Genomic DNA, 144179 nt, shown 5'->3' with positions numbered 1-144179 from the left:
ACATTTTTTAATCGTTTATTCTACATTTAAGGGTTTACGTTACTTAAACCAGCTGTGCATACTGCTTTCTTTTAATGGGTTACCGGGTTAGGTGTGTTAAGATGATATGCCTGTGGAAACATTGTGGGAGAAATTACTGTAGTCTGTGTTTGTATCTTTTCCCCTGCGTCTGCATGTTTCAGGCCTGTCTAGAAAATGAAGACAGGGTACCTTTATATTCACTCTGCTGTATATTCATAAATGGGTCATTCCTGTTATGAAGTACCTTTTGAAGTTTTAAGTAAATATGCTTAAGGTAAAGTTGGTTAATAAAGTTAATAAAGAGCCAAACCTTGACCCTTCGGTTGATTCCCATAAAAACTTTAAAAAAAAAAAAACTAATGATTTTATCTTTAAAATTTTGAGTTTAAAATTTGATTTAATAAGACATACAGATGTTTTGGATCAGTAAGACTTTAAAGAAATGAATATCAGCAAGGAACCATTAAATTTAAAAGTGACAGTTAAGATGTTTATAATGTTACAAAATATTTTTTTTCTTCAAATAAATGCTGTTCTTTTGAATCCTGAAAAGTAGTATCATGGTTTTCACAAAAATATTAAGCAGCACAACTGTTTTCAGCATTGATAATAATGTTTCTTGAGCAGCAAATCAGCATTGCAGGAATAAATTGCATTTTTAAATTTATCAAAATAGAAAACAGTTATTTTAAATTGTTATAATATTTCTACATTTCACAGTTTTAGTGTATTTTCTAATAAATGCAGCCTCTGTAAGCATAAGAGACCTCTTTCAGAAACATTTAAAAAAATTATTCTAACCCAAACTTTTGAATTGTGGTGTATATGAAGAGGACATTAGTCATTGAGACATGTAGGTTTTCAAATGTGTAGTTTAACTTAAAATCACAAGGATCTTGCACTAATGTCTTTGAGACATTTGTGTTCATACATCATGTTATTCCAGACGTTGAATGATCCCATATGAACTGAACATATCTGAGGGAAGGAGCTGCATCAAAATAAGTTGGGTTTGTTTTGTGATGTTGCTCAGTGTTCTGAATCAGTGTGTAAATGTGCGTTCATGCAGTTACGGGTTACCCATTCAGCCTCACACTGATTCACAGATAAAGCACACAACAGGAGGTGTCGTGATAGATCTGCACGCTGATAGCGTGAACACGGCGCCATATCCCTCCTGTTTTGATATGGATGGAGCGGATCTGGATTCTGTACAATCAGTCAACCAGCTCATTCATCCTGCTGCTCCTAAATGTGCAAAAGGTCTAACTCACAGAAATCTGTATAGTTATATATAGTTAGTCAATAATTGAGTCTGTTTATTTGCACTTTCAGACAAGAAAGTGTATTAATGCTACAGTACAGGAATGTGCTGATCTCCCACATGAACTCTGCTTTATGAGTGTAATTTAGTATTGAAATCTGGCAACCCTGAGTTGTGGGAATTCGAGACAGGCACTAAATGTGTGATTTATTGTTGATTTGTATTCATTAAAAAGGTCATGTGTGGTGCATGTGGCCTGTGAAATGTTAAAGAGGTGGACAAGAAATAAAAAAAAAAACATGCTGCAAAACCTGCCCTGTGCTGCCATCTAGTGGGCAATATGAGATGACATGTAATCTAATACACATAAAAGCCTCATTTACCATGTAAAAAGGTAATATATTTCAGGATATATATAGACCTCTTTGGAGCAGACGTCACAATTACGTCACTTGCAGCTGCGCGCGCATAGTGGTTGCAGAAAAATAGCGGTAGCAATTGGAGGAAAATGTGCAAAATCCACAGAATAAGAGAAAAACGTTTTGTTGTGCCTCTGGATGTTGGAATCGGAATGCAAAAAAATATAGTCTTCATTTTTAAAGAAAACCATCGTTAAAAAACGTCCTTTGAAGCTAAACGGAGACGTTTCACAGACTGGACTGATGACACCTGCAAGGATTAGTCTACTATTAAAGCAGGAATTTGATGTAAACAGTAAGTCTACATAATATTCACATATGCAGTTCAGAGGACATATATACATAGCAGTTACAGCATGAAATAATATTTAAACCTATAACATTTTACATAGATAACTTTTAAACATAGTCTATAAAATTTTTATTTCACAATTCTGACTTTTTTTCTTGCATTTGCGTGTTTATGACTCCCAGTTCGGCCATTATAACTCGCAATTGTGAGTTTATTTCACAATTCTGAGGGGAAAAAAATCAGAATTGCGGGATAAATTGCAATTCAGAAAAGACAGGATAACGAGTAGGCTATATCTCACAATTCTGTTTTTCTTTGTAAGAAATGTGAGATATAAACTCAGGTTTGCGAGAAATAAAAGTGAGAATTGTGAGACATAAACTCAAAATTAACTTTTTTTTATTCTTTTATTTCGTGGCTTCCATTGACTGCTACTGCTCAACTGTCATTTTCTGCAACCAGGTAGGCTCCGCCCATAAAAAACGTCATCGCTGTTTGCAAACACCAAATTGGTCTATATATATATTCAATGCAAGTTAAACTCATTAAACTCATTCAACAGCACTGATGATCAGTTATTCTACCTGTTTGTATGTTTTGTGATAGTTGTGCATTGCAATACCTAGTGAAAATACAATTATAAATAAATAAGAAAATAAAAGTATAAATATTCATTTATTTAATTTACATTTCTTTGTATATTTGTGTATTTATTTGTTTCTTATTTAGTGTTAACGGCAGTACAAACTGACGGTGATATCTATGGACTTTTGAGGTAATCAGCTGACCTAGCTAGTTCATTTTATTTTTGGCGTTTTGTTCAATTTAAATATCTAAATGTAAGTGAGAAGAAGAAAAATAAAACGTTTAGATATCAATCTCGTGAGTAAAACGGCTCTATTTTTAACGAAGCACATACAAAAGACCAAAACCGGAAGCGATGCAACCTGTTTTACAGAATACGGAAGTTTGTTGCAGTTCTGCAAAAATGAAGACAACTTTTTTTTTTTTTTTTTTGCATTTCGAATCTATCATCATCCAAAAGTAGGCTACAAGCAAAGTCCCTTTCGAGGAAAGTCTGTTCACTCGGCAGCCATATTTGCAACACTTTCTGGCAGCTATTTCGGACATCCTGACTATCTATTTAATTTGGGAAAATCCTGAAATCTCAAAAACTGCTTTCTAAACTCACAGTTAACATATTTAAAATCAGCAACAAAATCTGACATTAACTTTCTCAGAAATGTTGTTTCTTATGCTCAAATAGCGTTACAAAAAATATTTTTCAAGCTAGATGAGCCAATGCGCATGTGCAGTCCTAAGTCTCAGGTTTCTATGGGAACAGGGTTTCCAACGGCAGCTTGGAAACTCAATCAGCGATTCGATTGGCTCTTGTACGTGGGAGGCGGGATGTATTCCGCCATTTTGCGCGTTGCAGTTTCCCCCATTCACAATAATAGGAGTGAACCATCTTTCTACATCTACAGTTTTTGGTACAAGACATTTTTCTCTTATTTTGTTTTCCTTTTTGTTTTTTTATTTTGTTACCACTTTTCCTTGTTAACACTTTTTTTTTTTTTTTTTACTGTTAGCATAATGCGCGCGCAGTGACGTAACTGTGACGTCTTCCCCCAAATAGTCCATATATACTTGTTCATTTGGCGCGGCTGACTGGAGTGATTGATATCTGACGGCGATTCGTTCGAGTTGTGAGTCTGTCTAACTCTACTGGAGCTAACCAACAGGTGAATTTAACTACTTTATTTACGTTGCATTAGGTTCAGACGTGTTTGTAGGTAGGCTATACGTGAAAAATAAAAGTAGTTTATTAGTATGATAGTGTGGTATTTTCCCACACTTTACCTCAGCATGTGCAAGAGGGTGCTTCACAACGTTTGGGTCCGAGAATGACTGCGTGTGTCCCGCAGCGTTGATCTGGTTTCAAACTCGATTCCATCGAACCCTAGGCAGAGTATGTTTGCTCAAACTGGTCGCTAAATGTCGTTAAATGACGTAATACGGGCGTTTCCACTGATCTGTATTAATATAAATATAGATATAGATCAGAGGGCGAGTCACGGAATCTAGATAAGGCTTGTACGAGAAGTTACTAGATTTGTCACTAGGCTTTTGAAAAAAGGCTCAAAAGAGGCGGGAAGTCGCTAAATCTAGCGGGAAATTGCTAAAATGGCAGCACTGATCTTACGTCATCACAAGCGTGCACGGCGCATGTTCGAAAACAGAACGCTGATGAATATATAGACCTGTAATTTGTTTTAATTAAACTGGTGCTATTATGTGCAGCAAAGTAAACAGTACTTGAGTTTATGTATGTGCATGACATGACAACTTTCATATTACCAGTTTTTCATGCAAACCGAACCCTGTTTCGAACTAAACTGCCAGTGTGAAACCACCCTTAATTGGTTGTGTAGTAGGGCAACACAAAACGCATTTAGACCAGTGTTTCCCAACCTTTTTCTTGCCATGGCACAGTATTGAAAGGTAAAACATCTAAACATTTAACTGATTAGATCAATGAAGAAATGTGTTCTCTTGTAAACAATTTGTGCTCTAATAGTAATTTATTTATTGGTGATGGTAGGACTCATTTGTCATGTACACAACATATAGTAGGCTAAATGATAGTTCATATGGTCAAACATGTAGAGTATACATTTAAACCACTAAAAATGTGTAGCAAAAGAGGTTACCTTTGTTAAATTAATTTATTTCTAGAATAATTAGTGGAGGCCTGTATCTATACATCTGTATTTGTGGAACTAATAGTCATTCTTTGATTTGTTAAACACAATCCAGAATGCACTAAACACACTACTTCATTAAATATAAATAAGTTAATTAGAAAAATAACAAATGAATACAAATATATATAATCATAAGCTGACCAAATAAATAAAAAATAGGTGACTATATCATTCAGCAGCAAAAAGTATGCTAGCCTAATTCTTGAAAAAACTTTGCACAGTAATTTTATAAAATCTAAATATGTTAATATAAAGTTTAAAATTACTATTTGTATTCTTATGGAATTAAAAAAACTATATTTGATTCATATTTATATATGAATGTAAAGATTTGTGTATTTATAATAATCTAAGATTAAAAGATGTTTATTTTAAATTTATTGTGCAGCTTTTTAATGGGGCATCAAGATATGATCGATACAACAGAACAAAATGTTATTAATAATCTTTCAGTGTGCAAAACGATGATAATATGAAACGCTTCAAAACAGCAGCACAAACCGCTTATGCACATCCCGAGTGCGGAATGATGTGCTTGAAGTAATATGGAGTCACAGTGCGCAGTTGCGCTGTGCATTGAAAAGTTCACGGCACAAAGAGAATCCCTGTGTATTTCTACTTCTAACAGTTTATTGATCATATGTTTCTTTTCACTTTTAAATTCCAGTTATTGTGCGTGTGACGCCAATTCATAGTCCTTGTGTTGTGCGATCTAACAGACATCCTGTAGCCAGTATGATGACATCGTTCAGAAACGGCAATAAACTCCAGCAAGATAACGACATTTTATGCAAATCCACAGCCCTTTATCTACATATTAAGTATTATGGTAATATATCATATTTTAGAGTTTTACCTTGCTGACTGTCAACTGAATCAGATTACTTGTTTAAGTAACTAGTAAAGCAATGCATTACTTTTTCAATTTACAAATTTCAATTTTTAGTTATAAGGTTTGACTGACAGTTTGAGGATCCAATGGAGTTATGGGGTTTTGTCCCAAGCTCTTTTAAATCTTTTTCATTGGATTAATAAAACCCACATAAATCTTCACACTGATGTGCCGTGGCACAGTGGTTGCGAAACACTGCACTAGATAACACTGCATACATAAAGGGTGAAAGAGTGCTTTGAGAAATGAGCAGTGATGTGTATATACGGTAGGGTAGATGTGTTTCTGTATCTTAAAGGGTTAGTTCACCCAAAAAACGAAAATTCTGTCATTAATTACTCACCCTCATGTCGTTCCACACCTGTAAGACCTTAAATATAACCTCAAAAATATCTTAATTTGTGTTCTGAAGGTTAATGAAGGTCTTATGGGTGTGGAACGACATGAGGGTGAGTAGTTAAATGAAAGAAATTTAATTTTTGGGTGAACTAACCCTTTAAACTGATATATAGTGCTTTTCAGGGTGGTGCAGATATGTAGTGAAATTTAAAGAAGCAAGAAATGATGATTCATTATTTGCATTTGCATTTTCTCATATTTGCATATAGGAGCCACTCCCATTGTGATTTACACACTCCTGTTATTCTACAGTGAATCTTCCACTGGGCTTGAAAACGCTAACATGGCAGAATCTCTTTTTGGTACTCAAAGTCCTTTAAACTGCCCGATCTGTCTGAATCTGCTCAAGAACCCAGTGACGACTTCTTGTGGTCACAGTTTCTGCATGGACTGTATTAAGAGGTGCTGGGATGTGGGAGCTAATCAAGGTGTTTACAGCTGCCCTACATGCAGGAAGAGATTCAACAAAAGACCAGCTCTCGGCAAAACCAAGGTACTAGCTGATATTTTGGAGGGAATAAAGCAGGAAGCTCCAGCTGGACCTGGAGATGTGAAGTGTGATGTTTGCAAAGGAAGAAAATTAAAAGCCATCAGGTCTTGTTTGGTTTGTATGGCTTCTTACTGCCGAACTCACCTCCGTCCTCATCTGGAGTCTAAAGCTTTTAAAATACACAAGCTGGCTAAAGCTTCTCCAAATCTCCAGCAGCAGATCTGCCCTCAACATCATAAAGCTCTGGAGGTTTACTGCTATAATGACCGGAAGTGTATTTGTGTGGTTTGTATGGGGAATGAACACAGTGGACATAGAATGGTCTCAGCTGCAGCTGCAATGGCAAAGAAACAGGTAAGAAGAAGTAATTTTATTTAATTCTCAATTACAATCGTCTTTGAGATGTTTCTTCTAAAATTCCTTAGTCTGAGCCCAGTTTGGGATTAAACTATTAGTTCACTTCAGAATTAAAATTTCCTGATAATTTACTCACCCCCATGTCATCCAAGATGTTCATGTCTGTCTTTCTTCAGTCAAAAGAAATTAAGGAAAACATTCCAGGATTTTTCTCCATATAGTGGACTTCACTGGGGTTCAACGGGTTGAAGGTCCAAATGTCAGTTTCAGTGCAGCTTCAAAGAGCTCTACATGATCCCAGACGAGGAATAAGAGTCTTATCTAGAGAAACCATCGGACATTTTCTGAAAAAATAAACAATTATATACTTTTTAACCACAAATGCTCATCTTGCACTGCTCTGATGCTCCACGCATTATGTAATCATTTTGGAAAGATCACGTGTGACGTAGTTTACAAAGTGAACATGCAAAGGCTAAGTCAATCGGCCTTTACAAAAAAAGGTAAAACGACGATGTTGGACGATTTTGAAGTTGGAGGAGAAAATGAGATGGAGTTTTTCCCTACCGTGGTACTTCTGACTACGTCACGCGTGACCTTTCCAACATGATTACGTCATGCGTAGAGCATCACAGAGCAGTGCAAGACGAGCATTTGTGGTTAAAAAGTATATAATTTTTATTTATTTTAGAAAATGTCTGATGGTTTCTCTAGATAAGACTCTTATTCCTCGTCTGGGATCATGTAGAGCTCTTTGAAGCTGCACTGAAACTGACATTTGGACCTTCAACCCGTTGAACCCCAGTGAAGTCCACTATATGGAGAAAAATCCTGGAATGTTTTCCTCAACAACCTTCATGAAGAAAAAAAGACATGAACATCTTGGATGACATGGGGGTGAGTAAATTATCAGGAAACTTTAATTCTGAAGTGAACTAATCCTTTAATATCTTTTCTACAGTATTCAAAAGTTGATTTTTAAGCCGCTTAAGAACAGGATTCTTATAGACTGCAAATTTATCCACAGGAGGAACTGAAAATAAAAAAGAGGGATTTCATTCAGAAAACCAATGACTTGAAGAAGGAGGTTTATCAGTGTAAGAAAGCTGTGATCTCTTATAAGGTAGGTGTGATTGATGGCTAAAACGAGGGTTTAAACAAGATAAGAAATTAAAGTTCCTATTATAGCCAAACAGCTGCTAACAAATAAATACTAACAGAGTTGTGCTGGTTAAATAATAAGTTGGTAGAATTTGAGCATAGCCTTGTGGCATATGGTGCAGCTGCGCCTTTGGGTGACCAAGTTCGAGTTTCCTGTCTATCTCTACTGCCCTATCAAATAAATTTGGGAAAATTTGATAGAATATTATTTGAAGAGGTTCTTGTCTGTGAGAGAAAATAACTCACTTTTGGTGCCACTCAGTGGACACTTCACTTGAAATCTGCTATGCGTAACTGCAGGTAAATTTCCATTTTTAAAGCGGACCTATAATGCCTCTTTCACAAGATGTAATATAAGATCCCCAGAATGTGTCTGTGAAGTTTCAGCTCAAAATCCCCCACAGATCATTTATTATAGCTTGTCAAATTTGCCCCTATTTGGGTGTGAGCAAAAACACGCCGTTTTTGTGTGTGTCCCTTTAAATGCAAATGAGCTGCTGCTCCCGCCCCCTTTCCAGAAGAGGGCGGAGCTTTAACAGCTCAACAACAACAAAGCTGGAGAATCTCACGCAGCCAAAATGAGGAAAGTGTTCAGCCTTACATTGTTCAAACCGGAGTCGACACTGATGGAGAGACTCAGGAAGAAGTTACAACTTTTAGACGTTTCTGAATGGTTAGTGGATAAATTGATGTAGTTGCTGTGGAGTTGATTCAACTCATCCACTAGCATGTGCCGTCATGTTCATCTTTTGTGTTGAATTGACCCTCGTTTGTGAAGCAGTCCGGCGTAAAATGACGGCATGTCAACAACACTCTACTACAACAACTCTCCCTCTTCTCTAAAGCAGCACAACATGGCCACGCCCCCTTTGTTGTGTGTTCTCGGGGGCGGGGCTTATGTAAATTTTAGGATTAGTGATGTCACCAACCCAGGAAGCTCGTTGTAGTTCCTACCAGCCATTTGTTGAAGTCCTTAAAAGAAAATATCTCCCTTTGCATTGCAGCAGTCTGCACAGGCAGCAGTGGAGCACAGCGACAAGATCTTCACTGAGATCATCTGCTCCATTCAGAAGAGACAAGCTGAGGTGAGAGAGAACATCAGAGCTCAGGAGAACAAGGAGGTACAAGATGCAGAGAATCACATAAAGACACTGGAGAAGGAGATCTGTGAACTACAGGAGGAGAACCGTAAACTGGAGCCACTTTTACAGACAAAGGATCACGTTTACTTCTTCCAGGTGGCAAAAATATCTAGAGGATTTTTAATGAAATGCTGCATTGTTGTTTCTGACATATTTAGGATTTTTTTTTCTTCCAGTGGCAGAAGTACTCCATCTCTTCTGGAGTTTCCCAGCACAGTTCATCCAGTGATGTTGGTAACCTGACATTTGAGAGGGTAGAGCAGTGCGTCTCAGAGCTGAAAAACCAGCTGGATGAAGTCTGTGAGGAGCACATGAGTGAAATATTTGACGAAGGTGAAATAACATTATCCACATTTTTTTGTTAGTCAAGAACTGATTTAAATTATACCATGAAAGTGTTTATTATAAAGCTGTTTACTGTGTTATACATTTATTCAGAGAAATTTCACATTGTAAGTGAATGTGTATCTCTTTGTAGTTGCTGATGTCCTGATATTCCAGGATGGTACGTACATTATTCTTAAGGGCAAAATTAAAAAAACATAATTTATTATTGTATTATAGGTTATTCTTATTCCTTGGTTCTTGTTTTGCAAAAGATTTTAATAACAGCTATTACTATTTAGGAAATTAAACAGGATCTCATTATACCTGTAGCACTTACTGTCACATGTTTGCTCTCTTTGCATGCATGCTTCACTTTTTAATTATAGATTACTTCTCTGAAGAGGAAGAAGAGATGGATGACGAGGAAATGTGGTAAGGGTATTTATTACAGTTATTGTATCCACACATTTTCTGTTGAAAATAACATCTTATTTCTAAAAATGTGAGTTTTGATTGCAGTGGCTGAGATGTTTAACACTCTGAGGTCTAAAAACGCGCCGGCGCGTTTTGCAGGTTTTTTTTCACATTGCAGCAAAACAGACTTAAAATACTCTGTCATTTTTTGTCATAGAGACATAAGTAATACATCAATTGGAACTATAGAATATCTCCTTTTATTTGTATACACTCAGAGTAAAAACAAAATGTTGTGCTTTTTGTAAAATAAAGAAAACTAACATGATGCGTGATCTCTCATCTCCCTCTGAACGAAGTCCAATCTGATAGTTCTCAGAAAATGAAGTGTAACTTAGTGAATACTAATCACAAAAAATTCATACTTATGTCTAACAAAACGTTGAAATGTCAGGTTTTAAATCGTGCAAGTCAAATCGAAAACAAACATTCTGTGTTTATGTAATCTGTATGAAAAGAGAGCCATGTCAGAAGTCCGTGATTCAGCTCATTACCCACTAATGCGGCCACGCCCACGGAGCCAGCGCTATTCACAGGCAAATTCAGAGACAACACATGCATTCATCATCTCAATCGTGTATTTATTGCCTTGAAAATTTGTTTATCTGGATGAAAAAGCCATGGTTAGCGATCTCTGGAAGACATTCAGTAAATTCCTGTTTGTTTTCTTCTATTGATAAGTTTTAAGTGAGTTTTTGTTTCTTTAGCGCCCTCCGGCTGTAGTATGAATTGGTAAACACCATTCATGGAATATCGTCTTCTTCTTAGGTGAATTTGTGGACTAAAATGCACAGAGCGCCCTCCGGCTGCAGTATGAATTGCAAACACCAGCGCTCATAGAGATAACAATGAATATTAAATAAAAAATAACTCCTCTGTATAGAAAATTGACATAAACATATGAGAATCCTATATTTCTCCAAATGTGCATGCTTTTGAACTAAAAGCCTATATTCAGACTCTTTGCATCACAGAAATACATTATATTTTAAAGTATAATATAAAACCATTATTTTATATTGTAATAAAATTTTTCTGTATGTTTCATATACCATGATGAGCTTGAGACATCACAGAAGTTTTTTTTCACAGCCTACCTGACTGAAATGCCTCATTAATATGCAAGTCATTTCAGGTCATTACTATTCAATTCTTTTGTCTTCACAGGTGAGAATGAGCCATTATTCATGGAGATTCACGCCTCCTCGCATACCGTGTTTCTTGGCAAAAAGTGTCTTACAAAAACTAAATCAGTATATTGTTTTAAATGAAAGAGTAGTCAGCATAATTTTTACATAATTTTGAAGCAAAAACTCTAGTCTACAACCTTCAATACCCAAAAGTCTTGTGAACACAGATTTAATATACTTTTATTGGCCTTATATCAGTGACTTAAGTTTTTTGTTTTTTCAGTAACCACGCATAAATGTTATTCCTTCAAAAACACAAACATGTACACACATGTTTCTCACATATTATTGTAGCCTAGTTTGTGCTGAATACAGTGTAATGGCACTTGTGTCATTAATATGTTTATGAACAACTGAAAAAAGCACAAATGTCAGGGCATGTCAAAACTTCTCCAGGCCCCAAATCAGCCTCAGACTCCAGAGGGTTAAAGGATTAGTTCACTTTCGCATTAAAATTTCCTGATAATTTACTCTCCTCCATGTCAAGATGTTCATGTCTTTCTTTCTTCAGTTGAAAAGAAATGAAGGTTTTTGAGGAAAACATTCCAGGGTTTTTCTCCATATAGTGGACTTCACTGGGGTTCAACGGGTTGAAGGTCCAAATGTCAGTTTCAGTGCAGCTTCAAAGAGCTCTACATGATCCCAGACGAGGAATAAGAGTCTTATCTAGAGAAACCATCGGACATTTTATTAAAAAAAATAAAAATTTTATAGTTTTTAACCATAAATGCTCATCTTGAACTAGCTCTCTTCTTCTTCTTCTCTATTAGAAATCCAGCAGTGTAGACACTACTAAGTGTATTACTGCCCTCCTCAGGTAACTAAACTAAATTGTCATATACAATATGCTAGTGCAAGTATATAACAACTAGTTCAAACTTTGACCTGTGGAGGGCAGTAATACACTCAGCAGTGTCTACACTGCCGGAATCCTAATAAAGAAGAAGAGGGCTAGTTCAAGATGAGCATTTGTTTATATAATAATTATATAATTTTTTATTTTTTCAGAAAATGTCTGATGGTTTCTCTAGATGAGACTCTTATTCCTCGTCTGGGATCATGTAGAGCTCTTTGAAGCTGCACTGAAACTGACATTTGGACCTTCAACCCGTTGAACCCCAGTGAAGTCCACTATATGGAGAAAAATCCTGGAATGTTTTCCTCAAAAACCTTCATTTCTTTTCCACTGAAGAAAGAAAGACACGAACATCTTGGATGAAATGGAGGTGGGTAAATTATCAGGAAATTTTAATTCGAAAGTGAACTAATCCTTTAAACCTAAAATAAATGACCAAATGAATGAAGCCTTGATGAACATAATTTTCCTTCAAAAACAAAAATATTTTTGATTGGTAATGTTTGTGCACATTTGATGTGCATATTTTTTCCAAGTGCATTATTTTCTTTTAAAATAATTTGATAAAGTACATATATAACTTCATTCTATAACATCTTTATAGTTTAAATTCACTTTTAGTACATTTAAATACATAATATTTTGTTTTATCTTAAACCCCCAAAATGTCAGGTGGTGCAACTGTCCGAACAAATGAATAACAGACTAAGATAACTATTTAAAATGGTGTCTCAGTAATAAAAAAATAAAAGCTAAAGTACATAATTTTAGGTTTGAAACCTTACATATAAACACACTTTATGAATATCAGTAGTTTTAAAGCTGTTGAGATAATTGAAAAACTCTCAAATGTCAGGGTGGCACAACTGCAAACATGGCTCATTTATTATGAATATTATGGAAGGTAATGTAAAGAAGTGGAAATGTTTGTAGATCTCTCTCAAATAATGTTAAAAACTGCTAATTCAAGTGTAATTTGGTACACTTTCCGTGTGTGTGTATGTATATATATATATATATATATAATATATATGTGTGTGTCAGTTTGCTCCTTAAAATATGATCTTTGATTGCAGGGACGATGTTGAGGATGAAATGCTTCCTGGTATATATTGATGACCCTTCAAAACATCTGGACATCATCATTCTTTGCTATTGTAAAATAAAATATGTGACAGCACCAAAATTGGAGATGGTCTTCATTAGTGCTGGGCGGTTTGACCCAAAATCTCTATCACAGGTCTTTTTTTTCTTTTTTTCTTTTTTTTTTTTTTCTTTTTTTTTTAGATTTTGGCGGTTTCACGGTATGTCACATTTTTTTGCACTGGACCTTTATTTTGGAATATTTAACTGTCAGGAGTACAGGGAATATATTATATAAACAATTACGGGGATTCGATTAGAACTACAAACACAATGTTTAAAAATACAAGTATGGTGGATGTGCGAGAGGTTATGTAGTCTTAGATGTAATCGCTATCTAATTTGACAAAAAGATATTTATTCAGTATTATTCCACATTATGTTTCACCTGCAACAGCATTGTGAACTTTTATAAAGATGCATTTGATCATTAACTTTTAAATGCATAATTTTGCAAGTACATGAGGATAGTCTCTGCATGAAAGATCCATGAAAGTATGTACTTTTTTTTTTCACAAAAACGGTACATAATTTTACGGCATATAAGTAGGCAAACGGTCTACTTTCACTTCGTGAAAGCACTTCTGTTTTGAAATATGCACCAATCAGGCATAACATCATGAGCACTGACAGGTGAAGTGAATAACACTGATCATCTCTTCATCACGGCACCTGTTAGTGGGTGGATATATTAGGCAGCAAGTGAACATTTTGTCCTCAAAGTTGATGTGTTAGAAGCAGGAAAAATGGGCAAGCGTAAGGATTTGAGCGAGTTTGACAAGGACCAAATTGTGATGCTAGACGACTGGGTCAGAGCATCTCCAAAACTTCAGCTCTTGTGGGGTGTTCCCGGTCTGCAGTGGTCAGTATCTATCAAAAGTGCTCCAAGGAAGGAACAGTGGTGAACCGGCGACAGGGTCATGGGCGGCCGAGACTCATTAAAGGCTGACCCGTGTGGTCCGATCCAACAGACGAGCTCCTGTAGCTCAAACTGCTCCAGAAGTTAATGCTGGTTCTGATAGAAAGGTGTCAGAATACACAGTGCATCAGTTTGTTGCGTATGGAGCTGCATAGCTGCAGACCAGTCAGGGTGCCCATGCTGACCCCTGTCCACCGCCGAAAGAGCCAACAGTGAGCATCAGAACTGGACCACGAGCAATGGAAGAAGGTGGCCTGGTCTGAAGAATCACGTTTTCTGATGAATCACGTCTGGAGAACACATGGCACCAGGATGCACTACGGGAAGAAAGCAAGCCGGCGGAGGCAGTGTGATGCTTTGGGCAATGTTCTGCTGAGAAACCTTGGGTCCTGCCATCCATGTGGATGTTACTTTGACACGTACCACCTACCTAAGCATTGTTCAGACCATGAACAGCCTTTCATGGAAACGGTATTCCCTGGTGGCTGTGGCCTCTTTCAGCAGGATAATGCTCCTGACACAAAGCAAAAATGGTTCAGGAATGGTTTGAGGAGCACAACAACGAGTTTGATATGTTGACTTGGCCTCCAAATTCCCCAGATCTCAATCCAGTCGAGCATCTGTGGGATGTGCTGAACAAATAAGTCTGATCCATGGAGGCTCCACCTCACAACTTACAGGACTTAAAGTATCTGCTGCTAACATCTTGGTGCAGATACCACAGCACACCTTCAGGGGTCTAGAAGAGTCCATGCCTCGACGGGTCAGGGCTGTTTTGGCAACACATTATTAGGAAGCCTGATCAGTGTACAACTCTTATGTACATTTTCAAGTCAAGTCACCCTCATTTAAATAGCGTTTTTACAATAAAGATTGTTTCAAAGCAGCTTTACAGGGATAATAGGAAATTAGAGTAACAAAGATAGTTTTGGCTGTACAGTATCTCTAGAACAAAGTCATTATCCAGCTTAAGTGCTCTCTTAAGCTTAAGTTGTTGTGCTGAACGCTGTTATTGGAAACTCCCGCGTTGAAGGCAGTAGTTCAGCAGTAGTGCTCAGGTTGTATCAGGTAGAATTGGGCACTGCCTCTTTAACAGCAACCCACGCTTTCCTGTTCAGTTTCCTTCTTCTGCAGAAAACATGAATCATTCACTGTTCCATCTCTGTTGCTCATTTGCGTTATTTTATCATCTTCATTAACACGGTTGACAGTGGAGTGACTGACACTGGTCCAAGACAGAGGTAATGAAAGTGTGTTTGTGTGTTGAGATGAAAAATAAAAGGTATTTATCCACACTCCAGCTCAGAAAGTTGTTAGGGCTGTATTGTTTTAATTGTTGAGTATTAGATATACAAAAAAGAGCTTTTACCACTACTGAACCTGACAAACATGGCAGACAACACTACATACATTAAGTGACTCAACTCTTGTGAGGGAATGCTTTGAGAATTGAGCATTTACTGTAGAATTGGGTGTATTTACAGTAGGGCAAATGTGTGTCTGAATTTTACATTTATATGTAGTGCTTTTCTTAGGATGATGCAGACATAGGGCCTAGGAAATATAGTGAGATATATAGTGAAACTTGAGAAACATCCAGAAGCAGGAAATAGTGGTTCATTCTTTTTACTTTCATTTTCATTTCATTACCTTTCTGATTTCAGAAGATTGTAAACTCCTGTTTTTCTACAGTGAATCTTCCTCAGGGCTTGAAAACACAAAAATGGCAGAATCTGTCTTTGATCCTGAAGGTCCTTTAAACTGCCCGATCTGTCTGAATCTGTTTAAGAACCCAGAGACGACTTCTTGTGGTCACAGTTTCTGTAGAGACTGTATTAATAAATTCTGGGATCGGGAAGCTAATCAAGGTGTTTGCAGCTGCCCAACATGCAGGAAGAGATTCAACAAAAGACCAGCTCTCAGCAAAACCAAGGTACTAGCTGATATTTTAGAGGGAATGAAGCGGGAAGCTCCAGCTGGACCTGGAGACGTGACGTGTGATGTTTGCAAAGGAAGAAAAGTGAAAGCCATCAAGTCTTGTTTGGTTTGTATGGCTTCTTACTGCCAAACTCACATCCGTCCTCATCTGGAGTCTGAAGCTTTTAAAAAGCACAAGGTGGCTAAAGCTTCTCCAAATCTCCAGCAGCAGATCTGCCCTCAACATCATAAAGCTCTGGAGGTTTACTGCTATAATGACCAGAAGTGTGTTTGTGTGGTTTGTATGTGGAATCAACACAGTGGACATAAAACAGTTTCTGCTGCAGATGCGATGGCAAAAAAACAGGTAAGACCTCAAAGACCACATCTAATCTTACCTGTAAGATAAATAATTGGGATATTAAAGGGGTCATGAACTGTGTTTTATTGATTTATAATGTTTCCTGTGGTGCACCTATGTTAGTATGCTTTTTACATCAAAAATGGTCGTCAAGTCAAGTCACCTTTATTTATATAGCGTTTTTTACAATGTAGATTGTGTCAAAGCAGCTTTACATTAATAACTGGTAGGCCTACATTATTTTGGCTGCACAGCAGCTCTTAAAGAATAGTGTCAATGCAGGCAGATCAGAAGCACTGTTGAATATCAAATGTCAAGTCAAATGTCAAGTGTCCCCAACTAAGCAAGCCAAAGGCGACAGCGGCAAGGAACCCAAACTCCATCAGGTGACAAGTGGCAAATAGGTGTTAAAATGGAGAAAAAACCTTGGGAGAAACCAGGCTTAGTTGGGGGGCCAGTTCTCCTCTGGTGAACAGTGCTTTGTTATGAATCAGGTTGCTATCATAAGTCTGATAGGATCGCAACAATCAAAGTATTTATTTCAGTTCCATCCAGTTGAGGATCGTATTCATCACGCCGGTATGGACGGTTTGTTGAGGAACTGTGGCACTGGCTGTCGTGTCGATGAGGCCTTCACAATGGATGATCTAGTCGACTGGATCTCTGCTGATACTTCAGGGCTGCGTTGTGGTCGTGTGATGGCACCGGTCCTTGGTCTCAGCTGGATACGGCCCAGATCCGGTTGACTACGGTAAACCTCGGGATAAACAGAAAGACTAATATTAGCATAGATGCCATTCTTTTTCTGATGTAACGAGTACATCTGGTGTTATAGGAAGTGTTCCCGGTTCCGGCTGACCTAATTTATGCAGCCTAATTATCCTTTAACGGATTTGAAAATATAAATTTTCAAAATGACTTATTTCAAGTCACCTTTATTTATATAGCGATTTTTACAATGCAGATTGTGTTAAAGCAGCTTTACAGTGATAACTGGTACATAATTTTGGCTGCACAGCAGCTCTTAATGAAAATGGTGTCAATGCAGGCAGATCAGAAGCATTGTTGAATATCAAATGTCAAGTCAAATGTCAAGTGTCCCCAACTAAGCAAGCCAAAGGCGACAGCGGCAAGGAACCCAAACTCCAACAGGTGACATCAGGTGGCAAATAGATGACAAATAGGAGTTAAAATGGAGAAAAAAACCTTGGGAGAAACCAGGCTTAGTCGGGGGGCCAGTTCTCCTCTGGTGAACAGTGCTTTGTTATGAATCAGGTTGCTATCATAAGTCTGATAGGATCGCAACAATCAAAGTATTTATTTCAGTTCCATCCAGTTGAGGATCGTATTCATCACGCCGGTATGGACGGTTTGTTGAGGAACTGTGGCACTGGCTGTCGTGTCAGGGCACCAGTCCTCTGTCTCATCTGGATACGGCCCGGATCTGGTTGACTACGGTAAACCTCGGGATAAACAGAAAGACTAATATTAGCGTAGATGCCATTCTTTTTCTGATGTAACGAGTACATCTGGTGTTATAGGAAGTGTTCCCGGTTCCGGCTGACCTAATTTATGCAGCCTAATAATCCTTTAACGGATTTGAAAATATAAATTGATAATGTGTTATGTGTATGCCAGGTTAAAGAGATGCGTTTTTAGTCTAGATTTAAACTGACAGAGTGTGTCTTCATCCCGAACAATGCTAGGAAGATTGTTCCAGAGTTTAGGTGCCAAATAGGAGAAAGATCTACCACCTGTGGTTGATTTTGATATTCTAGGTATTATCAGCTGGCCTGAATTCTGAGATCTCAATAAACGTGAAGGACTATAATGCTTTAAGAGCTCACTTAGGTACTGGGGGGCTAAACCATTTAGTGCTTTGTAAGTAATTAGCAAGATTTTAAAATCTATACGATGTTTAACAGGAAGCCAATGCAGTGACGACAGAACTGGGCTAATATGGTCATACTTCCTAGTTCTAGTAAGAACTCTAGCTGCTGCATTTTGTACGAGCTGCAGTTTATTTATCAGGCGAGCAGAACAACCACCCAGTAGAGCGTTACAGTAATCTAGCCTTGAGGTCATGAACGCATAAATTAACTGTTCTGTAAACGCCCACTGCTGTGATTGGCTGATATCATTGCATATGAAATAGCTAAGTATTACTCTCTTGAAAACTTTTAGCATGTTTTACTATTACAGCTCTCAAGTTTAATTAATAATGAAAAGTGCTACGTTACATTTAGATTGTGGCTTTATATTTAGATTTTGGCATGAAAGGTTGCAGTGATGAACATTGTAGTCGATCACAGACATGTTGTTGAGCGCATGAAAGCAGTGATCTCTTCTCCTCATTGAAACTCAATTTCTGCACACTAATGAATGTTTTCATCATAACTAACAGTGAAAACACAATGTAACTAAGAGATTTGTTGAATAAAATGGGCGCGAGTCCAGAACTCAGTCACTGATAAACTCTGTTTGATTGGCAGCTCCAGTGATTGTAAAGGGAGCGTTCTTTGATCGTTTTCTATATATAATTTAATCATAAGCCCACACGGTCGGTTGCATGATTGTCTGCTGTGAATAAAATGACACGTGCTTGGAATAGTGAGAAATTCAGATTTAATTTAATAGGTGTCATTTATTATTGGGTTATTTAGATCTGTTTAAAAATAGGAAGATGAATATGCTATATAGTTGAAATTGTTTTTTTGCATTTTTATCTCATTGTCATTTTAAAAATGGGGAATTTAGTGGAAATTAGTTAATGCAGCCTTTTATTTACAGAATAGCCTACTACATGAGGTAAGCATGAAGCTGCTTTGTTTATATTTTTAATATAATTTTATATAAATGGTATTGCACACCTGTTGCTGTCAGAATAACTGCCCATTTGTGCTTTATTTCTCTTTCTCCTTTTTGATCTTCCCATCACTGTAGTAGAGCAGTGATAAAAATAGTTTCAAACATTTCAATAATATATATATCTTTAAAATGCATGCAAATAAGCTCAGCATTTATCATACTGTGCTCCGAAGTGACCAAAAAGGATTTCAACAGTGAATTTGGTATTGATCTATTCTTGTAAACTCACAGATGTGCATTCGGACGGCAATTAAATTCCCACACAACCTTGGTGTTTGTCAAAAAACAGTAGGTACTTCGGCCGGGGATTTTTACGCAGGTGGTCGAATGGACGGCAATAAAATCACAGACTACCGTCTGTAAATGGTGAAAATACCTTGCGTCCCACTGAGAAACGATTACCACCCGAATAGGGCTTATAGTTTAAATAACAGGTTATTTTCATCCTACTGAGAGAAACGAGGTGAAGTTGAGCGTTTAGTAACTGGTTTGATTTACTGACACACAGACAAAGATCATCTGACTGTACATGAATCATTAATATCAGATCAGGCATTAGAATGAACACAGTTACTGACATGTTGTTGCATTACTGTCGAGTCCATATCGTAAAAGTCTGAAATGCGATTGATTTATCAAAGAATCCACAGTGAAATGAACCAAACACAAATAAATAAAGCTCAACTGAGACATTCACATTGTTGAAAATAACCATATTCCTGCATTAGGATCCTTTGAAAGGTAATGTTATTTTAGTCCTGTATCGCTCTTCTCTCCTCCTCATCTCACTAACACACCAGTGGGCGGGGCTAATGTTGCTATGATGAAGTAGGCGTTGATTTCTTCTGCGGAGGCGGAGTTTCACCTATCTATAGGCACATTCGTGGACGAGTCGTTCTCTGGGTCTGGCGTCAATAAAAGCTTTTATTGGACTAACAAGGAAGTTTTAGTTCTGAAACTTACAGGATGAACTCTTATATATCAAAAGCTCAAGGAAAAGTTGATTTCTCAGTTCATGACCCTTTTAAAGAATATCTTAATAACTGTTGATTTTATTGTGTTATTTTAAGTTGCTGAAAATCAGTATTCTTATTGATTGAAAATTCATTCACAGGAGGAACTGAAAATAGTAAAGGAGGATTTCATGCAGAAAATCAACAACATGGACAAGGAGGTTCATCAGTTTAGGAAAGCTGTGATCTCTTATAAAGTAAGTGAGGTAACACTTTAGAATACTGATCCTTCAATAATGAATAACTACACAGGAACAAATGAATAATGCATTATTAACACTCTAGTAACTAACTAACAATAAACTCTGATGAATGAATTAGTAAGTAATAGTGCTCAGTTGAAGGTGGTAGTTCACTATTAACTAATCAGTAACTACTGTTTTTTCATTCCTCCCAGAGAACTACTAAGAACTACTATATAAAGGTTCATAATTAATGTGAATAATGAATAATGTATAATTAATTCTAAAGTAAATGTCTTGGTAACCCACTAGTAATGACTGAAATATTACCAAATGGAATTATTAATTATTTGGATCAGTATTCTAAAGTGAGAAACATGATAACTCTCTAGTAACTACTGAAATCATTGTAAACTTTTGAGGTTTTTGTATGTTTTTGTATAGTAATTCCTTATGATATATTTGGTAACACTTGATTAATTACTCGTGGGTTACTATGATCTTCACTTTAGAATACTGATCCAAATAAGAAGTAGTTACTTTAGAGTTATATAGTAACTTTTGAGTAATTACTATCAAATACTTTACAAAAACCTCATAAGTTTACAATGACTTCAGTAGTTACTAGAGAGTTATCATGTTTCTCACTTTAGAATACTGATCCAAATAATTAGTAATTATTAAGGATTTGGTAATACTTCAGTCATTACTAGTGTGTTACTAAGACCTTTACTCTAGAATTAATTATACATTATTCATTATTCACATTAATTATGAACCTGTATATAGTAGTTCTTAGTAGTTCTCTGGGAGGAATGAAAAAACTGTAGTTACTGATTAGTTAATAGTGAACTACCACCTTCAACTGAGCACTATTACTTACTAATTCATTCATCAGAGTTACTTGTTAGTTAATAGTAGTTACTAGAGTGTTAATAATGCATTATTCATTTGTTCCTGTGTAGTTATTCATTAATGAAGGATCAGTATTCTAAAGTGTTACCATAAGTGAGATTAACAGCTATAAATGAGGGTTTGAAGGAAAGTTCTTATAGCTGATAACAAATGAATACTAACAATAAAGGTGCACTGGCTGAATAAAAAGTAGTGCCCTTGTGCCATACACTGCTGCTGTGCCTCGGATGACAGAGTTTGATTCCTGGTTCGCGGTCCCATTGTTTCATGTCTATCTACTGTACTATTAAAATAAAGTTGAAAAAGTTAATAGGATAGTGTTTGGAGATTTGTATTGCTCTTTGTCAGTTAATGTATTAACTAATGTGACCGAATCGTAAAGTGTTATCAGTTTTTACGATTGTTTCAGCTAGATAATGTTTCCTGGTCCAGTGTGTCAGAAGTTGTGTGTGTGTGTGTGTGTGTGTGTGTGTGTGTGTGTGTGTGTGTGTGTGTGTGTGTGTGTGTGACAGCGCTCTGCACAGGCAGCAGTGGAGCACAGCGACAAGATCTTCAATAAGATCATCCGCTCCATTAAAAAGAGACAAGCTGAGGTGAGAGAGAACATCAGAGCTCAGGAGAACAAGGAGGTACGAGATGCAGAGAATCACATAAAGACACTGGAGAAGGAGATCTGTGAACTACAGGAGGAGAACCGTAAACTGGAGCCACTTTTACAGACAGAGGATCACGTTTATTTCTTCCAGGTGGCAAAAACATCTAGAGGATGGCTTGTTCATGAAATGCTGCACTGTTGATTCTGTTACTGTATTATTTATTGTTTTTTTTCTTTTAATTGCAGAATAACTCTTTCTCTTCTGGAATTTTACAATACAATTCATCCAAAGATGTTAATAACCTGACATTTGAGAAAGTAGAGCAATCTCTCTCTGCGATGAAAAGCCAACTGGAAAAAATCTGTGAAGAGTTCATGGGCAGAATATTAAACAAAGATGAAATAACCTTCAGCCTCCCAAAAAGTAAGTACTTTCTTTCTTTCTTTTTTTTTTTTTAAAAAAAAAGACAATTTAAAGGTGCTATAGAAACTCATGTTATTAGTTTAATATATATATATACAGTGGGTACGGAAAGTATTCAGACCCCTTTAAATTTTTCACTCTTTGTTATATTGCAGCCATTTGCTAAAATCATTTAAGTTCATTTTTTTCCTCATTAATGTACACACAGCACCCCATATTGACAGAAAAACACAGAATTGTTGAAATTTTTTTTTTTTGCAGATTTATTAAAAAAGAAAAACTGAAATATCACATGGTCCTAAGTATTCAGACCCTTTGCTGTGACACTCATATATTTAACTCAGGTGCTGTCCATTTCTTCTGATCATCCTTGAGATGGTTCTACACCTTCATTTGAGTCCAGCTGTGTTTGATTATACTGACTGGACTTGATTAGGAAAGCCACACACCTGTCTATATAAGACTTTACAGCTCACAGTGCATGTCAGAGCAAATGAGAATCATGAGGTCAAAGGAACTGCCTGAAGAGCTCAGAGACAGAATTGTGGCAAGGCACAGATCTGGCCAAGGTTACAAAAAAATTTCTGCTGCACTTAAGGTTCCTAAGAGCACAGTGGCCTCCATAATCCTTAAATGGAAGACGTTTGGGACGACCAGAACCCTTCCTAGAGCTGGCCATCTGGGCAAACTGAGCTATCGGGGGAGAAAAGCCTTGGTGAGAGAGGTAAAGAAGAACCCAAAGATCACTGTGGCTGAGCTCCAGAGATGCAGTCGGGAGATGGGAGAAAGTTGTAGAAAGTCAACCATCACCAGTCGGGGCTTTATGGCAGAGTGGCCCAACGGAAACCTCTCCTCAGTGCAAGACACATGAAAGCCCACTTGGAGTTTGCTAAAAAAACACCTGAAGGACTCCAAGATGGTGTCTTGTCCTTCATGTGTCTTGCACTGAGGAGAGGCTACAAGACACCATCTTGGAGTCCTTCAGGTGTTTTTTAGCAAACTTTCTCCCATCTCCCGACTGCATCTCTGGAACTCAGCCACAGTGATCTTTGGGTTCTTCTTTACCTCTCTCACCAAGGCTCTTCTCCCCCGATAGCTCAGTTTGGCCGGACGGCCAGCTCTAGGAAGGGTTCTAGTCGTCCCAAACCTCTTCCATTTAAGGATTATGGAGGCCACTGTGCTCTTAGGAACCTTAAATGAAGCAGAATTTTTTTTGTAACCTTGGCCAGATCTGTGCCTTGCCACAATTCTGTCTCTGAGCTCTTCAGGCAGTTCCTTTGACCTCATGATTCTCATTTGCTCTGACATGCACTGTGAGCTGTAAGGTCTTATATAGACAGGTGTGTGGCTTTCCTAATCAAGTCCAGTCAGTATAATCAAACACAGCTGGACTCAAATGAAGGTGTAGAACCATCTCAAGGATGATCAGAAGAAATGGACAGCACCTGAGTTAAATATATGAGTGTCACAGCAAAGGGTCTGAATACTTAGGACCATGTGATATTTCAGTTTTTCTTTTTTAATAAATCTGCAAAAATGTCAACAATTCTGTGTTTTTCTGTCAATATGGGGTGCTGTGTGTACATTAATGAGGAAAAAAAATGAACTTAAATGATTTTAGTAAATGGCTGCAATATAACAAAGAGTGAAAAAATTTAAGGGGGTCTGAATACTTTCCGTACCCACTGTATACTGTATATATATATTGCTTGTGCTCATGTAATGTAAAAGAGACTGAACATGATTCAGTGTCCTGATATACTCACAGCGAAGATCTTTTTCATTCTTTGTTTCATTTGTCATAGAACGGAAGAGAGGACCAGAGGAGAAACCAGGTGCACGTGCAAGGCAGGTACAACTTTCATAAGTTTTGAAAATGGAAACAAAACCTTTTTTCTAAAAATGTGAGTTTTGATTGAAATGGCTGAGATGTTTATTAAATAAATGAAGCCAAAATAAATTACCAACTAAATGAAGTCTTGGTGAACATAATCTACTTTCAAAAACAAAAAGCTTACAGATCCCAAACTTCTGAATGATGATTGTGCTCATTTGCTCTGTAGTTGATTTACCAAACTATCTAATAATTTTATTAAGATTAATAATTCATGTAAGATTGCTCCTTAAAATGTAAACTTTGATTGCAGGGATGATGACGATGATGATGATGATGACGATGATGACGATGACGATGACGATAATGATGATGATGATGATGATGACTCCGAAGACTCCTCAGGCACAGTTTACATGTTTACTGGTTACACAGGGTCCTGTGATTCCTGTAACGCTGAGAGCCCTGAAAGCATCTAAACATCATCATTCTTTTTCCTAGATCACAATAAGGCACCAACATTGGAGATAGTCTGCATCTATAGGACCTTTAAAGGCTATATTATAATTAGCAATTTGGCTTTAAAAACTGGGATTTGTAAGCAACTGTACCTTTTCCCAGTCAGTCACCGTAGCGCACACAGTTCCATAAGCTACAGAGAAAAGACATGCCTTTATTAGATTGTGTTGGGAATAAATTTCCAAAACATTCGAATTGGACAATGAATTGTTCTTCGGAGCCACACAAAATATTGTCAAATTCCAGCACTAGGTGGTGCTATAACAAAAATGTTCTTATAATTCTGCAACCATTTTATGATGGAAGTTGAAGACCATCATTCCATTTCATTGTCATAGATGTGCTCACACATCCTTATTGGTCCAAAGATCATCTGAACAAATCAACAAAAAATAAAATGCTTCAATTTCAACTGAGAAATGTACATTTTTGTGTTGTCTTCGAATGTTGTGATGGTCAATGTATATAGATGCATCAGTGCTGCGCAGACCGATCGGAACGAACGCGGCGCCAGTTTCATTTTTTTCCGTAAGTAGAATAGGGAAGGCGTAGGACATACAGCGTAAGCGTTTTGAAGAATGCAGAAAGCGGAAGTACGTTCAAGGCGATATTTTGTTTATTTTTTTGATTCTTTATTTCTTAAACAATTTAGATTTATAACTATTTACATCAGAGCCCAAGATCCACCCACATTCATAAGATACAGAGATAAGAAAAATAAAAAGAGAGAGAGAGAGAGAGAGAGAGAGAGAGGGGCATCATTGTTTAGAGGTATAACCAGTACCTTTCAAGATTTCAAGAGGTCTGATAAAGTCTCAATAAGGTCCAACCAAAACTGTACTGTCCTTGAGGTGGCGCCATGCACTTTAGCTGTGGTACACTCCAAAAGAGCAATGTCCAGCAAATAGGACATCCAAGTAGACGTAGCTGGGGTAGATGGTGATAGCGAGGAATCATCCAACAAAACACTTTAGAAGATCAGTCAATATGTCCTGCACCGAGGACCAAAACAACTCAATTCTAGAACAGTCCCAGAACATATGCGTATATGTACCATGACTTGCACTGCTGCATAGGTGACATAAGGGGTCAGGCTTTCTTTTCATTTTATATAATAAACAGGGGGTGGCATACGCCTTATAGATTAACTTATAATGAATCATTTGATGTGCTGGGTTCTTTGAGGTAGCAAAACAATTTCTCCAGACAATGTCGCAGTCAATCAGAGTGTTAAGTTCTCTCTCCCAGAAGCTCTCAATCGGAATATTTGAGTACTGTCGTACCACAAGTGATTTACAAATTATACTCACAATACCTCTAGGATCAATCCAGTTTATCATAGGAGGAGGAGATAGTTTAGTCGACCAGGGTACATTATGCTTTCAATGCAGATCTCAATCTTAAGTACAAGAAAAAGGAGAATCCTGGGAGAGAGAATTCATCTTTTAGAATCTGAAAGGACTCTTTTAAAGTGTGAATACCACATTCAACCCAGCATTTGGAAATAAACAGTTTGTTACCAGTACAAAGATTATTATGCCAGATGGGGGTAGATTCACAGTAGAGATTTGAAACTCCCATAATCTTTTCTGCTGCTTTCCAGATTTTAATAGAATTACTTATAATTGGACCAAACTTTTCCAGCGCTTTCTTCGATACATTAGTAAAGGATAAATCTTGTAGACGTAATGCGTAAATAATGTTAGCTTCTAGGACCCCCATGGCACAGGGGAGTCAGCATCCATCCAAGTCCTAAGCGGCCTCATTTGGTATGCTAGATCAGTGTTTCCCAACCCTGTTCCTGGTGGCACACCAACAGTGCACATTTTGGATGTCTCCCTTATCTGGCCCATATATTTCTGGTCTTGGAGTCTTTACTAATGAGCTGATGAGCTGAATCAGGTGTGTTTGATTAGGAAGAGTTGGAAAATGTGTAGTGTTGGTGTGCCTCTAGGAACAGGGTTGAGAAACACTGTGCTAGATAATAGGAGCAAAAATCTGGTAGAGATAAACCACCATGAGGTTTTAGCCAGTGCATAGATTTGAAACGAATTCTAGGCCTTTTATTATTCCATAAGAATTGTGTTACTGCCGTATTAAGTTTTTTAAAATGACCAATAGGTGGTGCCTGAGGTAACAATGAAAATAAAAAACTTACCCTTGGAAGTATATTCATCTCAATAGTGGCAATCCTACCATGCAGCGCTAAGCAGAGTGGAGACCAACAGAGAAGATTACTTGTGATCTTATCAAGGAGAGACTGATAGTTCCACTTGGAAATGCGAGATAATGAAGGAAAAACTCTATTTCCAAGATGGTTAAACTGGTCACTAACGGGAATCATAGTAGGTAAGGCCTGAATCTCTGATTTGGCAGCTAGATTGAGGGGCAGAAGTACTGATTTGCTCCAGTTAATTTTATAACTGGACAGTTTACCGAATGTATCAAATAATTTTAAGCATTCGTTAACTGAATTTGTGATATTTGATACATACAACAAAACGTCATCGGCATAGAGTGAAATTTTATGGGATGTATTCATATAGCTTACAGGTGCTATTGCAGGGCATTGTCTAATCGCTTGGGCCAGAGGCTCCAATGATAAATTAAAAGCAGGGGTAACAGGGGACATCCCTGACGAGTGCCCCTGCCAAGACAGAAGGAAGGAGAAATAGAAGAACCAGTAAGTCCAGTAAGTACCCTGGCTGAACAATTGAAATATATAGTTTGGACAGCTTGCAAGAAAAAAGAGCCAAATCCAAAATGCTCTAGGACAGACCACAAAAAATTCCACTCAATTCGGTCGAATGCTTTCTCTGCATCCAGAGAAAGGACTGCAGAAAAAGCTGTATAGGAGTTTCTGGGGGAATCCCATCTAACCCAGGGGCTTTATTAGTGCTCATGGAATCCAGGGCAGATTTTAATTCCTTGATTGTCAATGGGCTATCCAATATATTGCGTTGAGAGTCATTTAATTTAGGAAGACTTAGATGTTTAAGGAATAAATCAAAATTAGTTGGGTCAGTGCTGGATTCTGAAGTACAAACCCGATTCCAAAAAAGTTGGGACACTGTGCAAATTGTGAATAAAAAAGGAATGCAATAATTTACAAATCTCATAAACTTATATTATATTCACAATAGAATATAGATAACATATCAAATGTTGAAAGTGAGACATTTTGAAATGTCATGCCAAATATTGGCTCATTTTGGATTTCACGAGAGCTACACATTCCAAAAAAGTTGGGACAGGTAGCAATAAGAGGCTGGAAAAGTTAAATGTACATATAAGGAACAGCTGGAGGACCAATTTGCAACTTATTAGGTCAATTGGCAACATGATTGGGTATAAAAAGAGCCTCTCAGAGTGGCAGTGTCTCTCAGAAGTCAAGATGGACAGAGGATCACCAATTCTCCCAATGCTGTGGTGAAAAATAGTGGAGCAATATCAGAAAGGAGTTTCTCAGAGAAAAATTGCAGAGAGTTTGAAGTTATCATCATCTACAGTGCATAATATCATCCAAAGATTCAGAGAATCTGGAACAATCTCTGTGCGTAAGGGTCAAGGCCGGAAAACCGTACTGGATGCCCGTGATCTTCGGGCCCTTAGACGGCACTGCATCACATACAGGAATGCTACTGTAATGGAAATCATAACATGGGCTCAAGAATACTTCCAGAAAACATTGTCGGTGAACACAATCCACCGTGCCATTCGCCGTTGCCGGCTAAAACTCTATAGGTCAAAAAAGAAGCCATATCTAAACATGATCCAGAAGCACAGGCGTTTTCTCTGGGCCAAGGATCATTTAAAATGGACTGTGGCAAAGTGGAAAACTGTTCTGTGGTCAGACGAATCAAAATTTGAAGTTCTTTTTGGAAAACTGGGACACCATGTCATCCGGACTAAAGAGGACAAGGAAAACCCAAGTTGTTATCAGCGCTCAGTTCAGAAGCCTGCATCTCTGATGGTATGGGGTTGCATGAGTGCGTGTGGCATGAGCAGCTTACACATCTGGAAAGGCACCATCAATGCTGAAAGGTATATCCAAGTTCTAGAACAACATATGCTCCCATCCAGACGTCGTCTCTTTCAGGGAAGACCTTGCATTTTTCAACATGACAATGCCAGACCACATACTGCATCAATTACAACATCATGGCTGCGTAGAAGAAGGATCCGGGTACTGAAATGGCCAGCCTGCAGTCCAGATCTTTCACCCATAGAAAACAAGAGGAAGATGCGACAAAGAAGACCTAAGACAGTTGAGCAACTAGAAGCCTGTATTAGACAAGAATGGGACAACATTCCTATTCCTAAACTTGAGCAACTTGTCTCCTCAGTCCCCAGACGTTTGCAGACTGTTATAAAAAGAAGAGGGGATGCCACACAGTGGTAAACATGGCCTTGTCCCAACTTTTTTGAGATGTGTTGATGCCATGAAATTTAAAATAAACTTATTTTTCCCTTAAAATGATACATTTTCTCAGTTTAAAAATTTGATATGTCATCTATGTTGTATTCTGAATAAAATAATGAAATTTGAAACTTCCACATCATTGCATTCTGATTTTATTCAAAATTTGTACAGTGTCCCAACTTTTTTGGAATCGGGTTTGTATACAAATGTTGGTTATAGGATTCAAATGTCCTATTTACATCCTTAGGTTGAGTTTATACTGTACCCTCATGCCTTATAGCTGATATACTGGCCTTAGATTCAGCATCTTTCAGCCTCAAAGCCAACAGCTTAGAAGAGCATTCTCCATGGAAATAATAGGAATGTCTTGTACGATGAATGATGAATTCTGCTCTATGTATATATATAGATTTTAATTCTGATTTAAGAACTTTTATTTCTTTAGCTTTAGATTCGCAAAATTTGCCTTTTAGTTCTTTATCTTGTAAATTGATTTGATTTTCTAATTCAATTTTACGGCTCTCTCTACACTTTTTATTAAAGGATGAAAAGCTTATACATTTACCCCTAATAAAACATTTAGTAGTTTCCCACAATACCTGGGGGTTAGAGACTGAGTCTTTGTTGATCTGCAAAAACTCTGTCAAGGAGCTGCGTAGTTCAGCCACAAATGTACAGTCCTGTAACAGGGAGGTGTTAAATCTCCAGTGATTGTGTCTGGAGCCCAACGATACCGTGGTTAAAGATGTAATTACTGGAGAATGATCAGATAAAAGAAGTGGCAGAATATTAACTTTACTAATAAAGGGAATAAGAGAAGGGGACATAAGTAAATAATCAGTCCTTGAATAGCTCTTATGACAAGCTGAAAAAAATCCTTATATGTATAATCCTTAACACCGTCATTTTGCAAATGCCAGATGTCACATATGTTAGTGTGTCGCAAAAATGAATTAAAACAACCAGAAATTATTGAATCAGCCTTAGAGGCATGAGATCTATCTAAGTGGGGGTCCAACACAGTATTAAAATTGCCCCATAGCACCATAAGACAGTCCTCTAAACTCACAACTAAACATAATAGTTCTTGAAAAAATAAGGGATCACCCTTGATGGGTGCATATACAGACACAAAAGCATATTTAGTATTATTTACGGAACTAACAGCATAAGTGATTCGGCCTTCTGTATCTCCACTCGATCTTATAATTGAAAAATCTAAATTACGCTTAGACACAATCAGCACCCCTTTAGTTTTGTTGGCAGCCGAAGAGGAGCATATCACTTTAAAGTACCTATTTTGAAAGCGATGCACATCAGCTGCTTTCAAATGAGACTCTTGTATAAGGGTGAGATTGACATTTTTGCTTCTTAGGTAATCTAAGCATTTAGTTCATTTAACAGGACTATTTAACCCATTGACGTTCCAAGACAATATATTTATAGCCGTATATTACTAAGGAAGAGCAGACCAGCCCAACCAGAACTGAGGCGGGAAGAGAAGATAGCGGTGATCCCCCGGAAAGATATCGGTGATCAGAACAAATGCATACACGTACATGTTTATAAACATACAAACATTACGCATAAAAATACATGCATAATACAGGTTAAACTTATTTGGATGGTCTCGGGCATAAAACAAAAAGCAAAACAAGAACAGTAACAAAATGGGTAGCAAGCAAAGAGTTGGAACACACTCTTCTATCTGCCCTGAAGTAACATTCTTTGGATACGCAACCAATTTAGCAGTGCGGCTCGTCCGTCATCACCCAACCCGCTCATTTTCCGGATGAAAAGACAATCAAATTTTCTCAGTAAGCTCCTCCAGAGGAACTGCAGATTCGTCTTCATTCACCTCAGATTCTCGTGACGCCGCCGATACAGCTCCCTTCAGAGAAGATTTTATGGCGGGATCCAGATTGAGAGCGAACTTTTCAACTTCCGCTGGTGTCTCAAGAAGTGAAATCTTCCCTCGGTGAATAACTTTCACTACCGCGGGGTAAAGCAAAAAGGACGTTATTCCCAGCTGAGTTAGCTTCTTTCTCGCCGATGTCATCGCTCTCAGACAAAGTATGGGTGCTGTAGTCTGGGAAGAAAAGCAGCGGCGTTCCCATATGAAGAATTTGTCCAGTGGCATGGGCTTCATTCAGGATCGCATTCCGATCTTGATAACGTAGCAACTTGAAGATGAATGTACGAGGGGTTGTTTTTGAGCGTTCGCCGCTATATATACGGTGGGCTCTTTCAATCTCCATAACTTTGCCGGCAAGGGAGGGAATCCATTTAGGGAGCTGATTTTGTATAAATCGCAGAGGGTCATCTCCTTCCACACCCTCTTTCAGCCCTACTAGATGGATATTGGACTGGCGACTTTTATCTTCGATTCTTGCCAACTTTTCCTGAAGGGAGTCCACCGCTAGCTTAATCTCCACTGTGTCTTTTTTTGCGTTACGGAGGGCTGCCTGCATGTTGTCAAAATTGTTTCTTATCCGACGAACGTCCTCTTCCAGACCTCCAAGCCTCTCCGCAATCAGGGCGAATTCTTCTTTAAACAGCTTGTGACGAGCAGGGCAGGCGAGAGCCGTGAGGGAACGGCGCGAGGCCGGTGACACCAGTGTTAACGATCTTCACCTGCGAGTCACACCGGCCTCGAGTCTCTCACGGAGGAGCTCCAGAAGCATAAAAGGAGGAGCGACAACAGCGAAGGACGAGAGAGGACCAGGCCTGGACTTTATTTTATGTTTTGTTATGTTTGTGTATTACTTTCGTTTTGTTTATTTTGAATTAAAGTTGTGTTGAATGTTCACCAGTTCCCGCCTCCTTCTTCACGTATTTACAAACTGTGTTACACAGCTCTCTAATGAAGCTGAGGTGCATCTTTAGCATCTTTAGCGGCAACAATGGTGCAAAGTTCCCCCTCAGGAACACATTTAGGGTCTTTAACTCACATTTTCTCCGGGGAAGCCAGTGTTAATTGACGTTTTGCCATCTTTATTCGTTGCCCCGTTAGCAAAGTAATCAAAAATTAATCAAGCGTTGATGGTTTACTGAGAACAGATAAATTCCGGATACCGAGTCTGGGAGCAATCAAACTACACCGCCATTGCTATCGGTGGGTCACGTGATCTCTGATATTTTGTGTTTATAAAGCATAAACAGTTGTATTTTTTTCGAAAATGACCGATTGTTTCTCTAGATAAGACCCTTATTCCTCATCTGGTATCGTTTAAAGCCCTTTGAAGCTGCACTGAAACTGTAATTTTGACCTTCAACCATCTGGAGGCCACTGAAGTCCACTATAAGGAGAATAATCCTTGAATGTTTTTATGAAAACCTTAATTTCTTTTCGACTGACGAAAGAAAGACATGAACATCTTGGTTGACATGAGGGTGAGTAAATTATCAGGAAAAGCTTATTTAAAAGTGGACTAATCCTTTAAATGGCACAGAAACTTGCTCTTAATTATCAGGAAAATCAGTGTTCATTTATTTTAACACTCATTACAGAAAAAACTATTTAGTACATCTGCAGAAAGCATCAGGTGTAGAAACAGCTGTACAGCAGCTTCAGTAGAAAGTCAATGTCCAGCTTAAGTGTTCTCATGTATGTACTGGGTGTGCTGAACGCTGTTACCGGAAACTCCCGCATTGTAGAAGGCAGAAGTAGTTCAGCACTAGTGTTCAGGTTGTATCAGGTAGAATTGGCCACTGCCTCTTTAACAGCAGCCCACTCATTTCCTGTTCAGTTTCCTTCTTCTGCAGAAAACACGAATCACACGCTCATTAAAAAAAAAAATCTATTCCATTTCTGTTGCTCATTTGCGTTATTTTATTATCTCCAGTAACACGGTTGACAGTGGAGTGACTGAGACTGGTCCAAGACAGAGGTAATAAAAGTGTGTTTGTGTGTTGAGGTGAAAAATTAAAGGTTTTTATCCACATTCCAGCTCAGGAAGTTGTTAGGGCTGTATTGTTTTACTTTTTGTGTAGTAAATCTACAAAAAAGAGCTTTCACCACTACTGAACCTGACAAACATGGCAAACAACACTGCATTTATAAAGTGTGACTTTACTCTTGTCAAGCTCTTGTGAGAGAATGCTTTGAGAATTGAGCAGCAGGGTGTTTTACAGTAGGGCAAATGTGTTTCCGAATTTTACATGTGTAGTGCTTTTCTTAGGATGGTGCAGATATAGAGCCTAGTAAATATAGTGATTTTATATATATATGTGTATATATATATATATATATATATATATATATATATATATATATATGGGGTAACACTTTACTTGAAGGGGTGTGCATAAGACTGACATGACACCTTCATAATCTTGACATGACACACGTCATGAATATGAAGGAGGTTTTATGCATGTTTATGACAACTGTCATTAAGTGTCATTCGCTCAATTATGTCACTTTTAATGCAAAGATGACATTGTTTGAGATGTCTTTGTTACGACAACTTGACATAAACCAACACATCATAACCTGTCAGTGTCTTTGTCATGACAACTTGACATTAGCAAAACATCATAACCTGTCATAAACATGACATAGCAGATTAATAATCAAACTTAAAAAACTACTTAGCTTTATGGGTTAAGATTACATTACATTATTTTGGTAGCACTTCAGTATAGGGAACACATATATAAACGATTAACTATGACTTTTCCCTCAATAAACTCTTAATTTACTGCTTATTATAGTTAATTGTTAGGTTTAGGTATTGGGTAGGATTAAGAATGTAGAATAAGATCATGCAGAATAAGGCATTAATATGTGCTTTATAAGTACTAATAAATAGCCAATATTTTAGCCATATGAATGCTAATAGCAATAAGCAACTAGTTAAAAGACCCTAAAATAAAGTGTTACCATTATTTTATAACAGTGTAATCTTTTTTAAGAAATTTGAAATTGTCTATTATCTGACCTTCTGTTGGAGGAAACTTAAAAAACAAAAAACAAAAACAAAAAAAAACATGAAATGAAAAATAGTCATGACGCTGTTATAAAATTATTTGTCAGAGTATTGTCACTTAATGACATTTTAATGACAAGTTCAATTTGTACCACTGTACTTGAGCTCAAGATACATATTTATGACACTATTATAATGGCCTCATGTCAAAACCAACCACATGACAGTTTAATGTAATGTTATCCCATAAAGCTAAACGATGTCAAGTTGTCATGACAAAGACACTGACAGGTTATGATGTGTTGGTTTATGTCAAGTTGTCATAACTCAGACATCTCAAACAATGTCATCTTTGCATTAAAAATGACATAACAGAGCGAATGACATTTAATGACAGTTGTCATAAACATTCATAAAACCTCCTTCATATTCATGACACGTGTCATGTCAAGATTATGAAGGTGTCATGTCAGTCTTATGCACACCCCTTCAAGTAAAGTGTTACCATATATATATATATATATATATATAATATAGTGAAACTTGAGAAAGGTCCAGATGCAAGAAACAGTGGTTCATTCTTTTTACTTTCATTTTCATTTCATTACCTCTCTGATTTCAGAAGATTGTAAACTCCTGTTTTTCTACAGTGAATCTTCCTCTGGGCTTGAAAACACCAAAATGGCAGAATCTGTCTTTGATCCTGAAGATAATTTAAACTGCCCGATCTGTCTGAATCTGCTTAAGAACCCAGTGACGACTTCTTGTGGTCACAGTTTCTGCATGGACTGTATTAATAGCTTCTGGGATCGAGGTGTTTACAGCTGCCCTGAATGCAGGACAACATTCAACCAAAGACCAGCTCTCAGCAGAAGCAAGGTACTGAATGATATTTTAGAGGGAACGAAGCAGGAAGCTCCAGCTGGACCTGGAGACGTGACGTGTGATGTTTGCACAGGAAGAAAAGGAAAAGCCATCAAGTCTTGTTTGGTTTGTATGGCTTCTTACTGCCAAACTCACCTCCGTCCTCATCTGGAGTCTGAAGCTCTTAAAAAGCATGAGCCGGTTAAAGCTTCTCCAAATCTCCAGCAGCAGATCTGCCCTCAACATCATAAAGCTCTGGAGGTTTACTGCCATGATGACCGGAAGTGTGTTTGTGTGGTTTGTATGGGGAATCAACACAGTGGACATAAAACAGTCTCCGCTGCAGATGAAATGGCAAAAAAACAAGTAAGACCTCAAGGACCACATCTAATCTTACCTGTAAGATAAATAATTGAGATATTAAAGGGGTCATGAACTGCATTGTTTTGTTGTTATTGAATGTTTCCTGTGGTGCACTTATAATGTTAGTTTGCTTTTAAAGGTGGGGTAAGTAGTTTTTAAAAAACACTGTTTGGAAGTTAGTCGGGCCGACACCAACAACAAACATGTAACCAATCAGCATTAGGGGTCGTATGACGGTAGAGGAGACAGAACGAGCAAGAGGGAGATTTGGGGAAAAAAACTACAGATAGAGAAATGAGACAATACAAAAGAATATCACTATATTCATTGGTAGTGCATTCGCCTCACCTGCCAGCAGCAATCAGGCTGGGGTTCGAGACTGACTCGGAGCAGGGCGGTTAGGATTGGAGGGTGAGTTTTGGAGGCGGAGCAATGAAGAGAGGGGTCAGTTTGATTGGGTTGTTTTCAAATATCAACAATGTCCAACAGCATTATTGAAAAACTACTTACTTCATCTTTAACATCTAAAATTGTCATAATTTAGAAATAAGTAATTTCTACCCTGATTTTAGCCTCTGATTTGAACGCTCTGTTTTAAGGGGCGTGTCTCTGTGAGACTTCAGTGTAAACGCCCACTGCTGTGATTGGCTGACATGTTTGCATATGAAATAGCTAATATTACTCTCTCAACTTTTAGCAAGTTTTTACTATTACAGCTCTCAAGGTTAACTAATCGTGAAAAGTGTTGCATTACATTCAGATCGTGGCATGAAAGGTTGCAGTGATGAACATTGTAGTCGATCACACACATGTTGTTGAGATCATGAAAGCAGCGATCTCATCATTGCAACTCAATTTCTGCACACTAACGAATACTTTCACCAACTAACAGTGCAAACACCATGTAAATAAGAGATTCATTGAATAAAACGTGAGTTTTGGTGCGAGTCCAGAACTCAGTCACTGATAAACTCGCTCTGTTTGATTGACAGCTCCAGAGATTGTAAAGGGAGCGTTCTTTGATTGCTTTCTTTATATAATTTAATCACCGTTTAAATAGATTATTTTCATCCTACTGAGAGAAACAAGGTGAAGTTGAGCGTTTAGTCGCTGATTTGATTTACTGACACACAGACAAAGATCATGTGACTGTACATGAATCATTAATATCAGATCAGGCATTAGAATGAACACAGTTACTGACATGTTGTTGCATTACTGTCGAGTCCATATCGTAAAAGTCCGAAATGCGATTGATTTACCAAAGAATCCACAGTGAAATGAACCGAATACAAATAAATAAAGCTCAACTGAGAGATTCACATTGTTGAAAATAATAACCATATTCCTGCATTAGGATCCTCTGGCTGTTATTTTTAGTCCAGTGAGTGATGCTGTGCTCTTCTCTCTTCCTCATCTCAAGTAGGTGTTGATTTTCTTCTGCAGAGGCTATCTATTACGTCATAAATAGGCACGTGTCAGTGACGATAGCCAAGTGGTAAGTGCGTCGACATATGGCACAAATGTGTTCACGGCGACCTGAGTTCAATTCCTGTCTTGAGGTCCTTTGCCGATCAAAGGCAAAGGCACAATAAGCCCATAAATATAACTTTAATAAAAATAAAAAATAAATAGGCACATTTCAGGATCAGTTGTTTGCTGGGCTTGGTAACATTAAAAGCTGTTTTCAGACTAACAAGGATGTTTTTTTTAGTTCTGGATATTCTTGTAGTACGATGAACTCTTATATATATATCAAAAGCTCAAGGGAAGTTTGATTTTTCAGTTCATGACCCCTTTAAAGAATATCTTGTTTGTAAGAATAAGTAGCTTATGGTAGCAAATTAGTAACAATAGATGCAGGAAGCTGTTTTTTGTTTTTTTGTTTTTTTGATTCCATTTGACTGTTGATTTTATTGTTGTTTTAAGTTGCTGAAAAACAGGATTCTTATTGATTCAAATTCATTCACAGGAGGAACTGAAAATGATAAATATGAATTTCATTCAGAAAACCAATGACTTGAAGAAGGAGGTTCAGCAGTTTAAGGAAGCTGTGATCTCTTATAAAGTAAGTGTGATTAACAGCTATATATGAGGGTTTGAACAAGATGGAAAAGGCAAGTTCTTATCAAGTCCCTCCAGGATTTTGCGTAAGTTTTTACTGCTTTCTACGGCCTAAAATGACTGATTTTGCTGTGGCATTTCTCAAAATTTGCGGCATTTCTTGTGTAATTTTTTTGTGAAAATACAGAGTCAACATTCTTCTAAATATTTTTATTACTTTTCTGAGCTCAAGAACCACTGGACTCTGTCATTTTAAAAAGGAGAACACTGATAATAACAAAATATAATTTCAACATTTTATTTCATATGTAACACCAAATAAAAAAATAAAAAAAATGTTACACAGGATTTTGTGAAACTATGGGAGCATGGTTGTCATTGAGAAGGTTTTGTATATTTTATCAATCAATTTTGTATATTTTATGTATCAAATATGATGCAACAGGCTTTGAGGAACGTTTATTTGTTCATCTATCAATCATCATGGTATGCCTATTGCATTGCATTGTGTTTTGCCCCTCACAATAAAAACAATAGAGCTTTCATCATAAAACTAAGCATATCTTCTTACCAAGACATATTGTAAGAGATATAGAGTGACAAATTATATTTATATGTATTTTATGTAAGTAGTCTGCTGTACTGTTACACAAATCTCATTGATTTACATAAATAACAACTGCAGCAAACTGCAATTTTTGCTCAGTTTTGGCCTCTGAATAAAGTTAAGCTGTTTTCCTCCTCCATACTCTCACCATATCATACTTTATGGGCCATAAAATCCTGGTGTATCAAATATATGACAAAACATAAAACACATGCAAACTTTTATTTTTTGTCTAAAAGTTAAAAAAACTTATTTTCTGACTATATTATTTCAAGCTTTACAGGGTTGATTAGTATTTTTATAATACAACAAAAAAGAACCTTAAATATAACAGTGGCCTACTTTTGAAGAATACACAAAATGTTTCCATGTTCATGAAGGCACTGTGTTTTCACTGTATGACCCATATAACCTTAACATATTTATTGTTCTTAATTAATTAGTTGATACATTAACCCTTGTGCGTCAATTAATAAAAGTTACACATGGGTCCATGGACAAAAATGTCGGTGTCAAAAACTATCACTAAAATGTTAAGCTTGGGAGCACAGACTTAAGTTTGGTCTCATTTTAAAGGAAACCCTTGGCAGATTATTATTGAATTAAAAAATAAAATAAAAATAAAAATAAATTCTAAAGTGAAACCAAAAATGATAGAGGTTTAAGTTAAAATTATTTATGAATATTTTCATGTAAAATATATATTTTATGAACATGCTGAACTCTAAAACTGCTTAAAACAACAACAACTTGTTTCAAATTTGAGGTTAATATCTCAAAAAAATGAGCTTTCAGTCAGATTTTGTTTGGGCGCAGTACCAAATTTTCCCTTTAGATGCCAGAAAAACTCCGCTGGTGCAAACAGTGGTTGGATTTGTGATTTGCAGTAGAGTTTTTCGCTATCAAAATATTACAAGCACACACACAATTTTTTTTATTACACGCATATAAACGACACAATTATAGCCCCATAATTCATCCAATTTGCATTATAATATGCAAAAGCAGAAAACAATAAATTGAATATTTGCTTTATAGGCCAAACCTTAGAAAATGGCACCATCTGGTAAAGAAAAAAAAGAAAGAAAAAAAAAAGTAAAAATTTTAATTTTGAAGCCAACAGAATGAAAGCCTATTAACAAAGATTGCTTCATTTTATAGTTAAATGGCCCTGGGGTTAAAAATGTGCAGTTTTAATAGGTTTCAATTTTGTCCTTAAGGTCCTGAGAGGAACTATTTTGTGTTACTTGTGTAAAATAGGTTTCTTAAAGGAAATGAGGGTGAAATAGTAAAATTCCTATAAAAATACACACATGTGCCAAAATGTATGTAGTTGGCATTAACACAGGTGAAATGATTTAAAAAAAAAAAAAAAAAACTGAAAAAGACAAAAATGTCCATAAGGTCACACAAGGGTTAACTAATGTGACCTAATCGTAAAGTGTTATCAATTTTTATGATTGTTTCAGCTATATAATGTTTCCTGGTCCAATGTGTCAGAAGTTGTGTGTGTGTGTGTGTGTGTGTGTGTGTGTGTGTGTGTGTGTGTGACAGCGCTCTGCACAGGCAGCAGTGGAGCACAGCGACAAGATCTTCACTGAGATCATCTGCTCCATTCAGAAGAGACACGCTGAGGTGAGAGAGAACATCAGAGCTCAGGAGAACAAGGAGGTACGAGATGCAGAGAATCACATAAAGACACTGGAGAAGGAGATCTGTATACTGCAAGAGGAGAACCGTAAACTGGAGCTGCTTTTACATACAAAGGATCATGTTTACTTCTTCCAGGTGGCAAAAACAAAAAAACTTGTTTATGAAATGCTGCACTGTTGATACACTTTTATTATTATTATTATTATTATTATTACTTTTTTTTTTTTCCTTAAATTGCAGAATAACTCTGTCTCTCCTGGAATTTTAGAATACAATTCATCCAGAGATGTTAATAACCTGACATTTGAGAGAGCAAAACAATCTCTCTCTGCGATGAAAAGCCAGCTGGATGAAGTCTGTGAGGAGCACATGGGCAGAATATTAAGCAAACGTGTAATAAAAATAACCCATGCGAAAAGTAAGTACATTTTCTAATTAAAAATGGATCATTTAAAAGGGGCTATATGTAGAATTCAGAAACTCATTAGTTATTACTGCTTGTGCTCATGTAACGTACAAGAGACTGAACGTGATTCAATGCCCTGATATACTTCTTTTTCATTCTTCATTTCATGTGTCACAGAACGGAAGAGAGGAGCAGAGTGGGATCCAGATGAAGCAGCAATGGAGAGTATGCTTGAGTAAGTTTTAAAAATAGAAATAAAAACTTGTTTCTAAAAATGTGTTTTGATTGAGATGTTATCAAATAAATGAAGCCCAAAATTACAGATCCCAAACTTTTGAACGGTAGTGACTGTGCACATTTAGCAACTATCAAATCATTTTTATTTTTATGCTCCTTAAAATGTGTTGATTGCTCTTTAAAACTTTGATTGCAGAGACGATGATGACTCCGAAGACAAGTCAGCCCCGGCAAAAAGAGTTTTACAGGCCCCTATCAGTCTCACTCGGGGGGACCTTAATATGAATAAGATATTATTACATCAACATGCAGACAAATAAAAACATTTCTAGGAATGACAACAGCACTACAGTAATATATGCGTTCCTCCATCATTTAGACCTTACATTTGTGGATCTATTTCAAAAATGTCAAAAAACAGCTTTTCAACACAGTCTACGTTTGAATTCGACTGATTCGAATCTGGCTCTGGAATTTCAGAATGAGCATAGCCTCGTTTCAGGTGTGACGAGTCCGAAGATTATTCCAGTTATGAATTAATTATTCTGTCACATACTTTTTTAATGCAGGTGTTTTATTCCTAACAAATTTACTATTTAATCTAAATATTTTTCCATCACATTTTATGTGCATTTTATTTTGTTGAATAAAGAGTTTACATTTTTTTACATCTTGTGCAGTATCTTAAAATGTGCAGACATAGTAATTTTTTGAGAAAACCAATACGACTCATTTAAAATTATGTACTACTTACAATTACTGCATGCAAGTTTCAGAAACCCACTTTAAAAATGCCAGAAAAGCCAATACCTGTCAAATACAATAGATCATCGCTAAGACATGGCATTGACCATTTATTCAGATTCTTAATGATTTTTAGTACAATTAGCATAGAATGGCTATAGGAAGTTATTGACATTATTTCTATTATACTTACTATGTGAGCCTTTGAAAGCATTTGGCTGCAGAAAGACGCGTTCGGCGTGTGCACTGCGCACTAGTGGACTTTTGTTTTCAAGCACTCAGTTCACTCTCGCATGGACACACACTTTCCGTGCCATCACAAAAATTGGGCTGCACATGGACAGGGAGTGCGGACGTCCGCAAATCCTCCTAATGACGAAAATTTTGCGGACGGTGCGCGGATGCCCTGTACCTTTTCCCAGTCAGTCAGTTGTATACACAGTTGCATAAGCTACAGAGAAAGACATGCCTTTGTTTGTGTTGTGAAAAATTTTCTAAAACATTCGAATTGGACTATGAATTGTTTGGAGGAGCCACATACTGTCAAATTCCATCACTAGGTGGTGCTATAACAGACATGTTCTTATAATTCTGCAACCATTTTATGATGGGAGTTGAAGACCATGATTCCATTTCTTTGTCATGTGTTTACACATCACATCACGTCACTACTAGAGCAAGCTCCTGATTGGTTAACGTGGTGCAAATATTCGGCAAAGTTCCGATTTTTCAACTCGCGCGAATCACACGTCACTCGCGTCAAATGCCCGAAATGCACAAATTGTGTCATCCGCGCCGCAGGATGTCTATTGCGTTTTTGCATTTACTTAACATGTAAATCACTCGCGCTTAACGCTTCATTCGCGTCTGGTGTGAACGCACCATTATAGGCTTGCATCAGCGCTGCGCATACCGATTACGTATGACATCACAATACCGCGAGAGCGATCGGAGAGCAGATGACTCTTTATGCTTTTGAAACGCTCTCGCGGTACTTTGTTGTCATACACAATCGCTCTGCACAGCGCTGATGCATCTCGAACAAGCCTCTTTTTTTTCATCTCAAACAAGCCTATTTTGTGTTTGCAAACAGCGATGATGGGTTTTTTTTGTGTGGGCGGAGCCTACTGGATGGCAGAAAGTGACAGTTCTGCAGTAGCAATCTGTGTAGGCCACAGAATAAAAGAATTAAAAAAAAAAAATATTTCGAGTTTCTCACACTTCTGACTTTTTTTTCTCGCAAATTCGAGTTTATATCTCGCAATTCTTATGGTGCGTTCACACCGCACGCGAATAAAGCGGTAAGCGCGAGTGATTTATATGTTAAGTCAATGCAAAGATGCGAATTGACATCCTGCCGCGCGATTCGCGCGAATGAAGCGGTGCGAATTGAGCGATTCGGGCGTTTGACGCGCTTAAAGGCGGGCATACACTGTGCGATTTTCGTCCGATTTTGAGCCGAATTCTGACTCGTGCGACTCTTTTTTTGAGTCGGGCCGATTTTCAGCTTTGTCGTGTGTCGTGCAGTGTTCATGCAGTATACACGGGGAAACGAGTGGCGATAAACCTCTCCCGACTGGCAATCGCATGGTCGGATGACTTTCTGGCATGTCAGAAATTTGGTCGCCCCTCGTGAGGATATCGCACAGTTGAAGCAGAGCTACGAACCGACTTGCCTAAACTCTGTGTTTTTCCCCCCACTGCGCCTGCGCGAAAAAAGAAATTAAACCAATCTTCAATGCAGCAAGAAAGAAAACGAAAAGAGGGAGATCTTTAAGTTCTGTAGCTATCAAACTAGCTGCAATTTAGCAAACTGTTGCTTACCTCCAGTTCGTGTTGCATGATGGATAAACCCACGTCTTTCAAGCCACCTGGGTGTACATAAACGGTGCCTCTTGTATTAATTTACTTGATCATTAATTTACATGTTTCGCTTTTCACTTTCTATTTACTCATGTAGGCTATTTAATATTTACTTAATTTTATTAAATGCGGAAATGTGAACTGTTGTCCATCATTTGGCAATTGGTGATAAAGAAAAATGTCACGTCGCAATATAGAAATTTTTTTCCATTTTAAACCAGGAAGGCGAGTCAGTGTCTACTTTATATCACACAATGTGCAAACTTTGCGCGAGAGTTATGCCGATGAAGACGTCTCAATCCCCTGTCAATTATTCACCAGCCTTTAAAAAAAAAAAAAAAAAGTAAAACCGACGAGCTTTCAGTGCATATTCTCTCAGAGACAACGAGAGATAAATCCTACTTCAACCTGATAACGGTAGGCTATCTTAATTTATTTTCTTAATATTTCTCTTGTGGCCCATAAACTGTAGTGGGTGAAAAAATGAGAAGAGAAGTATTTCGTATTAAGCAGGTTGTTTTTGAAGTGAAGCTGCTTTTCATTGACTGATTATTGCAGTCTTCGAACACACTGTTAATAATTTTAATTATATGCCTTTAATTCATTGTATAAATGTCTTTAAATAATTTTCAGTGAGGAGTAATTATAAGCTAATCAAATCTTTTATTATCCTCGCAGCGCGTCAGTTATGCGGTGATGCGCTATAAAATATTGCGGGCCAAATGAATTGTAATATCAATTTAATATTAAATAGGCCTACTACGGTGGCCCAGTAGTGCACAACACAACGAAATTAAAAAAGCAAACATAAGTTCACAACACAACGAAATAAAGCCACAACACAACGGAATCAAGCCACAACACAACGGAAATGCTCCCGACCACTAGGGGGCTCTCAGAGCTCGGTAAAGTTAGTTTTCCTTGCCACTGTTCTATAGAGTCGACAGTTTTACAAAGATATCAATACCATGATCAGTTTTAAGTATGTAAGCATTGTATATCGACATGATATATTAATTAAAAATCAACTACGTTCACAATAGCTTCATATTTATACTTGTGAATGATTTGACGCGATACCACGGCGCATGATAAAGGGAACATCCACCAATTCCATCAAGTGGTTAAAACGTATAATTTGTATTCATTAAAATTACATTTAACATTTAAAAACAGACATGTTCAAATTCCAAAGGTTGTTAGTTCCTGTTGGTAAGACTGACAAGCTTTGGAATTTGAATATGTCTGTTTTTAAATGTTAAAAGTAATTTTAATGAATACAAATTATACGTTTTAACCATTTGGTGGAATTGGCAGACGTTCCCTTCATCATGCGCCGTGGTAGCGCGTCAAATCATTCACAAGTATAAATATGAAGCTATTTTGCACGTAGGTGATATTGAATTAATATTTCATGTCGATATGCAGTGGTTACATACTGTTTAAACTAATCGTGGTATTGATATTACTGCCGACTCTATAGAACAGTGGCAAGGAAAACTAACTTTACCGAGCTCTGAGAGTCCCCTAGTGGTCGGGAGCATTTCCGTTGTGTTGTGGCTCGATTTCGTTGTGTTGTGGCTTTATTCCGTTGTGTTGTGGCTCGATTTCGTTGTGTTGTGGCTTTATTCCGTTGTGTTGTGGATTGATTTCGTTGTGTTGTGGCTCGATTCCGTTGTGTTGTGGCTCGATTTCGTTGTGTTGTGGCTTTATTCCGTTGTGTTGTGGCTCGATTTCGTTGTGTTGTGGCTCGATTCCGTTGTGTTGTGGCTTTATTTCGTTGTGTTGTGGCTTTATTCCGTTGTGTTGTGGCTCGATTCCGTTGTGTTGTGGCTCGATTTCGTTGTGTTGTGGCTTTATTCCGTTGTGTTGTGGATTGATTTCGTTGTGTTGTGGCTTTATTCCGTTGTGTTGTGGCTCGATTCCGTTGTGTTGTGGCTCGATTTCGTTGTGTTGTGGCTTTATTCCGTTGTGTTGTGGCTCGATTCCGTTGTGTTGTGGCTCGATTTCGTTGTGTTGTGGCTTTATTCCGTTGTGTTGTGGCTCGATTTCGTTGTGTTGTGGCTCGATTTCGTTGTGTTGTGGCTTTATTCCGTTGTGTTGTGGCTCGATTCCGTTGTGTTGTGGCTCGATTTCGTTGTGTTGTGGCTTTATTCCGTTGTGTTGTGGCTCGATTCCGTTGTGTTGTGGCTCGATTTCGTTGTGTTGTGGCTTTATTCCGTTGTGTTGTGGATTGATTTCGTTGTGTTGTGGCTTTATTCCGTTGTGTTGTGGCTCGATTCCGTTGTGTTGTGGCTCGATTCCGTTGTGTTGTGGCTCGATTTCGTTGTGTTGTGGCTTTATTCCGTTGTGTTGTGGATTGATTTCGTTGTGTTGTGGCTTTATTCCGTTGTGTTGTGGCTCGATTCCGTTGTGTTGTGGCTCGATTTCGTTGTGTTGTGGCTTTATTCCGTTGTGTTGTGGCTCGATTCCGTTGTGTTGTGGCTCGATTTCGTTGTGTTGTGGCTTTATTCCGTTGTGTTGTGGCTTTATTCCGTTGTGTTGTGGCTCGATTTCGTTGTGTTGTGGCTTTATTCCGTTGTGTTGTGGCTCGATTCCGTTGTGTTGTGGCTCGATTTCGTTGTGTTGTGGCTTTATTCCGTTGTGTTGTGGCTCGATTCCGTTGTGTTGTGGCTCGATTCCGTTGTGTTGTGGCTCGATTTCGTTGTGTTGTGGCTTTATTCCGTTGTGTTGTGGCTCGATTCCGTTGTGTTGTGGCTCGATTTCGTTGTGTTGTGGCTTTATTCCGTTGTGTTGTGGCTCGATTCCGTTGTGTTGTGGCTCGATTTCGTTGTGTTGTGGCTTTATTCCGTTGTGTTGTGGATTGATTTCGTTGTGTTGTGGCTTTATTCCGTTGTGTTGTGGCTCGATTCCGTTGTGTTGTGGCTCGATTCCGTTGTGTTGTGGCTCGATTTCGTTGTGTTGTGGCTTTATTCCGTTGTGTTGTGGATTGATTTCGTTGTGTTGTGGCTTTATTCCGTTGTGTTGTGGCTCGATTCCGTTGTGTTGTGGCTCGATTTCGTTGTGTTGTGGCTTTATTCCGTTGTGTTGTGGCTCGATTCCGTTGTGTTGTGGCTCGATTTCGTTGTGTTGTGGCTTTATTCCGTTGTGTTGTGGCTTTATTCCGTTGTGTTGTGGCTCGATTTCGTTGTGTTGTGGCTTTATTCCGTTGTGTTGTGGCTCGATTCCGTTGTGTTGTGGCTCGATTTCGTTGTGTTGTGGCTTTATTCCGTTGTGTTGTGGCTCGATTTCGTTGTGTTGTGGCTCGATTTCGTTGTGTTGTGGCTTTATTCCGTTGTGTTGTGGCTCGATTTCGTTGTGTTGTGGCTTTATTCCGTTGTGTTGTGGCTCGATTCCGTTGTGTTGTGGCTTTATTCCGTTGTGTTGTGGATTGATTTCGTTGTGTTGTGGCTTTATTCCGTTGTGTTGTGGATTGATTCCGTTGTGTTGTGGCTCGATTTCGTTGTGTTGTGGCTTTATTCCGTTGTGTTGTGGCTCGATTTCGTTGTGTTGTGGCTTTATTCCGTTGTGTTGTGGATTGATTTCGTTGTGTTGTGGCTTTATTCCGTTGTGTTGTGGCTTTATTCCGTTGTGTTGTGGATTGATTTCGTTGTGTTGTGGCTTTATTCCGTTGTGTTGTGGCTTTATTCCGTTGTGTTGTGGCTTTATTCCGTTGTGTTGTGGATTGATTCCGTTGTGTTGTGGCTCGATTTCGTTGTGTTGTGGCTTTATTCCGTTGTGTTGTGGCTCGATTTCGTTGTGTTGTGGCTTTATTCCGTTGTGTTGTGGATTGATTTCGTTGTGTTGTGGCTTTATTCCGTTGTGTTGTGGCTTTATTCCGTTGTGTTGTGGATTGATTCCGTTGTGTTGTGGCTCGATTTCGTTGTGTTGTGGCTTTATTCCGTTGTGTTCTGGCTCGATTTCGTTGTGTTGTGGCTTTATTCCGTTGTGTTGTGGCTCGATTTCGTTGTGTTGTGGCTTTATTCCGTTGTGTTGTGGCTCGATTTCGTTGTGTTGTGGCTTTATTCCGTTGTGTTGTGGCTCGATTTCGTTGTGTTGTGGCTTTATTCCGTTGTGTTGTGGCTCGATTTCGTTGTGTTGTGGCTTTATTCCGTTGTGTTGTGGCTCGATTCCGTTGTGTTGTGGCTCGATTTCGTTGTGTTGTGGCTTTATTCCGTTGTGTTGTGGCTCGATTTCGTTGTGTTGTGGCTTTATTCCGTTGTGTTGTGGCTCGATTTCGTTGTGTTGTGGCTTTATTCCGTTGTGTTGTGGCTCGATTTCGTTGTGTTGTGGCTTTATTCCGTTGTGTTGTGGATTGATTTCGTTGTGTTGTGGCTTTATTCCGTTGTGTTGTGGCTTTATTCCGTTGTGTTGTGGCTCGATTTCGTTGTGTTGTGAACTTATGTTTGCTTTTTTAATTTCGTTGTGTTGTGCACTACTGGGCCACCGTAGCCTACCCTATACTACTACTACTACTACTAATAATAATAATAATAATAGGCTAATTATTATTATTATTATTATTTAATATATGAATTGGAAATGCTAAATCCTCTTGATATCCATAGCTGATGCTTTTGATATCTCTGGAAACATATTGTCTATCGGCGCATCCCAGTACGTGGGTTTATCGTGCATATTTCAAACGCATAGTGTGAGCAGTCAAGTCACGTCTCGACCATCGGACCGCATAGTGTGAGCACATAAATCGTGCGTTTTGGCTTTCCATCGCACGCGATCTACTCGTACAGTGTGAGTTGGTAACCTTGCTGAAATCGCACAGATATCGCACAGTGTATGCTCGCCTTAACGCGTGATTCGCGCGAATCGCGCAAGTTGAAAAATCTGAACTTTGGCGAATTTCCGCGCCGCGTTAACCAATCAGGAGCTTGCTCTAGTAGTGACGTGACGTAGCGAGCTGAGGCAGAAATTCGAAACAACAATGGAGGACAAAATCATCGTCGCTGTACATCTTCATACATTTATAGAAACAGAAATAAAAAGGATCATGTTTGAAAGAAAGTGAGTGAGGAGGTCGGACAATCTGATAAATTGTAAACGGTCTTTACTCAATTTGAGCTATATATATTTATACAAATTAAGACTACAAGCCAACTAAAGACTAATTGAGCTTATTCGCTGTAATTTACAATTATTTCCCCACTGACAAGTTGTGTTTATTCAGAGGAAGTGTGCAGAAAGCAGTGGGAGAGTCTGGGACACATAAAGGAGCGGGAGAGCCCCTCACATGACGCGAATTTGCGTCTGTTGTGAAGGAATTTTCACGCGCGAATGAAGCGAGTAAACTCAAAATGTTCAAGCGTCCAACTACGCGCAAATAGCGCGATTTATTCCAGTCGCGTCTGGTGTGAACGCAGCATTATAAAGAAAAACAGAAATGTGAGATACACTTGTTATTCTTTTTTTCCCTCAGAATTGCAAGTTTATCTCCTCCAATTCTTACTTTTTCCCCCTCAAAATTGTGATATAAACTCACAATAAGATAATAAACGCAAATGCAAGACAAAAAGTCAGAATTGTGAAATAGCCTATGTTATTTGGCTATGCTTAAAAGTTATCAGTTTAAAATGTTATAGGTTTAAATATTATGTCATGCTGTAACTGATGTGTGTGTGTGTCCTATGAACTGCATATGATAATATTATTTCTGCCTTGGGAAAAATTATATATTTTAATACTTTTTAGAGTTTTTTTCCTTTCTTTTTTTCTTGCATATATGCAAATTGACTTCAAATCGCGTTCAATAATACCATTCAAAAGTTAAAAACCCCTTAAAAAGCAGTAACTGGCCTGACCCAGCAGGAGGAGCCGGTCTGTCTCTGAAGACACGCTACTGAAGGTGGCTTGGTAAGATTACAAAATGCTTTGGACTTCATTTTACTGCTATATTTAGAGCTAATAAAATACAATTCAAGATCAAGAACAAGGCACTATATTCACATTATTATATGAAGCGAGACGTTAACACTTTTAGATACTTTCATCCAACAGGATCTTAAATGGCACAGAAACGTCCTCTTAATTACCAGGACAATCATTTGCTCATTTATTTTAACACTCATTACAGAGAAAACTCCACATGTATTTAGTATTACATCTGAAGGAAGCATCAGGTGTAGAAAAGACTGGTCCGAGCAATTGCTAAAGAGAAGAAATCCTGTTGGAAAGAGCCATGGAGAGAAAAAGCACCAATCTTGATCAAAACACTTGTAAGAAAAGCTTGTAAATGATATGCTACACTGTTAATGATGAGCAGTGGTGGATTGAAGCATGGGCAACATGCAGCTTACTCATATAATTATCACTCATGTTATGCTATGTTGCTTGCTATGCTATTACACATTGACATTGGGCAACAATATTCCTTCCAAGTAGCTTACATAAGTACATAAGACAGTAAAATCTGATTTCGTAACATAATGCAACTTTTTTTTTTTTTAAACAAACGTAATATCACTCACTTTATTAATATTTTTACTGTAATGTTGTGCAGTTTTGTGGAATTTGTAAATTTTTTATTATTTTTTTGCCTCAATTTGTGATAATTTAAATATATACATTTATATAAAATAGCAACATTTTATGTAAAATCCACTTAAAAAAAAAAAGATCTACATTTCTCTGTTTCATTCATGGTGATAGAAATGAAAAATGAGTGGACGATTGCTGCCATCTACTGGAAAGCAAACACTTTTAAAATTAAAATAACATTAATTTTTAATTAGCAACAGACCAATAGCAAACCACAACCATCCAATCAATTCCCCATAGACAAAATTAAGTCAAATATGTATATTTTTTTCTTTTTCAAGAAGCCATTTCACTTGGATATACATCACAATAAGGTAGAAAAGAATATTGCAACTTCTGTTTCATGCCGACTTTAAAAAAATATAGGCCAACAATGATTTTTTGTTTTGTTTTTGTTTTTCAAACTAAAACTCATTGGCCACATTAACTGTGAATGAACACATTTTTATTGATAGCACGCTCTACAGTTTCATCTCTTCTATACTTCTTCACATATTAAATATATGTGCTGTGTCCCAATTCGCAAACTATTCATTGTAAATAGTATTTGAAATTAGAATTAGTGTCCAAATCAGTATGTTGAAATGAGTATTCCAGATGGTCTACGTTAGAATCCGAAGTACAGATCCATATGCACACTCTAATTATTGCCCACAACCCAGAATTGGACGAAGATTCGATTAGAACTACAAACACTAATAAAAGTGTTAAAAACTACAAACATGGTGGATGTGTGATATTGACGGTTATGTTAAAAGAGTTTGAGTGATTATAATCAACAAAAAGATATTTATTCAGTGTTAGCCACATTATCTGCTACAGCATTGTGAACTTTTATAAAGATGCATTTGGTCTAGAGCTGCATGATTAATTGTAAAATATTGTGATCGTGATTCAAACACCCACACAATCTTACTTTATTAATAACAATGATTCGCCCATGTCTATTAAATATTTGACAAAATCATACCAGAACATTCAAACCTGTGTTTGTGCTGCTGCGCTGATCCAGTGAGAGTAGTTCTGAATCAGTAGTTATTTATGTTACAAATATTTAAATTGGCACAGAAGTGCTGAGATAAAAGCTTAAAGTATAAACATTGATGTCAATAGTGATCAAAATAGAGCAAACCACCTTTTGAAATGAATTTGGCACCTCAAATAATAGCTGTATCAATTACATCTTATCCCTCTAGGTGGCGACAACTGACCGTTAAATCTTTTTTATTTATCATTAAATCATTCAAAACATTTGTTTAAAAACACTGATTCATCCACAAGTATTTATTGAGTCAATTAATTCAGAATCATTTTTTTTAATAATTCATTCAAATCAATTAAACATTTTTTTCCCCAGCAATTAGAGTGCAGAAATTAATATTTTGCAATTAAATTACATGTTATTTTGCTTAGTTGTACATTCAGAATCGTGAGAGTATCGTGATCTCTATTTAAAACCAAAGAAAATAATGATTCTCATTTTATCCAGAATCTTGCAGCTCTAATTTGGTCATTAACTTTTAAATGCATAATTATGCAAACACATTAGGTGAGTCTCCACATGAAAGAAAGACCCACAACTGGCAGATCAATGTGGTGCAACTGCATATGGTGTTCGGGTTGTGACAGGTAGAATCAGACACTGCCCCTTTAAGAGCAGCGCGTTCTTTTTTCACCTGTTCACGTGAACGCGCTCAGTTTCATTTCTGTTGCTCATTCTGTTGACATTGGAGTGACTGAAACTGGTCCAAGACAGAGGTAGGCTAATAAAAGTGTGTGTTTGTGTGTTTATGTGTTTATGTGAAAGCTCTGACTTTACCTCAGCTAGTTGTTATGGCTGTAATGTTTTAATTGTTGTGTAACAGAGCTACACAAAAGACTTCTCTTGGTTTTGAGAGAACCTGACAGACACAAAGACAACATTGTCTATAAGAAAGTGTCTCAGATTGTGTAGTCAAGCTCTTGCGAGAACTGAGCAGCATGTAGGCATGTGCTTCTGAATTTTAAATTGATTTCTATACTGCCTTTTAGGATGATATAGTGACATTTTCTGAAACTTCCAGAAGCAGGAAATAGTGATTCATTACTTTAATTTCATTCCCATTCTGATTTTATAATATTTTAAACCCCTTTTTTTCTACAGTGAATCTTCCAATGAGTTTTAAATCACCAAAATGGCAGAATCTGTCTTTGATCCTGAAGGTCCTTTAAACTGCCCGATCTGTCTGAATCTGCTTCAGGATCCAGTGACGACTTCTTGTGGTCACAGTTTCTGTAGAGACTGTATTAATAAATTCTGGGATCTGGAAGTTCATAGAGGTGTTTACAGCTGCCCTACATGCAGGAAGAGATTCAACAAAAGACCAGCTCTCAGCAAAAGCAAGGTACTAGCTGATATTTTAGAGAGAATGAAGCAGGAAGCTCCAGCTGGACCTGGAGACGTGACGTGTGATGTTTGCAAAGGAAGAAAAGTGAAAGCCATCAAGTCTTGTTTGGTTTGTATGGCTTCTTACTGCCGAACTCACCTCCGTCCTCATCTGGAGTCTGAAGCTCTTAAAAAGCATGAGCCGGTTAAAGCTTCCCCAAATCTCCAGCAGCAGATCTGCCCTCAACATCATAAAGCTCTGGAGGTTTACTGCTATAATGACCAGAAGTGTGTTTGTGTGGTTTGTATGTGGAATCAACACAGTGGACATAGAATGGTCTCAGCTGCAGATGAAATGGCAAAAACACAAGTAAGTAAGGTGTTTGTGTGTATAATTGTATTGTAAGAAAAAAAAGAAGAAAAAAAATTATATATATATATATATATGAGTTGCAGGAAAAAGTATGTGAACCACTTGCAGAATCTGTGAAAAGTGAATAATTTTAACAAAATAAGGACGATAATACAAAATGCATGTTATTTTTTATTTAGTACTGTCCTGAGTAAGATATTTTACATAAAAGATGTTTACATATAATCCACAAGACAAAAAAAATAGCTGAATTTATTAAAATAACCCCATTCATAAGTATGTGAAGCATTGATTCTCAATACTGTGTGTGGTCACCTGATGATCCACGACTGTTTGTGTGTTTTGTGATGGTTGTTCATGAGTCTCTTGTTTGTCCTGAGCAGTTAAACTGAGCTCTGTTCTTCAGAAAAATCCTTCAGATCCCAAAAAGATCCGTCTTTTCACACTGAGTACAACTGAGGGACTCAAACATTCACTGATGCTCCAGAAGGAAACACGATGCAGTAAGAGTCGGGGGGTGAACACTTTTGAATTTAAAGATCAAGGTAAATTGTACTTAATTTTTCTGCCGGGAAACATGCAAGTATCTTCTGTTGCTTCCGAAGGGCAGTACTAAATGAAAAACAATGATATTTAAACAAAATAAGAAAAATTGTGACATCTTCATCCTGTTCAAAAGTTTTCACCCCCCGACTCTTAATGCATCGTGTTTCCTTCTGGAGCATCAGTGAATGTTTGAACCTTTTTTAATAGTTGAGTTTGAGTCCCTCAGTCGTCCTCAGTGTGAAAAGATGAATCTCAAAATCATTCAGTCACTGCTGGAAAGGGTTCAAATATGCAAAAGATGCTGGAAAACTGAAGAATCTGCAGGATCTGGAGGATTTTTCTGAAGAACAGAGCTCAGTTTAAATGCTCAGGACAAAAAAGAGACTCATGAACAACCATCACAAAACACACAAACAGTCGTGGATCATCAGGTGACCACACACAGTATTGAGAATCAATGCTTCACATACTTATGAATGGGGTTATTTTAATAAATTCAACTATTTTGTTGTCTTGTGGATTATATGTAAATATCTTTTATGTAAATTATCTTACTCAGGACAGTACTAAATAAAAAATAACATGCATTTTGAATGATCTCACTTATTTAGTTTTTTACAGATTCTGCATGTGGTTCACATACTTTTTCTTGCAACTGTGTGTGTGTGTGTGTGTGTATATATATATATATATATATATATATATATATATATATATATATATATATATATATATATATATATATATATATATAAACTTATTTATTTATTTCTCAGTCAGAGCCCAGTTTGAGATATTAAGAGGCGACTGAAGCACAAGTCTCCCATTTGGTCTCCATTTAATCTTACTTCTGTCTAAGATTTTTTTAATGCAAAAAAGGGAACAAAATCCTTTACAAATGCAAATATTCTGATTCCATTCCATTCAACAGTTGATATTATTTTGTTATTTTAAGTTGCTGAAAATCAGGATTCGTATTGATTGCAAATTCATTCACAGGAGGAACTAAAAATAATAAAGGAGGATTTCATGCAGAAAATCAACAACATGGACAAGGAGGTTCATCAGTTTGAGAAAGCTGTGATCTCTTATAAAGTAAGTGAGATTAACAGCTATAAATGAGGGTTTGAAGGAAAGTTCCTATAGCTGTTAACAAATGAATACTAACAATAGAGTCGTGCTGGTTGAATAAAAAGTAGTGGCCTTGTGCCAGAGTGCCAGAGTTTGAGTTAACTTATAATATTAGTTAATATTATTTAATGGATCTGAGCTAATAAGAGCTAACATTGAAGTTTTATTTTTTTAATTAACATTAACAAAGATGAATAACTACTGAAACAGATGTATTGCTCTTTATCAGTTAATGCATTATCAGTTTGTGTTTATCAGTAAGTGTTATCAATTTTTACAGATGTTTCTGTCCAGTGTCAGAAGTTGTGTGTGTGTGTGTGTGTGTGTGTGTGTGTGTGTGTGTGTGTGTGTGTGTGTGTGTGTGTGTGTGTGTGTGTGTGTGACAGCGCTCTGCACAGGCAGCAGTGGAGCACAGCGACAAGATCTTCAGTGAGATCATCTTCTCCATTCAGAAGAGACAAGCTGAGGTGAGAGAGAACATCAGAGCTCAGGAGAACAAGGAGGTACGAGATGCAGAGAATCACATACAGACACTGGAGAAGGAGATCTGTGAACTACAGGAGGAGAACCGTAAACTGGAGCCACTTTTACAGACACAGGATCATGTTTACTTCTTCCAGGTGGCAAAAACAAAAAAACTTGTTTATGAAATGCTGCACTGTTGATTCTGTTATGCTTTTCTTTTTAATTGTTTTTTTTTTCTTATAATTGCAGAATTACTCTTTCTCTTCTGGAATTGTACAATACAATTCATCCAAAGATGTTAATAACCTGACATTTGAGAGAGTAGAACAGTGTCTCTCAGAGCTGAAAAACCATCTGGATGAAGTCTGTGAGGAGCACATGGGCAGAATATTAAACAAAGGTGAAAAGCATTTTCAAGTTTTAGTTCAGTCTTCATACGTTTATTGAAAGAAATATCACATAATGTAAGTGAATAATGTGTGTCTGTCTTTGTAGTTGCTGATGTCCAAATATTCAAAGAAACCGAAAGGTTCAAGAGCAGTAAGTACATTTCTCTATAGGGAAAATGCACAATTAAAAATGGATCATTTAAAGGGTCTATATGTAGAATTCAGAAACCCATGTTATTAGTTATTGATTATTGCTCATGCTCACACTCGTACGAGAGACTGAACATGATTCAGTTCCCTGATATACTCAAAGCAAAGTTCGTTTTTCATTTCATGCACCCTAGAGGCTCTCGGAAGTGTGCATAAACGCCACACCAAATTGATCTTCCCGGAAAAAACATTCCGAGTTCTTGCACGTGAAGATCCTTTAATATGATTATGCTTTAGGCCATTTATTCTCTTATTATTCTCAGTTTGGCAAAAGGTTTCAATAACCACTAAGAAAATCAAACATTACTTGTTTGTTTACTTACATTTTGAGCTCTTTCCATTTTTCTTTTTTTTAAATGAAGTTCACCACTCTGAGATGGAAGTAGGGATGGAAGTGCAGATTTGGTAAGTGTGTTTATTGATTTCAAAAAAACAAAAATAGAAAATTGAGTTTTGATTGAAATGACGGAGATGTTTATTAAAGCTGCAGTCCGTAACTTATCCAAAATCAATTTCTGAGCAAGTACATAAACAGCCAGTGTTCAAAACTATCTCCTTATCTTAGCCCGATTCACAACGGTAATCTTGTAATAATGTTTCATAATAAAATCGGTACTGGTGGGTTTCTGCGGGACATTCGAGCATGCAGCCGTTCGTCTTTTGCGTCATTACGTCACGTCTGTAAACATGAAGGAGTCCCAGCTAGTAGCTATATCATGTGAGGATGCTGTGATGGATCATTCATAGCCTGTTCTCACAGCAGTTGAAATAATTAAACTTATCATTTTGATGGCGGATTGTAATCCAGAAAGATCCAAATGACAGTCATCAGCGACAACTGGAGATTCACTCGTAGCCAAAAAGCAAAAGACTTGGCTAGAGAAATTGATACAGGTGACGCTAATACACACAGACACGCAATGCTGATGTTGTTAACATTAACAATTTGAAAACAAAGTATAACAGTAATAATAATTTGCATGGTTTGACGTGATATGAGCTAAGCGATAATTAGATTTAGGGTGCGTTCACACTTGTAGTTCGGTTCGTTTGGTTCATTTGGTTCATTTGGTCCGGACCAAAGAAGAAAAAAAATATTTAGTCCTGGTCCGATTAGCGTTCAGATTGACAATTTTATCACCGAACCAAAAGATACTTTAAGGCATAGGGATACATTCACAACGCGATTGGTCGGATTTTATGACGTATTGCCTATTTTGTGTGTGCGTAGCCTGCATGTGATGGTATTTTGGCTAGCTGGGAACTCGTGAAGAGCTTATAAAATGTGTAAAGAAGACAAAACAGCGGCGGGAATCCATCCGTCACACACAAACGATCTGCTGCGTGGAGACGCGCGTCTGATGCCTGTGATGGGCAAACTCACGACTATGACGAGAAAAACCGACATGCGTGAGGATTCTGTCCTTTTTAGGGTCTCGTCTTCCTGTTTTTGGTTCGTTTACATGTCTTTGGTCCGTGTTGTGTTCATATATCATTCGAACCGCACCAGAGTTCATTTGGAAGCGGACCGAGACCCATCTTTTCAGCGGTCTCGGTCCGCTTGTTTGGTGCGCACCAGGGTTCGGATGGCAGCGTTCACACATGCTCAAATGAACCGCACTAACCGAGCAATCGCACCAGGGTTCGTTTTAATCAAACCAAACATGCCAAGTGTGAACGCACCCTTAATGACCAGTGGCAGCACGATATATTGATATATGTATGCTTTTTTCCTCAGTTGGTCAGAACAAAAGTGGCAGAATTGTTACTTGCTTGTTCAGATGATATTTTCCAGTGAAAATTCTTATTTTGGTCATCAAAACTTCAATCTACGGAAGAGGATTAGGGCCAAGCAATAATAAAAAAAATAAAACCATCTCGAAATTAAAGTTGTTAAATTTCGAGAAAAAACTTCGAGAAAAAAGTTTGAGATAAAATGTTGAGAATAAACTCATTAAATTATGAGAAAAAAATCGTTAAATTTCGAGAAAAAAGTCGAGATAAAATGTTGAGATTGAAGTCATTAAATTATGAGAAAAAACTCGTTAAATTTCGAGAAAAAAGTCGAGATAAAATGTTGAGATTGAAGTCATTAAATTATGAGAAAAAACTCGTTAAATTTCGAGAAAAAAGTCGAGATAAAATGTTGAGATTGAAGTCATTAAATTGAGAAAAAAATCGTTACATTTCGAGAAAAAAGTCGAGATAAAATGTTGAGATTGAAGTCATTAAATTATGAGAAAAAACTCGTTAAATTTCGAGAAAAAAGTCGAGATAAAATGTTGAGATTGAAGTCATTAAATTGAGAAAAAAATCGTTAAATTTCGAGAAAAAAGTCGAGATAAAATGTTGATATTGAAGTCATTAAATTATGAGAAAAAACTCGTTAAATTTCGAGAAAAAAGTCGAGATAAAATGTTGAGATTGAAGTCATTAAATTATGAGAAAAAACTCGTTAAATTTCGAGAAAAAAGTCGAGATAAAATGTTGAGATTGAAGTCATTAAATTATGAGAAAAAACTCGTTAAATTTCGAGAAAAAAGTCGAGATAAAATGTTGAGATTGAAGTCATTAAATTATGAGAAAAAAATCGTTAAATTTCGAGAAAAAAGTCGAGATAAAATGTTGAGATTGAAGTCATTAAATTATGAGAAAAAAATCGTTAAATTTCGAGAAAAAAGTCGAGATAAAATGTTGAGAATAAACTCATTAAATTATGAGAAAAAACTCGTTAAATTTCGAGAAAAAAGTCGAGATAAAATGTTGAGATTGAAGTCATTAAATTATGAGAAAAAACTCGTTAAATTTCGAGAAAAAAGTCGAGATAAAATGTTGAGAATAAACTCATTAAATTCAGAGAAAAAATTTGTTAAATTACGAGAACAAATTCGTTAAATTACGTATTACGTAATTTCATAATTTAAAGACTTTTTTTCTCATAATTTAACGAATTTGTTCTCATAATCGAACAAGTTTTTTTCTCGTAATTTAATGACTTTATTCTCATCATTTTATCTCGTCTTTTTTCTCGAAATTTAATGAGTTTATTTGCAACATTTTATTTCGACTTTTTTCTCGAAATTTAACAACTTTAATCTCGAGATGGTTTTTATTTTTTTATTATTGCTTGGCCCTAATCCTCTTCCGTCTCAATCCAATTCTGAAGTACAGTATCCACACTGATGCAGTGACTGACAGCAAACATTAGATTCATCCGCGCTGAGGAGCCGTGCTGATGCACAACCCACGCATCGATAATAATTCCATATATAACTGCAATTGCAGGTGTCAAACAGAGATGGCGACAAAGAGGCAAAACTTACAGACTGCAGCTTTAAATAAATGAAGCCCAAAATAAATTAGCAGCTAAATGAAGCCTTGGTGAACACAATCTTCTTTCAAAATGTGATTGTGCACATTTGCTCTGTAGTTGATTTAGCAACTATCTGTTAATAATTTATGTAAGTTTGCTCCTTAAAATGTGAACTTTGATTGCAGGGACATTGATGATGACTTCATATATGGATAGATGGAGACGTTTATCTTGACAACACTTGAAATCATCTGGACTTCATCATTCTTTTTCCTAGAATACAATAAAGCTGCAACATACGTGATGGTCTGCTTCTATAAGACCTCATATGGGTAGATTACAGTACATTAAATATTATAATTAGTAATATGGCTTTAAAAACTATTACTCAGGTGGGATTTGTAAAACAGCTGTACCTTTTAAAATCTGTTTATTTTCAGTCAGTCAGTTGCACACACAGTTCCATAAGCTACAGAGAAAGACAAGCCTTTGTTTGTGTTGTGAATAATTTTCCAAAACATAAAATATTTCCAAACTCCAGCACTAGGTGGTGCTATAACAGAAATGTTCTCATAATTCTGTCACCATCTGGTTATGCGTTCTGTTTCTTTGTCATAGAAATGTTTACACAAAGATCATCTGTACAAATCAACAAAAAATTAAATGTTCCCATTTCAACTGATTATAATGATATGCATCATGTTTGTGTTGTCTTTAAATTTAGTGCTAGTCAAGCATTAGGTGACGCTACAAAAAGGGAATATGAGTTAAAATATAGATTGAAATACTGATTCTCGTAATGTTGTATAAGGCAAATCTGCAGGACTGAAGCTTAACTGATCGTCAATCACAACTCCAGAGTTCCTGGCTGTCCTGGATGAGAAGTTGTGATGAAGTGTTGGCCGAGATACAAGCAACTGTCTTTGCGAGGTTGAGTCGAAGGTGTTGGTCCTTCATCCAGAGATGTGAGCAGCTACCGTCAGATCTTCTGGTAGGAATGAGAGGTAGAGATGTGTGTCCTCAGTGTAGCAGTGATGGGAAAAACATGTTTCTGAATGACAGATCCGTGATGACATGTAGATTGAGAAGAGAAGCGGTCCCAGCACTGAGGTACTCCAGTAGCTAGATTTTGTGACGTAGACACCTCACCCCTCCAACATACCCTGAAGGACCTACTGAGAGGTAAGACATGAACCATTGGAGTGTGGTTCCTGAGATGCCCTTTGTCATGAGGGTTTACAGGAGGATCTGGTGGTTAACTGTGTTGAAATCAGCAGGCAGATCCAGTACGATGAGTGCTGAGGATCTGAGCTTCAGTAACCGAGAGCAGGACAGTCTCACTGTACATACATGAAGGGAGCTGCTGGCAAAATCTGTAGTAAGTCAGTCTGGTCACTTGAACTACACTTTTTTTTTTTTTTGAGAAAAATATTTTGTACTGTACAGGCGAGATATTTTCAGAAGTTCATATACAGTAAGTCAGTCTGCCCACCAGGCAAATTACTATAACCTTGTAAATATTGTTCATTAATGAATGGAGGTTTATCTTTTTGGACTGTGAGTGGAATTTTTAGATCACTTTAGAATATGCAGCAAATATAAAACCTAACCAGTGCCCACCCTTGCAGTCTTGGCCACTTGAGAGCTTGTGCACGTGACACTGACAGGAAGTTCCATGTCTTAAAAATGCCCAAGTGCCCTTGATGCACACTAAACCCACACTATGTTGAATATCGCTTCGGAGCGATATCCGAGGCTGAGCGTATCCCAGTCAAAGAGCTTAGAACCCAAGAGGCGACACTCTGATACTTTTTGGGTAACAGCCACTAGATGGCGCTCCGGTAGCGCGGCAGCCATTATGGGCTGAAAATACTAACTGGACCATTGAATCCTTCACATCTTACTCTCCCAAAATCTGCGCAATAGAACAGTTTTTAAAATGAAGTCACCAGTAAATTGTATGATCCTACAGTAAATGTTGTATTGTGTTATATATGTTTTATTTGACCAGTTGTGGAATCCAACCATTCATCCATCTGAGGTAACGTAGTTAGCCTACTTTATTGAGTATTTCCAGACCTAGTGGAGTAATAGTAATAATATTTAGGTCTCAATTTAAATATATATATTGTACGTTTTAATGGATCACGCTAAAAACATAATGATCTTATAATACATGATGCATTGCTGTGTCCGTTATCCCATAATTCCCACTTTTGGACACTTTTGTTTTAACGGACATTAGACAACACTGCAAAATCAAGCTGTTATATTCATATATTTATTGTCCAACATTCCCAATTTTTCTGATGCATGTCCTTAATTTAATTTCATATGTTGGTAATAATTCAGTGTTTATAAACCTTTTAAATAACTTTAACCCAAACTGACTGGATTTCTAGAGAGCAAAGGTTTTATGAAAAAAGAAGATTTAAACACAAAGTGTGTAAAATAAACTGTTAAAAGTATTTGATGATCACTAGTGATAGTATTTTATTCTGTGTTGTCATCATTCAGGGTGGATTTCAGATTTAATGTACGTTTTGTTTAACAAAGCAGCTGATATTGCCATAGAAACTAGTGGACTGTGACTCGCTTTTGCAATGGAACGTTCTATTGAGTGTCGCTTCACACGTGACTTTGTGCCATTTTGTAATAAAACCAAAATAAAACCATTTCAAAACAAATTTCCGGGTTAAACATTTAAGCACAGTAGTCTGATAAACAATGCAATTTTTTAAAAATATTTTATGTAAAATATTATTAAAATTATCCACAAATATACACTACCGCTCAAAGGTTTGGGATCGGTAAGATTTTTCATGTTTTTAAAAGAAGTTTCGTCTGCTCACCAAGGCTGCATTCATTTAATTAAAATTACACTAAAAACAGTAATATTGTGAAATATTATTACAATTTAAAATAACTGTTTCTATTTGAAAATATTTTATGTAATTTATTCCTGTGATCAAAGCCTTTGCATCATTACTCCAGTCTTCAGTGTCACATGATCCTTCAGAAATTGCTGCTCAAGAAACATTTATTGTGTACAATATTTTTTTTTTGGATTCTTTGATGAATAGAAAGTTCAAAAGCACAGTGTTTATCTGAAATCTAATCTTTTGTAACATTATAAATGTCTTTACTGCCACTTTTGATTGATTTAATGCATCCTTGCTGAATAAAAGTATTCATTTCTTTAATTTCTTTTCAAAAAAATAAAAATAAAAATTCTTACTGACCCCAAACTTTTGAACGGTAGTGTATAATGCTACAGAAGCTTTGTATTTCAGATAAATGCTGTTCTTTTGAACTTTCTATTCATCAAGGAATCCTGAAAAAAAAAGTACACAACTGTTTTCAACATTGAAAATAATCATAAATGTTTATTGAGCAGCAGATCAGCATATTAGAATGATTTCTGAAGGATCATGTGACACTGAAGACTGGAGTAACGATGCTGAAAATTCAGCTTTGCATCACAGGAATAAATTACTTTGTCAAATATATTTAAATAGTACACAGTTATTTTAAATTGTAATAATATTTCACAATATTACTGTTTTTACTGTATTTTTAATTAAATAAATGTAGCCTTGGTGAGCAGATGAAACTTCTTTTAAAAACATGAAAAATCTTACCGATCCCAAACTTTTGAACGGTAGTGTGTATATATATATATATATATATATATATATATATATATATATATATATATATATATATATATATATATATATATATTATTTATTTGTTTTATATAAGCTCAGATAAATAAGGCCAAATCTGTCCTAATTGAAAGAAAACATGCTGACAAAAAGATTGAATCCAATATTTGATGATAAGGCAGATAGATTTATAAGCAATTTTTTGCAGGTCGGTCATTTTTGACCGGGAACAAGCACAAGTGTTAAAATGGCCATAAAACTGATTCTTACACAGTTTTACAGCTCAAATAGCCTGATACACAAGTTTTTTTTTGTTTTTGTTTTTTATAACTGCTTCACATTTAATTTAAATCCCCCAAAAAACCAAGGTACTTTTAATAGGGTGATCAGGGTGTTCATGTCTTTCTTTCTTCAGTGGAAAAGAAATGAAGGTTTTTGAGGAAAACATTCCAGGATTTTTCTCCATATAGTGGACTTCACTGGAGCCCAAACGGTTGAAGTTCAAGATAAGCATTTATGGCTAATATACATTTTCTTTTTTTTCTTTAGAAAATGTCCGATGGTTTCTCTAGATAAGACTCTTATTCCTCGTCTGGGATCATGTAGAGCTCTTTGAAGCTGCACTGAAACTGACATTTGGACCTTCAACCCGTTGAACCCCAGTGAAGTCCACTATATGGAGAAAAACCCTGGAATGTTTTCCTGAAAAACCTTCATTTCTTTTTCACTGAAGAAAGAAAGACATGGAGGTGAGTAAATTAGTTCACTTTCAAATTAAAATTTCTTGTTAATCCTTTAAATATAAACAGTGTTCAGAGTAGCATACAACGGCTACTTTTCATAATATTTTTGTAGGCTATCTATATAGTAGTAATCACAATATTATTGTTAGACTAATTTTAAATGTTTACGTAAAAGTTATAAAATTACTTTTTGTTCAAAACTCTGTTCTAAAACTCATTGGCCCTTACTCTTTAACTGTGGGAAAATGTAAATGAACACATAGAACTTAAGCTGTTTCTCAATATGCATACTTGTCTGTAGCCTACTTGTGTTCTTGTGAAACGTCATCAGTTGCTTTCCAAGTACTGTTCCAATTCAAAGTTCGCATCTAGCCAAGTTCAGGGGCACGTTCAAGCTCAAACCGGTGCGCAACGTTTTGCTACGTTTTCCGGGTTGAACGACATGTTTCCTGGAAACGGTCTGCAGCGGTGTGCAACGGGTTTGAGATATACGTTTTCTCTTGTTTGGTGGTGCCCAATCAGCGGCAAGATGTATATAAACCGCGTGGTATTAAAGAGACAGCTCGCACAATGGATATTAATGTAACATAAAAATACTATACTTGTATATATTTTACTATTGTGATGTGACACTTTAATAAACTTTTCTATAATCAGAGGAGTATAGTTGGTAAATATTACAATATCATAGCACAACAGTGATCAGCAATATTGATAAGCCTAATACAATAAAAATAATATAGATCAACACAGTCTCGGAGGTAAGAAGTGGATTATCCTTCACCTGAAATGTCTTTTCATCATGAAGTGCTAGTCAAATGTTGTATAACAATAATTAGAAGTTTCCACAAATCCCTTCACTTGATTGGGATGTTCTCTTTTATTCTGGACGGCAAGGGCAGTGACTGTAACATCGAGCGTATTTTGCAGTATTAAACACGTATTTATACCGATTTAATCAGGCTCCGAAAATACCTCAAAAAGAACACAAAGAATGGCCTTCTCAGCTGCCATAGTTGCAACTCTTGCGTCATCAGAACAGGGTGTTCAACGCGCCACCGTTTCCGTTTTAAAAACGTTTTGCAACGTTTTGTCGGGGCTGAACGCAGCCCAGTTCAAATCCCCGGATGTGTTCTTGATCCGCCCCTTTTATCGAGGATGCATCGATAGGTGACTTGTGCAGACATGAGACAACCAGGTATCCCAGAATGAATCTCGCACTGACCCGTGTAGGCTAATTTAAACATATTACTGTTATTATATCATGATATGTAGTTTTAAGAGTTTTTCAGGCGAGAATGTACTAATTTAAAGCTCAAATTTGTGGTTTATTGATAAAGATAGCGCCTTTCTGAAAATTTGATCTGACGTTGTCGGAGTTGTGAGATCCAGGCGATCACCGGGCGCTCAGTGCTCATGTACCCAGCCGAGAGCAGCCTTACCTCGGCTAGTCCTTCTGATGTTTGCCGCTGGCTGTGACGTCTCTGTGGTTAAACATGACACAATTCGTCTTTTGTATATCTAACGGTTGATCTTTGGTCTCATGAATCTATAATTTGTTCCGTGGCAAATCGTTTTGGCTGAGGGCCAAGTGACGTTTCATAACTTTATTTGGGCTATTTAACTTTACTGTTGTAGCCTACTAAAGCGCTCATTTTGTATGCTTGACTGAATTGTTTGCTTTATTTCTTATTGTTTATTCTTATACCTTTTTATAATAGCTATTATTGATCATTAAACTGACATTTAACAAAAAGAGACAGGGTTGTGTTTTATGTTATTTCATTTTATTATAGTGAAGATAATCAGAGTATGCACATATATTAATGTTTAATATTTTTGAAATGCAAACGAAAAGAGGCAGGATTGTTTAATATTTAGTTTTGTTATTAAATACTTTATGCTATATGAAGACATTGAAGATAATTAATGAACGCGTTGCCTGAACAACATTTGTGAGGCTATTAATATGTTTTTTGTTTATTTTTATTTTTATTTTTAAAATAAAACTTAAAGAGGCAGAGTTGTGTTTTATAACACATTTCGTTTTACTGTTGCCTAAATACAGGCTATAAATACAGAGATAACCGGAGAAGCCAGAGCCAGCTGAGTGACGTTATCAAGTAGCCTACGTGCTGTTCCATTTGCAGAATCACCGGACTTGCGTCCCGTCCCCAAGTCATAACTACCAAGGACGCAAGTCCGAAGTTTGCGAACTTGGTATTCCCCTTCAAGAGCAGCCCACACTTCCTGTTTCGCTAATAGCTTGCTTTTCTTCGCAGGTACCACAATTTGCGCAAATCGCATGTATGCAGGCACAACAGTCTGTTCCATGTTTTGTTGCTCATTTTGTTGCGTTAATTTAACGTGGCTGAGAGTGAAGTGACTGACGTGAGACTGGGTTGGACGGTGATTCGCGAATAACCACCATCTGTGGAATTCCAGCCGCGTTGTAAGTCTGCCTGTCTCTACTGCAAATATTAGTCCTACTAACTAGGTGAATTTAACTATTGAATTTAAAAAGCCATTACAGGGTACCCAGAGGTAATAAAAGTGTGTGTTTGTGTTAATAGGCGAAAAATAAAAAGCATTTTCTGTACTCTACATCATCAGGCACAATTATGGCTGTATTGTTTTGTGCAGATGCTGTTTGTGTAGGTATAGGCTAGATCTAGTAGGAAGCTTGTTTCTGCCACAAATTAAAAAAATAAAAAAAATGACAAAGGTAATTGCAACATTTTATCAAGCAGTCCTGACTTTTTTCTTTCTAATTCACAATTCCTCCTCAGAATTGTGAGATATAAACTCGCAATTAGATTTTGGAGATCAAATGTCACAATTCCCTTTCTCATTTTGTATGGGAAAACTTATAAAATCCGTCCTATATCCTTCTGTACCACTGACAAACAGCAGACACACACACACACACACACACACACAAAATCTTCAGAAACTGGTTAGCTTATGCAGGAAATTCAGATTTTTATCATTTCTACTTTTTTTTCATTTGTCATGTTTGCGTTGGAGACAAGGCTGAATCCAGCTTCTTATTCACAGCTTCTTATTGACATTATCCGGTCCACCTTAAAAGACGCGACGTTTCCGCATTTAATTTAGGGGTAGTGCGGTTTTTCTCTTTTTTGTGCTTTTTTAATAACATTAGCTGAGATATAGCTCTCCCAACTGGGCCAATCGCTCTTCTAACTGTACTGGCACGCTTTTTCAGTTTAATGAGTTCATCACATCATAACGCTAAAATAAAAATTATCATCATTCAAATTTGACTGTCAAGTACCCCAAATGAGCCAACAATGTACTGGCTCTCCAAACTGTAGTGTGAGATTGGGTCCATAACTTCAAGATGGTACAGTAACAACAAGGGCTCTTTCAGTTCAATGCAATTTAATTCACATTCACTTGTATAATGCTTTTCACTACACATGTCAAAAGAAGCTTTACAGCAGATTCATGTTCCTATGTGACAAAACTCAATAGTTTTCTTTTATGAGTTGATATTGTTGTGAAACAGAAGACCCAGAGGCGAGAAGGCAAGTTCAGAGTTTAATCACCAGTCCAAAACGATAAACTGAGGCAGACTGCCAAGCGCCGTCACTAAAGGTCGCTCGCTATCACAAAAGGAATAAACAGAAAACAGACACAGGTGGTGGTTGGCTGAGGGCAGTAGCTCGGTCTTGGATCCGGATGCGTCTCGGGTGTAGATGAAGAGAACAACGTCTGGCAGATGGACGAAACCAGGTCTGAAGACACAAGGGCTTCATCAGAGCGAATCACAATGCGGCTACTGGGACTGTGACCAAGACTGGGACACATACACATACGCATACACAACGGATCTCTGAAGGAGAGTAGAGAGACAACGCCAACATTAGATAACGAATAATCAGACAAAGAGACGCGGAAAACAGAAGGAGAGAATCGGAGGGAAAATCAGAGGGAAATTTACTCCTTTTTAATTGTCTCATTAAGATGACGCAGAAGTGCGTTCCAAAAAAAGAGTTTTTTTTGACCCCTACACCCTACATCCCTTCGAAGCTCTCACTCCGGAGGGTAAACCCTTTGAAGGGATTAGGGCATAGGGATGAGCCCTTCCGAATGGAACGCAGGGTATGAAGCTACAAACGCGTCTTTTAAGGTGGACTGGATAGCGTCAATAAGAAGCTGCGAATAAGCAGTGGTGTATAAAGTACTTGAAAAGAATACTTGAGTAAAAGTATAGATATCTTACCAGAAAATGACTTTGGTAGAAGTAAAAGTCACTGTTTAGAATATTACTTTAGTAAAAGTTTTGTGATGTGATATTTTTTGTACTTAAGTATGAAAAGTTTTTTTATATATATATTAAACGTACTTGTATTGAAAGTAAAAGTACAAGTAAATGTAAAATATAAAAGGAGCGAAAAAATATTATTAAAAATTGTTCTATACACAGTTTGAGCCGCAGGATTGTGTTTTCTTTCTTACATTTTGTTTTCTTTGAATTAAAAAATGGCAAAATGTTTATTGTAAGTTTTTAATATAAAAAATACTAATATATTAATTGATGTAAACATTCATGCTAATTCATAGTACATTATAACTAATGTAAGAGACGACTTTAAAATGTTAAAATGTAAATATTAAAAATGAACAATACTTTTATTAACCTTATTTAATGTTACAAATGGACTCTTATTATAAAGTGTTACCATTTCATAATATAAATCCAAACATTTATGCTTAAAAATGACCATCTTTACACACAAAGGCATAGCATGTGTCTACTATATGTGTACTTTCACACATTATTTGCCTCTATTTTAGAAAACTTGATGATTATCTAATCAAAATATGTGTTACAGTGCTGATAAAAAAAAGAACTGAAATCAAATACATTTCTGATTTATGTTTCTGTCGCTGCATGATGAGAATACAGTTTAAATATGCAACTTTGCTGGATAACGAATGCATAACAGCGAACAAATGCATATAAACTAATGCGACAAAAACACCAACTGTTTAATGTCACGATTGTTACCATTCATTTAATAGTAACAATTGTGACATTAAACAAAACAAACTCTACGAGGCATCAGTGATAGTTTTTATTTCGCCTCTAGAGGTCGCTCTCGTACTGTATAATGACAGTGGACTCTCAGTCGCTCCAGCAACAGACACAACCCAGAAAATGAGTTTGACCGTGGTTTTGCTAGCACTTGTTTGCGCATGCTTGGTTGCAGTCTGTTCTTCCGACTTTATTTTGTAGTAAGTAGAGCCCGATCACACGAAAATGTGTATAAATAGTACGAGTGTGTAAATCTCGTAGAATATATACGCCAAAATGAGTTTTACGTACGAAACCCCCACCCCCATCCTACCTAAGAGCGTGTCATATACACGCCATATGCACGCGAAAAACTGTGTACCATAAGCACGCCAAAACTCATTTTGGCGTATATATTCTACGAGATTACACACTCGTACTATTTATACGCATTCTCATGTGATTGTGTTGAGTAAGTAACGGAAATGATTTGAGGAAATGTATCGGAGTAAAAGTATATATTTTATTTAGGAAATGTAGTGGAGTAAAAGTTGACAGAAATATAAAAACTCAAGTAAAGTACAGATTCTCCCAAAAAAATACTCAAGTACTGTTACGAAGTATTATTACTTTGTTACATTACACCACTGTGAATAAGAAGCTGGATTCAGCCTTGTGCATAGGAGCCACTCCAATTCTGATTTCAAAAGAGTCCAATCTCCTGTTATTCTACAGTGAATCTTCCACTGGGATTGAAAACACCAACATGGCAGTAGTCTTTGATCCTGAAAATCCTTTAAACTGCCCGATCTGTCTGAATCAGTTTAAGGATCCAGTGACGACTTCTTGTGGTCACAGTTTCTGTATGAACTGTATTAATACGAGCTGGGATCAGGATTTTTATCGAGGCGTTTACAGCTGTCCTAAATGCAGGACAAAATTCAACCAGAGACCAGCTCTCAGCAGAAACACTGTACTGGCTGATATGTGCTGCATGTTAGAGGGAATGAAGCTGGAAACTCCAGCTAGACCTGGAGATGTGAAGTGTGATGTATGCACAGGAAGAAAAGGAAAAGCCATCAGGTCTTGTTTGGTTTGTATGGCGTCTTACTGCCAAACTCACCTCCATCCTCATCTGGAGTCTGAAGCTTTTAAAAAGCACAAGCTGGTTAAAGCTTCTCCAAATCTCCAGCAGCAGATCTGCCCTCAACATCATAAAGCTCTGGAGGTTTACTGCTATAATGACCAGAAGTGTGTTTGTGTGGTTTGTATGGGGAATGAACACAGTGGACATAAAACAGTCTCCGCTGCAGATGAAATGGCAAAAAAACAGGTAAGTAAGGTGTGTGTGTGTGTGTGTTTCTATTAGACATATATTTTTATTTCCACACTACATTAAAGGGTTAGTTCACCAAAAAAATTAATTTCTGTCATTAATTACTAGGGCTGGGTAAAAAATATTGATTTCTCGATTTTAATCGATTCTCATTTTTACGAACCCATATCGATTCTTAAATCCCAAGAATCTACTCTGTTTTCAGTTGATGATATATGTTTGTAATATGTATAATAATAATAATAATAATAATAATAATATGTAGAAAATGTATGTAATAATAATATGTAATGCCTCCCATCCAATAAATCACATTAATCTTTGTGCTTTGTTACTTTTGATATGAAGCAAAGTCTCAAATTTCAAATGACGTCCATCTTATTATGAGATTAAAAAAATAAATACCGTTTTGGCGCTGTTTAATGTGGCGTGACAGATCGCTTTAGCGCCTCAGTTAAAGAGAAGCATGTGATCATCCTCTCCTCCGCTTTAATACCAGTTACAGCACGAAATAAACATGCATGAACATCTGAAGGTATGTTAAAATATACAGTACAACTCACTGAAATCCGTATCATGTCTCATGTAATCGCTCAATCAGTGTTTTAACTTCGGAAACACTCAATAAAACTGCTTGTAAACAATGTCACGTGACGTCACATTTACCTGCGAAAAACATATTCAGTGACCATAATGTTACGGACAGATGGTGAGAGACACAGATAGCGAGTTGGTGGTACTTTATTGAGAACACAGCAGAGGATGAAACAACAGAGGAGGTAAGTAGACGGTGAATATTATGGAGATGAATGAAGAAAGCAACTGATACTGTCCTTGTACTTACAGGTGTGGATGATGGAAGCGGAGTGGATGTCTGGAGATGACGGCAAGAGAACACACTCACACACACGGACGCTGGAGACACGAAGACTGGGAAACATGCTGGAGTAAAAACAGGTAGGTAATTCTAGAGGATGAGGAGATTGACTAGAAGAGTCCTTCGTATGAACGAGATCGGACAACAGGCAGAAGGCAGTGCTGGTTTTATGGTCCATGGTGATGAGGTGTGTGTGATCAGTATTCGGGTGAGGGAGTGCACAGTGATTGGCTGATGGGAGAGCCTGGCATGTCTGTGACAGTATTTACATTTATGCCTTTGGCAGACGCTTTTATCCAAAGCGACTTACATTGCATTATACTATACTATACATTTGTATCTGAGTATGTCCAATCCCTGGGATAAAACCTATGACCTTGGCATTGCTACTGCCATGCTCTAACCACTGAGCTACAGGAAAGCAAGTCTCTCTATGTCTGTACAAGGCTCTCTGTAGCTGATGGTGAGCTGCGTCCCAGACCGTCTCGCTCTCTCGGAACCAGTAGTCGATGGATGGCATGTCCGATGGTTCCCTGGACCAAGGAAAGAGAGGGGGTTGGTAACAGTATGCACTGGAAGGGAGTGAGTCCAGTGGTCAATTGACAAAGGGAGTTTTGGGCGTACTCTGCCCAACCCAGGAACTGGTTCCAAGAGTTCCCGTGTCTGTGGCAGAAGGTACGTAGGAAGCGCCCTATTTCCTGAATCTTCCTCTCTGTCTGCCCGTTCGACTGCGAGTGGTAACCAGACAATAGGCTTACGGTCACACCTAGGAGGGAGAAGAAGGCCCTCCATATGCTTGAAGTGAACTGGGGTCCACGGTCAGACACAATATCTTCAGGAATGCCATAATATCTGAAGATGTGGTTAAACATGAGTTCAGCGGTTTCAATGGCAGTAGGCAATCCCTTGAGGGGAATCTGCGGGATTTGGAGAATCTGTCGATTACCACCAGAATGCAAGTATTGTTGTCAGAGGCAGGTAAGTTGGTGATAAAGTCCACCCCTAGGTGTGACCAGGGTCTTTTGGGAACGGGGAGAGGAAGGAGCTTACCAGGTGGAAGGTGATGAGGGCTCTTGGAAATGGCGCATTTCTGACATCCCTGGACGTACCTTCTCACATCCCTGGCCATGTTGGGCCACCAGAAGCATTCTTTAAGCTGCAAGAGGGTTTCATTGGCCCCTGAGATGCCCAAAGATGTGTATGCCAAGTGGATGAGTGGAGTGCGCTGGGTTCTGGTGACGTATTGCAAACCAGGTGGGCAGTCCGGCGAAGCGTTGGTAGAGGCATTGGATGAGGGCATGGAGGTCTGAGACCACTGGATGGGACTTATGATAATGTCCTTCGGGAGAACAGGTTCAGGTTCTTCAGGTCTCCTCCAAGGGATAAAGATGGGACAGAGCATCAGCTTTCACATTCACATTCTTTGGACCAGGACGATAGAAAAGATGTGAAAAACAGCACCCATCGAGCTTGACGGGGGTTTAGTCTCTTGGCTTCCCTTAAGTACTCCAAGTTCTTGTGGTCAGTGACTACCGTGAAAGGGTGGTTAGCGCCCTCTAACCAATGCCTCCACTCCTCAAGCATCAGCTTGATGGCCAGAAGTTTCCTGTTGCCGATATCGTAGTTTTTCTCCGCTGGGCTGAGTTTGTGGGAGAAGGCGCATGGATGGAGTCGGGCTGGATTCCCCTGCTGCTGAGATAACACCACTCCTACCCCGGTGGTTGAGGCGTCGACTTCAACTATGAAGGGCTTCTTTGGGTCGGGGTGCACGAGGAACGGTGCACTGGTGAAGGCTTCCTTGAGGGTGTTAAAGGCTTTGTTGACTGTTGGAGACCAGGACAGAGACTTGGGCTTACCACGGAGGAGACTTGTCAGAGGGTATGCAATGGAACTGTAATTCTGGATGAATCTTCTATAGAAATTTGCAAACCAGAGGAATCGCTGGAGCTCTTTGATTGTAGATGGAGTGGGCCAGTTCTTAATAGCTGTTACCTTCCCCTCGTCCATTTGGATGCCACTGCTGCTTATGTTATATCCAAGGAACTGCACTGAGGGTTGATGGAAGGTATACTTCTCGGCTTTGAGGAATAGATGAAACTCTCTCAGGCATTGCAGGACCTCCGCAATGTGGTGGTGATGTTCGGCCATGCTCCGGGAGTAGATCAGGATGTCATCAATGTAGACCAGGAAAAAAAACTTATGGAGAAACTCCCGGAGCACCTCATGGATGAAATCCTGGAAGACGGAGGGGGTGTTGACCAGGCCATACGGCATCACGCAATATTCATAGTGGCCAGTAGGGGTCACAAAAGCTGTCTTCCATTCGTCCCCTTGCGTATCCAAATGAGGTTATACATGCTGCAGCGGTCCACCTTGGTGAAGACAGTGGCACCCCAGGAGAAAAAAAAAGTAAATTTCTATAATATACTTAAAGTGCTCTATTTTCGTGCACTAATTTTGTACTTAATATACTAAAAATTCATCTTGAGTACTTATATGTTCTTAAGAAGTACTAAAGATGATTTTTTTTGTATATTAAGTACAAAATTAGTGCACGAAAATAGAGCACTTCAAGTATATTATAGAAATTTACTTTTTTTTTCACCTAGGACTGAGTAGATGTTACAAGGCCGCTGGGACGAGTGGAAGAGGATAATGGAACTTGACAGTGATGCTATTCAGAGTTCGATAATCGATACAAGGCCGCAAGCCTCCGTCCTTTTTCACCACAAAGATGAAACTCAAAGCAGCAGGGGGATGAAGTTACCGGCTGACCCAGAGTCGAGGAGGGCATTGACGGCAGTAAGGATTACAACAGTAGCAAGTGGTTTCATTTTCTTCAAGGAAGGGAGGATGGCACTCACCATGGGTCGAGGAGGACGAATGGGGCATGCAGATATGACATGCCCAGCAGTACTACAATATAGACACAAGCCCTGGGAAAGCCGCCTCTGCCGCTCAGCTTGAGTCAGATGATTATTATCTAGTTGTATGGGCTCGTGGCCTGGTTCTGGAGGGATGATGGACTGTTGAGTAGGAGGAATGGTGAGTATAGTGACTGGCCCTGGTGCTCATTGAGACACAACTGCATACGAGTGGCGACTTTGATGGAGAGCTGGATGAAGCGTTTGAGGCCGATGGTATCCTCATATGCAGCGAGATGCAGCCGTACCCTGGGTTCCAATCCTTGATGATAAGTGGTGATTAAGGATTGCTCATTCCATCTGCTGGTAGCCGCAAGGGTTCTAAACTTAAGAGCATAGTCATTACCAGACATGGATCCTTGCTTTAGATGATATAACTGCTCACCGGCTGATGAATCATTTGCAGGTGTGCCGAAAACCTCCTTGAAGTGGGTGATGAAATTTGTTAACGACTGGGTTACTGGTCCGTCTTGTGACCAGATCGTTTCAGCCCACTGGAGTGCATGCCCGTTGAGTTGAGAAATAATAAATGCTACCTTGGAGCGATCGTCAGGGTACAGGTGAGGCTGCATCTCCAGGACAAGCGAACACCGCAGTAGGAAGCCATTGCAATCTTCCGGCGAGCCAGAGAAGGGCGCTGGTTTGGCCATGGGACTGGCGTATGCCGGAGGAGAAGGAGTGACGGCGGTGTTTACGGAAGTGAAGGCTGGTGCGGCAGGAGATGGATTGGTGGTAAGTACTCAGCGAAGTTGGTTCACTAATTCCTGGAAGGGATCTGAGGAACTCATGCTGTGACTCGTCTGTGTTGGTCCAATCTGAATGAGAAAAGCAACTGATACTGTCCTTGTACTTACAGGTGTGGATGATGGAAGCGGAGCGGATGTCTGGAGATGACGGCAGGTGAACAAACTCACACACACGGAGGCTGGAGACATGAAGACTGGGAAACACGCTGGAGTAGAAACAGGTAGGTAATTCTAGAGGATGAGGAGATTGACTAGAAGAGTCCTTCGTATAAATGAGATCGGACAACAGGCAGAAGGTGAGTGCTGATTCTATGGTCCGTGGTGATGAGGTGCAGATGGGGATCAGGTGTGTGTGATCAGTATTCGGGCGAGGGAGTGCGCAGTGATTGGCTGATGGAAGAGCCTGGTGTGTCTGTGACATATAAACTAATTAGTCAGCTAGAAAAGTGAACTCTAGAAAGCAACATTCTGATAAATATAGCTATGCACCATTAGCAGATTCATGGGCTGGAGCGGATTCAATGAAGCAGATTCATGGGCTGGAGCGGATTCAAGGACTGGAGTGGGCTCTGGAGTGGATTCAAGGACTGGAGCAGACTCATGGGCTGGAGCTGTCTCTGGGGGAGATTCATGAACTGGAGCGGGCTCTGGAGTAGACTCAAGGACTGGAACCGATGTGTGCGCAGCCCACACACACACCAAATGGCTGTGGTCAGCGCTGCAATCTCTGGGGGCTCAGGCATGGCGGCCATCTTGGCTGAGGGCTCAGGCATGGCGGCCATCTCGGCTGAGGGCTCAGGCATGGCGGCCATCTCATCCATGGGCTCAGGCGGAGCTGCCATTTTGTCCGTAGACACTGGCGGAGCGGCCATCTTGTCCGTAGACACCGGCTTGGTGTCCATGACGTGACGAGACTCTGGAATGTCAGCAGAGACGTGATGAGGCTCTGGAGGGTTGGCGGAGACGTGACTGGATTCACAAAGATCAACTGTGACTTGACTTGGCTCAGGAATGGTGGCCATCTCGATTGGAGACTGACATGGCAGCCATGTTGTAAACAGTCTTCGAAGTGGCAGCCATGTTGTGAACTGGCTCTGAAGTGGGAGCCATGTTGTGAACTGATGCAGGAACTACAGGACGGGAAGGTACATATAACAAAGGGCTAGCACTCCTCCGAACTGGCCATGCTGGTGACTGTAATGGGCCAAGCTCCATGGCCACTGGTGCTGCCCTCCCTAAAAAGTGTTTGGATGAGGTGGAGGAGTACCCGTTGCCTACAGTGAAGGGAGAACCACACAGCAGCAGGGCAAAGTCCAAATACTGTGCCAGGGTCCAGCTGGGACCTCCCTCTGGCATCAGTTGGGCAATGTCATCATCCAGTCCACTCTAAAAACATTCTATTAGCATGACCTCATCCAAGGGAGCAAGGTGGCAGTAAGCTATACAGTCCTCTACATGGTCCTCTCTGGGGCGGCCATTTTGGTTAATATGACAAAGAATGCTCACCAGGTCTCCTGCTAGATCCAAGTTGGCAAAGTTTTCTGTTATGAACTGCACAGGGACACGAAGGCTAACGATCTAAATGCAGGATTTATTGAAAGGGTAGTCCACACTCGATGTCAAAAAACAGGCAAAGGGTCATAAATCCACTGGAAGGCAGTCCAAACAAACAACGAAGCAGAAACACACAGGCAGGCAGGGAAATCCAAGAAACAGGCAGGGAATCAGAAAAACCAGGGAACATGAAACAAGGAAATGCTCAGAACTGCAGCTGTAACACTTAGACAAAACTTTGCAGGGAATGAGTGAAATGAGTGGTCCAATGAGTGTCCATGGTAACAAACAAGGGGAGCAGCAGGGGAACATGAGGTGCACAAACAGAGGATATACAGGGAACACAGACAAGGATCATGACAGTTTGTATATAAATAAGTTTATTTAACCTTCAATATTATTACAGTAGTACCAACTGACTGACTCTCATGTGTAGTTTACAGCATTACTTGAGAGATTTTTTCCCTCTAGAAAATTTGCCATGTACTGTAACTGAAATACTACATCCAAAATAATCAATATCGAATCGAAATCGTAATAAAATCTAAAGCATGTGAATATTAATCGAATCGAATTGTGAAAATTGTCAATACTCAGCACTGTTAATTACTCACTCTTGTGTTGTTCCACACCCGTATTTTTGATGAAATCCGTGAGGATTATGACTCGTCCATAGACAGCAATATAATCAACACTTTCAAGGTCCAGAAAAGGTCCAGAAAGGTATTAAAGACATTATTAAAACAGTCATGTGACTGCAGTGGTTCAACCTTAATGTTATGAAAAGACGAGGAATACTTTTTGTGCGCAAAAACAAAACAAAAATAACCACTTTATTCAACAATCTCTTCTCTTCCCTTACACTCTCCTACACTGTTTTACATGGTATAGACAGTTCAACACTTCCAGGACTCATTATTGGTCCGCTCCTGTGTCAGCATCACACGCATGCATCGTGCTGATCATGTGACCAGCTTTGGCCAATATTGAGCCGGTGTAAACACGGATGCTCTGCTCTGTCTATACAACGTAATTTTTATTGAAAAAACAAGATCATGAAAAGCAGATTCATGTACAAATGCAAATAAACTGACTGCATAAAGAACATGATTCTTATTGATTGTGAATCATCCTCAGGAGGAACTGAAAATAAAACGGAGGGATTTCTTACAGCTCATAAATGACAGAGACAAGGTGGTTCAGCAGTCTAAGAAAAATTTGGACCTTTTTAAGGTATGCCCTTTTAACCTGGATACTGCTGTGATGCAGGAATATTTTCAAAAATGTATGTATACTCCACAGTTATGTTCTTATCATGGGATCAGGCTGGATATTATTATTAAATGTCAGAAGTTGTGTGTGTGTGTGTGTGTGTGTGTGTGTGTGTGTGACAGCGCTCTGCACAGGCAGCAGTGGAGCACAGCGACAAGATCTTCAGTGAGATCATCTGCTCCATTCAGAAGAGACAAGCTGAGGTGAGAGAGAACATCAGAGCTCAGAAGAATGAGGAGGTACAAGATGCAGAGTATCACATACAGACACTGGAGAAGGAGATCTGTGAACTACAGGAGGAGAACCGTAAACTGGAGCCGCTTTTACAGACAGAGGATCACGTTTACTTCTTCCAGGTAAAGAAAAAAAGAAAAGTGTTTTTGATTCTGTTTGGACTCTAGTTTTAAAGTTTTTTTTCTCCAATTGCAGAATTACTCTTCCTGTTCTGCACTCTATCAGTGCACAGCCTCACCCAAGGAGATTAATAACATCCTGGCGTTTGACAATGTAAAGGAATCTGTATCCGTTCTGAAGAACCAACTGGACAAACTCTGTGGAGAGCAAATAGGCAGAATATTAAAGACAGGTGAAATAACAGTACATTTTAAAAGTACTACATTTGCACCCAATCTGCTGAGTGTCCTGAAACAGTGTATTACACCAAAAAATACAAGTACAGTATGTTGTCTCAACTTAATCTATGAATAAATCTTTCTATATAATGGAACAATTTGAGATGGAGTGCTTATTAGCAGCTAAATTCACCACAACATTGGAGACAGACAATATAATGTCCTGTCATAAAGATATAGAAATCACATCGCTGTGAGAAGATTGACTGAAGAAAGAGTTTAAGTCTCAACTGGTCCTCAATTGTTGAAGAACATGAATAACATTTATGTCATGCATTTGACTGACAAAGCAAATTCCCACATGATGATGAATATTGTATATCTGTTTCCATAGTTGCTGATGTCCAAATATTCAAAAAGAGCAGTGAGTACGGATTTCCAGAGCAGTACAAGATCTCGCAGACTGGTAAGTACATTTTTCTACAGAAGTACATTTTTCTATTTTTCATTCAATATTCTTCACTCACTGAAACGTGTTTTTTTTTGTTTTTTTTTAGATTTGTACTCGGATGTGAGATATTCGTAAGTGTATTTATTAATTTTAAAACACACTCATCGTTTTTTCTTTATAAATGTGACTGCAGTGGCTGATATATTTATTTATCATAGATATTTACTGTCATCCTGTATTATTGCTGAGAGCTCATCTAATGTTCACTAACACACAGCCTTAATTGTTTTATTGCTTTAATAGACACCAATTTTGAATAAATAATGATATTTTAATAATAACAATAATCAATTCTTCCACCAAGTTCATTAGCATAGTTACATGCTGTAACTTTGTACATTTATATAATATTAAATTGTTTTGTGGTTATGTGTTAATTGCACTTTTGAACATGACTCATGTGATTTAACAGCTTGTTTGTCAGCTTTTAGTTATTGTTTTTTTTATCACTTTTATCTATGCACATTTTCTGTAATTGGTTTAGCAAATGCTTCTTTTTTCTATGTAAAATAATATGAATGAACCTTGATTACAGTGACGAGGATTCGATTCCGTTGGTCCCGGGTAGCCTCAGCGACTATCAAGGTGGGTGTGGTCTCTTCAGCAGGGGCGGGGTCTCGTCAGATTTTGTAGTCTCCTCTGTGTGTGTGGCTTCTGTTTCCTGGGTGGGCTCTTTTGCTTTGGCTCCGCCTCCACCTCAGGTGCTGTTGTCTCATTGGTCTCTGCCACAGCCTGCTCCCTCTCTTTTGGTTTCCTTTGGTTTGTCTTCGGCAGTGGGTGTGGCCACGGCCTCCTCGCTTCCCTTCTTGATCTTCTTCAGGGAATGCTCTTGAATTTGAAGGAGTTCCTCAGTGAGAATTTATTTTTCTTCTTGGATTCTTTGCAGCTTCACCATCTCCCGCCTCAGTGACCTCCTTCTCCCGGCCAGTATCCGCACTTTCATCTGTGTCTCCGATGGAATTGGACATTCCTTTCAGTCAGGCATGTGCAGAAGGCGGCTCGAGCCGCTGCCCGTTTTTGAAATGAATCAAAATTGCCCCTCTCAGACAAATAGCAATTATAATATTGTGGTCAGTAAAACAAAATGCATTAAAATTATAATTATAATGACAATGTGTACAATAGTAACGAAGCGCTCAAAAAATTGAAAATTCCTTTTTATTTTTACATATCCGTCAGTCTGAAGCGTTGCTATGGGTTCTGTGAGTTTTGATTGGCTGTCTGATTTTCCAGTCTGTTCGAAACCTGGGCTGCGTTCAGCCCCGACAAAACGTTGCAAAATGTTTTTTAAATGGAAACGGTGGTGCGTTGAAGCGTTGAAGTCCCTTTAAGACAAGTCATTTCACTCGGCGGCCATCTTTGAAATGCCTCTCAGGCATCCTGGGCATCATGCAGCTCCAAAGCTGTTTGCCAAGCTTTCGATTAAATTTCATATTTGAAAACACCAATGAAATCTGACAACAACTGTCTCATAATTTTTTTTCCAAACGCTCGAATCATGACAAAAAAACCTGTATTTTCATGCTGGATCAAGCTAATGCGCATGTGCAGACCTAAATGCGCGTCTCTTGTGCCTCATTTCGGAGGCGCGCGTCTGACTGTTTCTATAGGAACCGGAGCTTCTAACGGCCGCTGCAGTGTCGCGATGACTTTACCAGTCGCCGATTGGCTCTTATGTAGAAGGCGGGACTTATTCCGCCATATTGCGCGTTACACTTTCTCCCATTCAAAACAATACGAGTGACACGTCTTGTGTTATTCTAGTCTTTGGTTGAACGCCTTGTTCTGATGACGCATGAGTTGCAACTATGGCAGCTGAGAAGGCCATTCTTTGTGTTCTTTTTGAAGAATTTTCAGAGGCTTATGAACTTAGTATAAATAGGTGTTTAATACTGCAAAATACACTCGATGTTACAGTCACTGCCCTTGCCGTCCAGAATAAAATAGACACATTTGTAAACAACTTTACTTTGACCTATTGTGTTGAGCTGTCTCTTTAATCCGATTGCACACTGTTTTCAGGAAACATGTAAGTAGTGTTGAATTCATTTAGTGTATTTATGTATATTATACACCGTTTACTATTTGATGAAACTCTCATAGTTAATGAAGCTGGCGAAATGGTGACGAGAAATGACTTTATTATATTACCATTTTTGATAATTATGCAGCATTATGAAAAAAGTGTCTCATCCTGCATTTATTTGATCAAAAACAGCAATAGTGTGAAATATAATGTTTTTATTTTTATATACTTAAATTATAGGAATAAATTGTATTTTAATGCTGTACTTTTTTAAATGTTTTATTAATCAAAGAATTAGTATCACAGGTTATTAATAATATTAAGCAGCACAACTGTTTCCAACATTGATAATAAATCATCATATCAGAATGATTTCTGAAGGATCATGTGACACTGAAGACTGGAGTAATGATGCTGAAAATTCAGCTTTGATCACTGGATATAAATTATATTTTGAAGTATATATAGAAAACCATTATTTTAACTGTAATGATATTTCACAATACTGTTTTTTTCTGTATTTTTGATCAAATAAAGGCAGGCTTGATGAGACTTCTTGCAAAAACATAAAATAACAATGTATCCAAACTTTTGACACACATTTTTTTTTACATTGCCCCTTTAGCCCTCGCCTGGCCTTCGTCGGGAGCGTCTCTGAATATGAATAAGTTGCCGACATCGTTGGTTTTCACACGGCCATTTTCCTGTGGAGAAAAGCAGAAGGAGGGTAGATAAGCCAAATGCATCTTTGACAGTGTTATACTGAATGGGTAGATTACATTACAGTAGCATAATATGTAAATGGATATAAAAACTATTACTCAGTTATTCAGTAAATCTTTGTTGTGAATAATTATGAAAAACATCTTTTTCTCTTTCTATATCTTCTGCAACTATTTGATAATGGAAGTCGAAATTCAGCCTGATATTTCTTTATAATAAATACTTTTTGTTTTCACAATCTTATTTAGACCAAAGATCATCTACAAGTCAACAAAAAAATAAATGCTGAAATCTCAACTGTTAGGCTATTCCAATAGTAAACATGACTGTAATGAATTTATAATTATATTTGAGTATAAGAGTATACAAATGCTTTTCTTACTTAGTATTTAAATATCTAAAAAAAAAAACTTAAATCATAATGCTTTTAATCATTAATTTAAAAGAAGGTATAAAAGGCAGAACCCTTAAAACATCTGTATCGGCAGATATCGCTGAATAATCGGCTGTTGGTATCAGTGGAGAAATGTAGTATCGGTACATCTCTAATGTTAATTATATATGTTAATGGATATGATTTGAAATTTGAAGATGGATTTGTACACAGATGTTTCATGAAATGTTAGGTCATGAATATTTGCCTCAAAACTCATGTAAATTTATTAGTAGAAATGTGTAGAAACCCTGTTTTAACTCAGGAAATGAATTGGTTACAATATAAATTGTTGCTCTCAAATTAAACAGTCACATGATTACCATTTTTGCCTTTGGAATATTAAAAATGTCTCAGTAAAAATCAGCTGTGTTTTTTTTTTTTAAATTGCATATTTGAATTAACTTTTCTTGGGTAAATCATGTTTAATAATACCATTTAAAAGTTAAAAACCCAATTAAATGCAGTAACTGGCCTGAGCCAGCAGGAGGAGCCGGTCACTGTCTCTGAGGAGGCTTCAGTGAGATCATAAAACGCTTTGGACTCCATTTACTGCTGTATTTAGAGCTAATAAAATCATTCAAGATAACAAGGCACTCTATATTCACATATTTAGAGAAAGTGATATATGCAACCCTGGACCACAAAACCAGTCATAAGGGTCAGTTTTTTAAAATACATCATAAATAAGCTTTCCATTGATGTATGGTTCGTTAGGACGATATTTGGCCGAGATGCATCTATTTGAATATCTGGAATCTGAGGGTGCAAAATAAATTGTCCATTTAAAGTTGATGAAATGAAGTCCTTAGCAATGCATATCACTCACAAAAATACATTTTTGATATATTTACGGTAGGAAATTTACAAAATATCTTCATGGAACATGATCTTTACTTAATATCCTAATAAAAATTTATTATTTTGACCCATAAAATGTATTGTTGGCTATTGCTACAAATATACCCGTGTGAATTATGACTGGTTTTGTGGTCCAGGGTCACACATTTGGTGAAATCTTCATAATCTGCACAGAGTATTTTCATCCAACAGGATCTTAATTGGGGCAGGAAATTCCTCTTTATTATCATGAATGTCAATGTTCATTAGTTTTAAAACTCAAAAAACTCCACATGTATTTAGTATTACATCTGCAGGAAGCATCAGGTGGTGCGTTATAAACTTGTAGAACTTCTAGAACTTTCAGCATCTGAAGTTTGCTGTACCTGCTGCTTCTGGAGTGTTTATTTGACTTACCTGAGCAGATAAAGAGACCAAATCCTGAGCCATGGAGAAGAGGCACCAATCTTGATCAAAACATTTTTGAAAGCTTGTAAAATCTCATCATTTATAGTAAATTCTAACATTTATTCATGTCATTCCAAACTTTTATGATTTCGTTCTTCTGTGGAACACAAGATGATATTTTGAAAAATGTTGGACCTCATCGACAAAATACACTTATAAAATTTGCTGCATTCAAATTTTAGGTACAATCAACTTGCATATTTAAGTCATTTCAACTTAAATTACATTAAACTGACTTAATAATACAACTAAAGTTGAATCTTGTGTAACTTCTTGAAAATTGCTTAACTTATTTTGATAAGGCAATGTAAAAAAATCAGTCTGATATCAGTATAACATGTTCTTTGTGAAGATGAAGGTGTTTGATATTAAAATAAATATTTCATTTCAGAAAAACAAGCAAACACAAGGGGGGTCAAACATTTATTTGGCCTAATCGTACAACATCTTATTAACACCTGGAAATGTTAGCAAAATAAAGAGTCAGAAAATGTATGTACAGAGACTTAACAGAACAAAAATATATATTTGATAAAAGCAGTGGTTTAATTCCCCTTTGTCGTAAACTTTGAAATGTGTAGCTAGATCTGATTAAAACTGTAAAACATCATTAAAAACAGACTAAAAGACTAAAACCTATTCACTCGCCCAGATCTTCTGACACCCTACAGTTTTCAGGGCTAAAAATTGGAATGTAGAGCTATTTAAACACTTCTTAAAAAGATTTTTTTTATTTTTTATTTTTTTTTTTTTTATTGTATAGTTTTCACATCGTCCTTCAACCAACTCCTAAAAGGACAATTTGTCATTTCACTCATCAGCCCTGAAAAATCAAGGATCGGATGAAGTTTAAAAGAGAAAAATGACTGAAAAGTTTGTGAACAGGGAGCCACGCTCTTCCATCCGCCGCTCTTCCTCTGAGGCGGAAAATCCATCAGTCATTCCAATCCATACACAGAGCGTTCCCGACTCCCGGCAACGCTCTTGACGCGCGACACGGGTCAGACTGTTATCAGCAAAGGTGGTGAAAGAACTCAGATTCTCTGTAGTATTGCTGTAACTTTAAGATTGTGGCTCAAGTCTCATATATTTATATATATTTATATATATATTTATATATTTCAATCTCAAAAAGAAAAAAAAAGGATAAAGATAAACAGTCTAGGTTGCCACAGTGAGGTGAGGTCACTCTGTAGCCGGCTCCGGGTCCGAAGCTGTGGTGGGCGTGGTCTCTTCAGCAGGGGCGGGGGTCTCGGGGGTCTCAGATTTTGTGGTCTCCTCTGTGGGCGTGGCTTCTGTTTCCTGGGCGGGCTCTTCTGCTTTAGGCTCCTCCTCTGCTTTAGGCTCTGCCTCTGCTTGTGGCTCCGCCTCTGTCTTTGGCTCCGCCTCCGCCTCAGGTGCCGTTGTCTCACTGGTCTCTGCCGCAGCCGGCTCCTCCCCTTTGGTTTCCGTAGCCGCCTGGCCGTCCTCCTCGGGTTTGGCTTCGCCGGTGGGCGTGGCCGCGGTCTCCGCTGCCTCCTCGCTTCCCTTCTTGTTCTTCTTCAGGGAAATGCCCTTAAATTTGAAGGAGTTCTTCAGTGAGAATTTCTTCTTCTTCTTGGTTTCCTTTGCAGCTTCACCGTCGGATTTGGTGGCGTCTCCCTCGGTGGCAGGCGCGGCTTCGATGCCATCTCCCGCCTCCGTCTTGGCCACCTCCTCCTCCTTGGCAACCTCCGCGGTTCCATTTCCGTCTGCTGCCACGGCTTCTCCATCTGGCTTGGTGGATACGTCACCGTTGGTTTTCACGTGGCCATTTTCCTGAAGAGAAAAACAGAAAGAGGGTAGATAAGCCAAATGCATTTTGGTGCACACACAGATATATGTGTGTGTATATATATATATATATATATATATATATATATATATATATATATATACACACACATATACATATATGTATATATATATATATATATATATATATATATACACACATATACATACATACATACATACATACACACATGCATATATATATATATATATATATATATATATATATATATATTCATACATACATACATGCATATGCATATATATATATATATATATATATGGTTAAAAACACTTCAATGTTATGTAGAATTAAACCTTGCAATACAACAATATCAGAAGAATATAGCATACATAAACCCCTAAAATAGCTAAAATAGATATTAATTACTGCATGTTCGAGAATACCTAGAAATTAGTATGTTTTTCAGGCAGAAAAGAATGTGAGGAATGTGAGGACTGCTGTATATAATTACATTATAGACTGAAGCAACACCCAGTTAAACCCAAAAGCAGAAGTACATCATGCAATTACACACTGTGTGCGCTAGGGGCAATGTTGTTCCACTAAATATAACCCACAGCTTAGAAAACCAGCCACTGCCAGACAGAACAAAGAAAAGGGAGACAGCAACCTAAGAGACAGTCTGGCTCTAAAACACCTCTTTTTTCATGCATTTACTAGAAATTGGACAACTATAGCCATTCGGGTGATGTTTTGACCGAGCTCTACAGCCCTGAGATACGGTCACTGACTCGCTGCAAGTACTGGGGTCTTTAAATTGCATACATAAAAAATAATGTATCAAGTTAATTAATAAAGAAAACAGCTCTCTCATTACATATGGAGGGGGAAGTGTGCATATGCATTAAGGGGGATGGGTAGATTGATTATTAATGAAGTAGCAGAGGAATGGTCCATGCATTCACACACACATGCATTGCATTGTTTGCAGATCAGCAGAAGCGCTCTGCATCATTTGCATGCAGCTCTGCAACCTTTTGTTCTCAATTGGGGTTACTGCCAGTTTCAGCGCCATCACACGAGCACAGAGTCTCTAACTAAACCAAATAAAATGGGTTCAGAAAACAAATTTCTTAAAAACAACTCAAAGAAAGCGAGTTTTAATACAGATTTTCCACCCTAATTTCACAAAATTAGAAAATCTTCCTTCAGAACTGAGATGATTGTTGTCAGATTATCAAAAAATGTAGCACAAATTCCAATATTAAATTGTTAAAAACTAATTGTTGGATCATTAAACGGAGAAAAAAATCATATTGATAAGATGCCACGGTCATAAAAGTGCTTGTGATAGATCCTCACCTGACCATTGGCTTTATCAGCCGCGGCTTTTCCGTCCACTGTAGCTTCACCTTTAGTCAACTGAGCACCCATCCTCCTTTGTGTCTTCTCCAAAGAGTTAAAAATGAAAATAAAGGCAGAAAAAACCCTAGAGGTCCTTAAATTCGAACCCACACAGTCGAGACGGTGAGCGAGCGCTTAGATTCCTCTTGTGTTTTTAATCTGCTGTACTCAGCAGACAGAAATAAAGGCTGGTTTTCTGGTAGTAAATCCACACGGCTCTGCGGGGAGAGCAAACTGAGTTTCACAGCTACAAGTGTGAGTATTTGTCTGCGTGACTCCACCCAGCAGCTACGCCGCCCAATCTGCACCAGAGGGCTGGAGCTTCATCTGCCCCATTCAACACACACACTCCTGTAGATCACTGCATCTGCAGCTCTGCACCGCTGGATGGGTGCACTGCTATCATTAGGGGCTTTTGAGGGGATTTTATGACTATTTGAGCAGGAATCTTTCACATCCTCATCATATGTCTCATGGCTGTTGAAATGTCATGAAATACAAAACACTTTTAAAAGGTGAATTTCATTACTTTGGTTTAAGCAGATGTTATGTTTGTCATGTCTCTGAGTGCTGCATTTCACTCTAAAAAAAATCTGGGTTATTTCTTCTACCCAAATCCTTGGTTGAGCCTTTTGGGTCTTTTTTTTTTATTTTTTTTATTTATTTATTTTTTTTACCCAGTGTTTGGGTAGTTTTTGTGTTACACTGATCCTGGGTCAGACGTAACAACCCGGCATTTGGGTCGTTTTTTGTGTTACACTGATCCTGGGTCAGACGTAACAACCCGGTGTTTGGGTCGTTTTTGTGTTACACTGATCCTAGGTCAGACGTAACAACCCAGTGTTTGGGTCGTTTTTGTGTTACACTGATCTTGGGTTAGACGTAACAACCCGGTGTTTGGGTCGTTTTTTGTGTTACACTGATCCTGGGTTAGACGTAACAACCCGGTGTTTGGGTCGTTTTTGTGTTACACAGATCCTAGGTCAGACGTAACAACCCAGTGTTTGGGTCGTTTTTGTGTTACACTGATCTTGGGTTAGACGTAACAACCCGGCGTTTGGGTCGTTTTTGTGTTACCCAGATCCTGGGTCAGAAGTAACAACCCAGTGTTTGGGTCGTTTTTTGTGTTACACTGATCCTGGGTCAGACGTAACAACCCAGCGTTTGGGTCGTTTTGTGTTACACTGATCCTGGGTCAGACGTAACAACCCGGCGTTTGGGTCGTTTTTGTGTTACCCAGTTCCTGGGTCAGACGTAACAACCCAGCGTTTGAGTAGTTTTTGTGTTACACTGATCCCGGGTCAGACGTAACAACCCGGTGTTTGGGTCGTTTTTGTGTTACACAGATCCTAGGTCAGACGTAACAACCCAGTGTTTGGGTCGTTTTTGTGTTACACTGATCTTGGGTTAGACGTAACAACCCGGTGTTTGGGTAGTTTTAGTGTTACCCAGATCCTGGGTCAGACGTAACAACCCAGTGTTTGGGTCGTTTTTGTGTTACACTGATCCTGGGTTAGACGTAACAACTTGGCGTTTGGGTAGTCTTTGTGTTACTCAGATCCTGGGTCAGACGTAACAACCCAGTGTTTAGGTCGTTTTTGTGTTACCCAGCTCCTGGGTCAGATGTAACAACCCAGTGTTTGGGTCGTTTTTGTGTTACCCAGTTCCTGAGTCAGACGCAACAACCCAGTGTTTGGGTCGTTTTTGTGTTACACTGATCCTGGGTCAGACGTAACAACCCAGCGTTTGGGTCGTTTTGTGTTACACCGATCCTGGGTCAGACGTAACAACCCAGCGTTTGAGTAGTTTTTGTGTTACACTGATCCTGGGTCAGACGTAACAACCCAGCGTTTGGGTCGTTTTTGTGTTACCCAGTTCCTGGGTCAGACGTAACAACCCAGCGTTTGAGTAGTTTTTGTGTTACACTGATCCCGGGTCAGACGTAACAACTTGGCGTTTGGGTAGTCTTTGTGTTACTCAGATCCTGGGTCAGACGTAACAACCCAGTGTTTGGGTCGTTTTTGTGTGACCCAGTTCCTGAGTCAGACGTAACAACCCAGCGTTTGGGTAGTTTTTGTGTTACACTGATCCTGGGTCAGACGTAACAACCCAGCGTTTGGGTCGTTTTGTGTTACACCGATCCTGGGTCAGACGTAACAACCCAGCGTTTGAGTAGTTTTTGTGTTACACTGATCCTGGGTCAGACGTAACAACCCAGTGTTTGGGTAGTTTTTGTGTTACACTGATCCCGGGTCAGACGTAACAACTTGGCGTTTGGGTAGTCTTTGTGTTACTCAGATCCTGGGTCAGACGTAACAACCCAGTGTTTGAGTAGTCTTTGTGTTACTCAGATCCTGGGTCAGACGTAACAACCCAGTGTTTGGGTCGTTTTTGTGTTACCCAGTTCCTGAGTCAGACGTAACAACCCAGTGTTTAGGTCGTTTTTGTGTTACCCAGCTCCTGGGTCAGATGTAACAACCCAGTGTTTGGGTCGTTTTTGTGTTACCCAGTTCCTGAGTCAGACGTAACAACCCAGCGTTTGGGTAGTTTTTGTGTTACACTGATCCTCGGTCAGACGTAACAACCCAGCGTTTGGGTAGTTTTTGTGTTACACCGATCCTGGGTCAGACGTAACAACCCGGCGTTTGGGTCGTTTTTGTGTTACTCGGATCCTGGGTCAGACGTAACAACCCAGCGTTTGGGTAGTTTTTGTGTTACACTGATTCTGGGTCAGATGTAACAACCCAGTGTTTGGGTCGTTTTTGTGTTACCCAGTTCCTGGGTCAGACGTAACAACCTGCCGTTTGGGTCATTTTTGTGTTACCTCATATAAAATATGATAGACCAGTGGTTGTGTGGAGTAATTAATAAAAGTTTAGAGGATTTAATTAATCTGTAAACATTAATTCATGTATGAAGTAAAAAAAATAAAAAAATAAAAATAAAAATTTGTATTACAGTAAAAATGAATCAACCCATTATGAAAACAACCCAAATTGGAGCCCAGTGTTTTTTAGAGTACAACTTCTACCATGAAAAACTGACAATTTATTAATAAACATTTTTTGTTTTTCTTCATTTTTCAATTTAAAAAATAGTTTAAAAAAAAATTTGAACTAAGCATGTTTTCTTTACAATTCTGTTTTATCTTTATTTACATCCTTTCAGTCTTTTGTAAAATCCCTACAACTAAAAAGGCAGTTCTGTGATGACATCATCGTACAGGAAGTGACATCATTTTGGAGGGAAAACAACAGCACCAACATCAGTGAGTATTAGCAATGGACTGAATTGATTCTGTGATGTTCTGTTGGTTAGTCTGCAGAAACAATCCTGTAAAATGAAAGTAAAATTGGTTTGATAATATCAGCATTCCTAAAGACAGTTAAACTCTTGCTCTTCATTTCCGTTCTGTTCCTTTTTTATGCCGTTGTATAAATAATCAAGCTGTAATTAAACTTGACCAGAGCATATTTCCGAACGTCGTCTCTATGCTTACATAGAAATTGGTTCTTAAATTATATCAGGAGTTTATTTTTGATTTATTTTTATGATTTATTCATTCACACCTCCACTACGTTAGGCTCATATTTGTGTGATTTTATGATGACCTCACACGTGTGATTTGAGAAACCCTTTCCAGGGAACACTATAGATAAGTGCGTGGTGGCTGTTTTTACCCTGCAGTTGTGTAGCAACAGATACAAACACATGGACATCATATGTTTTATTGATGGTTAGAAACACAGATTACATTTTAGAAGCATTTTCTGACTAAACGAGTGAAGCCTGGAAGACCTGCAAACATTTTGCATTTGAAGCACAAGTAAATAGGAATAAAACAGTGAGTAAACAGCCACTACTGTATCATATTTGGTGTGCAAAGACCTCGAAATTATCAACATGATCAAAACCTGAAAAACCTGCTGTACACAATCATGCCTTTTGTTTTTAGCAGGAAAAGACCTTTTTGTGTCATCTCTGAAAATGACCACCTTCAGCTCGTCTTTTTGCTGTGAAATCTTTAATGAAGAACTTTTATATCATTGGTAATATTTCAAAAGGAATATTTGCTGGACTGAAGCAATTTTACTTGATTATCCATACATCGTTAAAACGGCAGTGAACCAGCAGTCTTTTGAGCAAAGTTTATTTGTGCATCTCTAAATCATCACTGAATTGCATTACATGGTTTATCATAAAACTAATATTAAAATATATATGTATATATATATATATATATATATCAATACAGAACCCAGAACATTCCTTGAGCAGCAGAAGTTGGAATGCCACATGGTTTTAATGCCCCGCCCACCGCAGCGATGATGACACGCAGCGCCCCTGACCCCCCGCCTCTGGTATGTGTGGAATGTGTTTGCCACCCAAAGATCCCTGCTGTCATTCAGCGCACCACTGTGAGCCCCGGGGCTGCTGGGTAATTCACCCCCACGGCCTGTGGGCGGACGGGGAAACTGAGGGGGTGGAGGTGGAACAAAATCCTCTAGAAATTAAACGTGTGAAAGGAAAAATTACAGGGAAATTTGATAGAAAATGACATGAACTTACAGGGAACATGTAAACCCAACAACACTTGGTGTTGAGAAATGAGGAGGAAGTTGGGCAGATATACGATACTGTACAAAAGTCCGGGCTTGGTTTTGTGTTTGAAGAAAGTCTCTTTATGCTCAACAAGGCTGTGTTTATTTAATCACAAATACTGTAAAAATTGTAAAATATTTGTACTATGTAAATCAGCTGTTTTCTATGTGAATATATAGTAAAGTGTAATTTTCAGCATCATTACTCCAGTCTTCAGTGTCACATGATCCTTCAGAAATCATTCTAATATGATAATTTGCTGCTCAAGAAACATTTATGATTATTATCAATGTTGAAAACAGCTCAGATTTCAGTGGAAACTGATTTTTCTCAGGATTATTTGATAAATTAAATGTTCAAACGAACAGCGTTTATTTGAAATAGAAATCTTTTGCAACATTATAAATGTCTTTAGTGTTACTTTAGACCGAATTAAAGAATTAAAAAAAGAAAAATCGTACTGACCCCAAACTTTTAAACAGTGTTGTATGATTATTCCTAAACAACTAATGGTAAAAAGTGGGAAATTCTGCCAATTCTCATTCTGTTCCTGGTTCTGCATGTTCACAATGGATCAATAAAACACATTAAACATGAATTAGAGCAGTCGTTAACCCTAAAATGAGCACTCTCTGAATCTTCAATTCAATTCAATTCACATTTATTCAAAGCAGCTTTACAGAAAATGCATGTCAACATTACAATTTAAAGAATGCAGTTAGCAAATAATGTAATAATTTAGGCAATTAATTTACAATCAATGTTAGCAGTTTACCATTACAGACTCCTGTCACTTTCTCTGAGAAAGCTGAAAATGTTTTTCTTTTTCTTAAGATGAAGCCTTTAAAAAGCAGTCAGTGTTTGTGTGAGGAACTGCTGTAAACACAGAGAGATTTTCCATCACTGACGTCTAAAGGCGCGTATTTGAATTATGCAAAAGTTAATAAGACCTTGCAGTGACCTTTTGCTGTGTTTTTCACGTGAAGCTAACACATGACTGTCAAACTATATTTTTATGGACTCTTTTGAGGTTGAAATAGTGCAGTAGTGACAGATATTATTTTTATTTTTGGCTGAACTAATGCAGTTTTCTAACTAAACCTATTTTTAAATGCTTTAATTTTAGACAAGGCAAATATAGGCTCTTCCCATTTAAGCATGACTAAGAGAAGCTCTCTCTCTCTCTCTGTGTGTGTGTGTGTGTGTGTGTGTGTGTGTGTGTGTGTGTGTGTGTGTGTGTGTGTGTGTGTGTCAAGAACAGTGGGAATTAGAAAAGACGTATGGAGGGGGAGGGGAAGACACTTTCACAGAGAGAGAAACGCGTGTGTGTTTCAGGTAAACCCTACATTATGGGGACAAAACAAACATGGCAATATCTGAAGTTCTTGTCAGTATGAAACAAGGATTTGTTAGTTTGTACAGTATAAAAATCATCATGTCTATGGAAAGCTAAGATGAGTGTGTGTGTGAGGGAGAAACAGATGTGTGTGTGAGCTGTAGTGTTAGTGGGTCAGTGTGCCAGCTGCAGTCTGATCTTCTCTCTCTCTCTGTGTCACACACACTCCACTCATGTTCTTTAAGTCATATGCTAAAGGCGCCAAAAACTCTGATGTTTGACAGTGTGTGTGTGTGTGTGTACAGTAGATTGTGTGTTTTTGCTTTGATGCTCATGTTCTTCAGCATGATGTGAGACGATCACTTATTTATTTGGTTAATCACCTGGAGTTCTGCAGACTCGTTTGGTTATAGATTTTGAATGTTAATGTGTACATCGTGTGTGATGATGTTCTCTTACAGTTACGCCTACAGCAAAACTCAGTGTGTGTTTGTGTGACTGACGGTGTGCTTCACACTCACAACAGCACAATACCTCAAAAATTAGTAGCGTCTTCCATTGGCTGGACAAACAGATAGTCCCGCCCTCAAACTCCTCTTTAAATGGATTACTTTTCCGTGTCAAATCAACCAGGGGTCCCCGGCGAGATTCTTATAAACACTCTTCTGAGAGCAAGTTAATGTGCCATTTTCAGTGGATTTTTGCTACTCAGAGAGTTATAATTTAAATGCACTTCTTTTGAAACAAGATACATTTCTAGTTTCATCATTATTTATTCTTCAGACATTCCTCTTTAAATGCAATAAGTGTCAGCGGTGTGCAAAGTGAACCTCATTTGGTTTTTAATCACTGAGAATGGGTCAAATTCAACAGTTTTGAACTGCTTTGAGATCCTCATATCTTTGGAACTGAACTATATAGAGCCTTGAAAATGAAGATTTCGAAATAAAAGTTTATTAAGCATGAGAATCTAGAAGGATATTAAGATATCTTGAATAGGTTTAGAGTTACAGGCATGCAAACTTTGGAAAAGGAGCATTTATGGCACTCAGACAGGAATGTTCTATGCAACTGAGATGATGGAAAAACACAAGATACATTTCTAGTTTCGACATTATTTGTTCTTCAGATATTCCTCTTTAAAATAAAAAAGTATCTTTTATATGCAAAGTGACCCACATTTGGTTTTTGACCACTGAAAATGTGTACAATTTGCTCATGGAGCCGCATTAAGATCTCCATATCTCTGGGATTGAACCATCGAGGGCCTTTAAAATGAAGAAACTAAAAGAAAAGTTTGTTAAGAACCAGAATCTAAAAGGATATTAATATATCTTTAATATTTCTTTTGTTACAGACATGCAAACTTGAAGCAAAAGAACATGAGGAGTGCTTCTTTCGCATTTTTGAACGGTCACTGTTGGCATATAATGAAACAAAGATTGATAAACTCAACAGATTTTACTAACAGATCTACCAATCTCTGTGTGAAAATAAAATAATGATGCTGCCATCTTTATAAAGTCATTTTTACACTCTTCTAATTTGCTCAAAATCTCAGTCAAATCAATGGTCATTTTGACCCTACTCTACAAAATAGTGGATTACTCAGTAAATATACATCTGTGATGTTTAATATTTTGGCTTTCATCACTATTTATGTTTGTCTTTCTACAGAAAAATATTTAAATAGTGGGGGAAGTTTCTGAAATTTGGTTGATTTGACACAGAATGACCCTTTTAGTTTTGTCTGTGTTTTAGGATTTGTGTTTGTTTTACACTTCAGTTTGAATCCATTTGTATGGAAACAGTGTCTTGAATCCATTATTGAGTTTCTGCACTGTTGTTTTAGAGAGAGAATCTGTTTAGAAGCTTACAAACAGTCGTTCTCTTAAATCTGTGTGGCTGTCAGAAAACATCTTGACGAGAGAGAAGCGCTCGCTCTTTCCCAGACTCCTCCGGCTCATTGTCATTCTGCTCCAGTTTCACGTTTTCACTGATCTTCTGCTGCTGTCAGGTTGCCATAGCGCTGCGTTTCTGTTAGCGTGTTCGACGGCGTGACCCATTTTTCACCCCCCCATCATCCCTCGCCCTCAATAACCCCTCTCTCCCCTCCTCCAAACGACAGAAATCCTCCACAGGCCTGTTTTCCTCATTCAACACTTACACTCGCTTTTGTCTTCAGCAAATGTCTGACATCTTACATTTGATACTCGTCGTTCAGTTCTTTAGTTTTTTATTCATGTCAAAATTGTTTCAGTAAAATTGATGTATATGCACTTTATATATACTGTATGTATACATTATCGCCATGGAGAAGTAGTTTTTTTAAGCGTATAAACCTTTCAGTACAGACCTATAAAAATAATGTTTGTGTTTTTAACATTTTAAATGTGTATTCGAGGTTTAGCAGTTGAAGAACAACACTATCCTAAGAGATAGATCATAATTATATTTGCAAATATCTGAATATTTTGCTATAAAATTTTCACTTAGGATCAATTATTGCATCATCATTTATATTTTGTTTGCAATGCTTCTTTGGATTGCATCATTATAAAGAGATTAAGTGCATTATTTCTCATCATTTTCAAATAATGGAATCACAGTTTATTATGTCATCTCAAAGCTTGTTGGTTTGATTCATGGCTTTTTATCGAAGAATTTTTGAAATTGTTATGGAGAAAATGAATGGGACACATGAATAATGACTTTTGGCCTGTGATTTTAGAAATCTTGAAATATAAGTCATATGAAGCACTTTTATGACACTTGAGTGTTGTTCTGCTTCCTTTTAGGAGCTTGAAACTCAGTTTTATGGGAAAGAGCAACCAGCACAATTGTTAAAATCCAAAAGAAAATACAGAGGATAGAAAGTCATACAGGTTTTGAACTGGTGAGTAAATACGGATTTATTTTTATTTTGAGGCAAACTAGAGTGAATGTTGATTTCATGTTGACTTTATTACTACGGAAGCATGTTTCTGCCACTGCAGTATAAACTCACAACTGTGAGAAAAAGGTCATAACTGTAAGATACAAACTCAAAATTCTGAGAAAAAAAGTAAAAAAAATAAACTTTTTGAGAAAAGAAGTCAGAATTGCGAGATATAAACATATGCGAGAATAATCAGAATTTTAAGATATAAATGAAAATTCTGAGAAAAAGTCAGAATTACGAGATATAAATTCGGAAATGCGAGAAAAAAGTCACAATTTTAAGATACAAACTCAAAATTCTGAGAAAAAGTCAAAATTACGAGATATAAAAAAATTTTGAGAAAAAAGTCAGAATTGCAAGATATAAACATGCGAGAAAAGTCAGAATTTTAAGATATAAACTCAAAATTCTGAGAAAAAAAGACAAAATTACGAGATATAAATTCGGAAATGCAAGAAAAAAGTCACAATTTTAAGATACAAGCTCAAAATTCTGAGAAAAAGTCAAAATTACGAGATATAAACAAAATTTTGAGAAAAAAGTCAGAATTGCAAGATATAAACATGCGAGAAAAGTCAGAATTTTAAGATATAAACTCAAATTTCTGAGAAAAAAAGACAAAATTACGAGATATAAATTCGGAAATGCAAGAAAAAAGTCACAATTTTAAGATATAAACTCAAACATTCTGAGAAAAAAAGACAAAATTACGAGATATAAATTCGGAAATGCGAGAAAAAAGTCACAATTTTAAGATATAAACTCAAACATTTTGAGAAAAAAAGACAAAATTACGAGATATAAATTCGGAAATGCGAGAAAAAAGTCACAATTTTAAGATACAAACTCAAAATTCTGAGAAAAAGTCAAAATTACGAGATATAAACAAAATTTTGAGAAAAAAGTCAGAATTGCAAGATATAAACATGCGAGAAAAGTCAGAATTTTAAGATATAAACTCAAAATTCTGAGAAAAAAAGACAAAATTACAAGATATAAATTCGGAAATGCAAGAAAAAAGTCACAATTTTAAGATACAAGCTCAAACATTCTGAGAAAAAAAGACAAAATTACGAGATATAAATTCGGAAATGCGAGAAAAAAGTCACAATTTTAAGATACAAACTCAAAATTCTGAGAAAAAGTCAAAATTACGAGATATAAATTCGGAAATGCGAGAAAAAAGTCACAATTTTAAGATACAAACTCAAAATTCTGAGAAAAAAAGACAAAATTACGAGATATAAATTCGGAAATGCAAGAAAAAAGTCACAATTTTAAAGGCAGGGTAGGCAAAAAAATGTATAAAAAACTTTTTTTCAAAATTTGTTTAAACTTTATTTATATATCAATACATAATTAAAATGTAAGTACTCTGAAAAAGAAAGTATAAAAATCGAGTGTCTGTAGACCTCTCACGACTGTTTTAAAGACAGCTCATTATTTCCATTCACTCCACCCCCTCCCTTCTGGGCTCCTTCCAAAGCCACGCCCCCAAAACGCATGAACGTGTGACTCCGACCACTGAGCTGGAAGACGCATTATTTACCTGAGACGAGCACAGTGCATGTAGTGACATCATGTCAGAATCACATGTAATAAAAATAACTTTATAATTATGAAGATAAACAAACAAGATGTATTTTAGTACTCACTATCAAGCTAGCATATTGATATTGGTAAAGTTTAAAATATATATTTTTTGATTCGCTAACGAGCTATCTATAAGGCAAAGCTAAAAACAGGTTGCATGATACACGTTTTTCCATTACCATCATTTACACTGTGATGAAGATGAATTTCGTGTAAGATTCATAACATATACGTTGTTCTACAGATCAACAGAGTAACATACACTCAAATATCAACTCACAACTGCATTGCAGACACAAAATAATAACACACACATACAACAAAGTGTGTACGACACACACAGATACAAGATAAAGACATCAGTAAACATAGGTAGAGAATATAAAAACAAAACAAAGGCGAAAAAAAACGTGCAGGTAAACTTACAGGTGAACATGGTAAAAGAGTTAGACAGAGGGTAAAATTATGCACAATTCAACACTATAGCTATCATTATTTATCGTCTCTACTACGGCTCGCTAAGTAATGTTATGTTAGCTATATTACGCAGCTACGTGTGCTAATGACACATGCTTCATGAAAAAATAAACAAAAAAATATGTATGATCAAAATACAAAAAGAAAGATTTACCTGTCCAGCAGAAATAAAGCCATCAAGGAGTCACTTTTCAGCCCCTTGAGTTCCCTCAGTTCTCGCCATCGCTGGAAAGCCACGCCGATATTAACTCGCGTTTTATTTCTTTGTTTATCCAAAGACTTTTTGTTCATTGCCTTTTCTTGTACTGTTACTGTCTTCCTTTTTTTGCCTGGTTTGCCTTCACTAACTGCATAGGCCGATACTGTGAATTTAGCTTGCTGTTTCTCTGCCATTGTTTTGGTATTCCTAGGATCCATGCCTCTTGGATTCCCCAAATCAAACGTGCGCGCGCAAGTGGGCAGGTCATGTGTGGCAAAAGGGTGGTTGCCATGGTTGCGAGAGAGTGACAGCCGCCTAAGCCAATCCTATGTTTCGTCCCGGATGGAAATAATGAGCTGTGTTTAATACAGATTAAACGGTCTAGAGTCACTCGATTTTTATACTCTTTTTATCAGAGTTCTTACATTTTAATTATGCATGTATATATATAGAAAGTTTAAACAAATTTGGAACAAAATTTCTTACCTACCCTGCCTTTAAGATACAAACTCAAAATTCTGAGAAAAAAAGACAAAATTACGAGATATAAATTCGGAAATGCAAGAAAAAAGTCACAATTTTAAGATATAAACTCAAACATTCTGAGAAAAAAAGACAAAATTACGAGATATAAATTCGGAAATGCGAGAAAAAAGTCACAATTTTAAGATATAAACTCAAACATTCTGAGAAAAAAAGACAAAATTACGAGATATAAATTCGGAAATGCGAGAAAAAAGTCACAATTTTAAGATACAAACTCAAAATTCTGAGAAAAAGTCAAAATTACGAGATATAAACAAAATTTTGAGAAAAAAGTCAGAATTGCAAGATATAAACATGCGAGAAAAGTCAGAATTTTAAGATATAAACTCAAAATTCTGAGAAAAAAAGACAAAATTACAAGATATAAATTCGGAAATGCAAGAAAAAAGTCAGAATTGTGAGATAAGTCACAAGTACCTTTTTATTTTTATTCTGTGGGGAAACAAGCTCCCATATTAAACCAAACAGTTTGTGCTGTACAGTATTAAATCAGTCTTGTAGAAACACACAGACTGAGTGACAGCAGATCAGTGTGTGTGTGTGTGTGTGTGTGTGTGTGTTTAATAATCTGATTATGATTTCATTTCATAAGACATTCACGCATATGAATCAAAATATGAGCCGACATGATTTATAAATCAGGAGCGTAATCACAGGATTTACATGACTAGATTACACACACACACACACACTGTAGTGTCCGGCTAGACACATCTGGTGCTGTTTGTCTTTATGGCTGAAAAAGTTTCAAAGCAGGAAGTAAAAAGACATCCTGAGTTTTAACAGGGCAGCACACACACACACACACACACACACACACACACACACACACACACACACACACACACACACACACATTAAGGATGCAGCAATATAATACAATACAAACTCTAAATCTAGAAGGACTGCATCTAAAAGCATTTACAGTCATCTGTCAGTGTTCAGTGAGGAGATGATGGTGGGAAACAGAACTGTGAAACAGAGGTCAAGTCTGTTTACTCTTTTCTTCTAGACATCCTCACATGTGTCCTTCTTTCAACATATCCTGTGTGAGTTTGAGCTATTAAATCACGTGAAGAATGTGAGCTATCTGAATGTGCTGTGACTGATAGTGGAGCAGTACATGAACTCTTAAATACACTTGACCGAGGTTATCCAATCAGACGCGGTTATTGAAGAGTTGCGGTCACAGGTCATGTCTGACCATCAGAGTGTGTGATAGGAGTCACTGATGGAGGAACACATCGCAGTCGACCTCATGTCCTAAAAGTCTGTTTTTAATATAATTGCAGTTAATATATTAATGAAATAAAAGGCCTGACATACAACATGACATACAAGTTTCAACAGAAATTACATTAAAGTATATTTTTGTTTAGTTAGTTAACGTTTGTCGTACATTGAACCATATTAGAAGTAACTGGATGAGTAAAGTTTATAGACAAACTTTGAGTTGGCTTGAAAAAGTCTAATCAGAACGTTTGAAGGATTTCAGTTAGAGATAGTCTAAGTTTTAGTTTAGTCGTTTTAAAAGCCAGGGTGGTTGCTAGGGTACTCTGAGTGGTTCCTAGGGTTTTATGTGGTTGCTAAGGTACTTGGGTAGTTGCAAGTTACAAGCATGTTGCTAAGATGTTACTAGCATGATTAGCATTTTGATTGTTTCTAGTTTGTTTGTAGAATGTTGTTAACATGATTAGCAAGTTACTAGCATGTTTCTAGCATGATTAGCATGTTACTAGCATGTTACCATGATTAACATTTTATTAGCATGATACTAGCACATGTTTAACAATTTACTAGCATGTTGTTAGCATGTTTTAGCATGATTAGCATTTTGTTAGCATGTTGTTAGCTTGTTACTTGTATGTTTTGCTACCATGATTAACAAGTTACTAGCATGTTTGTAGCATAAATAACATGTTTTCTAACATGATTAGCATGTTAGTAGCACATTGATAGATAGCATTTTTAATAATTTACTAGCATGTTGTTAGCATGTTTTAGCATAATTAGCATATTTGCTAGCATTTTTCTAGCATGATTAGCATGTTACTATTTTATTGCTAGTATGATTAGCAAGTTAGTAGCATGTTGCTAGCATGATTAAAAAGTTGTATGTTTCTGACATTTTACTAGCATGATTGACAAGTTATTAGCATGCTGCTACCATGTTTCTAGCATTATTAACATGTTGCAAGATTGATTAACAAGTTTCTAACATATTTCTAACATGTTTCTAACATGACTAGCATGTTACTAGCATGTTAATAGTATGTTTCTAACATGATTACCATGTTGTTAGCATGTTTCTAGCATGAGTAATATTTTGCTAGCATGATTACCATGTTGTTTGCATTTTTTAACATCATTACCATGTTGTTAGCATGTTTCTAGCATAAGTAGCATTTTGCTAGCATGAATACCATGTTGTTAGCATGATTAGCATGTTACTAGCAAGTTTGCTAGAATGATTATCATGTTGTTAGCATGTTTCTAGCATGATTAGCATGTTTTTAGCGTGTTAATAGCATGCCTTAGCATGATTACAATGTATGTTGTTAGCATGTTTCTAGCATTATTAGCATGTTTCTAGCATGTTGATAGTATTTTGTTAGCATGATTACAATGATGTTAGCATGTTTCTAGCATGTTAATAGCATTTTGCTAGCATGATTACCGTGTTGTTTGTTAGCATGTTTATACCATGATTAGCATTTTGCTAGCATGATTACCATGTTGGTAGCATGTTTGTTGCATGATTAGCATGTTGGTAGCATGATTACCATGTTGTTAGCATGTTTCTAGCATGAGTAGCATGTTGTTAGCATGATAACATGATTAACATATTTCTAGCATGTTGTTAGCATGTTAACGTGATTAGCATGTTTTGATAGCATGTTTGTAACATGATTTCCCTTTTTGCTAACATGAAAAATCCTGCTAAAACCAAGTAAAAGCAGCTGATTCAGTAAAAGACCAACCCGATCTCACAGCAATTCATACGTATTTTACGAGGTGGCTAATTCGTACAAATTCATATGAATGACCTACCCCGCCCCTAAACCTACCCGTCACTGGGGTTTAGACAAATTGTACGAATTTGTACGAGTGAGGTCATATGAATTCACACGAATTAGCCACCTCGTAAAATACATACGAATTGTTCGTGAGATAACGTTGACAAAAACGGCTAGAACCAGATAAAACCAGCTGAATCAGTGGAATATGTGTAATAGCTTGTGTTTTTCATAAGGGTTTATGGAGCTTTTTCGTCATTCTTGTGCTCTTTGAAGCCTCTGGTCACTGCATGTTTTCATTTTATGGAAAAGGGTGTGAAGTTTCTCCCAAAAATGTCATTTAGTGGTGAATTCTGACTCATGTTCATTATTCCAGTGTTATGAGAATCTCATCACAACCCAGCATTTGTTTAAAACAAAGACTCATTTTTAACTTTGGTTTCTGTCAGTTGTGTATTTTTATGCAAATCTGGATTAAGAAATGTCAGTCAGCTGACACAATCCAGTAACACACACTGCTGGGATTTTCCCATGAGCCCTGATTCCCAAACACGAATCAAATGTGCAGTGAATCACACCGCTGAATCAGCGTTACGCTCAGACAGAAAGTGATTCAGTCAGAGATTCGCAGACGCTTTCCTCCAAGAAATATCTGTCAGCTTCGGTTCAGTCCTCCCATCCTTCCTCCAGGCCACAGGAAGTGGGTCCCCCAGTGAGCGAGACACTGGCGTCTCATCCTACGGGAAACAGGAAGTGCCCTCACATGCCTGAGGGAGGATGACATATCCTCAGCCTTCATTATTTCATTTCCATTCACATTCCAGCTCTTGAACGGAAAGGAAGCGTTGTTAAAAGGCGGAGCGTTTGTTTACATGCGGATGATTTCTGGAGCCTCAGGAATGTGTTATCACACTCGTATCAGCAGCAGACGTGTTCATACATGACTCTGTGATATCTGAATCACTGCTGATCAGCGCCGGTGACGTCACGCTTCATGGATGTTTCCAGAGTTTGATCCGAGCTGTTTACTGCCGAACACACGACTCCAGTTAAACTGATGAACAAACATTCTTGCTGTAACGTTAATAATACCTTCATTCAACGTTATCTTGGTTTTAATCATGTTCTCAAAACGTTAGCACAAACACATTATTTATACATCCCTTTTTTTTTCTGAAACTTATTAGTTGGATGTTCATCTTACGTTTTTTAAATGTTGCTACAATGTTCAGAGAACATTCAAAAGTAACATTCCCTTAATGTTTGCAGAATGATACAGTGGAACATTCCCTCAACGTTCGCGTAACCAAGAAAAAACATTCTTAAACTGGACACGAGGAAGTGATTTTACCGCAGTTAAAGGTGCAGTTCATGATCTTTCTGATTGTTTTTATAAATGGGCAGTGATCAATAAATATTTGTGTATTAACATTCATCTTTATTTGCCAAAGTTTATTATAGCTGGATGTTTTGTAGCAATGTGCTGCATTAATATTTAAATAATACATTTAAATATCAAAATATTTTTAAATTAAATTTAAATATTTACAATTAAAATATGTATTTTATTTTAAATATTTAAATTTAATATTCAGTACATTTGCATTGTATTACATTTCAAATGTATTAACTTTAAATAAAATATCAAAAAATAAACTATAATAAAAAAAATTATAATCAAGCACTTTACATATCAAAATTTTTAAAGCATAACAAAAAGTTAAAAAAAGTTAATTAAAAAAGTTCTTTCAAATAAAACCTTTAATATGACTATTATAAAGTGCTCTTTTAAAGATGCATAAAAATGTAAAAAGTTAATAATTAACTTAAATTAACTTTTTATATAAATTTATGATTATAAAATATTTTAATAAATGACTATACAAATATTTAAAATGGTAGTGTGTGTGTATATATATATATAATATTAAAATATAAATCATAAATCTAAATATAAAAAATGAAAATAATAAAATGAAAATAACTAATAACATTTAAAAATAAATAAATAAATAAATAAATAAATAAATATTAAATATTTAATTGAATAAAATTGTGCATTTGTCCATGATTATTAAATGTCATAAAATAACTTTTTGGGGTAATTTATTAGGAATTTATTAATATTTAGGACCATTTTCATCGTATTGCTGTTAACGTTACTTAAGAAATCAGTAAGGCTCACAAAAATGCTTTTTAGTGATTTTATCATGATTAAAATGCCACGTCATGTCACGTCATGACCTATAGCCCATTACCACGGTAAAATCATGGTGTTCAATGTGGATTTTAATTGCGTCTGGTGTTAACTGACCCCCGGGAGAGATCAGAGGATGCAGTTTAAACACAACCAAACTAGGCTGTCCAGGAAATGGACACACACACACACACACACACACACACACACTGTAAATGAGTGTGTGGCCTTATGAGAGCAGAAGGGAAACATGCTAGTGTGTGTGTGAGAGTTCAGCTGACGCAGATGGCGGTGTGTGTTCGGGGTGTTTCAGTCTTGAGGTGGGGTGTGATGACAGAGATGAGGGTTTTATTAGGGTGAGAGTCATGCAGGAAATTAGGTACTGAATCTGACTGTTCTGAAATCAGACGCTCTGGAGACACGAGAAACTCAACATGGAATCAAACTTCACCCAGTCCACTTCCTTAAGACACATTCCTGCTCTTATTGTGAACCATTCATCAATCCATGTCATTCCAAAGGAAAAAATGTTGGTTTTCATAATCTTTCACGGTAATATAATAACTTGTTGCACCTCTGAAAAAGGCATTGTTTTAATGTTACAGCAATAATAGAGAATTTTAACTAAATAGACCATTGCTATTAAAGAAAAAAAAGAAAAAGAAGCATAGTGTGCAACCATAAATTTAATTATAATTCAGATTATATGTGTGTGTGTGTGTGTGTGTGTGTCCTGAATCAACTGCTCACGTTCGCATCATCACAAAAATATTTTTTGAAATATTTGTGATGTTTCAAATACTTGTGAAACATATTTTTGTGATGATGCAAACTTGAGAAATATGCAGATTTTTAACTATGTATCAGATTAAAGTTTTGCTTTTGTTAACTAAAATGAAGTTGGGATCCAATAAAATATGAGTATTATGTGAAAATGTTGCCTTGGAATAAAATAAAATGTTCAAAAATTACTTTAAAACTGAAATAAAAATAAATGAAAGCTAAATAGAAATAGAAATAAAATGACAAAAACACAGTTACTAAAACTTAAACTAAAATTAAAAAGAAAACTGAAAATATACACATGAAAGCTAATTCAAAACATTATTATTATTATTATTATTATTATTATGTTATAGTATTTATTAAAGCACTGCTATAACATGCTTGTTTTTCAGAAATAAGCATGACCTAAAACGCTCCATCTTCATCCTACACCGTTTTCATTGATGTTTTTTTGATGAATTTCGTCACATTAAGGAAGTGAAATGAGCTGCGAATGTGGTTTATGTTGCTCAAACAAACAGATGGATGTTGTGATAGTGTCATAGAGACACACTGTTTACTCTGCAGGGAAATCAACACTAAATAATGCTCTTCATACATTAATCTGGTTCGATAAACGTGTTTTATCACTGAAACACACTTCAGTGTCTGTATCAGATGTGTGTCAGGACTCAGAGGTGTGAGTCACATCACGACACCACACAAACCTCAAGACCCAGAGGTCAAAGGTCAGTGATGTTCCACACAGTCCTCACAAAGGCCGGATCAATGAATATGAACTCGAGCTGAAGCTTCAGTGTTTTTATCTCAGGATCTCTCTCTTTCTATCTCTTTTGTTCATTCCACACATGCCAGTGTAAATGACAGACGCGGATAAGAGATTGTGCCCGTCCTCCTTAAGATGAAAGATCAGGGTCATCATTCCCAGACCTGCAGGAGCCTCAACAACCACCTCCAATCCTGAGGAGAAATCCTGAGGAGAAATCCTGCTCTTCAGTGTAAGTCTGTGGTCTTTTACACACTCTCTTAACCACTAACCCTAAATATGAGCGGTAGTCATTAGGGTTGCCATGTCAAAACTATCCCAAAGGTCAATCAAAAGTAGCCCAATGACCATCCCAAAAATCAAAACTCATAATATGACATGCTTATACCTAAAATACATATTTGACAGCCGCTGTTATATATCACCGTGATCATAAACAGCTCTCTGGATCCCACAGTTTTATCGTTGGTATGATATAAAATATCCCAAAACAAGCATTTCAGTCATATATATAGTTTATCAACAGTTTAAAAGTGACCCGATCCCGCGGGAAGACTTGGCAACCCTGGAAGCGATTGTGATGCTTGTCTTTGACTGTAAAGCAACACTATTCAAAGTTTAGACGTTGTTGTTTGCTTTAGTTGTAAATGTCCTTGTCACAGTCCACTGCCCAGGACCAAACCATCCGCCAGCTAACAGGAAATCCTCTCCTGACAGGAAGTGACACGGCACATACGTGCCTATGAAACAGGAAATGCACCCTGTGTAAGCTCATTCATAACAGTCATGCACAGACGACATACAAAACTAGGGCGGGGCAAGAGTTGAAAGCAATTTATATTTAATATATAATATTTTAAGCCTTTTAATGGTATTCATTGAATATCTTGATATTTATACATTTGCTCAGAAATTAATTGAAACTGTGATTTATCCTTTTTTAATCTAAAGAACTCTCAATTCAACCTTTTTACCAAGTAGATTAAAAAAAAAAATGTGTATATATATATATATATATATATATATATATATATGTAGATATGTATATATATATATTCACTACATTTTTAATATTTGTATAATAATTTATTAAAATATTTTATACAATATTTTATCACAAAAATGTGTTTGTATATATATATATATATATATATATATATATATATATATATATATATATATATAATGAACTACATTTTTTAAATATTTTTATAATTTATTAAAATATTTTATAATCTAATATAATCTAATATCTAATATATATATTAAACAGACTGTCATGTATATATGTAGATATGTATATATATATATAATATATATATATATATATATATATATATATATATATTCACTACATTTTTAAATCTTTGTATAATAATTTCTTAAAATATTTTATAATCATAAAAAATTATACATTTTGTAATAATTTTTATGCATAAATATAATAATACATAGTATTAAATACCAATATTTACAGATTAATTTATTTTTTATAAAATATCTCAACGCTTAACATATTTTAATGTTTTTTGGATATTTTTCCTCGTGACGTGAATCTGTGAATCATTTATTTGAACCATTAAGTGATTCATTGAACTGGACAGTTTGAAATGAATCAAAGCAACTCGAATACTCATTTCTGCTACTGAAGTTTAAAGATGTGATTAAATCATCTGTCTGAACGCTGTCCAGTCTTTAGGAAACTTTAAAAAAAACTTAAATTGCTATATTCGCAATATCTCTGTTTCTATTGAAAGTTGCAATTTTAACTTTTAATATGACGTAAAACATTTGTGAGTAACACAGTGTTTCCGTCTCGTGTTCAAGAGAACAAAATCGTCACTTCCTGAGAAATTGGCACAAAATATCAGTAATAAACATGGAAGTTGCTCTTTTCTCCTCCATCATAAATGAGTTTCATCGCGTTCGGATGCTGGTGTTCGGGAACACAATCGTGTGAGACGCTTCTGCAGGAGTTAAACCAGATCATTCTGATGACAGACTTTGACGTTTCAGAACCACCAAACCAACATTTGAGATGCTGTGATGCGATTGGTCCGCTGGTTAGTCCAATCACAGAGTCACAAATTCACCTGAGGATTGAGTTGCGCGTCGAGGGATTTCTTCAGTAAATGTGTTTCCATCAGTTTATGCGCACGTCTTCTTATCAGATAAGAAATGTATCTGCCTCATTTGAGCGCAAATATTTGTATGCACATTTTTAGAATTTCTCCGCATCTTGATGTTATGTGATATCCCAAAATGTGCATAAAAATAGGTGGATGGAAGTAGCTTTTATTAATATGAAAATACAGTAAACATTCGATATGTCAGTCCTGAAACACACACACTCGCTAGCAGACAGTTGATAACCTGATACGTGCAGATAAGTGTGTGTTTGAGGAGATGAAGGAATGCACGCACACACTGATAGAGAGAGCCGGAGGGCATCATGTCATGTGACAGATGACACATTTCCACAGAATCAGATGGGAAATGACAGGGGCGCTGCGATCTGTTTCAACATGCCTCACGTTTGCTCAACTCTGAGACTCTGAGACTCGCTTCACGCTCAGATCGATCAGATCACATAGCTGGGATAGTTGTGAAGCGTGTACTGAACACTTACCGCTCATCTGAACGTGTGTGATGACGATTACTGATGATTACTGATGATTGCTCATCACCGCCACACTGTGAGATTGGGTCATGTGACTCGTCCCGGAGCGTTTGTGTGAATGTGCCGTACTTTACCACCTTCACAAGCGTGCGATTTTCATTTGGCGGGTGATAAAATGAGTGGAAAAAATACACAGAAAAAAAAAATACACAGAAACTGTCTGTTAGTCTCTCCTCTGACCCCTGACCTCTGACCTCTGCTGGATAAGGATGCGTTTCCTTATTTCTCCCTGGGACAGGAAAAGGCTGCTGCTGCGGAAACAGTCCCTGCAACGAGGAAATGATCTCACTGCACCTGTGTGACACACACACACACACACACACACACACACACACTTCCCATGCAGCTGTGTGCAGTTGGATTTGAACAGGAAGTAATGGAGACGTCAGGTTTTTTCCCAGACCTTCTTTCCTTATTCCCAAAAACTCTGTTTGCCAGTGATAACTTATGAGAAATATTATTTTATAATCATGTTATAATTATTATATTATGCACCAATATAACAATACATATACAATATATTTACAATTACATTTATTTGAATATATTTTAGCAATATATGGTAATTCTATACATATATTATGATAATAAGGTCACATTTGTTAACAGTAGTTTACTAAATTAATACTTCTAAAGCATTTACAGGTATTAAACTCAGTATATGTTAATAATTTCAAAAGTTGTATCTGTTAATAATAATAATAATAATATAATAATAATAAATATAATACTGATATAATAATAAAAGGAAGAAATGAAAAAGAAGGAATATACACAGTACAGTCCAAAAGTTTGGAACCACTAAGATTTTTAATGTTTTTAAAAGAAGTTTCGTCTGCTCACCAAGGCTACATTTATTTAATTAAAAATACAGTAAAAAACACTAATATTGTGAAATATTATTACAATTTAAAATAACTGTTTTCTATTTGAATATATTTCACAAAGTAATTTATTCCTGTGATGCAAAGCTGAATTTTCAGCATCATTACTCCAGTCTTCAGTGTCACATGATCCTTCAGAAATCATTCTAATATGATGATCTGCTGCTCAAGAAACATTTAATGTGTACAATTGTACAAAATATTTGTGTACAATATTTTTTTTCAGGATTATTTGATGAATAGAAAGTTCAAAAGAACAGTGTTTATCTGAAATCTAATCTTTTGTAACATTATAAATGTCTTTACTGCCACTTTTGATTGATTTAATGCATCCTTGCTGAATAAAAGTATTCATTTCTTTAATTTCTTTTCAAAAAAATAAAAATAAAAATTCTTACTGACCCCAAACTTTTGAACGGTAGTGTATAATGCTACAGAAGCTTTGTATTTCAGATAAATGCTGTTCTTTTGAACTTTCTATTCATCAAGGAATCCTGAAAAAAAAAGTACACAACTGTTTTCAACATTGAAAATAATCATAAATGTTTCTTGAGCAGCAAATCATCATACTAGAATGATTTCTGAAGGATCATGTGACACTGAAGACTGGAGTAATGATGCTGAAAATTCAGCTTTGATCACAGGAATAAATTACTTTGTGAAATATATTCAAATAGTTCACAGTTATTTTAAATTGTAATAATATTTCACAATATTACTGTTTTTTACTGTATTTTTAATTAAATAAATGTAGCCTTGGTGAGCAGACGAAACTTCTTTTAAAAACATTAAAAATCTTAGTGGTTCCAAACTTTTGGACTGTACTGTAGATATATATATATATACATATATAATATAAAATATTTCAATGCTTGACATATTTTAATGTTTTTTGAATATTTTTCCTCGTGACGTGAATCTGTGAATCATTTATTTGAACCATTAAGTGATTCTTTGAACTGGACAGTTTGAAATGAATCAGAGCAACTCGAATACTCATTTCTGCTACTGAAGTTTAAAAAAATATATATATACACCAGTATAACAATACATATTATGAAATAATATCTACAGATATATTTATTTTAATGTAATATTTTAATATATGAAAAATATGAAAAACTAACATTATTTAAATATTTTATCAGACCAAATCTAATATCATAAACCTTCAGATGTTATAAAGTCAACATGAAATCAGAATTTACACTGTTTACTGTCTTACTGCACATTTCTTGTTTTATTGTGAATGATTCATTAGGGCATGTTATTTCAAATAATAATAATAATAATAATAATAATAATAATAATAATAGTATAACAACTTTGAAACGCCACTTTTCTTTTCAGCTAATGTCACCATTTTTCTACTATTTTTCACCATTTTTCTTTTTTTTTTTTTTTTTTTACATTTTTCTCAGTAATGATCACGTTTCACTCAGAAATGTCACATTGCAGAAGGAAAATGAGTTGTAAATGTTGATCATCTCATTAAATCAATCATCAGATTCCCCGTTAATCAAAAACGCTACTGTAAAAACTTTTGAAACGAAGATTATTGTGTTTTACAAGACAATATATTTCAGTCTTTCTACTTCAGATGCTCACGTTTAATTCAGTGTGTTACTTTCTGTTTCTTTTGTTGTAATTATTGAGAAATTTACTAGCAATTTCTGAGCAATGAATCTTACACATTATTAGTGTTGCACATGCAAACGTCCATTCTGATGTTTCGCAGCACATGATGAATCATGAGTGACTCATCCGTGTAGATCTTGTGATGTTACAGTCAATCAGTGTTGAGACAGGATTGTGTTTCAGAAGGACTGGCAAAATCCCCACAGGTTGATGAATTTGAATGATATGACGAGGAATTTATAACAAAGAAATTCTTCAGTCACGCAAGACAGGAATTTCATCACCAACACGATGTAGACTAAATTTATTCCCTCAAATGAATCCAATCAAACCAATTAACAGCCGTCAAGCCAGCCCGTGTTTTCCAATATATCGATAAATATCAATCATGTGAACTCAAAAGTTGGGTTAAATATGGACAAACCCAGTTTTTAATGCTCTAATGAGAGTTAGTTGACATGTAGTAGCAAAGTTACTTATAGTTAAAGGGATAGTTCACCCAAAAATGAAAATTCTGTCATTAATTACTCATGTCGTTCCACACCTTCGTTCATCTTCAGAACACAAATTAAGATATTTTTGATGAAATCCGATGGCTCAGTGAGGCCTTTCAAAACACTGCTTCAGGAAGCTTCGAAGCGTTATGAATCTTTTGTGTCGAATCATGATTCGGATCGCATCAAACCACCAAACTGCTGAAATCACGTGACTTTGGTGCTCCGAAACGCTGATTCGACATGTAAAGCTCCGAAGCTTCCTGAAGCAGTGTTTTGAAATCGGCCATCACTAAATAAGTCGTTATTTTGTTTTTTTTGCAGCTCCAAAAATATTCTCGTCACTTTATAATATTAATATTGAACCACTGTACTCACATGACCTGATTTAAATATGTTTTTAGTACATTAATGGATCTTGAGAGAGGAAATGTCATTGCTCAGGCCTCACTGAGCCATCGGATTTCATCAAAAATATCTTAATATGTGTTCTGAAGATGAATGAAGGTCTTACGGGTGTGGAACGACATGAGGGAGAGTAATTAATGACATTATTTTCATTTTTGGGTGAACTAACCCTTTAATCGTGTCTAAAGTGGACCATCAAAATAAAGTGTAACCAAATGTAAAATTCCAACTCTAAATTCTGATCGGATGAGTTCTGTTCTTAGAAGAAAGCTTTATCAACTTTTAAAAAGTTATACACATATCCTGTGTCCTTTAACATGTGTTATCCGTGACGTTTATTAGGACGTTTATTTCCTCTTTTCCATTATAAATGAGAGTCACAGATTTCTATAGGCGTTATATTGCAGGAATGATCCAGCTGTTGATTTTGTTGATCTGCACACAATCAGGTGCTGAACTCTCTTCTCACACAGGAATATGATTATGAAAAATCCTCAGCAATGGCCACAGGCCACTTTCATTATTATAATACATGGCTTTAATAAACTGCAGCATAGAGCTGGACACTCCATATTCCTCATGTTTCATTCAGGTCCTGGACTAACGTCATTTACACTCAGAGTAGAATTGTTATAGAATCACCTGCTGAAATGCAGTGAAGATATGCATAATGTACATTTTTACAATTATTTATGAAAAGACAATGCATTATCATGTACATTATGAATACCTTTATAAAGGCTTTAAGTAAAATTCTCTTTTAGACATTTTCATTTGACTTTTTTAAACAGTTGAATAATAAATTAGTTATTGCATGTCAATAAATCTAACAGGGAATTATTAGAAAAATAAATGCCAAAGAGAGCTAATAAAGCACTCAAAACCAAAGGCTTTCGTGTTCTTTGTTTCTCTCTCTCTCTGTGTGTGTGTGTGTGTGTGTGTGTGTGTGTGTGTGTGTGTGTGTGTGTGTGTGTGTGTGTGTGTGTGTGTGTGTGTGTGTGTGTTTGAGGCACGCTGATGAAAGATTGATTTTATCATTATTTTACATACACAAGTTCAACAGAAACATAACAATAAATTTCTCCTCCCAGAATTTATTACGAGTTTCAGCGTGCCAGAAACATTCGTCTGAGAACGCCTGAAGATTTTATCAAGCTTTAATTCAACACTTGGCCTGAAATATTTTATTATGTGAAACGATTCAGACCAATTCATCTGATATCTTCACTCTGTGTTCATGAAGGACCCCAACAGCTGTGAACTTATTCCTCGAGGAAAAGGGTAAGGCTTGTTTATGGAACGATAAGGAACTCGACAGATCAGTGAAACTCTCATTACTACATGCTGAAGAATGTCTGACACACACACTGAATTATTTACTGTTGCGCTTTCTGCTGAACGATTCAGAGCTGAGAAAACATGAGCTCTGCTCCAGCACTGCTTAAAGAGTCGCAGTGAGAACTGTTGAAATACTCACTAGATCATCCTCATTGTGTTTTCACTCACACTCTTGCAAACTATTCTAACTCCAACTTTACCATTTGTAGATTTTAAATAAGAGTTGTTGTAAACGTGTAGTGCTGGAGACGTTGATGTAGATCATTTATATCCTAACTTCAGCTTTTTACTTCTGCCAATTGTATCTAGGCTTCAAAATCCATAACAGTTGTGTTTATTTGTGAAGATTATCTTCATTACCAAAATGTGTAGGAATCATAATCATAATCCAGTGGAAAAGTCCTGTCGGCTTTTTGTTGATGCTAACGAGCGAATCGGCCTACAAACATGAACACTCGCCAGTGTGAGTAAAAATCTGTGTTTATGATTGTTAGAATTCATATTTATGCATTTAACAATGCAGTGTTGTGAGAACATGGACGTGAATGAACAGCTGACGGTCAGTGCTGCATTTAAGTTTAAGCCTTTCCACTGTACATATTCACGCCAAAGTGAATTCGTTACTCACACGCTATGTGGGAAGTTCAACATCCAAAACAATCGAAGCGTGCGTCCCAAAAGCCGCGTCTCAGACAGCGTCCTAATAATCTTGCTGCGTTCACTCTTAAAGTGACAGCGTCCTAATAATCTTGCTGCGTTCACTCTTAAAGTGACAGCATCCTAATAATCTTGCTGCGTTCACTCTTAAAGTGACAGCGTCCTAATAATCCAGCTGCATTCACTCTTAAAGTGACAGCGTCCTAATAATCTTGCTGCGTTCGCTCTTAAAGTGACAGCGTCCTAATAATCTTGCTGCGTTCACTCTTAAAGTGACAGCGTCCTAATAATCTTGCTGCGTTCACTCTTTAAAGTGACAGCGTCCTAATAATCTTGCTGCGTTCACTCTTAAAGTGACAGCGTCCTAATAATCTTGCTGCGTTCACTCTTAAAGTGACAGCGTCCTAATAATCTTGCTGCGTTCACTCTTAAAGTGACAGCGTCCTAATAATCTTGCTGCGTTCACTCTTAAAGTGACAGCGTCCTAATAATCTTGCTGCGTTCACTCTTTAAAGTGACAGCGTCCTAATAATCTTGCTGCGTTCACTCTTAAAGTGACAGCGTCCTAATAATCTTGCTGCGTTCACTCTTAAAGTGACAGCGTCCTAATAATCTTGCTGCGTTCACTCTTAAAGTGACAGCGTCCTAATAATCTTGCTGCGTTCACTCTTTAAAGTGACAGCGTCCTAATAATCTTGCTGCGTTCACTCTTTAAAGTGACAGCGTCCTAATAATCTTGCTGCGTTCACTCTTAAAGTGACAGCATCCTAATAATCTTGCTGCGTTCACTCTTTAAAGTGACAGCGTCCTAATAATCTTGCTGCGTTCACTCTTAAAGTGACAGCGTCCTAATAATCTTGCTGCGTTCACTCTTAAAGTGACAGCGTCCTAATAATCTTGCTGCGTTCACTCTTAAAGTGACAGCGTCCTAATAATCTTGCTGCGTTCACTCTTTAAAGTGACAGCATCCTAATAATCTTGCTGCGTTCACTCTTTAAAGTGACAGCGTCCTAATAATCTTGCTGCGTTCACTCTTAAAGTGACAGCGTCCTAATAATCCAGCTGCATTCCATCTTAAAGAGACAGCGTCCAAATAATCTTGCTGCGTTCACTCTTAAAGTAACAGCATCCTAATAATCTTGCTGCGTTCACTCTTTAAAGTGACAGCGTCCTAATAATCTTGCTGCGTTCACTCTTTAAAGTGACAGCGTCCTAATAATCTTGCTGCGTTCACTCTTTAAAGAGACAGCGTCCAAATAATCTTGCTGCGTTCACTCTTTAAAGTGACAGCATCCTAATAATCTTGCTGCGTTCACTCTTAAAGTAACAGCGTCCTAATAATCTTGCTGTGTTCACTCTTACAGTGACAGCGTCCTAATAATCTTGCTGCGTTCACTCTTTAAAGTGACAGCGTCCTAATAATCTTGCTGCGTTCACTCTTAAAGTAACAGCGTCCTAATAATCTTGCTGTGTTCACTCTTACAGTGACAGCGTCCTAATAATCCAGCTGCATTCCATCTTAAAGAGACAGCGTCCAAATAATCTTGCTGCGTTCACTCTTAAAGTGATAGCGTCCTAATAATCCAGCTGCATTCCATCTTAAAGTGACAGCATCCTAATAATCTTGCTGCGTTCGCTCTTAAAGTGACAGCGTCCTAATAATCCTGCAGCATTCGCTCTTAAAGTGACAGCGTAGTAATTATCCAGCTGCATTCCATCTTAAAGTGACAGCATCCTAATAATCTTGTTGCGTTCACTCTTAAAGTGACAGCGTCCTAATAATCCAGCTGCATTCCATCTTAAAGTGACAGCGTCCTAATAATCTTGCTGTGTTCACTCTTAAAGCACCCTAATATTCCTGCAGCATTTGCTCTTAAAGTGACAGCGTCCTAATAATCCCGCTGCGTTCGCTCTTAAAGTGACAGCGTCCTAATAATCCAGCTGCATTCCGTTTTAAAGTGACAGCGTCCTAATAATCCAGCTGCATTCCGTCTTAAATTGACAGTGTCCTAATAATCTTGCTGCGTTCACTCTTAAAGTGATAGCATCCTAATGATCCTGCTGCATTCCGTCTTAAAGTGACAGCGTCCTAATAATCTTGCTGCGTTCGCTCTTAAAGTGACAGCGTCCTAATAATCTTGCTGCGTTCACTCTTAAAGTGACAGCGTCCTAATAATCTTGCTGCGTTCACTCTTAAAGTGACAGCGTCCTAATAATCTTGCTGCGTTCACTCTTTAAAGTGACAGCGTCCTAATAATCTTGCTGCGTTCACTCTTAAAGTGACAGCGTCCTAATAATCTTGCTGCGTTCACTCTTAAAGTGACAGCGTCCTAATAATCTTGCTGCGTTCACTCTTAAAGTGACAGCGTCCTAATAATCTTGCTGCGTTCACTCTTTAAAGTGACAGCATCCTAATAATCTTGCTGCGTTCACTCTTTAAAGTGACAGCGTCCTAATAATCTTGCTGCGTTCACTCTTAAAGTGACAGCGTCCTAATAATCTTGCTGCGTTCACTCTTAAAGTGACAGCGTCCTAATAATCCAGCTGCATTCCATCTTAAAGAGACAGCGTCCAAATAATCTTGCTGCGTTCACTCTTAAAGTAACAGCGTCCTAATAATCTTGCTGTGTTCACTCTTACAGTGACAGCGTCCTAATAATCCAGCTGCATTCCATCTTAAAGAGACAGCGTCCAAATAATCTTGCTGCGTTCACTCTTAAAGTGATAGCGTCCTAATAATCCAGCTGCATTCCATCTTAAAGTGACAGCATCCTAATAATCTTGCTGCGTTCGCTCTTAAAGTGACAGCGTCCTAATAATCTTGCAGCATTCGCTCTTAAAGTGACAGCGTAGTAATTATCCAGCTGCATTCCATCTTAAAGTGACAGCATCCTAATAATCTTGTTGCGTTCACTCTTAAAGTGACAGCGTCCTAATAATCCAGCTGCATTCCATCTTAAAGTGACAGCGTCCTAATAATCTTGCTGTGTTCACTCTTAAAGCACCCTAATATTCCTGCAGCATTTGCTCTTAAAGTGACAGCGTCCTAATAATCCCGCTGCGTTCGCTCTTAAAGTGACAGCGTCCTAATAATCCAGCTGCATTCCGTTTTAAAGTGACAGCGTCCTAATAATCCAGCTGCATTCCGTCTTAAATTGACAGTGTCCTAATAATCTTGCTGCGTTCACTCTTAAAGTGATAGCATCCTAATGATCCTGCTGCATTCCGTCTTAAAGTGACAGCGTCCTAATAATCTTGCTGCGTTCGCTCTTAAAGTGACAGCATCCTACCAATCCTGCTGTTGTCTGTGTTATTAATGTTAACCAAACAAAGGAAAAAAAAAACCACTCATTGCTCTTGAACTTTAAAAAGGATATGAAAACAGTGTTATTTATTTGATTAGCCTACTTTATTATATTTCTTTACCTGAAAACTACTATTAGACCTGCCTGAAAAGCACTTTGTTCTTTGTATTTATTTGTGCTATTGCTTGTAATTTGATTATTTGCTTTTTTATTACTGACTGTTTGCTTGTCTTTAAAAATCTAGGCTATTAAAATTATATTAGTTAAGCTATTAGTTTTAGCTGTGGTATCGAAACTGGAATAAAGGATTGTGAGTTTTCACTAGTATCTAAAATATTGGTGTCATAACTGCCTGTTTTTGTTTCATGGCTGGTAAAAAATAGTTTTGGCCAGTAAACTTTCTTTATATTGTTACTTTTCACAGTTCCAGTTCATTCACAGTTTCCAGTCAAGGACCAAAAAGTCCATGAAAGAGCCATAAAGAAGTTGACGGAGGCTGACAGGACGTGGTCACTATGAAGTGTTGTTGTATGGAAAAGTGGAGCATGTACATCTGTACGAGCTGTCATAACAACACAGACTGTACATCACAGCGCACGCGGAGGGAGGAGGGACGATTTTCCACTACGCTTCACTTCCAGACCCTAGATGGATGCAGAGAGGAAAGATAGTGGCCTTCGCACGTTCCTCTGTTGATTTATTTTCATTTTTACTCAAGCTGCACGTCACCACAGGAGTTTACAGACACTCGTAGCTGTCTGGGAGAGACGTCAGTGCTGTCTTCTCTCATGTTCAGAATGATGCAAATATTTCAGGTGTGCTTTGCAAGAGCTGACATTGCAACGTTTTGTTTTCTCAATATATATTGCAAAATGAAAAATACAGGAATTTTCACTAGATGACTTGAATAACATTAGTAAGAATGAATCATTCTAGAATGAGTGGGGTTATATGCATCTGCGTAGAAAATAAAAATTTTAAGATGTGGGTGTTCACACTTGGGTTTACTTTTTACAAGAGCTGCTATCATAAATGCTCATGAAGCATGTTTTTGCGGGTGTAAAATGAGTTCTGAACTCTCAGGCTCTGGATATTGATATAGTGAGTGGAGACATGTGGTGTGTTTACACTGAAGAGAGTGAACGGCTGGTCAGGCTGAAGGTTTCTTGCAACAGCGATGCAGATGCCTGATTGTGACGTCACAGACGCCAGAGGAACCGACTGTTGACTGCATTCCAGTTGTGCGGCGGTTTATTTCCCCTCTCTCTCTCTGGCAGCTGTGAGATCTGGCAGCGTGCCTTCTGGGTGTAACAGATGCTGAAAGAAGAAAAAAACAGGAAAGAGAGGCAGAGCGTTCGATAGAGAGGTGTAAAACAAACGGCTCTGTTTCAAAACCTAGTGAGCTGCCTACTGTCTAATGAGTTTGAAGGCAACATCCGAATGTAAGTTATGAGTGGAACACACCACATAGTCAGAGCATCCTCTGAAGGAAGTGTAATAATCCCGCTGCGTTCGCTAAAGTGACAGCGTCCTAATAATCCCTCTGCGTTCGCTCTTAAAGTGACAGCGTCCTAATAATCCCTCTGCGTTCGCTCTTAAAGTGACAGCATCCTAATAATCCAGCTGCGTTCGCTCTTAAAGAGACAGCGTCCTAATTAGGGATGGGTACCGAAACCCGGTATTAAATTGACCCCGGGGCTAAATTTTGAAAGACCGGTGTATCGATAAGCTCTGACGTTAACGGTTCTGCTATCGGTACTGGAGAAATTATGAAGAGAATACATGTGCATTTATTATTACTATATAGACATTATCTTGCAGATTCTATCTCGCCAGAGTCGCCAGCTGTTTCTATATGCAATAATATTAGGACATTTGTCTATGATGCATTTTTGCTTTCGCAAGAAGAGAGATCGCGCTCACGCAGAGGAGCTACAGTGCGCGCAGCCGCTCACATGAAAGCCCTGTTTAATGGTGACGATTGAGGAGAGAACTGAAAAACTAAACGTCTGCATACACTTTAGACCTGTGCTTTGATATTAAGCTAATTTCATTTTTTATTTTGATGTTGGCTTTCAAGGATCATCAGAAAGAAGATATCTAAGGTAAAACTATTAAAAACTAGCCGCGTTTCGTCTAGCACACCTTCATTCTCTCCACGGCTGCGCGCGTTCCCTAAACTCAAACTTAACGTAAGAATCAGCACAGTCGGTGATTGTTGTAAAATGCAGTCTTTACTGTTGCTAAATTGCAGTAAATGTTTGAAAATTATTATCAACGTTTAAAACGTTGAAAGCACAATAATCCGCGCAAGAGACGTTGTTCCTCAGGCTGAATTGCGGCGCGCGCTTCAAAACGGATCGCAAATAGACAAACAAATTAGGCTACACGTTGGGCTTCAGGTGCACGTCCAAAAGATCAAATACACACAATAGTATGTTAAAATGACCGGACTAGACTGTGTTTAGCTACTTAAATGCAGTTTATATCGGAAGTGTACATGAACAGCTGGGAGAAAATCCGATGTGTGTTAATATCTATTGTCTTAAAGTGACAGCAGTCATCTTCTGACAATTATGCCATCAGTGTTAATCAAACAACAAAATGCAAAGAGAAAATTACTCACAGCACTTCTTCTGAATATAGTTAGCTTTAATGAGAGTTAAATCTATTAATGTATACTGTGAAAACCATGCAGTGTTATTTTACATTTGGTTACTTTACTTAGATTTCTTTTATAGGCTAGGCCTATATTACTTACATGAACACAAGAACAAATGAAAGCACTTTATTTCATTTGTGTCTTTGTTTTATTGTATTTGGCAGTTTGTTTCTTTGTTCATGTTCTTACTGTATCTTATATAAAACACCAAAAATGCCAGACACTATATAATATAAAGCAAAGTTAATTCAGATTATTTTATATATATATATATATATATATATATATATATATATATTTTATATATCAAAAGTACCGATAAGAATACCGTTAAAGTACCGGATCGATAAGCAGTATCGGTAAGAGTAGTAATACCGTTAAATCCTTAACGATACCCATCCCTAGTCCTAATAATCCCGCTGCGTTCGCTCTTAAAGAGACAGCATCCTAATAATCCCTCTGTGTTCACTCTTAAAGTGACAGCGTCCTAATAATCCCGCTGCGTTCGCTCTTAAAGAGACAGCGTCCTAATAATCCCGCTGCGTTCGCTCTTAAAGAGACAGCATCCTAATAATCCCTCTGTGTTCGCTCTTAAAGTGACAGCGTCCTAATAATCCCGCAGCGTTCGCTCTTAAAGTGACAGCGTCCTAATAATCCCGCTGCGTTCGCTCTTAAAGTGACAGCGTCCTAATAATCCCGCAGCGTTCGCTCTTAAAGTGACAGCGTCCTAATAATCCCGCTGCGTTCGCTCTTAAAGTGACAGCGTCCTAATAATCCCGCAGCGTTCGCTCTTAAAGTGACAGCGTCCTAATAATCCAGCTGCATTCGCTCTTAAAGAGACAGCGTCCTAATAATCCCGCTGCGTTCGCTCTTAAAGTGACAGCGTCCTAATAATCCCGCTGCGTTCACTCTTAAAGTGACAGCGTCCTAATAATCCCGCAGCGTTCGCTCTTAAAGTGACAGCGTCCTAATAATCCCACTGCATTCGCTCTTAAAGTGACAGAAAACAAAAGTAGACATTTTGCAGAATATACATATGCATGTTTTTAATTTTTCATAATCCCGCTGCATTCGCTCTTAAAGTGACAGCGTCCTAATAATCCCGCTGCGTTTGCTCTTAAAGTGACAGCGTCCTAATAATCCTGCTGCGTTCACTCTTAAAGTGACAGAAAACAAAAGTAGACATTTTGCAGAATATACATATGCATGTTTTTAATTTTTCATACATTGACAGTTTCATACATTGACATAGTGTTGTTAATCTGGCACCAAAAACTCAATAAGAATCATTTATTTGAACACTTTGTCATTTGTATTTATTTGTTATAAAAGCCACATTAAAAAAAGCTTTTTTGAGATTAAAAAAGCCAAATCAGTCAGACTGAAAGTTAAAATTTTAACAAAAATCTTATGAAAAGTTGAAATTATGACAAAACATTTTAATTATGAGATAAAACAGAATTATGAGATAAAAAGTAAAAATGATGACATCCTAATTCAAAATTATGACATAATTAAGACATAAAAAGTCAAAATTATGAGATAAAAAAATATAATTTTACCATGAAGTCAGAATTATGAGATAAAAAATTTGAAATTGACACTAATTCAAATTTGAGATGAAAAGTCAAAATTACGAGATTTAAAAATCAAAACGTCAGAATTATGAGATAAAAAGTAAAAATGATGAAATCCTAAGTCATAATTACGACATAAGACATAAAAAGTGAGAATTATGAGATAAAAAAAATTGAAATTGCCATACTAATTCAAATTTGAGATGAAAAGTCAAAATTATGACCCAAACAAAATGGTCATATAATGGTCAAACGATGACATCCTAACTCATAATTATGACATAATTAAGTTGTACCTATGACATAAAATGTAAAAATTATGAGATTTATGAGTCACTTCTGAATTTTTATCTCATAATTCCAACTTTATGATGTCAAAGCATGTGGCAGAAATGGCCTTCCATAGTTTATAATATATCATTAGGACCCATGAATGCCTCCTTTGTGAAGCATGTGACTATTTCTGGTGCCTTTTCCTGCCTTAAAGACTGACTGTACATGAACAACTGGAATTACATAGTGTTGTGAAGAAGCCGTTAGAATATGTGCTTTCAGTGAACAAGAATGAGTCTGTGAATGAACCGAACAACTGTCTGTGAACATGACTGAGGAGGAAATCAGACAACAGATCCTCTATGAAGCTGTTTTCCTCAGGAGATCTTGTCTGTACATGTGTCAGACTGTCATCGCTATGATCTGCGTGACTGACTCGACCATCGGGACTGGAGGATGTGAGCTGTGTTGAGGTGTATTGACTGTGTGGATGGTGTAGTGTCCCACAGGAAGGTTTGGATGGCCACTTACTGACTGACTGTAGGTGGTTAAAGCTGATGCATTGTGGGATACAGAACCAATACTGCCCACATGGGGTCCATCTATTTGACATGCAGTAGAAGAGAGAGGACCCCAGAGGATCGTGTGTGTGTATTTATGACTGTAGAGCTGCAGTGATTAGCTTGTATCTCATGATGAATCTCGTATTGATCTGTAGGAAGAGTAACGGCTCCATTATAACACTGATCCTCATCCAGAGCTGCTGAGTGATGAGGAATAAACTCTGACACTCGTTCCTTTCCTCTCTTTCTTCCTCACATTCACGCTGGAGGCCTCAGAGTCTCTGTGAAGAGAAATGGATTTAGTGACAGTTTGATTTAGCTGTAATGAGGAATTATATATGCTTCTGTTATGTTTTTATTTTTATTATAAACATTTTTGTTACATTATACAAACATTGAAATGTAAAAAAAAAATAAATAAATTGGTCAACAGTGACAGTGAAGACATTTATAATGTTACAAAACAATATATATTTCAAATAAATGCTGTTCTTTGGAACTTTCTATTCATGAACAAATTCTGAAAACAAAAACATGAAGCAGCAAAACTGTTTTCATCATTGATAATAATCATAAATGTTTCTTGAGCATCAAATCATCATATCAGAATGATTTCTGAAGGATCATGTGACACTGAAGACTGGAGTAATGATGCTGAAAATTCAGCTTTGATCACAGGAATAAATTACACTTTACTATATATTCACATAGAAAACAGCTGATTTACACTGGAATAATATTTCACAATATTACTGTATTTACTATATTTTTGCACAAATAAACGCACCCTGGGTGAGCAGAAGACACTTCTTTAAAAAATATTACAAAATCTTATAGACCCAAAAAATAATGAATGACATAAAAAGTCAAAATTATGACTTGAAAATTTTTAATTTTGCCATAAAGTCATAATTATGAGATGAAATGTCATAAAATGTCACAATTATGAGATAAAAAGACTTGCATGAAAATTTGAAATTGACACTAATTGACAAAAAATATTACAAAATCTTACAGACTCAAACTTTTGAAAGGTAGTGTATATATAATTTTGTAAATAAATATACATTTTATATGAATATTTTATTTGAAAAAGTTTTATAGTCATATAATTAATGTAAAATATGTTACAAATATTACATATATATTATATAAGTATTAATTTAATATAAATACATATGCTTTATAACAGTATAATTAATATATATATTATTTTACATTAATTATATTGTTATAAAGCATATGTATCTATATTAAATTAATACTTATATAATATATATGTAATATTTGTAACATATTTTACATTAATTATATGACTATAAAACTTTTTCAAATAAAATATTCATATAATTAATATAAAATAATATATATATATATATATATATATATATATATATATATATATATATATATATATATATATATATTATTTTATATTAATTATATTGTTATAAAGCATATATATATATATATATATATATATATATATATATAGTTTTTGTAATCAGGCTCTCAAAAATTATATAAAATATAATAATATAAAATAATATCGGCCAATATATCGGTTATCGCCTTTCAAATATAAAGAATTATTGGTTATCGGTATTGTATGTATATATATATATATATATATATATATATATATATATATATATATATATATATATATACAAAATCAAATTTGCTATAAATACATAACTTTATCTTTACTTAATATAGATGTTCAGACTCTAGCTGTTCATTTGTTCAAAGTTCACTGAGAGTGGGTGTGAGGAGTAAACCAGGACTCTTGCTTTTAATCACAGCACAGCAAAAAAAGAAAAAAAAAGAAAAAAGACATTGTAAATCTAAACGTTCATGAAGATGAAGAATAACAGGGATTGTTTAATTCTCAGGCTGCATGTTGAAATAATGGCCAAATAATGCCGTCAGTGGTGAAGCTAGTTTCCATGCGGTGAGGGACTGGGATCGCCTCATCAAGAATTCTCCATCCACAAACACACAGAGAGAGAGAGATCTGGCTCCGAGCGAGTTGGGCTGTGTATTGAGTGATTTACTACAGCAGTGCATTTCTGTTAAAGTGCGGAGGGATTTGAGCAGCGCTGGAGGAGAGGATGGAATCATGAAGTCTGAAGACAAACATGCAAAGAGTATCAAAGAGGGACAGACATGAAGACTGTGTTACGGCACAGTGACAGTATACACTATATACCCTTGTGAAAAAGAAGTAAACGCTAGCATACTTTGAAAATAAAGAATATATAACTGCATACTCAATGTTTCCACCTCATTGCATATTGTTTGCAATTAAATGAAAATGTATTAAGGTTTACATTCCTATTGAATTCTTGAAAAGTTAAAGTTAAGATTGCTTTTTTGACATCTTTAAATGTAATGTAATGATTACTTCTATTGTCTGTTGAAATGTGGTTAAAGTTATTGCTGAATGTACTGACAAGCATTTAATATATACTTTCATGTCATTTATATTGAAACTTATGTCATGCTTTAAATTGCGACTCATACAAATATATTTAAATACATTTCAAATATAGTAACTTCAAAAGTAATATTGAATAACACTAGGACTATAATTATGTCATAAAACATCTTATTTGTGACATGAACATTTGAAATTGACATACTAATTCATATTTGAGATGAAAAGTCAAAATTATGAGATTTAAGTCAAAATTATGAGATTTAAGTCAAAATTATGACATGAAAAATTATAATTATGACTATGGCAAAATTATGAGATAAAAAGGTAAAAGATATATCTATTTACATAATTATGAGATAAAATTGACCTAATAATATTGAGATGAAAAGTCACAATTATTAGATTTAAAAGTCACAATTATGACAAAAAAACCCATTATATTATGAAATAAGTCAAAATTCATCAAAGTTAATTCATCACAAAAGCTGAAAGTCATAATTATAACATCATAATGTTGCCATAAAGTCATATTTATTAAATAAAAAGTCAAAATTATGACATGAAAAATTATAATTTTGCCATTTAAATATATTTGTAATTAAATGATGGAGTTGCATTTTAGAACATTTCAAATATATTAACTTCAAAAGTAATAATGAATAACACTAGAATTAAAAATTATAACCAATTTATCAAATGCTTTAGTAGGTTCATCCACGACAAAATAAGTCTTCTTCTTTAAAGCATGATAAAAGATTATTAAAACATTTCAAATGTATTTTAAGGTACAATGTTTAATTTGACTTTATCACAAAGTGCACTTTTTAAAAGTGTACTTCAGTGTGTTTAGAAACAAATCATCCAAATAAGTGCACTACTTTTTCACAAGGGTAATGCCAACTACTTTGCATACTTCGGCATTATGTAACAATAAACAGTAGTATTGTTGTCACATGACCTCATGATATTGCATATGAGTACGTCATCACCTTGGAAATAAAAATTTTATTTTGTTATTGTATATCAATTTTGTGTGTAAAAAATGTTCAGAATCACAGACGATATTTGGATAATTTATCACACTTGGAAATAAAGAAGAGTGCACTGCATTGTGGGATACTCGTCTACAACTAGGTCCACTACTGACTCGAGGGAAGGGAAATTGCTTAGACTGTAGAGTAATTAAAGTTTTTAAATGACAGAATGAAATAACCTCAATAGTTGAGCTTTCAGCAAACGTCCTTGATGTAAGCGAGAGAAAACACACGACAGCTCTCGACAGTGAGAACCATGTAAGGGCTGCAGTTCACTTGAGTGTGTGTTTAAGGAACAGCGATTCAGCATAAACACATCTGAAAGAAAAAGCAGAAGTACTGTATCTGTGTCCTTGGTATGCATGTGAGTCCTTTTGAATATGAATCTGCCACCGTTTATGACAACATGGGCCAGGGCAAATAAATCTGGTGAACCTCTCGTGTTAGTGTGAGGCACAGTGTTGGAGAGTAACAGTAGTGACACATGACGCTAGTTCAGCTGCTTTCAAGCTTTTCCAGCATATGCTAGTGAGACCAAAATGCTGCATCGCTGTTTTTTTATGTCACATGATAATGTGCATGAACTGAAACAATAATCAAATACACTATCCTAAACTATCTCCTTTACTACGGATGGTTGAGTCATTAGTGATCATGATTCACTGATCATGATTCACAGAATCTTCATCCCTTTGAGCCATTTTACATCTTTTTGTAGTGAATAATTTTGGCAAATCTTTCCAAAGATTATTGCTACTGCAGTTGGATATTATTGCTGCTGTTATTTCTGCTGCTGCTGTTATTATTGCTGCTGCTGTTATTATTGCTGCTGCTGTTCTTGCTGCTGCTGTTATTTCTGCTGCTGCTGCTGCTGCTGCTATTGTTGCTGCTGCTGTTAGATATTATTGCTGCTGTTATTTCTGCTGCTGCTGCTGTTATTATTGCTGCTGCTGCTGCTGTTATTATTGCTGCTGCTGTTGGTTATTATTATTGCTGCTGCAGTTGGTTATTATTGCTGCTGCAGTTGGTTATTATTGCTGCTGCTGTTGGTTATTATTATTGCTGCTGCTGTTATTATTGCTGCTGCAGTTGGTTATTATTGCTGCTGCAGTTGGTTATTATTATTGCTGCTGCTGTTATTATTGCTGCTGCTGCTGTTGGTTATTATTATTGCTGCTGCTGTTATTATTGCTGCTGCTGCTGTTATTATTGCTGCTGCTGTTGGTTATTATTATTGCTGCTGCTGTTATTATTGCTGCTGCTGCTGTTGGTTATTATTATTGCTGCTGCTGTTATTATTGCTGCTGCTGCTGTTAGATATTATTGCTGCTGTTATTTCTGCTGCTGTTATTATTGCTGCTGCTGTTATTATTGCTGCTGCTGTTATTATTGCTGCTGCTGTTGGTTATTATTGCTGCTGCGGCTGCTGCTGTTATTATTGCTGCTGCTGCTGTTGTTATTGCTGCTGCTGTTGGTTATTATTATTGCTGCTGCTGTTATTATTGCTGCTGCTGTTATTATTGCTGCTGCTGTTGGTTATTATTATTATTGCTGCTGCTGCTGCTGTTATTGCTGCTGCTGTTGGTTATTATTGCTGCTGCTGCTGCTGTTATTGCGGCTGCTGCTGTTATTATTGCTGCTGCTGCTGCTGTTATTGCTGCTGCTGTTGGTTATTATTGCTGCTGTTATTGCTTCGGCTGTTATTATTGCTGCTGTTGGTTATTATTATTATTGCTGCTGCTGCTGCTGTTATTGCTGCTGCTGTTATTGCTGCTGCTGTTGGTTATTATTACTGCTGTTATTGCTTCGGCTGTTATTATTGCTGCTGTTGGTTATTATTATTATTGCTGCTGCTGCTGATGGTGTTATTATTGCTGCTGTTATTGCTTCAGCTGTTATTATTGCTGCTGTTATTGCTGCTGCTGTTGGTTATTATTGCTGCTGTTATTGCTTCGGCTGTTATTATTGCTGCTGTTGGTTATTATTATTATTGCTGCTGCTGCTGCTGTTATTGCTGCTGCTGTTGGTTATTATTGCTGCTGTTATTGCTTCGGCTGTTATTATTGCTGCTGTTGGTTATTATTATTATTGCTGCTGCTGCTGCTGTTATTGCTGCTGCTGTTATTGCTGCTGCTGTTGGTTATTATTGCTGCTGTTATTGCTTCGGCTGTTATTATTGCTGCTGTTGGTTATTATTATTATTGCTGCTGCTGCTGCTGTTATTATTGCTGCTGTTGTTGCTGCTGTTGTTGGTTATTATTGCTGCTGCTGTTGGTTATTATTGCTGCTGTTATTGCTTCGGCTGTTATTATTGCTGCTGTTGGTTATTATTATTATTGCTGCTGCTGCTGCTGTTATTGCTGCTGCTGTTGGTTATTATTATTATTGCTGCTGCTGCTGATGGTGTTATTATTGCTGCTGTTATTGCTTCAGCTGTTATTATTGCTGCTGTTGGTTATTATTATTATTGCTGCTGCTGCTGCTGTTATTGCTGCTGCTGTTATTGCTGCTGCTGTTGGTTATTATTACTGCTGTTATTGCTTCGGCTGTTATTATTGCTGCTGTTGGTTATTATTATTATTGCTGCTGCTGCTGCTGCTGCTGTTATTATTGCTGCTGCTGCTGCTGCTGCTGTTATTATTGCTGCTGCTGCTGCTGCTGCTGCTGCTGCTGCTGTTATTATTGCTGCTGTTGGTTATTATTATTATTGCTGCTGCTGCTGCTGCTGTTGGTTATTATTGCTGCTGCTGTTGGTTATTATTATTATTGCTGCTGCTGCTGCTGTTATTATTGCTGCTGTTATTGCTGCTGCTGCTGCTGTTGGTTATTATTGCTGCTGCTGTTGGTTATTATTGCTGCTGCCGCTGCTGTTATTGCTGCTGCTATTGGTTATTAATTCTGCTGCTGCTGTTTATTATTGCTGGTTATTGCTGCTGCTGCTGATGTTTTTGCTGCTGCTGCTGAGTAAGTACGGAACTTGCTACTGCCAATACATACACAACACGCTGCTGTGAGGAAGTAAGACATGCTGCTGCTGTAACTGCATACAGCAAATGATGACAGCAAGTATTTGAAGGGTGAGCAGCGAGCTCATTCGTTACTGATACTGATTTTTTTGACATGGGTATGACATAGGTATTACAAGGAGAGGGTGACTTATGAGGATATTACCCCATGTCCCCATTTTTCAAAAGGCTCATAAATCATACGGAATGAGTTTTTGTGAGAAAGTAAAAATGTGCAGTTTACTGTGATGGTTAGGTTTAGGGGTAGGGGTAGTGTAGGGCTATAGAAAATATGGTTTGTACAGTATAAAAACCATTACGCCTATGGAATGTCCCCACAATTCACAAAAACAAACCTGTGTGTACGTGTATGTGTGTGTGTGTGTGTGTGTGTGGCATTCTCACCAGTTCCTGTATTGGCTGTGGTTTACAGACCATGCTGAGTTTATCTCCAGAGTCGCTGATACCGACAGGCCACATAAACACAATCGTCCACATTCACAGTCTCATCCAGCGCAGATGCAACACAGTCCTGCATTCCTGTGCTCTCCTCCATCATCCTCTCTGCTGTCTGCTGAAAGCATTATCAGGGCCACAGACACACTGACTGATAGGATGGAGAAAGGTAAAATGTTTCAAACTCATCTCATTACTATCATAAGGAAAAGACACAGAAGTCATACTTAAAAATGCATGCATGTCACGGCATTAGATATTATTTAGTTTACATTATTAATTTGTCAGCACTTTAGTTTACTACAGTCAAATTAAAATTAAAGCACTAATTGAAGAACTTTGCAACAATAAGATCATGTTTTTTCCTGTTTATTTGAAGCTGCACTGAAACAATCTGTACTGCATAAAGCGCTATAGAAATAAAGGAGACTTGATTATTGAATGATAAAACAATAGTTATGCTGTTTAAAATGAAGACACTTTAAATAGTTTTTGGGGTTGCTGTATCAGCATCAAACAGAAAGAAGAAGTGAAAGCGACCATGTGAATGCCAGTTTTTTTGGCAAAGCCTCAAAGACCCAGTTCACTTTGTGCCTGAAGCCTCGGGGCTGACGCAGGCCGCTCTCAAACTTCATCTTTTGGTGCGTTGCACAATGACACGCTCATGTTTAAAAATGACTGAACATTATTTATTGACATGAATTCCTTGCTGAGGGTAACTGGGCCGTGCTGTCGTGGGGTATGAGCCAAGTGTCGTATCACCGTGGGAAAGCTTCGCTCTGAAGCACCTGCACCACTATCACAACTGAAACCTCACAAACAGGCAGAAACCAGTCCGTCTGAATGTGTATTCACAATGCAGATACAAAAAACATACAGTGAAGTGAAGCGGGCATTCCCTAGTTTAGATGTGATTGCAATGGGTTATTTCACGTGGAGTTAGCTTTCAGCATCATCTGACATGCTGAAGGCTATATTACCAGAGGCATATCATAGACAGAAAAAACAGGAACAATAATTTTAAACAGGACCTTTTATGCTTTTTATACATTTTCAACTTTCTTTAGTGTGTAATGTTGCTGTTTGAGCATGAAAAAGGCGAGAGTTCTTCTCTACATCAGTGTCAGTGTTTCTGAACTCCATCTTGAGTTTTCTTCACAATATTCCTCATTTAAATAATTAATATGCAGAATAAAGGGGCAGGGCCTGGTTGAGTTAGTTAGTAGTGTGTCGAAACTGGCGGTTATGGTAAGGGGCGGGACATTTCCCAAACACAACACACTGCTCCAGCCGACCAATCAGAGCACAGAAGGAGGGGCTTCACAGAGACAGGAACTAAACAGAGCGTTACTGACAGACTGGGAAGAGAGGAGCTGCAACAATGGAGAATATGAGGAGAATAATCAACATTCAAGCAGGAAAACCTGCTCTAGCAGAGCCCAAAAACACAATCAAGACTTTGAAAAATGGTATAATAGGTCCTTTTCAAAAAAGAGAGTTTGCACAGGACGCATTCTTGCATTCAAAATGAGCACAATGAAATGTAACAGAATGCAGAGGTCTCAAATCGGGTTTCTAAAGTTACGTATGATAATAATGTGGCATGTATAGTATGAAATGTTCTAACACAATTTAAAGATCTAACAAGAACATAAAGCAGTAATTAAAGAATAGTACAGATGGTAATCAAGAATGTGTGAATAACCATCTATAAGTGTTAAAAAGTGCACAGTGTCACACTGAATGTTGACTATACACTATATTGTTCAAAAGTCTCTTCTGGTCACCACAACAGCATTTATTAGACCAAAAATACAGTAAAAACTGTGAAATATTATTCCAGTGTAAATCAGCTGTTTTCTATGTAAATATATAGTAAAGTGTAATTTATATCCAGTGATCAAAGCTGAATTTTCAGCATCATTACTCCAGTCTTCAGTGTCACACGATCCTTCAGAAATCATTCTGATATGATGATTTGCTGCTCAAGAAACATTTATGATTATTATCAATGTTGAAAACTGCTTCAGATTTTTGTGTAAACTGATACAAAAGAACAGCATTTATTTGCAATATTATAAATGTCTTCACTGACATTTTTGATCAGTTTAATGCATCTTTGCTGAATAAAAGTATTCATTGCTTTTGATCAAAAAAGAAAATATTACTAACCCCAAATTTTTGAACACTAGTGCATTTATTTTTAAAAATCAATGTGCAATCAATGCACTGCTCCGAGTGGGATTGGAACCGGCATGGGCGGTGGATACTATAGAGACACTAGAGCGCCTCCTGAGGTCAGGAGAGTGAGGTTTACCTGCACAGCTCTTACTAGCTGACCTCCATTACACTAATACAGAAAGAAGAACTACCCAGACAGACAGAAAGACAATGTGATACTGCAAGGAAAGGAAGGGGAAGTTAAACTGTCAGAGGAGTCCATCTGGTTCAGACAGACATTTAGAACCAGTTCAGTCTTTCTCTAAATCAGAGATTAAACTGTGGAATTGACATTTTACTTTCATAAAACAAACCCTGATATACTTCACTAACCTCTCCTATCACTCTCAAAGTCCATTCACACGTCAGGCTGCAAATGAAAAATGAGAAATAAGATTTTCACTGAACAACGACTTAATTTTGCTTCGTTCCTCGTACAAAGCTGTCATATGATGTCAGAAGACTATATATTTTCTTTAAAAAAGACAGTATATTAAAAAAAAGACTATGTATTTGTTTCACTATGTGTGTGTGTGTGTGTGTGTGGATTAGTGGTATTGAGTAGGATGTTTTCTTTTCTTTGTAAGTGTCTCCATTATTTGGTTGAGCTCCAGCTGATGATGTCACCGGCTGTGATCTTTGAAGTTGGTCAGCAAATTCAGCACAACCAGCCAATGACAGCACAGGTATGCAAGCGGTCCTGGTGATGTCATAAGGCAGATAATGCAAACAGTGGAGGAATCGAGCGCTCTGATTGGTCATGAGACTAACTGTGCCTCCGCAAGAGAAAACAACCACCCAAGTGCCCTAATCCTGCTGTTCCCCAAATCTGTGTGTGTGTGTGTGTGTGTGTGTGTGTGTGTGTGTGTGTGTGTGTGTGTGTGTGTGTGTGTTTCCTAGTACAATGTATACTGCATGGTGATTTTTGCTTGATGTCACTGTGTGATATATATACACCCTTAAATATAGATATGACCATGAAGTGTTTTAAAGTCAACATGAGGCCTGACAGTATTTACTTTCTTAACGTTCCAGGTCGTTCCAGCAAAATGCATTTATTTGATCAAAAATACAGTAAAAAAAAGCAATATTGTGAAATATTATTACAATGTAAATCAGCCGTTTTCTATGTGAATATATAGTAAAGTGTAATTTATTCCTGTGATCAAAGCTGAATTTTCAGCATCATTACTCCAGTCTTCAGAAAGTTCAAAAGAACAGGATTTATTTGAAATCTTTTGTAACATTATAAATGTCTTTACTGTCACTTTTGATCCATTTAATTCCCAGCAGGGATGCACGATATATCGGCCACCATATCGGTATCGGCTGATATTTTTAATGCGGTTATCGGCTCGATATGAAAATTTGGCCGATATATTAAAGCTAATAATTCCTTCAGATGTGCACTGTTCACCATGATGGTTTTGAATTGCTTGAAATATGATTGAAAATCACTTCAAAAAGGAAAATACAGTATGCAGTGCAAGTCTGTACAAAATATTATAATGAGAACATTATAATCGTGTGTTTGTCACATGGCTTATAATGTTGAGACTTTTGTTTTTGTAATCAGGCTCTCAAAAATTATATATAAAAAACTTTGATTCAGATCTATTGGTCAATATATCGGTTATCGGCTTTCAAATATAAAGAATTATTGATATCGGCCAAAATGTCCCTAATTCCCAGTATATAAAATCAAGTCCTTTCACACGCCATTTTGTATCAAACATCTTTTTTCACTCTAAAACAGTCAAATAGACTGCAGCTTCCATGAATCAGGTTGCGTTTTACATCATATGTGATGAAATAGACATGAAAGGTGACACATAGGCCAGTTTTAAATGCTAAGCCTTTTCTAGGAGATTGCATAAGTGTGTGTGCGGTGTTCTGTGGAATTTTTGTACGATTTGCCGGTTTAAATTTGGAAACCTTTTAGTTGCTAATTTCAGACTTTCCTGAGTCAGTCATGGCAAAAGAGCTGAAACTTCTGGGCACCACATGAGCATGTTATTTTAGAGCATCTCTATGTGTCACTTCCTCATTGCCCTGTGTCTCACACACACACATAGATCACCCACAGCAAGCGCAGGCTGGCAACCATCATGCACAACTCAAGAAACTTCCCCATTGGTATTTCAGCTGCTGCCATTTTAGTTTGCACACTACGACTGAGTCACATCATGCAAACACTCACCCAGATAGAGAAAGAGAAAGAGAGGGAGGATGAATGGCAGAACAATTGAGTGATGCAAATCATTGAAGTGAACACACACACACACACACACACACACACACAGTCACTCAGAGAGAGAGTGGGACGAGTTTGCCGGCAGAGGAAATCCCCTTCACCCTCTCACATGTGTGGCACTGAGCGATGTGTTGTGAAGCTGCAGGTACATCAGACTACAGCAGCGCGGCGCAGCGAAACACAAGCAGCACTGCAGGCCGAGACGATATTTGCATGTAGAAAATACATCTGCAACACAATCTTTAGCAATATAGGTTATTATTATAAGCGATGCAAAATACTGTGAACATGCTTGATGACAGTTCTGTAAAGAGTGTCACACGATCCTTCAGAAATCATTCTAGTCGCTTTTTTATTGCCAATGCTGATAACAAACTTTAAGAAACAAGACCTTTCCTGACTTTTTAGGTTGTCTGAAAGCCTGTTTTTATGTGAAGCACACGGTTTTGCTGGGAAAATCAAAGGAATGTGATGTTTGAAGCCTCTCTTCTATTCAGTGACTCTTTAAAAACCAATGAATGCTTATACAATGTTCAGGATAAAATGCGTCATGCAGAGAAAAGGAATTAATTCAAACTGCAGTCTAACATATTCAGATCTATATAGACTATAGTCTCAAATATACGTTATAATCAAACGATCATAACAGTGTCATTTTAATGTCGACATGAAAGAGCTGGTTCAGTGTGTAATGTTGCTGTTTGATCATAAACAACATCTGCGAAGTTACAACGCTCAAAGTTTAATGCAAAGAGAGATATTTTCTTTTACAAAAATCACTGGTAGGGACTACAACAAGCTTCTTCCTGGGTGACATCACTAACCCTGAAATTTACATAAACCCCGCCCCCGAGAACATGCAACAAAGGGGGCGGGGCCATGTTGGGCTGCTTTAGAGAAGAGGAAGAGTTGTTTTTGTAAATGCCGTCATTTTACGCCGGACTGCTTCACAAACGAGGGTCAATTCAACACAAAAGATGAACATGACGGCACATGCTAGTGGATGAGTTGAATCAACTCCACAGCAACTACATCAATTTATCCACTAACCATTCAGAAACGTCTAAAAGTTGTAACTTCTTCCTGAGTCTCTCCATCAGTGTCGACTCCGGTTTGAACAATGTAAGGCTGAACACTTTAATCATTTTGGCTGCGTGAGATTGTCCTGTTTTGTTGTTGTTGAGCTGTTAAAGCTCCGCCCTCTTCTGGAAAGGGGGCGGGAGCAGCAGCTCATTTGCATTTAAAGGGACACACACAAAAACGGCGTGTTTTTGCTCACACCCAAATAGGGGCAAATTTGTCAAGCTATAATAAATGATCTGTGGGGGATTTTGAGCTGAAACTTCACAGACACATTCTGGAGACACCAGAGACTTATATTACATCATGTGAAAAGGGGAATAATAGGTCACCTTTAATATTTCTTTGGAAACCATGATACATTTTTACAGGATACTGTGATGAAAAGAAATTTCAAAATAACAGCAGTGATATAAAAATCTTTTGTAATATTATACATTACTGTCATTTTTGATCAATGTAATGCATCCTTCCTGAATAAAAGTAATAAATAATAATAATAATAATAATAAATCTTACTGACCCAATCTTTTGAATGTACTGGTGCAGGTTATCTTAGTTATCTTCATATTCACACCGGCTCTGTTGAACTGTAGTCTCTCTGTTCAGGGTGTCGAGATAAGAACGGATCAATGATTAGCTATCAAACCATGACTGAAATACAGACTGTGTGTTTAACGACAGGTTCAAATATTCATGCAGAGAGAGCTTCAACATCTCATGAACCGACCATTTCCTTCACACTGAACACCGTAGGGATAAATTGGAACAGTCAATCAATAATTCATTTTTAATGTTTTCATTCATTTTTAAATTGAATTAAACTTAATGAAATAAGCAGCTTGTAAACATACTTTATCACATTACAGAAAAGGCTCTTCGTAAACTGTTTGAACAAGTTTGGAAGCCCATAATAAGTGAGGATTTAGGATCTGGATCACTGGAAGAGTTTGAATTTAATTTTTTGATCACTATAAAAAATAATATTGCATATTCACGAAAGACATCAAAGATGGTTGTTTCCTGTGTTTCACATTTTCCTGCATTTTCCACACTTATTTTTTAAAGAAAGTCTGCAAAATTAATTTAAATATGGTAATATGTGTTAACTACACACTTACCGGCAGCTGAAAACATAATTAAAAGGCTAAAATATTCAATTAAACAACATACAGAGAGGTGAGGATGTTTAGGAGTTCAAATTCTGTGGAAATCTGTACGTTTGGAATTGTGTAACTGCTCGTTAACTCTTTCCAACAATCCATGTTTTCAATGTTATACGGTAGGGGGCGCTATTAGGCATCTTCTGAAAGAGTACAGAATCTCCGGATCAAAACACAAGCGAAGAACAAGCAGAAACAAGTGATCGAAGCATTGCTTTTGCACGATTATTAAACATTAAACTGCAAATAAATCAAAACATGAGTAGTTTGGGTTTAGGTTTAGTTCTTTCTTTTGATATTTTGTATGTTCAGATGTTCATACAACAAAATATTGTAGGGAAAGATATTACAAAATGCTGGTGCTGGCTGTAAATGCTGAGTTAATGTCATCAAACTTAGTGCAACACATCTCAAGTTTAGATGTTTCATAATCTTCAATATTCCCAAAAAACAAATGACTTTACTAACTTTACTTAGTCAAGTTTATTTCGCCTTAGTTAAGGCTTATTTCACCACATTTTGCACTTTCTCCCATTTATAAATCCATTCTGTTAAACTTCTTTAGCGCTTCATGCAAGAAAGAAAGTCTTACGCATTTGGAAAGACATAAAGGATGCATAAATATGAGGTTGAACTATTCCTTTAAGGCAAATCCTGCAGGAATTTGTTATGGAAATATCTGTGGTCGTCTAACATACTAAAACTGAATTCACACCACAGAGAGAAGCTGTAAATGAAGTTAAATTGATTCTCGTCTCTCTCTCTAAACATTCCCGAGATGATTATTAACATTTTCTCAGTATACCGAGATTCATTTCGAGTATATTAACTGTGACGCTCAACAGTCTCATAATGATCTCCCTGTATAATTGGCCACAGCAGTGAGTGTCTGAACCCCTGTAAATCTTTACGGACACACTGGTGGAGTTTCTCTGGTCCGCGCGGACCGCAGCCCACCGCATTATGATGAAGCAGCATTCCAGCGGCTCTCACCCCGGCAACCAGAATCTGCAGCGAGCTGTTAGCTGTTTTTACAAGAGCTCGTAAAGACCCCCACTTCCTGTTTTGAAGCCCTGTGCCGGATCAGAGCGCAACGGCACCCCTCTGATGAATGTTCGATCTGATGCTCTGAAAACATCAAAGTCAAGATTACCGTTTAAACGTGGAAAAGATGATGACAGAAAGAGTGATTTATGGACCGTCCCTGGAACGAAGCCTTTAGTTATTGACTATAAAAATGACCAATAATATGAATATCTTGAACGACTGTGTGATATTAAATGCAAAATAAAGTAAAATGATGTAGTAAAAAATACTACTATTGTTTGTTTTGTTATGTGGGCGCATATAAATATAAATAAATACATATTATTCCTTGTGTTTATTTAGTAAAATCACATGCTTGGATTTTTACTTGCGTATATATTGCGAATCAACTAGTTTTCTGTTTTCATTAACATACACAAACACACAAACCACAAGCATCTGTTTCAAAACACTAGGTTATGGAGACAGAACTGACATATACATACAAGATTATTGTGATCTTTATCTTCTCCAGATGTGTACTAACAGTGCTGAAAATGTGTTTATTTTCCATTGGAGCTCTGTGAAGCTATAATTCCTTGTCTTTGCCTACATGGATGACTGCAAAGAGAACGTTACCAGATCCCAAAGTCAACACGGGCCCAAATACCACAGAAGATTTCATTTTCTCCCCGTCCACCGCTGGCTTCTTCACTCATGTTTGTATGAACTGCAGTATGAGTGTGTAGCTGCACCACTTTCAGCCTTTTTCATATTCATTTATTTGCAATTTTGATTCAAATATTCCATGCAAGAAGTATTTAGTAAATGAACTCAAGAAAAATAATATATTTTAAAATTTAATAACCATATACTCTAATGTTTACATTCAATTATTTTTACTAAAACATTAACAATGTAACATTTTTTTAATTAATAGTTTAGAATCAGTTAACTGAAATGGTTTGATCTGATTGAACTAACTATAACGATAAAGACGCAGTTGTGCTCAAAAGTTTACACCCCCCTGCAGAATCTGCAAAATGTTAATTATTTTAACAAAATAAGAGAAAATGCATGTTATTTTTTATTTAGCACTGTCCTCAAGAAGATATTTTACATAAAAGATGTTTGCATTTGGTCCACAAAAAAGGTCATTTTCATAAATTCAGCTATTTTTTTTTGTCTTGTGAACATTTTTTATGTAAAATATTTTATTCAGGACAGAAAAAGTGAGACAAGCATTTTGTATGATCCCTCTCATTTTGTTAAAATAATTAACATTTTGCAGATTCTGCAAGCGGTATGTAAACTTGACAGTTCTAAAAAATAGTTCTAAAAATCTGTAAAAATAGAGCACAATGTACTGTAATAATTTAACATAATTTTCTGTATTTATCCTGCTTTAATGAGCTCCAGCAGACGACAAAAATGCAGAATAAGCAGAATGATATCGTCTGCTGGTGTGGACGCTAATATAGTTATCATTATAGTTATAATTCTTGGTGTGAACAAGCCTTAACTCTAACAACTCTAACATTTGTGTTAGTTTAAGACTATAATACAACACTTATATACTTACAAGACCCTCCTAGTCTGATGACACGATCTTTAAAAAAGTAGGGATGCGCAATATATCGGCCACTATATCGGTATCGGCCGTTATGTTCATTTTTAAAGTGTTTTCGGCACGATAAGAAAATGTGGCCGATATATTAAAGCTGATAAATAATGTATTATTTTCTTCAGCTGAGACACCTCAGATGTGCACTGTTCACCATGATGGTTTTGAATTGCTTGAAATATGATTGAAAATCACTTAAAAAAGGAAAATACAGTAAATGCAACATGTGCAGGTTATATAAAATTATATAAAAATGATGATTTAGATTTATCAGCCAATATATCGGTTATCGGCTTAAATATAAAGAATTATCGGTTATCGTATCGGCCAATATTTTCATATCGGTGCATCCCTACAAAAAGCATGTTAAAGTCATCACAGATATACAGCACTAGTTTGTAGAGATGTGTGTGTGTGTTTGTATGAGCATCAGACACTCCACTAATCCTGTATAAATTCCCACAATCCCTTTCAGCTGTGTCCTGCCAAGAGCCTGTTCTTCCAGCAGAGCTCTGACCTTGCATTCCCACACCCAACTACACAACTAAATCTCCCTCTTTCCTCTCATTCCCCCATTTTCGTGCCCTCTTTCATTCCCACACCCCCTTTTAAAGAGCTCTTTCTCTCTCTGAACCTCCTACTGCACTGCACGTTTTCTTTCACTTACTTTCTTTTTACTTTCCCACCATTCACAGTCATTTCCAACCTCTGCTCTCTCCATACCTCTCTTGTATTGTTCATATTGCTCTTTCACCCAGCTGAAAAGACCAGCTTAGACCAGAATGAATTCCCATGCTGGTCCGGACTGGTTCATGCTGGCTAGTCTGACTAGCAGAATATACTCTGGAATATATTCTGGCCATGAACCACCCACTAAGACAGGAAGAGACTTTTTTTACTGACATAGAAAGTGACCAACCACAGTTCATTTCATTTTTTATCCATCATCATCCGTCCTATATACAAAAATAAACATTTGTGTGCAGGATTATTGTCCTTGAACATGCACATAAACGTTACTGTTGTATATTATTCCTTGTAACTGATTTTTAGATGTCTTTTTCTTTTCTTTTTCTTTTTTTTGGGATGATGAATCTCTTTTAAAGGAAAAAAAATTGCCCACTAATAAAAATTCTAACTGAACTAACAATGAAAAATAATTCTACAGCATTTATTAATCTTAGCTAATGTTAATGTCAGCATTTACTCATACATATTTTTAAGATCAAAAGTTGTATCTGGTAGCTATAGAAGCTTGTTTCCACCATGAAAAAAGGTAATTGCAACTTTTTATCTCACAATTCTGAATTTTTTTTCTTGCAATTGCGAGATATAAAGTCAGAATTGCGAGATATAAAGTCATAATTGCGTGATATAAAGTCAGAATTGCATGATATAAAGTCAAAATTGCGAGATATAAAGTCAGAATTGCGTGATATAAAGTCAGAATTGCGAGATATAAAGTCAATCAAAATTGCGAGATATAAAATCAGAATTGCGTGATATAAAGTCAGAATTGCGAGATATAAAGTCAGAATTGCGAGATATAAAGTCAGAATTGCGAGATATAAAGTCAGAATTGCGTGATATAAAGTCAGAATTGCGAGATATAAAGTCAAAATTGCGAGATATAAAGTCAAAATTGCGAGATATAAAGTCAGAATTGCGAGATATAAAGTCAGAATTGCGAGATATAAAGTCAAAATTGCGAGATATAAAGTCAGAATTGCGAGATATAAAGTCAGAATTGCGAGATATAAAGTCAAAATTGCGAGATATAAAGTCAGAATTGCGAGATATAAAGTCAAAATTGCGAGATATAAAGTCAGAATTGCGAGATATAAAGTCAAAATTGCGAGATATAAAGTCAGAATTAGGAAGATATAAAGTCAAAATTGCGAGATATAAAGTCAAAATTGTGAGTTATAAAGTCAGAATTGCGAGATAAAGTCAGTATTGCGAGTTATAAATTCAGAATTACTTGATATAAAGTCAGAATTGCGAGATATAAAGTCAGAATTGCGAGTTATAGTCAGAATTGCGTTATAAAGTCAGAATTGCGAGATATAAAGTCAGAATTACTTGATATAAAGTCAGAATTACTTGATATAAAGTCAGAATTGCGAGATATAAAGTCAAAATTGTGAGATATAAAATCAGAATTGCATGATATAAAGTCAGAATTGCGAGTTATAAAGTCAGAATTGCGAGATAAAGTCAGAATTGCGAGTTATAAATTCAGAATTACTTGATATAAAGTCAGAATTGCGAGATATAAAGTCAGAATTGCGAGTTATAGTCAGAATTGCGTTATAAAGTCAGAATTGCGAGATATAAAGTCAGAATTACTTGATATAAAGTCAGAATTACTTGATATAAAGTCAGAATTGCGAGATATAAAGTCAGAATTACTTGATATAAAGTCAGAATTGCGAGATATAAAGTCAGAATTACTTGATATAAAGTCAGAATTGCGAGATACAAAGTCAGAATTGCGAGATATAAAGTCAGAATTGCGAGATATAAAGTCAGAATTGCGTGATATAAAGTCAAAATTGCGAGATATAGTCAGAATTGCGTTATAAAGTCAGAATTGCGAGTTATAAAGTCAGAATTGCGAGATAAAGTCAGAATTGCGAGTTATAAATTCAGAATTACTTGATATAAAGTCAGAATTGCGAGATATAAAGTCAGAATTGCGAGTTATAGTCAGAATTGCGTTATAAAGTCAGAATTGCGAGATATAAAGTCAGAATTACTTGATATAAAGTCAGAATTACTTGATATAAAGTCAGAATTGCGAGATATAAAGTCAGAATTACTTGATATAAAGTCAGAATTGCGAGATATAAAGTCAGAATTACTTGATATAAAGTCAGAGTTGTGTGATATAAAGTCAGAATTGCGAGATATAAAGTCAGAATTGCGAGATATAAAGTCAGAATTGCGAGATATAAAGTCAGAATTGCGAGATATAAAGTCAGAATTGCGTGATATAAAGTCAAAATTGCGAGATATAAAGTCAGAATTGCGAGATATAAAGTCAGAATTGCGAGATATAAAGTCAGAATTGCTTGATATAAAGTCAAAATTGCGAGATATAAAGTCAAAATTGTGAGATATAAAATCAGAATTGCGTGATATAAAGTCAGAATTGCGAGTTATAAAGTCAGAATTGCGAGTTATAAATTCAGAATTACTTGATATAAAGTCAGAATTGCGAGATATAAAGTCAGAATTGCGAGTTATAAATTCAGAATTACTTGATATAAAGTCAGAATTGCGAGATATAAAGTCAGAATTGCGAGTTATAGTCAGAATTGCGTTATAAAGTCAGAATTGCGAGATATAAAGTCAGAATTACTTGATATAAAGTCAGAATTACTTGATATAAAGTCAGAATTGCGAGATATAAAGTCAGAATTACTTGATATAAAGTCAGAATTGCGAGATATAAAGTCAAAATTGTGAGATATAAAATCAGAATTGCGAGATATAAAGTCAGAATTGCGAGATATAAAGTCAGAATTACTTGATATAAAGTCAGAATTACTTGATATAAAGTCAGAATTGCGAGATATAAAGTCAGAATTACTTGATATAAAGTCAGAATTGCGAGATATAAAGTCAAAATTGTGAGATATAAAATCAGAATTGCGTGATATAAAGTCAGAATTGCGAGATATAAAGTCATAATTGCGAGATATAAAATCAGAATTGCGTGATATAAAGTCAGAATTGCATGATATAAAGTCAAAATTGCGAGATATAAAGTCAGAATTGCGTGATATAAAGTCAGAATTGCGAGATATAAAGTCAAAATTGCGAGATATAAAATCAGAATTGCGTGATATAAAGTCAGAATTGTGAGATATAAAGTCAGAATTGCGAGATATAAAGTCAGAATTGCGAGATATAAAGTCAGAATTGCGAGATATAAAGTCAGAATTGCGTGATATAAAGTCAGAATTGCGAGATATAAAGTCAGAATTGCGAGATATAAAGTCAAAATTGCGAGATATAAAGTCAAAATTGCGAGATATAAAGTCAGAATTGCGAGATATAAAGTCAGAATTGCGAGATATAAAGTCAAAATTGCGAGATATAAAGTCAGAATTGCGAGATATAAAGTCAGAATTGCGAGATATAAAGTCAAAATTGCGAGATATAAAGTCAGAATTGCGAGATATAAAGTCAAAATTGCGAGATATAAAGTCAGAATTGCGAGATATAAAGTCAAAATTGCGAGATATAAAGTCAGAATTAGGAAGATATAAAGTCAAAATTGCGAGATATAAAGTCAAAATTGTGAGTTATAAAGTCAGAATTGCGAGATAAAGTCAGTATTGCGAGTTATAAATTCAGAATTACTTGATATAAAGTCAGAATTGCGAGATATAAAGTCAGAATTGCGAGTTATAGTCAGAATTGCGTTATAAAGTCAGAATTGCGAGATATAAAGTCAGAATTACTTGATATAAAGTCAGAATTGCGAGATATAAAGTCAGAATTGCGAGTTATAGTCAGAATTGCGAGATATAAAGTCAAAATTGTGAGATATAAAGTCAGAATTGCGAGATATAAAGTCAGAATTACTTGATATAAAGTCAGAATTACTTGATATAAAGTCAGAATTACTTGATATAAAGTCAGAATTGCGAGATATAAAGTCAGAATTACTTGATATAAAGTCAGAGTTGTGTGATATAAAGTCAGAATTGCGAGATATAAAGTCAGAATTGCGAGATATAAAGTCAGAATTGCGAGATATAAAGTCAGAATTGCGTGATATAAAGTCAAAATTGCGAGATATAAAGTCAGAATTGCGAGATATAAAGTCAGAATTGCGAGATATAAAGTCAAAATTGCGAGATATAAAGTCAGAATTAGGAAGATATAAAGTCAAAATTGCGAGATATAAAGTCAAAATTGTGAGTTATAAAGTCAGAATTGCGAGATAAAGTCAGTATTGCGAGTTATAAATTCAGAATTACTTGATATAAAGTCAGAATTGCGAGATATAAAGTCAGAATTGCGAGTTATAGTCAGAATTGCGTTATAAAGTCAGAATTGCGAGATATAAAGTCAGAATTACTTGATATAAAGTCAGAATTGCGAGATATAAAGTCAGAATTGCGAGATATAAAGTCAGAATTGCGAGATATAAAGTCAGAATTGCGTGATATAAAGTCAAAATTGCGAGATATAAAGTCAGAATTGCGAGATATAAAGTCAGAATTGCGAGATATAAAGTCAAAATTGCAAGATATAAAGTCAGAATTGCGAGATATAAAGTCAAAATTGCGAGATATAAAGTCAGAATTAGGAAGATATAAAGTCAAAATTGCGAGATATAAAGTCAAAATTGTGAGTTATAAAGTCAGAATTGCGAGATAAAGTCAGTATTGCGAGTTATAAATTCAGAATTACTTGATATAAAGTCAGAATTGCGAGTTATAGTCAGAATTGCGTTATAAAGTCAGAATTGCGAGATATAAAGTCAGAATTGCGAGATATAAAGTCAGAATTGCGAGTTATAAATTCAGAATTACTTGATATAAAGTCAGAATTGCGAGATATAAAGTCAGAATTGCGAGTTATAGTCAGAATTGCGTTATAAAGTCAGAATTGCGAGATATAAAGTCAGAATTACTTGATATAAAGTCAGAATTACTTGATATAAAGTCAGAATTGCGAGATATAAAGTCTGAATTACTTGATATAAAGTCAGAATTGCGAGATATAAAGTCAAAATTGTGAGATATAAAATCAGAATTGCGTGATATAAAGTCAGAATTGCGAGTTATAAAGTCAGAATTGCGAGATAAAGTCAGAATTGTGAGTTATAAATTCAGAATTACTTGATATAAAGTCAGAATTGCGAGATATAAAGTCAGAATTGCGAGTTATAGTCAGAATTGCGTTATAAAGTCAGAATTGCGAGATATAAAGTCAGAATTACTTGATATAAAGTCAGAATTACTTGATATAAAGTCAGAATTGCGAGATATAAAGTCAGAATTACTTGATATAAAGTCAGAATTGCGAGATATAAAGTCAGAATTACTTGATATAAAGTCAGAATTGCGAGATATAAAGTCAGAATTGCGAGATATAAAGTCAGAATTGCGAGATATAAAGTCAGAATTGCGTGATATAAAGTCAAAATTGCGAGATATAAAGTCAGAATTGCGAGATATAAAGTCAGAATTGCGAGATATAAAGTCAGAATTGCGAGATATAAAGTCAGAATTGCGTGATATAAAGTCAAAATTGCGAGATATAAAATCAGAATTGCGTGATATAAAGTCAGAATTGCGAGTTATAAAGTCAGAATTGCGAGATAAAGTCAGAATTGCGAGATATAAAGTCAGAATTGTGTGTTATAAAGTCAGAATTGCGAGTTATAAAGTCAGAATTGCGAGATAAAGTCAGAATTGCGAGTTATAAATTCAGAATTACTTGATATAAAGTCAGAATTGCGAGATATAAAGTCAGAATTGCGAGTTATAGTCAGAATTGCGTTATAAAGTCAGAATTGCGAGATATAAAGTCAGAATTACTTGATATAAAGTCAGAATTACTTGATATAAAGTCAGAATTGCGAGATATAAAGTCAGAATTGCGAGTTATAGTCAGAATTGCGTTATAAAGTCAGAATTGCGAGATATAAAGTCAGAATTACTTGATATAAAGTCAGAATTACTTGATATAAAGTCAGAATTGCGAGATATAAAGTCAGAATTACTTGATATAAAGTCAGAATTGCGAGATATAAAGTCAGAATTACTTGATATGAAGTCAGAGTTCAGAGTTGTGTGATATAAAGTCAGAATTGCGAGATATAAAGTCAGAATTGCGTGATATAAAGTCAAAATTGCGAGTTATAAAGTCAGAATTGCGAGATAAAGTCAGAATTGCGAGATATAAAGTCAGAATTGTGTGTTATAAAGTCAGAATTGCGAGTTATAAAGTCAGAATTGCGAGATAAAGTCAGAATTGCGAGTTATAAATTCAGAATTACTTGATATAAAGTCAGAATTGCGAGATATAAAGTCAGAATTGCGAGTTATAGTCAGAATTGCGTTATAAAGTCAGAATTGCGAGATATAAAGTCAGAATTACTTGATATAAAGTCAGAATTACTTGATATAAAGTCAGAATTGCGAGATATAAAGTCAGAATTGCGAGTTATAGTCAGAATTGCGTTATAAAGTCAGAATTGCGAGATATAAAGTCAGAATTACTTGATATAAAGTCAAAATTACTTGATATAAAGTCAGAATTGCGAGATATAAAGTCAGAATTACTTGATATAAAGTCAGAATTGCGAGATATAAAGTCAGAATTACTTGATATAAAGTCAGAGTTCAGAGTTGTGTGATATAAAGTCAGAATTGCGAGATATAAAGTCAGAATTGCGTGATATAAAGTCAAAATTGCGAGATATAAAGTCAGAATTGCGTGATATAAAGTCAAAATTGCGAGATATAAAGTCAAAATTGCGAGATATAAAATCAGAATTGCGTGATATAAAGTCAGAATTGCGAGATATAAAGTCAGAATTGCGAGATATAAAGTCAAACTTGCGAGATATAAAATCAGAATTGCGAGATATAAAGTCAAAATTGCGAGATATAAAATCTGAATTGCGTGATATAAAGTCAGAATTGCGAGATATAAAGTCAGAATTGCGTGATATAAAGTCAAAATTGCGAGATATAAAGTCAGATTATATCA

The 144179-nt window shown here is 36.8% G+C and overlaps 6 protein-coding genes and 1 long non-coding RNA gene across 10 annotated transcripts; 6 read left to right on the top strand and 1 right to left on the bottom strand.

Annotated features, from left to right (window-relative positions):
- Window positions 1–3428: 3428 nt before the first annotated feature.
- Window positions 3429–13238, top strand: LOC125276418 (E3 ubiquitin/ISG15 ligase TRIM25-like). 2 transcript variants are annotated; one of them, XM_048203854.1, is made up of 8 exons: window positions 3429–3741; window positions 6265–6899; window positions 7930–8025; window positions 9071–9301; window positions 9382–9538; window positions 9684–9710; window positions 9919–9964; window positions 13129–13238. In XM_048203854.1, exons 2-8 carry the CDS (start codon window positions 6339–6341, stop codon window positions 13166–13168), a joined length of 1158 nt encoding a protein of 385 aa, XP_048059811.1. In that variant the 5' UTR covers window positions 3429–3741; window positions 6265–6338; the 3' UTR covers window positions 13169–13238. The 2 variants fall into 2 exon arrangements, with proteins under 2 accessions (XP_048059811.1, XP_048059810.1); XM_048203853.1 differs by having other exon boundaries at window positions 3441–3741; window positions 9068–9301.
- A 1729-nt stretch (window positions 13239–14967) lies between these two features.
- Window positions 14968–25166, top strand: LOC125276416 (tripartite motif-containing protein 29-like). 2 transcript variants are annotated; one of them, XM_048203851.1, is made up of 7 exons: window positions 14968–15355; window positions 15779–16398; window positions 20375–20470; window positions 21883–22116; window positions 22212–22389; window positions 24195–24237; window positions 24537–25166. In XM_048203851.1, the coding sequence occupies exons 2-7, from the start codon at window positions 15838–15840 to the stop codon at window positions 24700–24702; spliced, it is 1278 nt and encodes a 425-aa protein (XP_048059808.1). In that variant the 5' UTR covers window positions 14968–15355; window positions 15779–15837; the 3' UTR covers window positions 24703–25166. The 2 variants fall into 2 exon arrangements, with proteins under 2 accessions (XP_048059808.1, XP_048059807.1); XM_048203850.1 differs by having other exon boundaries at window positions 14970–15355; window positions 15807–16398.
- Window positions 25167–32681: 7515 nt separating this feature from the next.
- On the top strand, window positions 32682–40934 carry LOC125276417 (tripartite motif-containing protein 29-like). Its single transcript, XM_048203852.1, has 7 exons — window positions 32682–33055; window positions 34747–35326; window positions 37296–37391; window positions 39549–39782; window positions 39888–40065; window positions 40231–40288; window positions 40487–40934. Exons 2-7 carry the CDS (start codon window positions 34778–34780, stop codon window positions 40608–40610), a joined length of 1239 nt encoding a protein of 412 aa, XP_048059809.1. The 5' UTR covers window positions 32682–33055; window positions 34747–34777; the 3' UTR covers window positions 40611–40934.
- A 9950-nt stretch (window positions 40935–50884) lies between these two features.
- Window positions 50885–58963, top strand: LOC125276419 (E3 ubiquitin/ISG15 ligase TRIM25-like). The gene is made up of 8 exons (XM_048203855.1): window positions 50885–51246; window positions 51632–52223; window positions 53772–53867; window positions 54290–54523; window positions 54618–54768; window positions 54864–54908; window positions 55330–55372; window positions 58466–58963. The coding sequence occupies exons 2-8, from the start codon at window positions 51663–51665 to the stop codon at window positions 58494–58496; spliced, it is 1161 nt and encodes a 386-aa protein (XP_048059812.1). The 5' UTR covers window positions 50885–51246; window positions 51632–51662; the 3' UTR covers window positions 58497–58963.
- Window positions 58964–68484: 9521 nt separating this feature from the next.
- On the top strand, window positions 68485–78891 carry LOC125276415 (tripartite motif-containing protein 29-like). The gene is made up of 8 exons (XM_048203848.1): window positions 68485–69065; window positions 76307–76402; window positions 76564–76797; window positions 76871–77027; window positions 77408–77479; window positions 77571–77595; window positions 78060–78109; window positions 78411–78891. The coding sequence occupies exons 1-8, from the start codon at window positions 68499–68501 to the stop codon at window positions 78548–78550; spliced, it is 1341 nt and encodes a 446-aa protein (XP_048059805.1). The 5' UTR covers window positions 68485–68498; the 3' UTR covers window positions 78551–78891.
- Window positions 78892–82424: 3533 nt separating this feature from the next.
- On the bottom strand, window positions 82425–85425 carry marcksl1a (MARCKS-like 1a). The gene is made up of 2 exons (XM_048203847.1): window positions 85154–85425; window positions 82425–83811 (listed from the first exon to the last, which is right to left on the bottom strand). The coding sequence occupies exons 1-2, from the start codon at window positions 85223–85225 to the stop codon at window positions 83200–83202; spliced, it is 684 nt and encodes a 227-aa protein (XP_048059804.1). The 5' UTR covers window positions 85226–85425; the 3' UTR covers window positions 82425–83199.
- Window positions 85426–85566: 141 nt separating this feature from the next.
- LOC125276414 lies at window positions 85567–116054 on the top strand. 2 transcript variants are annotated; one of them, XR_007186661.1, is made up of 7 exons: window positions 85567–85710; window positions 88364–88463; window positions 89451–89556; window positions 93932–94029; window positions 103745–103887; window positions 110851–111040; window positions 115484–116054. It is a non-coding gene; the product is annotated as an uncharacterized LOC125276414 (long non-coding RNA). The 2 variants fall into 2 exon arrangements; XR_007186662.1 differs by lacking the exon at window positions 110851–111040.
- Window positions 116055–144179: the final 28125 nt, after the last annotated feature.

Source organism: Megalobrama amblycephala, linkage group LG10 (assembly GCF_018812025.1).
Source record: "Megalobrama amblycephala isolate DHTTF-2021 linkage group LG10, ASM1881202v1, whole genome shotgun sequence".
NCBI lineage: Eukaryota > Metazoa > Chordata > Actinopteri > Cypriniformes > Xenocyprididae > Megalobrama > Megalobrama amblycephala.
This window is presented reverse-complemented; position numbering and strand designations above follow the sequence as displayed.

Coding starts and splice junctions, on each gene's coding strand:
- LOC125276417 (XM_048203852.1), top strand. CDS start 34,778: ATGGCAGAATCTGTCTTTGATCCTGAAGATAATTTAAACTGCCCGATC. Junction 37,392..39,548: donor AAGCTGTGATCTCTTATAAA/GTAAGTGTGATT, acceptor TGTGTGTGACAG/CGCTCTGCACAGGCAGCAGT. Junction 39,783..39,887: donor ATCATGTTTACTTCTTCCAG/GTGGCAAAAACA, acceptor CTTAAATTGCAG/AATAACTCTGTCTCTCCTGG.
- LOC125276418 (XM_048203853.1), top strand. CDS start 6,339: ATGGCAGAATCTCTTTTTGGTACTCAAAGTCCTTTAAACTGCCCGATC. Junction 8,026..9,067: donor AAGCTGTGATCTCTTATAAG/GTAGGTGTGATT, acceptor TTTGCATTGCAG/CAGTCTGCACAGGCAGCAGT. Junction 9,302..9,381: donor ATCACGTTTACTTCTTCCAG/GTGGCAAAAATA, acceptor TTTTTCTTCCAG/TGGCAGAAGTACTCCATCTC.
- LOC125276419 (XM_048203855.1), top strand. CDS start 51,663: ATGGCAGAATCTGTCTTTGATCCTGAAGGTCCTTTAAACTGCCCGATC. Junction 52,224..53,771: donor ATGAAATGGCAAAAACACAA/GTAAGTAAGGTG, acceptor ATTCATTCACAG/GAGGAACTAAAAATAATAAA. Junction 54,769..54,863: donor GGGCAGAATATTAAACAAAG/GTGAAAAGCATT, acceptor CTGTCTTTGTAG/TTGCTGATGTCCAAATATTC.
- LOC125276416 (XM_048203851.1), top strand. CDS start 15,838: ATGGCAGAATCTGTCTTTGATCCTGAAGGTCCTTTAAACTGCCCGATC. Junction 20,471..21,882: donor AAGCTGTGATCTCTTATAAA/GTAAGTGAGGTA, acceptor TGTGTGTGACAG/CGCTCTGCACAGGCAGCAGT. Junction 22,117..22,211: donor ATCACGTTTATTTCTTCCAG/GTGGCAAAAACA, acceptor TTTTAATTGCAG/AATAACTCTTTCTCTTCTGG.
- marcksl1a (XM_048203847.1), bottom strand. CDS start 85,225: ATGGGTGCTCAGTTGACTAAAGGTGAAGCTACAGTGGACGGAAAAGCC. Junction 83,812..85,153: donor CTGATAAAGCCAATGGTCAG/GTGAGGATCTAT, acceptor TTTTCTCTTCAG/GAAAATGGCCACGTGAAAAC.
- LOC125276415 (XM_048203848.1), top strand. CDS start 68,499: ATGGCAGTAGTCTTTGATCCTGAAAATCCTTTAAACTGCCCGATCTGT. Junction 76,798..76,870: donor ATCACGTTTACTTCTTCCAG/GTAAAGAAAAAA, acceptor CTCCAATTGCAG/AATTACTCTTCCTGTTCTGC. Junction 78,110..78,410: donor TAGCCTCAGCGACTATCAAG/GTGGGTGTGGTC, acceptor GATTCTTTGCAG/CTTCACCATCTCCCGCCTCA.